Here is a 144,179-nt window from a genome sequence, read left to right on the forward strand (position 1 = left end):
CTTGGCTTAGACCACTAGTCCAGATGTTTTTATGTTGTTTTTTTAGATGAGGTTAACATCTAAATCAGTAGACTTTGAGTAAAGCAGATTACCCTCCATAATGTATGCAGGCTTCATTCAGTCAGGTGAAGGCCTTAATAGAAAAAGTCTGACAACCCCAGGAGAAGGAGGAATTCTGCCAGAAGACTGCCTTGGGCTTCAACATCTCAACTCTTCCCTGGATCTCCAGCCAGCCTGCCTACCCTGAAGATTTTGAACTTGCCAACCTCCATAATCATATAAGCCAATTCCTTAAAATCTCTCTCTCTCAATATTATGTATCTATATCTATGTATACATACACATATGTATACCCACACATATATTAATCAGGATTCTCTAGAGAAACAGAACATATGAGATACACACATGCACATATATATATATACAAATACAATACAGTAACTCTGCCTCTTTTAAAAACACAGCCCAGTGGATGCTGAGAAAGACAAAGATAGAGAAAGCAAATGTGGCAATATATTAACAGTTGTTAAATCTAGTCAGAAGATCTAAACATTTTTTCTTAGGTTTGATTTTTTCACAATAAAAAAGAATTTATGGGAAAAGGAAGAATTAAATATAGCAACATATAAAAATGAATCCTTACTGATCATGGTCTGGCCTCTGACATACCCTCCTTCAGGTGACTACATAGTAGAGAGATGCCTGCTCTCTCCAGAGAAGAACAACCATGTCTCTGATATGCGGAGAGAGCCAGCCCTCCCTCAGCCGTACATATCCTATTCATTTCAAGATTCATATCCAACAAAAGTTCTGCATAAACAAGGGTCTGCCTAACCCAGGAGTCTGCCTTCCCTTCTCTGAGAACCACCCTTGACATCTACTCTTATAGAAGGGGGATAAAGAACAGCCACTGGCACCTGAGCTTGTGCTTTGGGGTCTCATGCCTCATCCCACACTCACCAACCATAGACAGTCAACCCAAATTCAAAGAATCTTTTCTAAACATATTCAATACTGAAAAATCCAGCGTTTTTCTGTATCTACACATGAATTCTTTTGAAGTATTTTAGCCAAGATGCAATGGATTCAGTCATTTATTTAGAACTGAGAAACTAAATAAAAGAACTTCACAGTGACATTGCCACTATCTGATATCAAAAGACTAAAACTTGTTACAGCAAACAATTTTGCCTTCTTGGTTCCATATAACGAGATAAGTAGTTTGCCTTAATAGTTTTCAGTGCACTTGGGTGGGCCTATTAAAAATACGGTTTTATAGCATCAATTTGCAAAAATATAAGAGGTGGCAAAGGAAAGAATAAAATAATATCTTCATTTTCTTTTGTCATTCTTAGATCCTTTAGTAGATTATAAGCTCCATGAAAGCAAGACACTTTCCTTTTCCCTAAGCCCTGGACCAGAGAAGGTACTCAAAAAATATTTGCTTACACACTAACCTAGTCTCTGGATGTGATCTTCTAGAAGAATTCTTGATGTGTGTATGCAAGGAGATGTGTAAAGAATGTTTATTTCACTATTATTTTTAATTGTAAAAACCTGGAATCAATGTCTTTTAGAAGAATTGCCAAAACCAACCTATTTATGTGAGAAATAGATATATAAAAGCTGACTGGTATTTAATAGGAAATCATTTATTATTAACATTTTATTTATAGTCATACTGGATATTTATTATTGATTTAAATTGCACATATGATTCAGGTATGGTTAAGGTCAGTATTTCTGCTTCGTGCTGAAATATTCTCAATTGTTTTGGCTAAATTATACTGTCCATTATGCTGTATTTATATCCATGATGGTATATTGAACATTCAAGGGTTACAAAGTAAAAAATCCAAATATTGAAAAAAAACATGATTATTCTGCCCATCTGTCAAAGTTCAGCTTAGATTTCACCTGGTGCGAGGAGTTTCCCCAGATCTAGTATTTTACTTATCAGAGCTTAGCTGGTATTAGAGTCATTGGGATATGCACCTGCTTTCCCAACTAGATTATAAGACAACACATAAAATGAAGACCCAGCATGGAGCTGAGCACAGTGCCTGGCACAGGACAAATAGGCATTTAGTGAACATGTGCTGCTTCCTTCCTCCTAGAGGACAGCGGTGTCTAACTTATCTTTGCAGGCTTCCCACAACCCTAGCAGTGTCATGTATATGCTCAGAAAACACTTGATAAAGTGGATTGTATTTGATTCCAAATTATCAAGTCCTAAATGAACTTAAGGTCATGAGATTATGCTTTAGATCTCAGAACACAGACGCTTTTTGATAAATCATTTTTAATAGGGCCTAAAAATGTCATGTGTAATTAGGTACTTGATCCATTGTAATAATGGCCATCAGATGACAATGGTGATAGAAAATCATATCTGTTTTATCTGAATTCAGAGATGCAGCACATATCTGTTTATCATACACCCTTCACCTTCCCAAAACATGATTACTTGATTCATAAGAATTATAGACACTTTTATGTCACTTCACAGATTCAAACCAGCATACATAATTTCCTCTTAATTTCATACATATCAAATTCCAGATTGCTTTTATTTGCAACGAAAAAAAAATGTTTTCCACTTTTAATTGCATATTGAGATGAGGGAAAATCCTGCTGCTTTCAACTAAAATGTAATTTGTTTCTAAATTCAAATTTTACTTTTTCTAGACTGTTTCTGTTAGATTTTGTTTTGCTCTCTACTTCTGTGAGGATGACACTTCACTATGTCTTTCTGCCTCAGAAGCCCATTACCATAGCATACTCTTCTCTGAACTTCCAGCCAGCCCCACTTATGATAGAGCAGCCTTGATGTGTATGCAGTCATTGCTTTCTAGGTCCTCCAGGCTCTCCAGGAATAACAAGGCATCACCTCTTTAGTTCTTCTTCTCTCTCTTGTCATCAGAGTGTTCACCAAGGTCACACCATTCTTTATCCCCAGTCCCAGTTTCTCTCCAGCTCATCCTCCTTCTTTATCTACACCACCACTTTGTAGGTTTCCAATCCTTAGTTACTTCACACAAAAACTATTATAACAGTGTCTAAAGCAGTGATTTTATGACACATAAACTTCAATGACTCCTCAATGCCACAATAAAATCCGAATACAGCCTGATGTATTTATCTCTACTTAAATTCTACTAGAACTTGGGATAAACCTGTTTTTGTTCTACTAATCACTTCAAACTTTAGTTTTCCTTTCTTAGAAACATGCCTTTTGTTTTGTACACTCAGCTCGAATTTCTTCTCTCCTAAAGTTTTCTCATAGGTAGGTATGGTGGCATGTGCGTGTAGTCCTAGCTATTCAGGAGGCTGAGGTGAGAGATCACTTGAGCCCAGGAGTTTGAGCCTGCAGCAAGCTATTATGGCACCACTGCACTCCAGCCTGGGTGACAAAGACTTTGTCTCTTTTAAAAAATTAGTTTTTTCATATGTATCTTATTTCTCCATCTGGAGTGTAAGTGCTGAGTCTGAGGGGTAGCAGGGAATCTGACACTTAAATTCCCCTTTATCTTATATACACTTACATGGTGTTCAATACCAAGCAGACACCAAACAAATCATTGTTGGTTTTTTTTTTAATTATTTGTTTTATTGCCATTAAATATGCTGGTTTCAGGATCTAAAATATTCTCCATGTTTGATTGGGTTTGAAAAAGTAATACAAGAAAAAATAAGAAGTGAATCCCCCTTATGTATTGTCTGTTACTTTTCAGTCAAATAATTTTGCTTGGATTGTGAATGCCAGTGTGAAAGCAGACCCCAACACTGCATCACAAATGCCTCATTATCCACTCCACAGAAGCACAGCATGCTGATGCAGTCTTATTCATCAAAGGTATTTCCTGAAGAAGGAAAAAAATCACCATCATTTACGTGCCCATGCCTTTTATTTTGAAACATATGGAATGCAGGCCTTTGCACATTTTCAGGAATTTACCACAATAGGTGATGCCCAAGCCAATGGTTTTATTGTTATAAAACAGATGAGATGGCTGTTCCCAAACAAAGCTGAGAACACATGACCAAAACTGTCCCCTGCTCATTACAGTCCCTTTGAAAAATTTACCATCACAATTATCCATTTGTGTTTCATCCCTCTCAGTGAGGATACTAGCTTGGACTTTAGCTCTGCTAACTACATCAAGCTAATGTTCTCATTAGCCTCCCAAAATTATCACCCACCACCATGAGAGAAGAACAGTATGTCAAGAACAGTGGAAGGAATACACAATCCAACCTGTGGTCCAAAGGGGAAAAAAATGAAGGACAAGCAACTGAAGCTTTATATTTATTTGTTTGCTTGCTTTGAATTTATAGAAGGGCATTATGGAACTATTTTAACAACCACATCTTCTTGATGTTCAAAGTGGCAATGAGTCCTGGACTCTTTAGGGAGAGGTAGAAGACAAGACTCATGCTCAGGCTTCTGCTGGCTTTCGGGGGCCTCACTGTTCTTAAATGCCTGCCTTAAAGTTTTGAGACTTTTTCCTACTGTACAACACATAAGATAGAATTCATGATTTTTTTTTTTACTTCCTAACTCCTGAGCGCCATTAAAAAAATCATAACTGGAAATAAATAAATTTTGTTAGATCAAGGCATCATTCTGTAAGAGAAGGCTGTTTACCTGTTTTGCCCATTCTAAGTTATAGAATCTCATCCATAGTAACAGGTAGCATCCAAATTTCTGTAAGCAACAATTCCCAAAAGTTTCTGATTTATGAGGCTTTTGACAAGGATAGAAGAATTTATTGAAAATGACTTGATTGATTCTAGTGATCAGAATACAAGTGTTTATAATATTGTACTTTTTTCATCTTATTTCATGTCTTTTCAAAATATTTTTAAATGATTAAGCCTACATTCTTGAATGGAAAATGTATCCAGGTTACAATACCTACGTTTTCACACTAACTCAATGGGATGTATCTAGGATTCTGATACTCTTTTTTTTCCTCCTCTCCAATAATCTGGGGATGAGTTTGAAAAAATGTTTAGCCACAATACCTACAGTTTTACACCAACTCAATGGGATATGTCTAGGATTCTGATACTCTTCTTTGTTTCCTCTTCATCAATGATCTGGGGATGAGCTCTAAACAATGTTTAGAACACAAGGTCTGCCCTCAAATGAGTCTTCTTTACTGTGTTCCTCACCATCTGAGCTGGGAGCTCATGCATTTCTGATCATGCAGAATCCTTGCTTTTTTTTTGTTAACTCCAACAGTGGTTTTGTAATGTTGTTGCTCTGTCTCTTTAAAAGCACATTCTGTTTCTGAGTCTCCTTGGCAGCTGCTTTCCCTTTGTGGAATCAGTTTTTCATTGCATTGACAGTGGAATAGAAAATGTAAAGCCTGTTTGATGAGTGAAGTCTCTAGCTTACAGTCAAACTGAAAAGCAGATTCCCACTTGCATAATGCTTTATACTTCTGTATAATACCATTAAACATCCCTAGGCAACACTAGCTTAGAACTTTGCTTCATGGCTGATATGGTTTGGCTGTGTTCCCACCCAAATCTCATCTTGAATTGTAGCTCCCATAATCCCTACGTGTCATGGTAGGGGGCCCAATGGGAGATACTTCAATCATAGGGTGATTACCCTCATGCTGTTCTTGTGATAGTGAGTGAGTTCTCTCAACATCTAATAGTTTTATAAGGGGGTTCCACCTTCATTTGGCATTCATTCTCTCTCCTGGCGCCCTGTAAAGAAGTGCCCTCCACCATGACTGTGAGTTTCTTGAGGCCTCTCCAGCCATGGAGAACTGTGAGTCAATTAAACCTCTTTTCTTTATAAATTATGCAGTCTCAGATATTTCTTTATAGCAGCATGAGAACAGACAGATACAGTAAATTGGTAGTGGCAGTGGGGTGCTGCTCTAAGGTTACCCAAAAAGGTGGAAGCAACTTTGGAACTGGGTAAAAAGCAAAGGTTGCAACAATTTGGAGGGCTCAGAAGGCAGGAAAATATGGGAAAGTTTGGAACTTCCCAGAGACTTGGAGGGCTCAGAAGACAGGAAGATGTGGAAAAGTTTGGAATTTCCCAGAGACTTGTTGAATGACTTTGACCAAAATGCTGATAGTGATATGGACAATAAAGTCCAAGCTGAGATGGTCTCAGATGGAGATGAGAAATTTTTGAGGAACTGGAGTAACAGTCACTCTTGCTGTGCAAAGAGATAGATGGCATTTTGCCCTTGCCCTAGAGATCTGTGGAACTTTGAACTTGAGAAAGATGATTTAGCGTATCTGGCAGAAGAAATTTCTAAGCACCAAAGCATTCAAGAGAAAGCCGAGCATAAAAGTTTGGAAAATTTGCAGCCTGATGATGTGATAGGAAAGAAAACCCCATTTTCTGGGAAGAAATTCAAGCCTGCTGCAGAATTTTGCATAAGTAATGAGGAGCCAAATGTTAATCACCAAGACAATGGGGAAAATGTCTCCAGAGCATATCAAAGACTTTCATGGAAGCTCCTCCCATCATAGGGCTGGAAGCCTAGGAGAGAAAATGGTTTCCTAGGTGTATTAGCCTGTTCTCACACTGCTAATAAAGACATACTCAAGATTGGGTAATTTATAAAGAAAAACAAGCCTAATGGACTCATAGTTCCACAGGGATGGGAGGCCTCACAATGATGGCAGAAGGCAAAGGAGGAACAAAGGCACATCTCACATGGCAGCAGGCAAGAAAGCTTGTGCAGGGGAATGAAACCTTGTGCAGGGGAACTCCCAGCTATAAAACCATCAGATCTCATGAGATTTATTCACTACCATGAGAACAGAATGGGGAAAACCACTCCCATGATTCAATTATCTTCACCTGGCCCCACCCTTAACACGTGGGGATTATTACAATTCAAGGTGAGATTTAGGTGGGGACACAGCCAAACCATATCACTGGGCCAGGTACAAGGCCCCCCACATGCTGTGTGCAGCCTCAGGACTTGGTGCCCTGCATCTTGGCTGCTCCAGCCATGGCTAAAAGGGGCCAAGGTACAGCTCAGGCCATGGCTTCAGAGGGTGCAAGCCCCAAGCCTTGGTAGCTTCCATGTGGTGTAGAGCCTGTGGGTACACAGAAGTCAAGAATTGAGGTTTGAGAACCTCTGCCTAGATTTCAGTGGGTGTATGGAAACACCTGGATATCCAGGCAGAAGTTTGCTACAGGGGTGGAGCCCTCATGGAGAACTTCTGCTAGGGCACTGTGGAAGGGAAATGTAGGGTCAGAACACCCACACAGAGTCCCCACTGGGGCACTGACTAGTGGAGCTGTGAGAAGAGAACCACCATCCTCCAGACCCCAGAATGGTAGATCCACCAACAGCTTGCACCATGCACCTGGAAAGGCCACAGGCAGTCAATGCCAGCCCATGAAGAAGCCAGGCAAGGGGCTGTACCTTTCAAAGCCACAGGTTTGGAGCTGCTCAAGGCTGTGGGAGCCCACCTCTTGCATCAGCATGACCTGGATATTAGACAGGGAGTAAAATAAAACATTTTGAAACTTTAAGATTTAATGACTGCCCTATTGGCTTTCATACTTGCATGGGACCTATAGCCCCTTCATTTTGGCCAACTTCTCCCATTTGGAATGGGTCTATTTAATGAGTGCCAGTACCCCCATTGTATCTAGGAAGTAACTAACTTGCTTTTGATTTTACAGGCTCATAGGTGAAAGGGACTTGCCTTGTCTCAGATGAGACTTTGGACTTGGACTTTTGAGTTAATGCTGGAATGAGTTAAGATTTTGTGGGACTGTTAAAAGTGCATGATTGCATTTTGAAATGTGAGGACATGAGATTTGGGAGGGGCCAGGGGGAGAATGATGTGGTTTGGCTGTGTCCCTACCCAAAGCTCATCTTGAATTGGAGTTCCCATAATTCCCACATGTCATGGGAGGGACCCAGTGAGGGGTAATTGAATCATGGGGGCGGTTAACCTCATGTTGTTCTTGTGATAGTGAGTTCTCATAAGATCTGAAGGTTTTATAAGGGGCTTCTCCCTTCACTTGGCACTCATTCTTTCTCCTGCCACCCTGTGAAGAGGTGCCTTCTGCCATGATTGTAAGTGTCCTGAGGCCTCTGAAGCCGTGCAGAACTGTGAGTCAATTCAACCTACTTCCTTTTTAAATTACCCATTCTCGGGTATTCATAGCTGCATGAGAACAAACTAATACAATGACCAATATCCTCTAGTTTATACATAAAACATATTCAGGACACAAAGAGAACTTTTATTGTAAAAAAAAAAAAAAAGAAAACCAGTTTTTATTATTAGATACTATATATGCAGCACTTGACCTTCTTTGAAGCTGAATCATTTTGTTAATAATATATTAATATACATTTATTACTTAGTACAATTTGAAATAAAAGTAACTCAATTATAAAATTGTAAAAACAAACAGTTCAATTTAAGTTTTAATGGATATTGTAATAGAAAACTAGAAAATTCAGTTCAGGTTGAGAGATCAATGTGGAAATAAATTGCAAAGAGTCCATAATTACGTGGAAGTTTAAACTTGCATAGAGTTATCAAAGGACTGGGCCAACTGAAAAAGGAATTCAATAAGGCTGCACATCAAAGGACATTCTTCCACAGAGAAGAGTGCCCAATTCTACCAACACAGCAGGTCATCGATGAACAGGATATACCCTGCAACATCATTGCTGTAATGTTTAAGTAATAAGATATTGGGTCATTTATCAAAGAATGGTGTTGGTACTAAAGATTAGCAAAACTTTTATACTGAAAAAAAGGCAGGGACATTGAACCCAAAGGTGGTTTGCTGCCACTACAATCACAGCTGCGTGTCATATCTCTGACCTGCCAATGGTTACCTATCTAATTAACTCATCTATGGTTATGAAAAACAAACTATAGAAACATTAAGGTGACTATGGGTAGATATGTTTCCCTAGGGGCAAAACTTTGATTGACAAATCTGTTAAAAACATAATTATTTGTCTTTGGAAGAAATTTTTAAACATTCTTCACTGAGATGTTAAATTGAAAAGATATCAGCTATTTTATTAGGCAATTTCTCAAATTATTCTAATTATCCAAACCTCCCTAATGTCCTTTGATGTTCTTTCTAGTGAAATACTAAATTTACACTGCACTCAGAGGTGCAAAGAAAACGTAACTTCTTTCTCTATATAATCTTTCTCTCTATTAATCTTCCTTACATATGTCTACACAATGGATAGTACAAAGAAACATTAATTTAAGCCCTATTCAGTGCAACAATTTAAACAATTCCTTTAGCTAAATGCTTTGTCACTAAGTAATATGGTTCATCTCTCAGATTCTCCTCCCTTCTGCTCTGCAAAAGTGGAGAGTAGGTGAAAGAAAAATAATAGGAAATATAAGAGAGGCCAGTTGATGAAGGGGCCTATATGCCATGCTAAGAAATTTGGATGATGTTCTATGGACAACAGGAAGTCGTTTTAGCAGTTTTAGTTTATAAGTTTGAGTTGGACACTGCTAGTTAGCCAACTCAACATCAATTCCCACCCTCTTTCCTCCTTGCCCACCTCCAACAATGGAGGCTGAAAAAATGAGACATTCACTTACTAACAGACCTTACAGCTAAGAGTGCTTTTTGACCCAATTCTGGCCAATGAACTATAAGGGGTGATAAAAGAAAAACTTCAGCCAAATTAAATTTAAAGGAGTCTAATTGAGCAATGAACGAGCAGCCTTCTGAGCCAAAGCAGGCTCAGAGACTCCAGCACAGCCACGTGGCAGAAGAAGATTTATGGACAGAAAAAGGAAAGCAATGTATAGAAAATGGAGGTGATGTACAGAAATAGCTGGATTGGTTACAGCTCAGCATTTGTGTTACACGAACATTGTTTGAACAGTTGGCTACATTTGCTTGGCCAAAACTCAGTGATTGGCACAAATGTAGTCTACGATCTGTTTACACCTCTACTTGTTATTATTCACAATGTACAGAAAAACCTTCAGGCTGAACTTAAATATGCTAAGGAGGCAGCTTTAGGCTAAACTTGATTTAACAGGGGAAATCTGTTGGGAACCCCCTCTTGAAAGCTTTGTCTCCCTAGAAAAAAGAACAGAATTTCACAAGGCTTTTAGGTATGAAGCCTTTGAAGTAAGACATGCTACATGGCATTGTAGCTGCTGCCATCTTGCTACCATGAAGCACCAAGCACGAGGGCAAAAATCCAACAGTGAAGCAGAAGTAAACAAACAGCCACTTCTTTATGGTATCACAGAAACACTGTACCAGCTCTGGACTGATATCTCCAGACAAATCCTCCTATGTGATGCAAATTATGTTTTATTACTTAAATCACAACTAGTTGAGTTTCCTTTTATTTGCAGGTGAGCACAGCATTCAAAATTGATACAGTATTATGTATATTACTCTGACCAGAGTGGGGTTTTGAAAAGGAACAAGACTAGAGTTACAGAAATTATTTACGGAGTTGTTGCAATAATTCAAGCAAAAGATGGAATGGGACCTGAAAACAGAAGGGAAATACATAAACACGCAGAAGAAAACAAAATCATTTAACTTTGCTGTAGGAATGGTGTGGGACAGGCAATTAGGTTTTGGCTTGGATTACTGGGCCACAGGACATAAAAGTAGCAGATTTGAGTGTGAATATGAATTTCATTGTGAGAAATGTCACGTCTGAAGTACCTGCGCAACATCCTGTTTAAGTATCTAGTGGGCAAACAAACCTGTAAGTAAGTAAAAACATTTCTATCTAGAGATATCAATTTGGGACTCATTAAGGTCACAGCTAAACCTGCTAAAGTGGAAGAGGTCATCAAGAGAGTGTGAGGAACTAGAGGAGCCACAGACAAAAGCCTAAAGAACGTCAAGATTTAAGAAGGCAAAAGTAGAATAAGGAGCAAGCAAAGACTGAGAAGAAATACTGAGAGAGGTATAAAAACAAATAAATAATAAGCACCAGGTCTAAGCAGCCAGAACATCTGAACCAGTTTATCCTGGCTGAGCCTTAGCCTTACACGTAAAATTGTCAAAAGTTAAAACTGCCAGAAAAAAATATGAAACTAAACCAAAATTGAATTTACTGCTTAAAGTATTGATTTATTTAAAAGTTTAAAACCTATTCTAGTGGCTGTTACCATGACTATAGAAGAGGCAGACATTTTCTAACAGTAGGGGATTTTTTTTTTAATTCTCAAAGTTAAATGTTACAATGATTAAATAAGATAAAGACTGACATGTGTCCATTGGATTTAGCAATTTAAACTCAGGAGTAATTTTAATGAAGTAGATGAAGAACTAAAATACTACAATTTTATGCTAAGCTAGTCATGCTTAGAGTCTTCTCCTAGATCAGGAAGCAAAGGAAAAAGCTGTCTCAAGGAAGTTATAAAGGGGAGTGGGAAAGTAAAACTAGCATTTATTGGTAGGCTACCACATGCTAGAAGTTGTGCTAGGCACCTGCCATATGCTATCTCATTTAACTCTCGTAACTATGCCTTAAGCATTCCTCAGGAGCAGTAGTAGTATTCTGAGGCTCAGGACATTAAACAACATTTCCAAGGATATACAGCTAGTGATTGGCAGGAAAAGAGCTTGAGACCAGGCTTGTGTCACTTCAAAGCCCAGGCTTAGGCCATTGCACCACATTGCTACTAAAGAAGAGATGAGGTGAGCTATGAGAAGCACCTCCTCTGTCTCCTCCAGTCTTCCCCTTCTCCTCCTAAACTACTCCCCCAAACCCCCTGTAAGACAGTGACCAGGAATGTAGATGCAACTGGAAACTCTGAGAGTACACACCCTGTGAAATATGCCCAAATAAAGCCATGGCATTGCTCACAAATGAAGCATGACAGAAGAGCAGGTATTTCTATTCACTCATAATAAATTTTTAAAATATTCAATTTTCCAAATGTTTTATGTAGGTGGCTATTAAAACTGTGCAACACTTGGCCAAGTGTCAAGCAAGTTGTCTTCTTGACTGACAGCTATTCAAGCATTATTACTTTAAATTACAAAATGACACTTTCCATATGAGAAATCTACAGCTCATGAAGCAATGTTAACAATCTTAAGGTTGAAGTGAGTCACAAAGTAAACAAAATGCATATTGGTAATTTGGTAATAGCTTCTTATTATTATTTATACGTCTTAATCCATCCTGGGTTGTACCGCTTTCTTTCTGTGGTACATAGAAACATATGACTCTTGAGCTTCTCCAAGAACTTTTAGTCTTTGGGGATGCTGCTTTTAAAAAAACTAAAGAGTACATTTGATGAGAATCTATGACATGGCATGCTGGTTCTAAATCCATGCTATTTTAGACTGCTGTACAGTGTGACCTGTCACAGAAGAAAAACACTAAAACTGAGTTAGCTATCTCCCTGAAGTACCTACATGGGGAATTCTCACATTCCCTCAGAAAATATCTCCACTGGTTATGTCATTTACTGAACCATTATCTCCTGACTGTGTCTTGGGGTGATGGTAAGGCATTCAGCTACATCCTGGAATAGTCTATCTTCTCATCAAAATGACAGCTTTAAGTAGAAATGATAATCTAAATTTTATAACAGCATGTGAGAAATTCTTCCTTTGTGTATTTGTTTTTCTTTTTTTCCTTTTTTTTTTTTGAGACGGAGTCTCACTCTTCTTGCCCAGTCTGGAGTGCAATGGCATGATCTTGGCATACTGCAACCTCCACCTCCTGGGTTCAAGCGATTCTCCTGTCACTGCAACCTCCACCTCCTGGGTTCAAGTGATTTTCCTGCCTCAGCCTCCCAAGTAGCTGGGATTACAGGTGCTTGTCACCACGCCTGGCTAATTTTTTGTATTTTTAGTAGAGACAGGGTTTCACCATGTTGGCCAGGCTAGTCTCGAACTCCTGACCTCAGGTGATCCACCCACCTCGGCCTCCCAAAGTGCTGGGATTACAGGCGTGAGCCATCGTGCGTGGTCCCTTTGTGTTTCTTACCATGCAATGCTGCTGCCTACAAAATGGTGTGAAATATACAAGCTGTTTTGTTATACAAAGAAATTCACTAAACGAATTTCAATCTTTATGCCATTTCACTTTGATGATGCACTTAAAGCATGTTAGGAAGAGACTGGAGGAAACCCAAATATGAACAGCTGTAATTAATTCAATAGAGATTATTCACTGAAATGTTCAATCTTCATTATTAGAAACTACCACTCAATCCCATCCCACCAAATTCTGTTCATGAATTAGCTAAGAATTTTCCCACTTAAATTAATACTGCCATCGTTCAAAGCATGTCCTATGGGCTGTAATCCTTCTACAGCTGAGTAGCTCCAGATGGGCCCCTATCAGGCCCCCCAGAATGATTAATTCTACCCAAGGTATGGAGAATAAAGCTTTTTAAAAAAATCATTAAAAGCAAGTCCCAGCATCCAAAAGCACCACACTTCTTTGCAAGGAGAGCAAACAGCTTGCTGCCACCTAGACAATAACCCAAGGAAAAGATCTCTTGCCATATGAGATAGGCAGCCTGATACCGGCTGATGGTAACAGATGGATGTACAGGAATAATTCGGCAGAATGAGAGTCACTCTGGGACAGCCAAGGGAAGGGTCTCCAGGACTGTCAACAGGAGAAGACAGACAGTGGAGTGGGGAAGGATTTGATGGGGAAAAGTGGTTTCTAAAAACAGATGGGTGTACGTCAGGTTGATTATTGATTAGCAAGGCAACTTTCAAAAGTGAAGAGAGTATTCTCTCTTTGAGTGTATCTAAAGAAATTCTAGCAGGAGATGTGGAAGGGGTGAAATCATGCCAAGGCAGCACATTATTAAACGGGCCTTGCCCCAAAGGTTCATTGGATTCCCCTTCATGGAATCCAAAGTTTCAATAAAGCTTTTTGTTCCTCAGAGTGGAGAAGGCAACAAATCAAAACTTCATGCTTCTTGTGGATATCTCCACCAGTGAAAGGAAGTAGTATGTCTGAGATCCACAAGTACTTGAAGATAACCCAAATGGGTACAATGCAATCTGTCCCTAAGAAATTTTCCCTGGTTGCCCTTTTTAAAAATCAGAGCCCTAGAGGGGAAAGAATTTGCTATTCAATAAGCCATGGAGAGGATTGTAGGTAAAAGTCATATATCTAATAAGAGAAAAGGCTTCTAACATCTCAGGAGGTTATGATGGGCAGCAATTGACATTGAACCCCAGGCTGAAGGCTAGTTGGAGGTTTTAAAACTTTAGCTGGGGAAGCAATTTCCCCTTAGGTTAGGAAGCCTGGAGGCTTATTGTTTTATTTTCAAATATTATATCTAACAAATGCTGCCATGCAATCAGATAAGTTAAAAGTCAAAAGAAAACAAAAACAAAACTCAGTGAGCTCCTCAAAAGATTAAATAGGGTTAGAAGTCCACTGAGCCACAGACTACAAGGGCAATCAAGCCAAAACTACTGCTTTGATTTTTCTTGTATAACCCTCACATCTCTGACCCATGTAATATTTTAAGCCCTGAATAACTTAAGATTCACTGTTACCTGATTCTAAATAAGGCTGTTCTTATTGTGTGTCTTTGATTCTTATTTTGCTACTTTTCAGAAAAATGTGTCTTTCCATAGTTAGTTTTTAGGAGGACTGCTATAGATAGAATCAAAGATGAATAGCTGTACCTCATATCTATGCCAAGATTGAGACTGAAAACAGGAAATTTTGGTGTTATTGTGTTTGTATTACTCACTCATCTGCTTCATCCCTCATGTTTCCAACATAAAATGGAATCATTTGTGAAACTTGAAAATTCCTCTCAAAGTCTTCTATGAAACTGCTATCAACATATAAAGCAGAACTATAAAGCAACAGCCAACAAATTACATAAAAGAGGTTTTCCTCTCTCTTGAATGTTTGACATTATGGTCTCTTGGCCAGTCATTAGCCCCCAAGGATGGGTCAGTGATCTTTTAGCTCTGCTTTAGTTAAACCTTCACGTGTTCCTTAGTCATCCCTGAAAAATATTAGAAGACAGCAGTCTCCCTTACTCATGGTTTCATTTTCTGTGATTTCAGTTACCTGCAGCCAACCACAGTCCAAAAATATTACAAGGATGATGCTGGCCTCATAGAATGAGTTAAGGAGGAATCCCTCCTATTCAATTTTTTGGAATAGTTTCAGTAAAAATGGCACCAGCTTCTCTTTGTACCTCTAGTAGAATTCACTTATGAATCTCTCTGGTCCTGGGCTTTTTTTTGTTTTTCGTTTTTTTTTTTTTTTGGTTGGAAAAAATCTGTGACCTGGACAAAAGTAGTTATAATAGAATAAAGGAAACAGAGGCTCAATTAGAGTAGAAAAGGGGAAAAAAGGGAAGTAGAAATAACAAATATTTATGTTATAGGAAATTATGCTGGAATGCGGAGCAGAAAAAACAGATCATAGCTGGAAAAGCAATATATGGGAGGATATTTTAAAGATAGGATAACCTGAAATTATGGTGGGCTATTTATTCCTGCCTTAATTTCAGAACTTGTCATTGGTCTAGAATGAGAAATGTAAATCTACCAAAGTCGAATGATTCCCAAAACAAACTATCAACTAATAGAAGTGGGTTCTGATTTCCCATTTTCAGTACGCAATCCACTTTGAGGCACTAGTGCAGAGATTTCCTCAGAATTTTGAGATCCCTGGTATCTGCACCCATCTCCCACCATCCACATCTGGCCCAAGATATGGGCCCAAATGCTGGGCCTTCAGCAATTTCTTTGAGTAATCTTCAAGGGTTAGCAAAGGACCAAAAAGAAAGGGTGAAGGAGGGAGCTTCATACTGTCACCCACAGTATCCCAGTTATCACTGAAATTTAGAGGTAACTCTCAGTAGGCTGAAGTACAGCAGCACTCAAGTACAGATCCATGGGGCTGGCTTCCAGATCATCTGGCACAGACAGTACCTGCTCAGGCTTACACACCTGAGGAGGCAACTGGAAATGCAGCGAGCAGCAAGGAGGCTTACAAGAATGCTGTTAGGTAAACAATGAAATTAAGGCAGATATTTAAAAATTCTTTGAGATAAGTGAAAACACAGACACAGCATACCAAAATCTCTTCGGTACAGCAAAAGCAGTGTTAAGAGAGAAGTTTATAGTGCTAAACACCTACCTCAAAAAGTTAGGAAGATCTCAATTTCACAATCTAACATCACACCTAGAGTAACTAGGAAAAAAAGTACAAACTAACCCCAAAGCTGGCAGAAGAAAAGAAATAAATAAAATCAAAGCAGAACTGAATGAAACTGAGACCCAAAAGTCCATATAAAAAATCAATGAAACTGGCTGGGCACGGTGGCTCACACATGTAATCCCAGCACTTTGGGAGGCCGAGGCGGGCAGATCACGAGGTCAGGATATCGAGACCATCCTGGCTAACACGGAAACCCCATCTCTACTAAAAATACAAAAATTTAGCCAGGCATGGTGGCATGCACCTGTAGTCCCAGCTACTCAGGAGGCTGAGGAAGGAGAATGGCATGAACCCGGGAGGCGGAGCTTGCAGTGAGCCGAGATCATGCCACTGCACTCCAGCCTGGGCAACAGGGCGAGACTCCATCTCAAAAAAAAAAAGTCAATGAACCCAAAAACTCGTTCTTTGAAAAAATGAACAAGATTAATAGACTGCTAGCTAGGTCAACAAAGGAAAAACAGAGAGAAGATTCAAATAAGCACAATCAGAAACAACAAAGGTGACATTACAACCAATCCCACAGAAGTACAAAAGATCTTCAGAGACTATTATAAACACCTCTACTGACACAAAGTAGAAAATCTAGAGGACATGCACAAATTCCTGGAAACATAAAATTTCTCAAGATTGAATCAGGAAGAAATTGAAACACTGAACAGATCAGTATTAAGTTCTGAAATTGAAGCAATAACAAAAAACCTACCAATCAAAAAGTGCCCCTGACCAGATGGATTCACAGCCAAATTCTACAAGATGCACAAAGAAGAGCTGGTACCAATTCTACTAAAACTATTCCAAAAAAACAAGGAGGAGGGTCTCTTTCCCAACTCATTCTACAAAGCCAACATCAGCCTGATACCAAAACACGGCAAAGACACAATGAAAAAAGAAAACTAAAGGCCAACATACCTGATGAACATAGGCACAAAAATCCTCAACAAAATACTGCAAACCAAATCCAACAAGATATCAAACAGTTAATTTGCCATGATAAAGTAAGCATCATTCCTGGGATACAAGGTTGGTTCAACAAACACAAAAGAATAAATGCAATTCACCACATAAACAGAATTGAAAACAAAAACCATATTATCATCTCAATGGATGCAGAAAAAGCTTCCAATAAAATCCATCTTCCCTTCATGATAAAAACATCCTAGGAACAAGGCATCAGTGGAAAATACCTCAATATCATAAGAGCCATTTATGACAAACCCATAGACAATATCATACTGAGTGGGCAAAAACAGGAAGCATTCCCCTTGAGAACTGGAATGAAACAAGGGTGCCAACTCTCAGCACTCCTACTCAACACAGTACTGGAAGTGCTAGCCAGAGCAATCAAGCAAGAGAAAGAAATAAAAAGTATCCAAATAGGAAATAAAGTCAAACTATCTCTCTTCATGAATGATATAATCCTATATCAAAAAAACCTAAAGTTTATCAGTTCTGAAAAAAATCTGGAACTGATAAACAACTTCAGTAAAGTTTCAGTATACAAAATCGATGTACAAAAATTAGTGGCATTTCTATACATCAATAGTATTCAAGCTGAGAGCCAAATCAAGAATGCAATCCCATTCATAATAACCACAATAAGAATAAAATAACTAGAAATACAGCTAACCAAGGAGGTGAAAAAATCTCTAAAAGGAAAATTACAAAACACTGCTAAAAGAAATCATAGGTGATGCAAACAAATGGAAAAATATTCCGTGCTCATTAGTTGGAAGAATCAATATTGTTAAAATGGTTATTTAATAGGGCCCAAAGAAATCTACAGATTCAATGCTATTCCTACCAAATTACCAGTATCATTTTCCACAGAACTAGAAAAAACTATTCTAATATTTATACGAAACAAAAAAAGAGCCTGAATACCAAAGCAATCCTAAGCAAAGGAACACAGCTGGAGGCATCACATTACCTGTTTCAAACTCTACAATAAGGCTACTTTAACCAAAATAGCATGGTACTTGTATAAAAACAGACACAACAGACCAATGGAACAGAATACAGAACCCGGAAATGAAGCCACACACACACCTATAGCCATTAGATCTTTGACAAAGTCAACAACAATAAGCATTAGGGAGAGGGCTCTCTCTTCCATAAATGATCCTTGGATAGCTGACTAGACAGATGCAAAAGAATAAAAATTGACCTCTACCTTTCACCACAAACAAAAATTAACTCAAGTTGAATTAAAGATTTAAATGTAAAACCTCAAACTATAAAGGAAAATCTAGGAAACTTAAGGAAGACCTAGGAAACACCATTCTGGAAATCGGCCCTGAGAAACACCATTCTGAACGTCGGCCCTGAGAAAGAATTTATAAGTAAGTCTTCAAAAGCAATTGCAATAAAAACAAATATTGACAAGTAGGATCAAATTAAACTAAAGAGTTTCTGCACAACAAAAGAAGCTATCAACAGAGGAAACAGACAACCTACATAATGGGAGAAAATATTCACAAACTACACATCTGACAATAGTCTAATAGCCAGAATCTATAAGTAATTTAAACAATTCCACAAGCAAAAATCAAATAACCCCATTAAAAATTGGGCAGAAAATATGACAGATAATTTCTCTAAAGAAGACATGCAAATGGCAATAGATACATGAAAAAAGATGCTCCACATCACTAATCATCAGATAAATGTAAATAAAAACCACAATGCAATACCATCTAATACCAGTCAGAATGACAATTATTAAAAAGTCAAAAAACTACAGATGGTGGCAAGGCACAGATGCAGGCTGGGCACGGTAGCTCACGCCTGTAATCCCAGCACTTTGGGAGGCCGAGACGGGTGGATCACCTGAGGTCAGGAGTTTGAGACCAGCCTGGCCAACATGGTGAAACTCCAGCTCTACTAAAAATACAAAAATTTGCCAGTTGTGGTGAAAGGCACCTGTAATCCCAGCTACTTGGGAGGCTGAGGCAGGAAAAATCCCTTGAACCCCGGAGGTGGAGGTTGCAGTGAGCCGAGATCGAGCCATTGCACTCCAGCCTGGGCAACAAGAGTGAAACTCTGTCTCAAAAAATAAATAAATAAATAAAATAAAAATACAAAAATTAGCCGGGCTTGGTGGCACACGCCTGTAATCCCAGCTACTCTGGCGGCTCAGGCAGGAGAATAGCTTGAACCTGGGAAGCGGAGGTTGCAGTGAGCAGAGATCGCGCCACTGCACTCCAACGTGAGACAGAGCGAGACTCTGTCAAAAGAAAAGAAAAAAAAAGAGAAGAGAAGAGAAGAAAAAAGAAAAGAAAAGAAGGAAGGAAAGAAAATTGTTGATTTTTGTTTTCTTAAGAGGGTGGCTATCTCACTAATTAAGATTCAGGTCCCCCTTATTTGAGACGGTTGCTACAGTGTGTGGCTTCATATTCTTTGATAATTGATAGTTTGGAAAAGATTTCATCTGTTTTGCAGCTTACCATCAGTAAAGTCATACAAATTTATTAAGAATGCTATCAAATTTGGGTAAATTTCCATTAAGGTTTTTGTCTGTAGTGGCGCTGGTGATCTGTATGTGTGTATTTGTGTGTGCTTTTCATATAGAAGTGCTAATACTTGAAAGAATTTCCAGCAGACTAGCTTCTGGTTCTATATATTTCAAACTTTATTTCTCTTCCACTCTCAACATAAATTCAAAGCTAGATACTACAGGACATTATCATACAACTTCTAACCCTGCCCCTTGTAACTCAGCACAAGGAGTAGTGGGCATATGGCTACCTCAGGACAGCTAGCCATAGCTAATCTATAGTCAGAAATGACTGCAAGCTATGTATATCTCACTGATCCCAAGTGAAATCAAATTCTCCATTCCTGGATCCCAGAATGCCTGCAGCCACTTCACATCAACTAAGCCAAGAGGAAGTGTGACAGAGGCTAAGTATATATAAATGGAAGGAGATAACAGTGTTAACTAATTAAGGCTGAAATGACTACTATTGCAAATTTTACAAAATCATGTGACCATGTGAACACATCCTGAGGCCACTCCCATTCCTTGAAAAGGGCCCTGCAAAGAAGTGCCCTAAAGATAAACTTAATTTGCTTCATGTTAAGTCCATCTCTGAATACTTTTGTTTAACTGAACTTAAGCAGTAAAATGAAAAATAATCAAAGGTCAGGTGACTTCTAGCTTTCTTTTCTCAGCATTCAGTGAGTGATATTTAAAGAATACTGCTTATTAGAACATACGGTCCTTGACAAGGTGATCAGTATGTATACCCACATGAAACAACTACAGGATAACTCTTGATTGATTACTATTTACTGTGGCAATTTGAAGACCTGGAAATAATAAATGTGTGGGGTGTCCTAAAATGTTTCCTTCAGGGAAACATCCTGAAGGAGATACAATTTGAGCCTACCCTGTAAGACACAAATGCAATCAACCACCGAGGACTTGGGTCTGAGGATGGGGTTCTGTCTTGGAATATGAACATTTGCAGCCCTGGAAGAAGAAGGGCCAATGAGGAGGGATCTATCAAATATGTCAAAATGCCTAAGAATATCTCTCATTGTACTCTAGACTAGGAGTTACTATATCTGACTCTTTTTCAAAAGAACAATGTCTCCATTTAATAGTAGTCTGCTGACTGAGCAGCAGAAATTTGCAACCCACATTCATTTATATTATATAAGTTTTTAGTGTAATAGATTTCTTTGTGTCAACATAAAAAAAGTAAAGCTGTGATGGGCTGTAAGCCAGACTGTGGAAAAAGCCCCATTACATTGAATTGGGTGTTATCATGGTATTTGATAAACTGATGAGTCTATCTGAAGGGTTCATCACGCTTGGAAGCTAACACTTTTCCCATAACTTTTTATTCTTCCATTTTGGAACACTCTCATCCCTTTCATCACTTGGCTGGTATCAAGCAGATTGTCAAAATTATTGTTTACAATATTCATATCTTCAGAGCTGTCTTTATAGATTTTTTTCCTAAAAGGATTTTGAAATACTATCAGTGAATAGAGTAAAAAAAATCAAACAACCATCTCCCAAATTTCTAATACTTTAGTTCTAATTCAATCTTCATCTCAATCACTACATATCGTCCCCCATGACTTATTTAAAGAATGCAATAAAAGAAACATAAGCAAATAAGGTGAAAGGATTCATGTTTACCATTTGAATATTTATCTTTTGAAAACAGCAGAGTTGTAACAATCTCTAGTGAATTTCTTCAGTCATGTCTTGACAAGCATTTGTTGCCTGTGACCAGAATCAATATGGTTTATAGCATAAACTCCTTTTTTCTCTCTCTCTTTTTTCTAGGATTACTATTTAAAGCTAAATAAACTTAAAGTAATCATAAAAAGCTAAACATATATTTTAATGCTAGAGCTGCTTGGAATCTATTAAAAAGTATTAAAGGAAAAGCACACCAGAGAAAGAAAAGTTGAGAAAAGAAAGCACTCTGGTTAAATGAGTACAAAAGCCAATTATTTCCATGTTAATTACCTTTCAGGAAGAACTACTGAATTTATATGATAGAACTATTGTCATTAAATATCTGGCTTGCACAAATATTGGAGGGACATAGAAAAATAAGAGCAATTTAATTAACAGGTAAATTGGGCCAACAAGAAATTTACTTTTATGTTCATTTGCATTTAACTAAAGTAAATTAACAAAAGGAAATGGTCAGCTTCAAAAAAATCTGAATTGTTTCATGCTCTTTTTTTTAAGAACAAGTCTTTATTTAGTCTGAAACAAAACATAATAAACCTTCTGACTATAACTTAGGGCTAGTTTGTTTTTCTTTCTTTCTTCTTTCTAAAAACTATCCAACTTACTTTCCCCCAAGCATACAAAGAAGGTTCTAGAATTTTTTAGAATTTCTTCCTACCATGTACCTGATACCCACAGATAATCCCAGTCAAAACTGTGAAATTAGAAGGCAGTACTACTATTAATAATTAGACCAGAGAAACCAGTAATTGGGAACAATATGATCTAATTGAGTTAGACACAGCTAACATAGCCTCCCAGCTAAACCTCCTGATGTGAAATTATCCTCCAACAACCCCTCAAGCCCCATCACCACACACACACACACACACACACACACACACACACACACACACACACAAACACTATCCCTCCAGCTTCTCTTGAGGGGCAAGTCTAAGACTTTGGTCCTGTCCTGTGACCCTAGCTGATTGGACACCAAAGCTGGAGGAAACCAATCAATCCTAAAGGCTAGGCTGAGCCAATCAGACAGCTCCCTTCTTAATTTTGTACAGAGACTACCAGAGGATGATGTATACTGAATAGGAAGGTTATGTGTTGAGTTAGTGCTGGAGTCAGTACCACATACCAGCCAAAATTATAAGAGAACAAAACAGAAAAAGTCAGTCTAGTGAGTAGATGAGTACCATTCAGCCTGTGAAAAACCCAGCTTTGCAATTCAAACCTCTATCTGGTTTCAGTTATAATTAATATTTGTTCCTCAATACAAAAGTAAGCATGTTTGTACCATATGATCCAGAAATCAGGCTCCCTGATATTTACCCAAATGAATTAAAAACTTATGTTCGCACAAAAACCTACACGTGAATGTTTATAGCAGCTTTATTCATAATTGCCAAAACTTGAAAGCAACCAAGATTTACTTCAGTAAAATGGTTAAATAAACTGTGGTACATCCAGACATGGAATATTATTCAGTGCTAAAAAGATGAGCTATCAAGTCATGAAAAGACTTGGAGGAACTTTAAATGCATTTCACTAAGGGAAATAAGCCAATGTGAAAAGACTGCCTACTTTATGATTCTACCTATATGATATCTTGGAAAAGGCAAAAATATAGAGACAGTAAAAAGATCAGTGGTTGCTGGGGGGCACAGTGGGGGAGATGAATAGGTGGAGCACAGAGGATTTTAGGGAAGTGAAACTACTCTGTATGATACACAATGGTAGCTACATATCATTTCACATTTTTCAAAATCAAAATATGAGCAATACCAGAATGAGCCCTAATATAAACCTTAATATGGATTTTGGGTTATAATAATGTGTCAATGTAGGTTCATCACTTGCAACAAATGTACCAATGTGGTAGGGATATTGGTAGAGAGGGAGGCTGCATGTGCATGAAAACAGAGTATATGGGAACCCTCTCTACTGTCTGCTCAATTTTGCTGTAAACCAATATTTCTCTAAAAATAGTTTTTTAATTTTTTAAAAAGTAAAAGAAAAGCATAGAAAAAGATCTAGAATGTACACATTTGTGGTAAGAGGGGTTATCTCTAAATGATGGATGCTTTCATTTCTTTCTTCTTTTTATTTGGCAATATTTCCCAACATTTTTTATTTTGTTTTTTAAGAAAAAAAATTTCCTCAAATATTGTGAAATTTTTAAAAAATTATATCTTTGGCCTGGCACGGTGGCTCATGCCTGTAATCCCAGCACTTTGGGAGGCCGAGGCGGGTGAATCATGAGGTCAGGAGTTCAAGACCAGCCTGGCCAAGATGGTGAAACCCCATATCTACTAAAAAAAATACAAAACTTAGGCAGGCATGGTGAGGCACTCCTGTAATCACAGCTACTCGGGAGGCTGAGGCAGGAGAGTCACTTGAACCCAGAAGGCGGAGGTTGCAATGAGCTGAGATTGTGCCACTGCACTCCAGCCTGGGTGACAGAGCGAGACTCTGTCTCAAAAAAAATACATATATATGTGTGTGTGTGTGTGTGTGTGTATATATATATATATATATATACGTATTTATGCACATACTCAAGTGGCCAAGTTAGAGAATAAATAGAAGTTATTTAAAGGATGAAATTTTACATTATGTCTTAACTGGTGTTTCTGACTGAAACATAAAGTATGACAATACTTTTTATCTTCTTCCAATAAAGCCAGTCTCATTCACATTGATCAGTACATGACTAAAATGGACTGCTAAGTATTTACATTTTATTAATGGCAAAATCCTTTAAGTAAAAAAGTTCTAATATTACCCTTATACATTAATTTCTCTTTTTTTAATTGAGGAAAAATACTAGTAAACCAGGAATATAACTTAAATATTTTGAAAATTGATTTTAGGCCATTATTGAACAAAATACTCAATGATGTCTTTGAAATGAGGATGATAATATAATTAGATGGCTAAAATAGAACACTGTTTCATGGTTGAGAGCATGGGGTGTGTTGTCATACTGTCTAGGTTGTAACCTTAGCTTCATAGTTCTTCAGCAAGTGACCCTGAGCAGGTTTCTTTGTTTTTAAACTTTAATTTTTTTCAATTAAAGGAAACAATAATATAACACCATCTTTATAAGGTTGTTTTATCATAATAAATAATGTATTCAAAGCAATTATTTAAGTAACTTGCACTTGGTAAGCAATTTACTATCATTAGGGTATAAAGTAATAAACTGATGTCAAACTACTAGCAAGTCCCAAGAGTTGTGTTCTAGAACTATGTTCTATTCTATATTATTTTATTTGTGTTGTGGATGGCATGATAAAGATCACTAAATACCTTTTGAACACAAACATAGAATATACTTAATCCAATGGCTGGCTGAATAAATATTCAAAGGGGTTTTCTTTTTCAAAATACTTGGATGATATCTAGAAGTGCAGGAATAAAATTTAAGCAAAAATAATTGCAAAATCATAAACTTTAATTCAAAAAATTCAAGACACAAATGCAGGCCAGAAAAAAAAAAAATCCTTAATTCAAATAAAAGTTAGGAGTTTTAGTTACCCAGAGGAGCACATGCACCACAGTGCAAGTCTGGTTACCCTGACCTACTTTGTTAAATTTCAGAGATCAGAGGACCATAAAATACTAAGGTAAAAGAGAGTGCCCAGATTGATTAGATAATCTGACAAAGACTTTTTATTAAAAGTAAATGTTTGCTCTGTAAAGGGCAATACTTATAAGAAGGCAGCAAGAACTCCATCAACTATTGTGAAATATTTTAAAGGAAAAGGATGTTGATATGTTCTGTTAATCCAGAAAGTAAAACTAGAACCACTGTATATAATTTAAACAAAGCAGGTGTCAAATCAATATAAGGTTCAATTTAAGGAGGAAGAGTTAATATTGCCTGACTGTAGGTCAGTTCAGGTGAGAGAGTAGTGGACCAGCGCAGAGACAAGATGTTCATCATGGGGTAGAGTACTTTGTGGAAAAGAACTCTGACCTGAGGTAGAAATTTGGACAGAATGACCTCTAGCTGTTGTTACACCTCTAGGACTCTGAGGTTCTAAGATTCAGCTATCTGCTCAGTTAACTTTACTCAATTTGCCTATTGAGAAGGGTTTTTCAAATGTATGATACTAAAAGAAATATTTAAAGGCAGAAAAGACAACTTAAAATTAGCTAAAATGTAAAGAAAGACTTTTAAAAAAAAATAATTAGGAACAGATGAAAATATCTACCATCTACCCTAACTAAAAAAAAAGAAAAGAAAATCTATTGTTATAGATTTTAAAAGAGATAGTAACTATTACTTTTAACATCAAAAGTCCTTCTGCATGTTGCTCAAATATATTGCCAAGTGTAATTCCATATGCCTAGGCTTCTCCATCTAAAATGGACAAATTTCCTGCAATGCCTTCCTTTGAGTGACAGAGCATTTTTGTTTATGCCTCTTTTTACAACTTGTCTTCATTCATTATTTTGTTTAAGAGTTAGGTTCGTCAGTCTCTTTTTTGTACAACATCATTGGGAAGCATAAGTCTTTCTCCCTCTCCTACTTAAAACACTGCAAAGGCTCCCCATTGCAGTTAAAGTCATTCAAATTCCTTTTTAAGACAGGCAACTCTACAAAACTTGGGTCCTGTGTACCTCTCCCACTGCCATTCACTCTGCTCCGGCTCTTGCTCACAGGGCTCCAGTGACACTGGCTCCATCCTGTGGGTGCCATTCCCTAAGCCTGATGGTTTTTCCCCTGACTCTTCCCCTGGACAGCTGCTGCTTCTCATTCTGTAGTTTTCAGGTTCCATGCCACTTTAGAGTGATTTCTCCTAAAAGAAGCATGAAAAACCAGCCCACCCCAAATCCTGACTTGTTATTTTTCTCACCTCTTGTTTGTTCATTTGCTCTCTGCAAAACTCTTATCCCAATTGGTAGTTATCTCATTTATTAATTTGCATATATTTTATCTATCTTCCCTACTGGAATCTAAGCTCTAAATGGAAAAAAATTAAATAAAAAAGCATTGCCTCTCTTGCATTGAGAACAGTGCCTGGTACATGATATGAGCTCAATAATTATTTGTCTGACAATTGGAAGTAATAGCCAAACAGTCAAATACGACACTTACCAATCTAGTGCATTTCCTCTGGCTAAGCCAAGTCCCCACTCTCTGTCACCCAGATTATTGCTGTTTCCTCTTAATTTCATTCTCCCATCTCCCCCGTCTTCTGCCATCAGTCCATTCTCTGCACTATAGCCAGAGGAATTAAAAAAAAAAAAACAAATTGAGTTTGTGACCAGCCTGACCAACATGGAGAAACCCCATCTCTACTAAAAATACAAAATTAGCCGGGTGTGGTGGTGCATGCCCGTAATCCCAGCTACTGGGGAGGCTGAGGCAGGAGAATCACTTGAACCTGGGAGGCGGAGGTCGAGGTTGCAGTGAGCCAAGATCGTGCCATTGCACTCCAGCCTGGGCAAAAAGAGCTAAACTCCATCTCAAAAAAAAAAAAAAAAAAACAAATTGAATAATTTATATTTATATCTTTTGTTTAATGGTACTTAAGAGCTTCCCATGCTATTAAGACAATAATACTACTTATAATAGAAAACCTTGATTGAGCAGTTACTATGTGCCGTGCACTTGTATTAATTCATAGAGTCCTCATTAAAAAAAAATCCTTTTTGAGTTACTTATTATTATTATTATTATTTTGAGACAGAGTCTTGCTCTGTCACCAGGCTGGAATGCAGTGGCACAATCTTGACTCACTGCAACCTCTGCCTCCTAGGTTCAAGCAATTATCCTGTCTCAGCCTCCCGAGTAGCTGGGATTACAGGCACATGCCACCATGCCCAGCTAATTTTTGCGTTTTTAGTAGAGACAGGGTTCCACCATGTTGGCCAGTATGGTCTTGATCTCTTGACCTTGTGATCCGCCCACCTCAGCCTCCCAAAGTGCTCGGATTACAGGTGTGAGCCACCGCACCTGGCCAAGTTACATATTATTATCCCTATCCTGTAGATAGGGAAACAGAGGCACAGGAAAACTAAAGTCCATAACATGTCTCACAACCATCTCCATGATCTGGCCCATTCCTGTATCTACAACCTCACTTTATACAAGTTTCTAGCTGATACTTAACATGCAAAAATACCAGATGTTTTAACCAGAAGCACGGTAGGAATGGACTTCTTCTCACTCATCAAACCAGACTGAGATAGTCCTTCACCATCAAAAGCCTCTATACATCTTCATGTGCTTTTCCCCAGACTTTCTAAGCTGCCTCATAATCCTCCTTATGGAGACCTAAAGGCTGTCTATCTTTTAGAATCCTGCGGCAATCACTCCTCTATGATTTTATACCACATAATCATAACCCAAAGACTTCCATTAAATATCTATTAATTTTATTATTGATAGTAGCCATTTGATAAATCCATTGTCTCTTATTAGTTATCTGTTTGGCTCCTTAAATTATTTAGCTTTTCATGTATATTGACTCATCTCCCAGCAACAATATAAGGGCCTTGAGAGCAAGGATCATGTCTTGTTTTGCTCTTCTTTCTTTTCTTGCATAGCCCCTTGCATATTGTCTTGTATATATGTCTTAGAGATGCCTAATAGGTATCTATTTTTTGATTTGTCAGTTGGTCTTCTTTTCACTTTATGTGATCATTGTCAGTAGAGAGTTAGGAAATATCTGGCATTGAGCTTCCAAATATTTAGCTATCCAGTATGAATCATGGTATTTCCAGCTCATACCTAAAAGAACTAGTATTCTACTAATTATAGAGTACAGCAGAGAAACTTTTTGCAGACTTTTTTACTTGGAATAATCTACATACTGTCATCCGGGAAGGTAGAAAAACACTCAGCACAGCTTCCAAAATCTGTGTTTGCTGGTGTTTGACACATCATCCACATACTTGTCCGCTATGCTTCTGTTAACACAGCTTTGCAGAATATGTTTCTATGGTAATTTTAAGCTTATATAACACCAGCTCCTCATATTCTTCATGAACATTTCTTATATTTGTGAAAATTACACATATTTCAACTTCAAAAGTGATTCCATTTATTGCGTGGACATTAAGACAATAATTATGAAATAAAACTGTGTAACAACATGAAAATATTTCATAATGTTAAGAGGGGAAAAAAGCATTAATTCAAGTCTGTGTTGAGATCAGAGCTATGGAACATGTGGAAGGTGCTCTTGCTGACTTACCCACAGCCATCCTTCTTCCTAACTTCCATATTTCATATTCTCTGCAGGTACCTACCCTTCTCCACAGGCCATGTGTTTTAGCCTGTTCAGGCTATTATAACAAAATACCATAGACTGGGTGACTTATAAACAAAAAAATATATATATTTATTACAGTTCTGGAGGCTAAGTCCAAGATTAAGGCACCAGCAGATTTGGTTTCTGGTAAAAAACCATTGCCTGATTCAGAGATAGCCATCTTCTTACTCTAACCTCAATGACAGAAGAGGTCCCTCTCAGGCCTCTTTTATACGGGCACTAATGCCATTCATGAGGGCTCCACCTCCATGACCTAATCACCTCCTAAAGGTTGTACCCTCCTAATACTATCCCTTAGGGGTTAGGATTTCAACATATGAATTTTAGGAGGGACATAAATATTCAGACCATCTCACCATATGTTCAGGGAGGTCTGGGCCCAGGTCATTCCCAGCCCAAGGGGTGGATCAACATTAGTCTAAACCAGAGGCTCTTAATGCAGAAGATTTTGAGGTACCAGTACTCAATTCCCTACCTATTCTCTTCCCACCTCAGCCTCCCTCAAAAATGGACAGTTCTGGGATAAGACTCTGGTGTCTGGTGTGCTTAAACCTCCTTGAGTGATTCTAATGTACAGCTAGGATTTAGAATTACTGGTCTGAGCCAGTGGTTCTCAAACTTCAGCCAGCCAAGAATTACCTAGAGGACTTGTTAAAACACTGGGCCCCACTCCCAGAGTTTTTGATTTAGGAAGTCTAGAGTAGGCCTGGAAATTTCATCCTAGCAAGTCCCCAGATGATTCCAATGAAGTCCATCTAAGATTTTTCTTTGAAATCTTAGCTCTTAAAACTAAGCTCCTCTGTAGAAACCTGTTTTTTATGTACCATTTGGAACTGTGGTAATTTTGCTACCAGACCACAAATGGCACTAACAGAAAGAAAAGACTGGAGTCAAGGGCTTCTCAGACAAGGGCAAAAGTAATCTGAAGGAACTCTGTACCTGCCCTACCTAGGTACATATAAGTTAAAGTAAATCTCCTATTTTTTAAGTCATTAGATGAAGATTTTGTTATTTCCTGCCAAAAACATCCTACCTGATGTCTTCCTAAGATAGAAACAGCTTCAAATGATGAAACGGTTTCAAATGATGAAAGTATGAATATTTTTCTTTTTCTCAATATGCTTTTAATCTGATAAGTATTACAAAATAATGTTCTTGAATAAATCTCTACTATAAAATGGGAGAGAAAGAACGTGACTATTTTACCTATTTATTCAATTTACATAATAATTCATCACTTTTTCTTTGTGATGTGTTTTTTCCAAAATATTTTCTATTGAATACCTCATTTAGAGGCAAGATACCAAATTTGAGATCCTTCTTATCCATTTTTAGAGCTAAATGACTATAGAAATGCCTTAATATCAAGAAGTGCATAGCAGTTTACTGCATTAAAACTCAAGTGGAGGAGTAAGAACTTCTAAGTTATAATTATTGAACCTCCTCCTGACTTTGCCTTGACTCTACCGAGTAAGTTATCCTCGTGTGTCCCAACCCCCACCTCATCCATTTATTGATGCAAATATCTAAATGCCCTTCCCTTATCCTGTAATCCTACTTCCACCACCATCTTTGTTATATGGCATAGAAAGCTGTTGTAGAAATCATGCAAGTCAGTAACCCTAGCTCCCATTCCCATTCTCACTGGTGTGCCTCCACTCTAGATGCTGGAAAAGCTAAACACTTGCTTTCCCAGTCTCCACTGCAACTAGGAATGGTCAGGTAACACAGTCCTGGCTAACATAACACAAACAAAAGTCTTCTATAGAGCTTCTAGGAAACTTTCTTTTCTTGATACAAAAAGCCCACAAAGTGTCTCAAACTAAGTAACTTATATGCAAAAGGTAGGGAAATGGGGAGGTGAAATTTGCACAATATTTTAAGTTATGTAGGAAAAACAATGCTGCTAAGTAGAAATAAGTTTGATTAAAACAATTCAGTAAAATCAAAGAATCAATTAGTACAATTAATTAAAAGATAGAAGTAAAATATGCTGACAAAGTGTGCCATGGTCCAGTTACTGCCAGGAAGATTGGTGATATATTAACCATTCAGAAGCCAATTTCTTCATTTTTGAATAGACATCACCCAAAATTTAACTGGCTTATATCTTACAGCAATATAGGAGCAAATCAAATCACTGAGATTATTAAAGGTATATTTTGCAATCAGTTTGCCTTGAAAAGTTCACCAAGAAATTCTATATTTAAAGCTGGATATTTCATAGATGCTTACTGAATTATTTTTATGGTTGAACTGGCTTTTTCTAACACTCACTCCAGAAAATTTCTAGGCTAAAGTTATTACAGTTAGGCTCCAAGAAATAGAACTTTCTTGCTTGCATCATTAATTTTTCACTGTGGTTGAGCAAAGCAAAATATTATCTTCTGCATGTGAATTACCTAGGTTCACTTCTATTAGGAAATCAGATTGTCATTAGGGTCCTTAAATCCGAAAAGAGAATGTCAGTCCTATTTTCCAGCTCACCTGTCTATTAAGGAATAAGATTCTGAATTTAGGCAACAATGGATTGTCTGCACTCCAGGAACTTGTAATCATAGCCTCATGCCCATGTCCTCCAAGTTACTGTCAAAATTCCATTGACAGAAGCACTATTTAAGGATTTTCTAAACTTTGAATAAGTGGCCCATAAATTGTAAACTTCAGTTTGTCCTACATTAAGTTGAAACTGTGAGAGCTATGCAGCTTGACCACATTGTCTGATCCCTGTAAAACTGCTCTTACTGAATTAACTGTGCTTAATAATTATGTTAGCAATGCACATTGAGGGATGCAAAAAGAAACAATTCTGGGATATTCATTGTTGTCTCAGCATGAGGACATTACTGATGATTCATTAAATGTCACAGAATGGTCTTTATGAAAACACAGCAAACATTCTCATAGGAATAAACATTGAGAATAATTGTCCTTATTTTGAGTTTTAATCATATTCACAGCAAATTATGTATTTTTATGTTTATTTCTCCAGATTGGCTGCTAGAAGATTCAAAGGTAAACCTGTGGTCCAAGTGCAGCAAGTGGGGAAGGCCTCAGCATGCATTTTGTGTGCTAACCTCATCCCTGGTTTCATTTTATTTCTCTAATTCTATTCCTCTCTTTTCTGATTAACTCATTTTTTTCTTCGTTTCATTGTTTTATTTTGCATATTTGTAAGTTGTCACATAACCTTTTGAAGTAAAAGGCAGTGCAAAATTGCTAACACCCACGTTTAGAGTATCCAGAGGTTTGTCTGTGAGAAATCTACATGCCTGTGAACACGCACCAAAGCCAGCCTTGTTTTGAAGACGGAAAAATGAACCAATGACCCATCTAAATGTATTAACTTATTACCTGGGCAAAGACACACACACATACACTCCAGCACAAAATTAAAACTGTATTTAAAGATCAGAACTCAACAGATCAAGAATTTAGGGCAGCTACCCAAATAAAGGGATTTACAGCTCAAGCAAAAGACAAAACTCTGGCAAGAAAATGAGGCATCGGTGTGCAAATCAAAGCAAAGAGTCTAGGCAGTAAATGGGATCAAATAACACATCAAACTAACATATTTTCCCCAGTCAATAGCTCATGATTTATTTTAAGCAAAGACTAGTCCTCAAGGGTAGAGGTAAGAGTAATCATCTGAATGGAATAAAGGTAAAAGGCTGGGGAAAAAAGAGATAGCGATAAATTCCTGTGAGTAATCCACCTAGAAGAGCAAACGTGACCTGGTTTTATAGGCACAGACTTAAAGATAATGGAGTTTCTTGCTGTAGAAGGATATTCATAGCAAATTCTTTTATTTCCTCAGAGGTTTTCCCTCATATTTTTCTGTCCATAAATGTAGCCTGTCATCTAGGATCAAAGTATTTCCTTTCCTGGAGAAACTCTGACAAAATATTAATTGCCAATTGTTCTTTTGACATTCTCGCTGCAGATCACCACCCCATTTGCCTCATGTCATTCTGCCTACGAGAAGCAAAAGAGGCTGAGAGTTAAAAGTGACTAAGAAGTGGGCAGAAGTCCACATCTGTGACCAGGAGGCTGTGTTTAAAGTTTCAGCTTTTTCTGCAGGTCAAGTTCAAATGGAGTGATAAGAAAGAAAAAGTTTGCTTTAGCGTCTCAGCTCCCCCAAAGAGATAATAATTATCCCTTTGAGGAGAGCATGTGTAACTAAAGAGGTTTAGTCAGAACAGATAACTTGGTTCTGATAGTCTTCTAAGGAAGAGGCAAGGCTATGATACAGTGCATGTAAGCTCAGTGTTAAAAATGTTATACAATGGAAAATCCAGACCAGTTGCTCAAAGCAGAATCACTACCATATATATGATTTATGTAATCACAACTTTATAGGCATTAGTGTATTTGCCTGCTGCTAATATACCCCAAAGGATACATCTTGAGGTATTCTCAAGACAACACCTATTTGTTTTAGTTTGGAAGAAGGACAGGAGGTTTTAGTTTGGAAGAAGGAAGCAGACCTCATGAGAACCCCCAGGTATGCCCAATATTATTGTATTTTTTCTGTCAAAAGAAGCCACATTATGCTGAGATCTTTGGAGTTGTGTTTTATCTTATATTTTGAGCACACAAGAGTTTCCAAATCAATCTTGCAAGGTAGCTTTTTAAATTGAAAAAATTCTTGGATACAGCATTTTATGTACATCAATGAAGGGAATCCTTGATGGGTGCTATAAAATCTTCACATGATGTTAAAAATCAATGTATCCAAAAATTAATGTAATTTAGGCTGTTGCTACTTGGCATTTGCTAGCAAACACAAGGCAAATTCACTTAAATCTCTTCTGTTTGAATTATCACCCTTTATTATATCAAGTAGAAGTGGCCAAGAATGGCTTACTACTACCAATAGGATGGATTCTTAATATGCCTGGACCTTTTGCCTGTAACTACTGGCTGAATAGCACAGTATGTTGTTCTTTCCCTAAGTTATCTGGAGAGCCCATTTACACTGTTCTGCTGTTATACCTCATTGTATAAAATGGGGAGCTTTTACTACCAGTATTACTTTACCTAAAGACACTGTGTCTTTTTCTATTGTGAGAATTACTCCTGTCCCTATCCCCAGAATATTAGAGTTTGTTCATTGTTTTTAGCATAGCATTTAGTATACTCTGTGTTTATTTTCTGCATCACTGAGTTGTATTTCTAAGCTTTTGCCTTGCTAATCAGGGACTGAAAAATACTAGCGAAAGACTGGCTACAGATTATCTTTTAATAGTTAAGACTATATCATATTTATTAATACTTCCAACACATGTACTGTCTAAATCCAACTGACAAATTCCAAACAGTAGACCTAGAATTCTCAGTATCGAATGAGCTATAAAACCATATAATGACATGCACAACTCTATTTGGAAATAAATGGTTAGACTGAAGAATTCAACTCGAGTTAATAATTTGTGTAGTCACAGTAACCTTTGTAGTTTTTCGTAAGGATTATTTGCTATGTCATTGGACAGCCCTAATTTAGCATCAGGCAAGAGTATTTGAGGAGAATGGTATGAGGACCAGAGCTACAAGATGATGTATATTTTCATTATTGTTCTCTTCCTATGATGATATTATGTCAAAGTATGTTTTAAACTAATCCATGTCCTTGTTTAAACTCTACACAAACTTAACTCATAGAGACAAAGCATTCTAAGTAGAAGCATTATTTCATCCTTTTTAGCTTTGTATTCATAATAACTTTATTGAATTGATTCTCTACCATGACCCAAGAATATAGTGTATCTTTATAATAAGAAACGGTGACTCACCATCACCCCACCTTGCTCCTCTTTATCTATTATAATCTACTAGCTTTCCATGGCTGGGTTAAACTCCTAGCCTTGGTTCCTGAAATCCAGAACCATAATCAATACATACATAATTAATAATCCAGAATTAACTTCATACCATATGGTAGGTAGTAACTATGGTGCCTGTGAACAAGCTTCATAATTACAAGAAATTAGTCCCTCCAGTTTTATTCTTGCTTCTAGATCCAGTTCAAAACAACATCAAGAACAGAACTCAAAGCAGTAAATGCAAAGCATAGCTGCCTTTGCAGTTAAGTTCCAGTTTGCTGCACCTGTTGAAAAATACAATAAAAAGAGCAAAATCATTTCACCATCCAGTTGGGGTAGAGGTTTAAAACTAGAAGATGAAGACTGTGCCCAAAGCATCAAAAGTGCCAAGTAAAGACCAAGACAAGGGATTGCAAAACACACACTCAACTCAGAGATAAATGAAGCATGGGAAGTGTGGGCAGGACAGGTGAGAGGTCCATGAGACAGGACATGAGAAAAAAGATGAGATAACCTGAACTGTAAGCTACCAAAGCAGGCCACTGGTTTAAAGGAGGGAATACAGTGTAAAGAAAGGCAAGCTGGGTCACTATGACTAGGGCAAGCAAATCTCTGAACTTCAGGAATTCAGGGACAGTAAGGCAACAGCTTCATGAACCAATAGAAAGAATAAGCCGGCTCCAGAAACAAGGAGAGATCATCTTCATCATCGTTTACCCTTTTCTTATAGGCTGTTGAGCATAAGTAAGCTGACAGGTGGAAGCAGCAACTGGAGTTAAAGAGAGCACAGGATTCCATAGCCTTGGGTATGTCCATGTAGGGGAGAAAAAGATTTCTTTCCTCAGTCCTCTCTAGGTTCATGTCTGAGACTCTATTACAAAAGACAGATTAACAAGAGACAAAAAAGACAAATTCATTTAATATAAATTTTACAAGACATGGGGACCTTCAAAAGTGAAGACTCAATGAAACAGTGAGACCTGTGTATTTTTATGTACAGTCATGCAGAATTATGATTGGAAGACAAAAGGTTATGATATAATGATAATAAACTTGAGCAAGATCTGTTTATTCAGATTCTTCTTGGCATCTCTGCATCTTCAAAGACATTCCTTTCCTCTGAATAAAGGGTAGACTCACCTAGAATGAAGGACTTCTTCAGAGGAAGGTCAGAAAATTCTTTTATGTCCTACTTCAGGGAAGAAGGCAGGAGAAGTCAAAAGTGACCTTCCTGTTTCTGCAGTTTCCTCAAATGCCAAGGTGCCATATTTTAAAGTAACATGTCCCAGACCCCATTATCTATGCTATAGCTATCTGAAAGAGAACAGCCAAAATTATAGGGGGCCGTCAGATGTTTCATTGGTTGCAATGTTCATACTACAGAAGCCTACTATCCAGTATAACAAGACTTGATCAAGTTGGTTGGTTAACTGAGAAAGATAGATTGTTAAATCAAGCAAGCATTAAAAGTCGATATGTAATGACACACAGCATACATTTCATTTTTACTGAAACCACATAGGAGCGCAATCATTCACTAAGATTTTGGTTTAGAATCAAAACTTCTCATTAGCATTCAGATTCACTGGTTGAAATTCTGCATTGTCTATTTATAATTGGATAATACATCATCTATGACGTCAAGTTTTAATGTCTGTAAGTGAACTTACAGGCATTTGCAATACCCCCTGAGTGAAGAATTCTTCCAGATTTTTATTACTGCTCCTCCCTCAACCTTTATAACAGTTTTGTCTACACCTAATTCTACAGTAATAATTTGGCAGCTTACTTTATGTAGATTTGATGCCTATTTGGGGGAAGTGGGGAGGCAGCTTACATTTTGTGTAGCTTTTTTACACAAAAAATTCAATAACAATCCTCTCCTGCATTCTTTTCATAGAATATGTAATATTTACTTAAATTATGAAAGTATAAGGTTAGAGTTAGGGTACAAGTAACATAAACAAGTTTGAGACCAAGCACAATTTATTCTTGGTTAGCATACAACTCAATGGAGAGCACAATTAATCTGGCAAGTTAATTTGGTGGCAGTTGGTTACGAGACTCTAATTTCACAGTGTAATTTTTACATTCAAATATGGTTTTTACCTGCTAAATTTGACAATGATAGCTTCGTAAAACCATAGGAAGATATAAACTGCTTCTAAATTAAAAGAAGTTTGTTCTTCCCGGAAAATTATTTCTGGCATTTACTGGATTGTATGACCCCAATATTAACAAATGCCAAGAACAGGTTTAAGTTGATAGAAAGGCCAGGCACAAACATCACATACTAGGTTGACTTATCTCAAGGATAGAGAAGCAAGTCAGTAAAGAGCTGCATTAGTGTTATCAGCAACATTTTCCTGGCCAGAAGGAGCTGTAACCACATAGAAACCCAGTTCTCACTACCTTAGCATGAATTGAGTGAGGCTCCACTGCTCTTCTCCAAATTAAGCCACAGATTTGAATTTTATATACATACTTATATACATATGGGTGGAGCAGTTCTTCTAACAGACTAGTCTAGACACGAGCTTGGGATAACCTCATCTGAGCCAAGTACAACTCATCAAAATAAAATATTACAAAAAGTCAGGTACAGAATAAACATATGAAGACATAGACACAGTTTTCATTTATCATCCCTGCCCTCCCTCGCTTAACACAGCCAGGATTAGTACTTTACAGTACTAATGATATCTTCTTGACATAGAGCTGCTGAAAAGAGAGCAGAGAACTGTTAGACAGCTGTCTCTGAAGGTCATGCTAATGAGTTCTTACACCAGTCCCTGGTCTTGTGCACAGGTGTTAGGTGAAAAAATGTTTCATAGTCAAAATGTGGAAAACACTTGGTTCAATAAGTTAAACAGGGTTCTTTACTGCAATACTTTAATATTAGTTGTTTATCAGGAGGAGGCTATAAATACCAGTGTTTCCTAAACTAATTTCAACTCAATTCAATTTGTTTTCAGCATGCATTACCCAAGATCAAAATTCTACAGCACACCATTTGGGAAATGCTTCTACAGCTTGTACTCTGTGCTTCATGTGTGTGTTTGGCTCCTAACTCTAAGGGCAGAACTTCTTTAACTTATACTTGAGTTTCACATTTTATCTTAATGTGGAACTTTTACACCTATGTCCAAATACCTGCACCATTTTGAGAACTGAAAGAAAATTTAAAAAGTCAAATGTTCTCTTTGCCCTTCAGTTTTCTATAAGGTAGTTAGGAACACATATACATGCAGCAGCCAAACTGTAATTTGTGGTAGTAATAGAAGAAACAGAACCTATGAGTTTTTGGGTATCTGTTGTGTCTCATATGCTATGCTAGCTTCCTTATATATATGATCTAAGTCCCCAAACACGAGTAGATATTATTCCGATTTTCATATGGGAAAACTGAAACTCAGAAGTGTTAAATACTGTGCCCAAAGTCACACAACTAGTTAGTGGCAGAGATGTAATTTAGTGGTTCTAATAAGATGCTTGGAATTTTGAATTTTCAACAAATTCCTTGGATTATTCTTCTCATCAGAAAATTTGGGAGCCCGTCAGTGGACCTTATTGCTCAAAGCGTGGTCCAGCAACCCACAGCATCAGCATCACCTGGGAGCTTCTCAGACTTGCAGCATCTCAGGCTCCCTATAACTACAAAAGCAGAAGCTGCATGTTAATAGATATTCAGGTGATTCTTACCCACCTTAAAGTACAGCACTCACTGTGCTTCTCCAACTTTAAGGAATGAATCAGATAAATCACCTGGGATCTTTGTAAAATGCGGATTATGATTCAATAGTTCTGTGGCCTGAAACGGGCTCAAGATCCAGCAATTTTCAGCAAGCTCCCAGGTGACTCAGATTGCTTGTCTGTGGACTGTCACACTTTGAAGAGCAAGGGTCTAAACTAAGTTCTGTGTGAGGATTAATACTATTAAACAGACATTTTATAGTATTTAATTTATACATTATTTTATACATATATATTTATACATTTATACATATATAATTTATACATTATATATGTATATATACATATATATGTATATATATAATTTATACATTAATTTATACATATATATTTAATACTATATATGTATAATATTATACATATAAATGTATATGTATAATACTATACATTTAATACTATAATAGTATTTAATTTATTATTTAATATTTATTATTTAATATTTATTAATACTATACATTAAATATACTATAATGTTTAATACTATTAATAGACATTTATAAATACTATTAAATGATGACCGGATGGTGCCTACATTAACAAGGAAAGGCCTAAAGCTTAAACAAGCTGGATTAGTCACCTCAGTATTTTAAGGTCTGAATACTTTTTGTTAACTTTAGTCCTATCCCTACCCCCATCACCATCACCAGGGTAACTTTCATTTCTATTTCTCCTTCCGGTAACAAAGCTTCTCACCATGAAGCATAGCACTGAAAAGGGCCCTCTTTAGTCATAGCAGTGTTCCTATACTACATAATTTGTCCAAAGTATCCATTCATCTATTGCCATCAAGCCATCATTATTATAGTGGGTGTAACACTAATTTGGTAAGCGAGAGATGGTGTGATTACTTCCACAGCAGTTACTCCATCATTTCTGAACTTTCAAGTCACTCAACTTTCATATTAAAAATAGGTTTGGTCTGACAAATCTTTTTTAAAAGCCTCCATTTGAGGCACTTTCAGCTGCCGAAAAAACTTGTCCTTTCTATAACCTATCTTTAATGCTGGCCAGTTTTAACAAATGGCTTTACAGCTTTTGTTAAAGAAAGTTTTGTCTACATAATGTGATGCCGTACCATTATCAAATAATAAGAAGTCAACTATAAGTAATCTAGAATCTTCATTACCAAGTGATTTGTTCAGAAGCCAGTTGTCATTTTAGTTATTAATTGGAAGTACCCAAATTAAAATAATAATGTTATAGATAAATGAAAAACAAAAGTAACAGAAGTGGTATTTCTCAGTGCATAAATTTGGGGATTTGAAGAAGATAAGGACATTTATGTTGAAAAACATTCCATGTTGAATAAAAATAAGATAACAAAGCATATATAAATATAGCCTGTACTGCATATGAAAATAAGCCCAGTAAAGAATTGTAGCCTTGAGGCATTTCTTTTTTTTCTTATTTAGTTTTAATTTTTGTGGGTACCTAGTAGGTATATATATTTATGGGGTACATAAGATATTTTGATACACACATGCAATGTGTAATAATCACATCACTATAAATAGGGTCTCTATCCCCTCAAGCATTTTATCTTTTATGTTACAAACAATCCAATTATACTTTTCAGTTATTTTTCAATGTAAAGTTAAATTATTTTTGACTATAGTAACCCTGTTGTGCTATCAAATACAAGGTCTTATTCTTTCTAGCTATTTTTTTGTACCCACTTATGATCTCCACTTTTCCCCCCAACACCCCGACTATCCTTCCCAGCCTCTGGTAACCATCCTTCTACTCTCCATCTCTATGAGGTCATTTGTTTTATTTTTAGCTGCCACAAATAAGTGAGAACATGCAAAGTTTTTCTTTCTGTGCCTGGCTTATTTCACCTAACATAATGACCTCTAATTCCATCTGTGTTGTTGCAAATGACCAGATCTAATTCTTTCCGTGGCTAAATAATACTCCATTGTGTATATGTACAACATTTTCTTTATCCATTCATCTGTTGATAGACACTTAGGTTGCTTCCAAATCTTGGCTATTTTGTATAGTGCTGCAATAAATATGGGAGTGTGGCATATCTTTCTGATATACTGATTTCTTTTCTTTTGGGTAATGTATCTAGGAGTGGGATTGCTAGATCACATTGTTGCTCTAGTTTTAGGTTTTCGAGAAGCCTAGAAACTATTCTCCATAGTGGTTGTACTAATTTACATTTCCACCAACAGTGTACAAGGATTCACTTTTCTCCAGATCTTCACCAGCATTTGTTATCGCCTGTCCTTTGGCTAAAAGCCATTTTAACTGAGGTGAAGTGAGGTGATATCTTATTGTAGTTTTGATACGCATTTCTCTAATGATCAATGGTGTTAATTGAGCACCTTTTCATATACTTGTTAGTCATTTGTATGTCTTCCATTGAGAAATGTCTATTCAGATCTTTTGCCCACTTTGCAACTGGATTATTTGATTTTTTCCTATAGAGTTGTTTGAGCTCCTTATATATTCTGATTCTTAATCCCTTGTCAAATGGGTAGTTTACAAATATTTTATCCCATGCTGTGGATTGTATCTTCACTTCGTTGTTTGTTTCCTTTGCTGTGCAGAAGCTCTTTAACTTCATGTGATCCCATGTGTCCAAATTGCTTTGATTTCCTGTGTTTGTGGAGTATTACTCAATAAATCTTTGCCCAGTCCAATGTCCTGAAGAGTTTCCCTAATGTTTTCTTGTAGTAGTTTCATTGTTTGAGGTTTTAGATGTAAGGATTTAAACCATTTTGATTGATGTTTGTATATGGTGAGAGACAGGGGTCTAGTTTCATTCTTCTGCATATGGATATCCAGTTTTACCAGCAACATTTATTGAAGAGACTTGTCCTTTCTTGGCAATTTAGTGAATAATGGGTATACTGTAACTGTATGGATGTATTTCTGGGCTCTCTGTTCTATTCCATTGGTTGATGTGTCCGTGTTTATGCCAGTGCCATGCCATTTTGGTTACTATATCTCTGGAGTGTAATTTGAAGTCAGGTAATGGGATTCCTCCAGTTTTGTCCTTTTTACTTACGATAGCTTTGGCTATTCTGGGTCTTTTGTGGTTTCATATAAATTTTGAGACTGCTTTCTAGTTTTGTGAAGAATGTCTTTGGTATTTTGATATGGATTTTATTAAATCTGTAGATTGCTCTCAGTAGAATGGACATTTTAACAATAAAGACTCTTCCAACCCATGAACATCGAATATCTTTCCATTTTTTTGTCCTCTTTAATTTCCTGCATCAATGTTTTATAGATGTCATTGTAGAGATTTCTCATTTCCTCGGTTAATATGTAGGCATTTAATTTTAATTGTAGCTATTGTAAATGGGATTACTTTCTTGACTTCTTTTTCTGATTGTTCGTTGTTCGCATGTAGAAATGCTACTGATTTTTGTCTGTTGATTTCATATGCTGTAACTTTACTGAATCTGTATATCAGTTCTAATCGTTTTTTGGTGGAGTCTTTAGGTTTTTTCAAATATAAGACCTATCATCTGCAAACAAGAATAAGTTAACTTATTCCTTTCCAATTTGGGTGCCCTTTATTTCTTTCTCTTGTATGATTGCTTAAGCTAGGACTTCCAGTACTATGAAAAATTACAGTGGTGAAAGTCAGCATCCTTGCCGTGTTCCAGATCTTAGAGGAAAGGCTTTCAGTTTTTTCTCATTCAGTATGATACTAGCTGTGGATCTCTCATATATGACTTTTATTATGTTGAGGTATGCTCCTTCAATACTAAGTTTTTTGAGGTTTTTATCGTGAAGGGACGTTGAATTTTATCAAATGTTTTCCCAGCATCGATGGAAATGATTATATTTTTTGTCCTTCATTCTGTTGATATAATGCATCACATGGATTGATTTGTATATGCTGAAGCATCTTTGAATTCCTAGGATAGATCCCACTTAGTCATGACAAATGATATTTTAATATGTTGTTGAACTCTATTTTCCAGTATTTAGCTTAGAATTTTTGCGTCAGTATTAATCAGTGATATTGGCCTGTAGTTTTCTTTCTTTTTTTTTTTTTTTTTGATGTGCCATTGTCTCATTTTGATATCAGGGTAATATTGACCTCATATAATAAGTTTGGAAGAATTCACTCCTCCTCTATTTTTTGGAATAGTTTGAGTAGAAATGATATTAGTTCCTTAGTGTTTGGTTGGATTCATCAGTGAAGCCATTGGGTCCTGTATTAATCTGTTTTCATACTGCCTTAAAGAACTTCTCAAGACTGAGTAATTTATAAAGGAAAGAGGTTTACATGACTCACAGTTCAGCATTCCTGGAGAAGCCTCAGGAAATTTACAATCATGGCAGAAGGCAAAGGGGAAGCAAGGCACCTCCTTCACAGGCAGAAGGAAGGAGAAGTGCCAAGTGAAAGGGGAAGAGCCCCTCACAAAACCATCAGATTTCATGAGAACTTACTCACTATCACAAGAACAGCATGTGGGAAACCACTCCCATGATTCAGTTGCCTCCACCTGGTTGCTCCCTTGACATGTGGGGATTATGGGGATTATACAATTCAAGATGAGATTTGGGTGGGACACAAAGCCTAACCATATCATTCCACCCTGGCTCCTACCAAATGTCATACGCCTTTCACATTTGAAAACCAATCATGCCTTCCAAAAAGTCTCCAAACTCTTAATCATTTCAGCATTAACCCAAAAGTCCAAGTCCAAAGTCCCATCTGAGACAAGACAAGTTCCTTCTCCCTGTGAGCCTATAAAATCAAAAACAAGTTAGTTACTTCTTAGATACAGTGGGGGTACAGGAATTGGGTAAATATACCTGTTCCAAATGGGAGAAATTGACCAAAACAAAGGGGCTACAGGCCCCATGCAAGTCCAAAATTGAGTGGGCAGTCAATTCTTAAAGCTCCAAAATGATTTACTTTGACTTAATGTCTCACATCCAGGTCACACTGATGCAAGAGGTTGGCTCTGATGGCCTTGGGCAGCTCTGCCTCTGTGGCTTCACAGGATATATCCCCCCTCCAGGCTGCTTTCACAGGGTGGCAATGTTTGTGGCTTTTCCAGGTGCACAGTGTGAGCTGTCAGTGGTTCTACCATTCTAGGGCCTGGAGAATGGTGGCCCTCTTCTCACAGCTCCACTAGGCAGTGCCCAAGTGGTGACTCTGTGTGGGGACTCCAACCTCACATTTTCCTTCTGCACTGCCCTAGAAGAGGTTCTCCATGAAAGCGCCACTCCTGCAGCAAACTTCTGCCTGGACACCCAGGCATTTCCATACATCCTCTAAAATCTAAGCAGAGGTTCCCAAATCTCAACTCTGGACATCTGTGCACCTGAAGGCCCAACACCATGTGTAAGCTTCCAAGGCCTGGGGCTTGCACTCTCTGAAGCAACAGCCTGAACTGCATGTGGCCACAGCTGGTATGCAGGGCACCAAGTCTCAAGATTGCAGAAAGCCACAAGGCCCTGAGCTGATCCCAGGAAACCATTTGTTCTCCTAGGCCTCTGGGGCTGTGATTGGAAGGGCTGCCAGGAAGACCTCTGACATGCTTTGGAGACATTTTCCGCATTGTGTTGGTCGTTAACATTTGGCTCCTTGTTACTTGTGCAAATTTCTGCAGCTGGCTTGAACTTCTCCTCAGAAAATATGTTTTTCTTTACTGTCACATCATCAGGCTGCAAATTTTCCAAACTTTAATGCTCTGCTTCCCTTTTAAACATAAGTTCCAATTCCAAATAATCTCTTTGTGAATGCATAAAACTGAATGCTTTTAAAAGCACCCAAGTGACATCTTTGCTTTGTTGCTTAGAAATTTCCTCCACTAGATATGCTAAATCATCTCTCTTGAGTTCAATGTTCCAAAGATCTCTAGGGCAGGGACAAAATGCCACTAGTCTCTTTGTGAAAGAATAGCAAGAATCACCTTTATTGCAGTTCTCAACAAGTTCCTCATCTCCATTTGAGACCACCTCAGCCTGGACTTCATTGTCCATATCATTATTGGCATTTTGGTCAAAGCCACTCAACAAGTCTCTAGGAAGTTCCAAACTTTCCCACATCTTCCTATCTTCTTCTGAGCCCTCCAAACTGTTCCAACCTCTGCCTGTTACCCTGTTCCAAAGTATCTTCCACATTTTCGGGTATCTTTATAGCAGCACCCCACTTTCTGTAGTACAAATTCAGGGTATTTGTTTATTTTCATACTGTTATAAAGAACTGCACGAGACTAGGTAATTCATAAAGGAAATAGTTTTAATTGACTCATAGCTCAGCATGGCTGGGGAAACCTCAGGAAACTTACAATCACAGTGGAGGGTGAAAGGGAAGCAAGGAACCTTCTTCACAAGGCAGCAGGAAGGAAAAGTGCTGAGTCAAGGGGGAAGAGCCCCTTATAAAACCATCAGACATTGTGAGAACTCACTCACTATCATGAGAACAGCATGGGGAAAACCACCCCCACAATTCAATTGCCTCCAACTGGTCTCTCCCTTGACAAGTGGGGATTATGGGAATTATGAGGATTACAATTCAAGGTGAGATTTGGGTGGGGACACAAAGCCTAACCATATCGGGTCCTGAGCTTTTCTTTACTGGGAGGCTTTTTATTACCACTTCGATCTCATTACTTGTTATTTGTCTGCTCTGATGTCAAATTTCTTACTTGTCCAATCTTAGAAGGTTGTATGTGTCTGGGAATTTTTCTATTTCTTCTAGATTTTTCAATTTACAGGCATATAGTTGCTCATATTAGCCACTAATGTTTCTTTGAATTTCAGCAGTATCAGTTCTAATGTTTCCTTTTTCATCTCTGATTTTATTTAGGTCTTGTCTCGTTTCTTTTAGTTAAGTCTGGCTAACAATTTGTTAATTTTGTTTATCTTTTCAAAAAATGAACTTTTTGTTTCATAGATCTTTTGTATTGTTTCTTCTTTCCATTTCATTTATTTTTTCTCTAATCTTTATTAATCCTTTTCTTCTACTAATTTTGGGTTCACCTAGCTCTTGTTTTTCTAGTTCTTTAAGATGCATCATTAGATTGTTCATTTGAAATTTTTCTTCTTTTTTGGTGTACTCATTCATAGCTATACTCTTCCCTCTTAGTACTTCTTTTGCTGTACCCCATAGGTTTTAGTATGTTGTGTTTTCCTTATCATTTGTTCAAGAAATTTTTCAAAATTTTTCTTAATTTCTTTATTAATCCACTCATCATTCAGGTGCATATTGTTGAATTTGGGTGTGTTTGTATAGTTTCCAAAATTCCTCTTGTTATTGATTTCTAGTTTTATTCCACTGTGGTCAGAAAAGAGTCTAGATTTTTTTTTATTTTTTTGAATATTTTCAGCCTTGTTTTGTAACTTAACATATGGTGTATTTTTTAGAATAATCCATGCTGAGGAAAAAGTGTGTCTTCTGCAGCCACTGGATGAAATGCTCCCTGAATAACTATTAGATCCATTTTGTCTGTAGTATAGATAAAGTAGGATGTTCTTTGTTAATTTTCTGTCCAGAAGATCTGTCCAATGTTGAAAGGGGGTGTGAAAGTCTAGACCTATTATTGTATTGAGGTTTGTCTCTCTCCTTAGCTCTAATAATCCTTGCTTTATAGCCCTGGGTGCTGTAGTGTTGAGTGTGTATATATTTACAACTGCCACATCTCCTTGCTGAATTGACCCCTTTATCATTACATAATGGCCTTCTTTGTCTCTTCTTCACATTTTGTCTTGAAATCTATTTTGTCTTATAAAACTACTCCAGGTTTTTATTTATTTTATTTATTTATTTATTTATTTATTTATTTATTTTGAGACAGGGTTTCACTGTCATCTAGCCTGGAGTCCAGTGGGGTCAACATAGCTCACTGCAACTTCAAACTCCTGGACTCATGCAATCCTCCTGCCTCAGCCCCTGAAGTAGCTGGGACTACAGGCATATGCCATCACACCCAGTTAATTTTTGTATTTTTTTGTAGAGATGGGGGTTTCACTATGTTGCCCAGGCCAGTCTTGTATTCCTGAGCTCAAGTGATCCACCTGTCTCAGGCTCCCAAAGTGTCTTGCTTTTTGGGTTTCCATTGGCAAGTAATAACTTTTTCCAGCCATTTATTTTCAGTCTATTTGTGTCTTTACAGGTGAAGTGTTTCCTGTAGGCAACAGGTCATTGGATCTTTACTATTATGAATTCAACCACTCTATGTATATTTATTGGAAAATTTAGTCCATTTACATTCAATGTTATTACTGATAAGTAAGAACTGACTCCTGCCATTGTGTTATTTGCTTTCTGGTTATATTACAGTTTTCTCTTCTTTCTTTTCTTCCTTCCAGTCTTCCTTTTAGTGAAAATTATTTTCTCTGGTAATATGTTTAGTTTCTTTTTATTTTCTGTTGTATCTATTCTATGTTTTTTCATTTAAGGTTACCATGAGGCTTGCAAATGAATACTATCTTATAACCCAGTATTTCAAACAGATAACAACATCTGCATATATAAACAAGTGAACAAAGAAGCTAACTAAAAGAAAACTAGTAAAAACTATATATCTTAACTTTGTTCCCACACTTTTTAACTTTCTGTTGTTTCTATTTATCTTACTGGTCTGTTTCAGTCTTGAAAATTTGTTGTAGCTTTTGTTGACTGGTTCATTTGTTAGTCTTTCTACTTAAGATTAGAATAGTTTATACACCAAAGATACAGCATTATAATATTCTGTGTTGTTTTGTGTATTCACTATTATGAGTGAGTTTCATACCTTCAGGTGATTATTGAGTGAGTTTTGTATTTTCAGGTGATTATTGATTGCTCATTAATATATTTTTCTTTCTGATTTAAATACTCCCTTTAGCATTTATTATAGGAAAAATCTGGTGTTGATGAAAGCCCTCAGCTTTTGTTTTCCTGGAAAAGCCTCTATTTCTCCTTCATGCTTGATGAATATCTTTGCCAGATATACAATTCTAGAATAAAGGTTTTTTTCTTCTTAGCTTTAAATATGTCATGCCACTCTCTCCTAACTTGTAAATTTTCCACTGAAAAGTCTGCTGCCATACATATTGAAGCATCATTGTATGTTGTTTCTTTTCTGCTGCTACTTTTAGAATCCTTTCCTTTTCATTGACCTTTGGGAGTTTGATTATTAAATGCCTTCAGGTAGTCTTCTTTGGGTTAAATCTGCTTGGTATTCTATAGCCTTGTACTTGGATGTTGATATCTTTCTATAAGTTTGGAACATTCTCTGATATTATCTTTTGAGTAAACTTTCTACCCTGATCTCTTTCTCTACCTCCTCTTTAAAGCCAATAACTCTTAGATTTGCTTTTTTGAGGCTATTGTCTACATCTTGTAGGCATAATTCATTCTTTTTTATTTTTTTCTTTTCAGTCTTCTCTGACTTTGCCTTTTTCAAATAGCGTGTCTTTGAGCTCACTAATCCTTTCTTCTGCTTGATCAATTCTGCTATTGAATGACTCTGATGCAGTCTTCAGTATGTCAATTGCACTTTTTAACTCCAGAGTTTCTGCTTGATTCTTTTTAACTATTTCAATATCATTTTAACTTTATCTGGTAGAATTATGAATTCCTTCTCTGTGTTATCTTAAATTTCTTTGAGTTTCCTCAAAACAGCTTTTTTAAATTTCTTTGTCTGAAAGGTTACATATCTCTGTATCTCCAGGATTGGTCCCTGGTGACTTATTTAGTTCAATTGGTGATATCATGTTTTCCTGAATGGTTTTGATACTTGTGGATGTTTGTTGGTGTCTGGGCATTGAAAAGTTAGATACTTATTGTAGCGTTCACAGCCTGTGCTTGTTGGTACCCATCCTTCTTGGGAAGGCTTTTCATATATTCAAATGGACTTGGGTGTTGTTATCAAAGCCATATCTGCATTAGGGAACACCCCAAGCCCAGTAATGTTATGGTTCTTTCAGACTCATAGAGGTACCCCTTTGGTGGTCTTGGATGAGATCTGGAAGAAATCTCTGGATTACCAGGCAGTGATTCTCGTTCTCTTCCCTTACTTTCTCTCAAACAAATGGAGTCTTTCTTTCTCTATGCTAAGCCTCTGGAGCTGGGGGTGAGTAACATAAGCACCCCTGTGCCCACCACCACTGAGACTGTGCTGGGTCAGACCTGAAGCCACTACAGCACTGGGCCTCAACCAATGCCCACTATAACCACTAACTGGCTACCATCTATGTTCACTCAAGGCCCTAGAGCTCTATAATCAGCAGGTAGAAAAACTAAACAGGCTTGTGTCTTTCCCTTGAGGGTGGCAAGTTCACCCAAGGACCTGGGCAGGCTCACAGATGCCATCTAGGAGCCAGGGACTGGAGTCAAAAACCTTAGAAATCTATCTGGTATTCTATTGTACTGCAAATGAGCTGGCACCTATACCACAATACAAAGTCCTTCCCACTCTTCCTTTGCCTTCCCATACAAGGAGCCTCTCCCTATGGCTGCCACCACCATCATCCCATGGGGGCTTCTGCCAGGCCCACAAGTGTTCATTTACAGGCCAAGGGCTCTTCAGTCAGCTTGCAGTGAATGCTGCCAGGCCTGGAACTCACCACTCACGTGAGTAGGATCCCCTCTGCCCCTGGGAAGGTCCAGAAATGCTGTTTAAGAGCCAATGCCTGGAAACAAGAGTCCCCAGAAGCCCACTTGATGATCTACCCCACTATAGCTGAGCTTGTACCTCAGGTGCAAGACAAGGTCTCCTTTACTCTTCCCCCTACTTTTTCTCAAATAGAAGGAGTCTCTCACCATAGCCACCACAGCTGGAAATAGGCTGGGTCTGACCTGAAGCCAACACATCTCAGAGTCTCACCCAAGATCCATGGCATACTATGAGGGAATCACTGCTGGGTATTCAGAACCCATGGGCCCTTTCGTCAGCATGTGATGAGGCCTGCCTGGACTGGGTATTTCTCTTCTAGGCAACAGGTTCCCTTTTGGCCCAGTGTGTGTCTAGAAATGTCATCCAGGAGCTAGCGCATGTAATGTCAACCAGGAGTTAGGACCTAAAACAGCTCACTTGGTGCCCTGTCCTACTGTGGCTGAGCTGGTATCCAAGAAACAAGACAAACTTATCTTTACTTTTCCCCCTTCTCTCCTTAAGCAGAAGGATGGGGGTCTCTTTTAGAGCCACAAGCTGTGCTGCCTGGTGTTAGGGGAGGAGTGACAACAGGCACTCCCTTAGCCACCCTGGCTGGGGTCTCATTAGTTTGCATGATGCCCACAAGTCCACTGGCTCTGATCCCCACTCAGCAGTAGGATTTGCCTAGGACTTGCAGTCCTTGTGGCCTAGCCTGCCTTTCAAATTTATTTGGAGTCCCAGAAAACTTTAGCCCATGGTAGTGAGTCTTGCCAGAATTCAAGTTCTAGCCACTGGGATGGGCAATTGCCCTCTGGCTAGGGCTCATCTAAACGTTCCTTCCATGGGTAGGCATCAGCTGAGTTCAGCCCAGTTTTGCTTTCTGATGTGACAAGACAGCACTGAGTTCAATACAAAATCTCACAGTTGCTGAACTCTCCTTCTTCCAAGTGCACAGATTCTCTCTCTGTGCCATGTGGCTGCTTCCAGGAGATGGGAGGCAGCATTAGTGATTCAAGGCTGTATTTCTTTTCATCTTCAGTGCCTCTTTCAGTGATATGAAGTTAAAATCAGGTATTGTGAGTGCTCCCCTGATTTTTAGTTCTTAAGAAGGTGCTTTTTTGTGTAGACAATTTTTAAATTTGGTGTTTCTTTGGGGGTACAATCAGTGAAGACTTCTATTTGGCCATTTTGCTCCTAGTCATCTGAGCTCTCCCTTTCATTTTTGGATAGACAATTATTGTAACATCGAACACTTCATCTGAGATATAAATGTTTTGGTGGGGTGATAACACACCTACGCACTGGAACAACAGATATGCATTACTTCGTGCAAAATTTGCTGAGTAAAATCCCAAAACTAGTATAAACACAGACACATAGAACAATGGAACAGAATAGAGACTCCAAATGTAAATACACACATTTACACACAACTCATATTTTTTAAATTTAATTTAATATTTTTATACATTAAGTTCTGGGATACATGTGCAGAACGTGCAGGTTTGTTACATAGGTATACAAGTGATGTGGTGGTTTGCCACACCCCTCAACCCATCATCTATATTAGTTATTTCTCCTAATACTATCCCTCCCCTAGTCCCCCACCCTGACAGGCCCTGGTGCGTGAAGATCTCCTCCCTGTTTCTATGTGTTCTCTTTGTTCAACTCCCACTTATAAGTGAGAACATGCAAGTGTTCGGTTTTCTGTTCCTGTGTTAGTTTGCTGAGGATGATGGTTTCCAGCTTCATCCATGTCCCTGCAAAGGACATGAACTCATCCTTTTTTATGGCTGCATAGTATTCCATGGTGTATATGTGCCACATTTTTTTAATCCAGTCTATCATTGATGGGCATTTGGTTTGGTTCCACGTCTTTGCTATTGTGAATAGTGCCACAATAAACATACATGTGTATGTGTCTTTATAGTAGAATGATTTATAATCCTTTGGGTATATACCCAGTAATGGGATTTCTGGGTCAAATGGTAGTTCCGGATGTAGCTCCTTGAGGAATCCCCACACTGTCTTCCACAATGGTTGAAATAATTTACACTCCCACCAACAGTGTAAAAGTGTTCCTATTCCTCTACATCCTCTCCAGCATGTGCTGTTTCCTGATTTTTAATGATCGCCATTCTAAATGACATGAGATGGTATCTCATTGTGGTTTTGATTTGCATTTCTCTAATGACCAATGATGATGAGCATTTTTTCATATGTTTGTTGGCTGCATAAATGTCTTTTTTGATAAGTGTCTCTTCATATCCTTTGCCCACTTTTTGACGGGGTTGTATTTTTCTTGTAAATTTGTTTAAGTTCTTTGTAGATTCTGGATATTAGCCCTTTGTCAGATGGATAGATGGCAAAAATTTTCTCCCATTCTGTAGGCTGCCTGTTCACTCTGATGATAGTTCCATTTGCTGTGCAGAAGCTCTTTAGTTTAATTAGATCTCATTTGTCAATTTTGGCTTTTGTTGACATTGCTTTTGGTGTTTTAGTCATGAAGTCGTTTCTCATCCCTATGTCCTGCATGGTATTGCCTATGTTTTCTTCTAGGGTTTTTATGGTTTTAGGTTTTATGTTTAAGTCTTTAATCCATCTTCAATTAACTTTTGTGTGTAAGTGTGTTTTTGGTTTTTTGTTTTTGTTTTTGTTTTTTTTTTTTTTTGAGACGGAGTCTCACTCTGTCACCCAGGCTGGAGTGCAGTGGTGTGATCTTGGCTCACTGCAACCTCTGCCTCCCGAATTCCAGTGATTTTCCTGCCTCAGTGTCCTAAGTAGCTGGCAGTACAGGAGTATGTCACCACACCTGGCTAATTTCTTGTATTTTAGTAGAGAAGGGGTTTCACCATATTAGCCAACATGGTCTCAATCTCCTGACCTAGTGACCTGCCTGCCTTGGCCTCCCAAAGTGCTGGGATTACAGGTATGAGCCATGATGCCCAGCCATTAATTTTTGCATATGGTGTAAGGAAGGGGTCCAGTTTCAGTGTTCTGCATATGGCTAGCCAGTTTTCCCAACCCATTTATTAAATAGGGAATCCTTTCCCCATTGCTTGTTTTTGTCAGGTTTGTGAAAGATCAGATTGTTGTACATGTGTGGGGTTATTTCTGAGGCCTCTGTTCTGTTCCATTGGTCTATATATCTGTTTTGGTACCAGTAACATGCTGTTTTGGTTACTGTAGCCTTGTAGTATAGTTTGAAATCATGTAGCATGATGTCTCCAGCTTTGCTGTTTTTGTGTAGGATTGCCTTGGCTATATAGGCTCTGTTCCATATGAAATTTAAACTAGTTTTTTCTATTTCCTAATTCTGTGAAGAAATTCAGTGGTATCTTGATGTGGATAGCATTGAATCTACAAATTACTTTGGGCAGTATGGCCATTTTCATGACACTGATTCTTCCTATCCATGAGCACAGAATGTTCTTCCATTTGTTTGTGTCCTCTCTTATTTCCTTGAGCAGTGGTTTGTAGTCCTCGAAGAGGTCCTTCACATCCCTTGTAAGTTGCATTCCTAGATATTTTATTCTTTTTGTAGCAATTGTGAATGGGAGTTTACTCATGATTTGGATCTCTATTATTGGTGTATAGGAATACTTGTGATTTTTACACACTGATTTTGTATCCTGAGAATTTGCTGAAGTTGCTTATCAGCTTAAGGAAATTTGGGGCTCAGATGTTCGGGTTTTCTAAACATACAATCATGTCATCTGCAAACAGAGACAATTTGACTTCCTCTCATCCTATTTGAATACCCTTTATTTCTTTCTCTTGCCTGATTACCCCGGCCAGAACGTCCAATACTATGTTGAATAGGAGTGGTGAGAGAGGGCGTCCTTGTCTTGTGCCAGTTTTCAAAGAGAATGCTTCCAGCTTTTGCCCATTCAGTATGATATTGGCTATGGATTTGTCATAAATAGCTCTTATTATTTTGAGATATGTTCCATCAATACCGAGTTTATTGAGAGTTTTTAGCATGAAGGGGTGTTGAATTTTATCCAAGGCCTTTTCTGCATCTTTTGAGATAATTTTTGGCATTGCTTCTGTTTACGTGATGGATTACATTTATCGATTTGTGTATGTTGAAGCTGCCTTGCATCCCAAGAATGAAGTTGACTTGATCGTGGTGGATAAGCTTTTTGGTGTGCTGCTGGATTCTGTTTGCCAGTATTTTATTGAGGATTTTTGCATTGATGTTCAGCAGAGATATTGGCCTTAAATTTTCTTTCTTTCTTGTGTCTCTGCCATATTTTGCTATAAAGATGATGCTGGCCTCATAAAATGAGTAGGGAGGAGTCCCTCTTTTCCTATCATTTGAAATAGTTTCAGAAGGAATGGTACCAGCTCCTCTTTGTACCTCTGGTAGAATTAAGCTGTGAATCTGTCTGATCCTGGGCTTTTTTTGGTTTGTAGGCTATTAATTACTGCCTCAATTTGAGATCTTGTTATTGGTCTATTCAGGGATTTAACTTCTTCCTGGTTTAGCCTTGGGAGGATTATGTGTCTACAAATTTATCCTTTTTTTTTTTAGATTTTCTAGTTTATTTGCATAGAAGTATTTATAGTATTCTCTGATGGCAGTTTCTGTTTCTGTGGGATCAGTGGTGATATTACCTTTATCATTCTTTGTTGCATCTATTTGATTCTTCTCTCTTTTATTCTTTATTAGTCTGGCTAGCAGTCTATCTATTTTGTTAATCTTTTCAAAAAACCAGCTCCTGGATTCACTGATTTTTTTAAGGGTTTTCCGAGTCTCTATCTCCTTCAGTTCGGCTCTGGTCTTAGTTATTTCTTGTCTTCTGCTAGCTTTTGAATTTGTTTGCTTTTGCTTCTCTAGTTCTTTTTTTTTTTTAACTTTTTTTTTTTTTATACTTTAAGTTTTAGGGTACATGTGCACATTGTGCAGGTTAGTTACATATGTATACATGTGCCATGCTGGTGCGCTGCACCCACTAACTCGTCATCTAGCATTAGGTATATCTCCCAATGCTATCCCTCCCCCCTCCCCCCACCCCACCACAGTCCCCAGAGTGTGACATTCCCCTTCCTGTGTCCATGTGATCTCATTGTTCAATTCCCACCTATGAGTGAGAATATGCGGTGTTTGGTTTTTTGTTCTTGCGATAGTTTACTGAGAATGATGCTTTCCAATTTCATCCATGTCCCTACAAAGGATATGAACTCATCATTGTTTATGGCTGCATAGTATTCCATGGTGTATATGTGCCACATTTTCTTAATCCAGTCTATCATTGTTGGACATTTGGGTTGGTTCCAAGTCTTTGCTATTGTGAATAATGCCACAATAAACATACATGTGCATGTGTCTTTATAGCAGCATGATTTATAGTCATTTGGGTATATACCCAGTAATGGGATGGCTGGGTCAAATGGTATTTCTAGTTCTAGATCCCTGAGGAATTGCCACACTGACTTCCACAATGGTTGAACTAGTTTGCAGTCCCACCAACAGTGTAAAAGTGTTCCTATTTCTCCACATCCTCTCCAGCACCTGTTGTTTCCTGACTTTTTAATGATTGTCATTCTAACTGGTGTGAGATGATATCTCATAGTGGTTTTGATTTGCATTTCTCTGATGGCCAGTGATGATGAGCATTTTTTCATGTGTTGTTTGGCTGCATAAATGTCTTCTTTTGAGAAGTGTCTGTTCATGTCCTTTGCCCACTTTTTGATGGGGTTGTTTGTTTTTTTCTTGTAAATTTGTTGGAGTTCATTGTAGATTCTGGATATTAGCCCTTTGTCAGATGAGTAGGTTGCGAAAATTTTCTCCCATTTTGTAGGCTGCCTGTTCACTCTGATGGTAGTTTCTTTTGCTGTGCAGAAGCTCTTTAGTTTACTGAGATCCCATTTGTCAATTTCGTCTTTTGTTGCCATTGCTTTTGGTGTTTTGGACATGAAGTCCTTGCCCACGCCTATGTCCTGAATGGTAATGCCTAGGTTTTCTTCTAGGGTTTTTATGGTTTCAGGTCTAACATTTAAATCTTTAATCCATCTTGAATTGATTTTTGTATAAGGTGTAAGGAAGGGATCCAGTTTCAGCTTTCTACATATGGCTAGCCAGTTTTCCCAGCACCATTTATTAAATAGGGAATCCTTTCCCCATTGCTTGTTTTTCTCAGGTTTGTCAAAGATCAGATAGTTGTAGGTATGCGGCGTTATTTCTGAGGGCTCTGTTCTGTTCCATTGATCTATATCTCTGTTTTGGTACCAGTACCATGCTGTTTTGGTTACTGTAGCCTTGTAGTATAGTTTGAAGTCAGGTAGCGTGATGCCTCCAGCTTTGTTCTTTTGGCTTAGGATTGACTTGGCGATGCGGGCTCTTTTTCGGTTCCATATGAACTTGAAAGTAGTTTTTTCCAATTCTGTGAAGAAAGTCATTGGTAGCTTGATGCAGATGGCATTGAATCTGTAAATTACCTTGGGCAGTATGGCCATTTTCACGATATTGATTCTTCCTACCCATGAGCATGGAATGTTCTTCCATTTGTTTGTATCCTCTTTTATTTCCTTGAGCAGTGGTTTGTAGTTCTCCTTGAAGGGGTCCTTCACATCCCTTGTAAGTTGGATTCCTAGATATTTTATTCTCTTTGAAGCAATTGTGAATGGGAGTTCACTCATGATTTGGCTCTCTGTTTGTCTGTTGTTGGTGTATAAGAATGCTCGTGATTTTTGTACATTGATTTTGTATCCTGAGACTTTGCTGAAGTTGCTTATCAGCTTAAGGAGATTTTGGGCTGAGATGATGGGGTTTTCTAGATAAACAATCATGTCGTCTGCAAACAGGGACAATTTGACTTCCTCTTTTCCTAATTGAATACCCTTCATTTCCTTCTCCTGCCTGATTGCCCTGGCCAGAACTTCCAACACTATGTTGAATAGGAGTGGTGAGAGAGGGCATCCCTGTCTTGTGCCAGTTTTCAAAGGGAATGCTTCCAGTTTTTGCCCATTCAGTATGATATTGGCTGTGGGTTTGTCATAGATAGCTCTTATTATTTTGAGATACGTCCCATCAATACCTAATTTATTGAGAGTTTTTAGCATGAAGGGTTGTTGAATTTTGTCAAAGGCTTTTTCTGCATCTATTGAGATAATCATGTGGTTTTCGTCTTTGGCTCTGTTTATATGCTGGATTACATTTATTGATTTGCATATATTGAACCAGCCTTGCATCCCAGGGATGAAGCCCACTTGATCATGGTGGATAAGCTTTTTGATGTGCTGCTGGATTCGGTTTGCCAGTATTTTATTAAGGATTTTTGCATCAATGTTCATCAAGGATATTGGTCTAAAATTCTCTTTTTTGGTTGTGTCTCTGCCCAGCTTTGGTATCAGAATGATGCTGGCCTCATAAAATGAGTTAGGGAGGATTCCCTCTTTTTCTATTGATTGGAATAGTTTCAGAAGGAATGGTACCAGTTCCTCCTTATACCTCTGGTAGAATTCGGCTGTGAATCCATCTGGTCCTGGACTCTTTTTGGTTGGTAAACTATTGATTATTGCCACAATTTCAGCTCCTGTTATTGGTCTATTCAGAGATTCAACTTCTTCCTGGTTTAGTCTTGGGAGAGTGTAGGTGTCGAGGAATGTATCCATTTCTTCTAGATTTTCTAGTTTATTTGCATAGAGGTGTTTGTAGTATTCTCTGATGGTAGTTTGTATTTCTGTGGGATCGGTGGTGATATCCCCTTTATCATTTTTTATTGTGTCTATTTGATTCTTCTTTTTTCTTTATTAGTCTTGCTAGTGGTCTATCAATTTTATTGATCCTTTCAAAAAACCAGCTCCTGGATTCATTGATTTTTTGAAGGGTTTTTTGTGTCTCTATTTCCTTCAGTTCTGCTCTGATTTTAGTTATTTCTTGCCTTCTGCTAGCTTTTGAATGTGTTTGCTCTTGCTTTTCTAGTTCTTTTAATTGTGATGTTAGGGTGTCAATTTTGGATCTTTCCTGCTTTCTCTTGTGGGCATTTAGTGCTATAAATTTCCCTCTACACACTGCTTTGAATGTGTCCCAGAGATTCTGGTATGTTCTGTCTTTGTTCTCATTGGTTTCAAAGAACATCTTTATTTCTGCCTTCATTTCGTTATGTACCCAGTAGTCATTCAGGAGCAGGTTGTTCAGTTTCCATGTAGTTGAGCAGCTTTGAGTGAGATTCTTAATCCTGAGTTCTAGTTTGATTGCACTGTGGTCTGAGAGATAGTTTGTTATAGTTTCTGTCCTTTCACATTTGCTGAGGAGAGCTTTACTTCCAACTATGTGGTCAATTTTGGAATAGGTGTGGTGTGGTGCTGAAAAAATGTATATTCTGTTGATTTGTGGTGGAGAGTTCTGTAGATGTCTATTAGGTCTGCTTGGTGCAGAGCTGAGTTCAATTCCTGGTTATCCTTGTTGACTTTCTGTCTCGTTGATCTGTCTAATGTTGACAGTGGGGTGTTAAAGTCTCCCATTATTAATGTGTGGGAGTCTAAGTCTCTTTGTAGGTCACTCAGGACTTGCTTTATGAATCTGGGTGCTTCTGTATTGGGTGCATATATATTTAGGATAGTTAGCTCCTCTTGTTGAATTGATCCCTTTACCATTATGTAATGGCCTTCTTTGTCTCTTTTGATCTTTGTTGGTTTAAAGTCTGTTTTATCAGAGACTAGGATTGCAACCCCTGCCTTTTTTTGTTTTCCATTTGCTTGGTAGATCTTCCTCCATCCTTTTATTTTGAGCCTATGTGTGTCTCTGCACGTGAGATGGGTTTCCTGAATACAGCACACTGATGGGTCTTGACTCTTTATCCAATTTGCCAGTCTGTGTCTTTTAATTGGAGCATTTAGTCCATTTACATTTAAAGTTAATACTGTTATGTGTGAATCTGATCCTGTCATTATTATGTTAGCTGGTTATTTTGCTCATTAGTTGATGCAGTTTCTTCCTAGTCTCAATGGTCTTTACATTTTGGCATGATTTTGCAGCGGCTGGTACTGGTTGTTCCTTTCCATGTTTAGCACTTCCTTCAGGAGCTCTTTTAGGGCAGGCCTGCTGGTCACAAAATCTCTCAGCATTTGCTTGTCTGTAAAGTATTTTATTTCTCCTTCACTTATGAAGCTTAGTTTGGCTGGATATGAAATTCTGGGTTGAAAATTCTTTTCTTTAAGAATGTTGAATATTGGCCCCCACTCTCTTCTGGCTTGTAGGGTTTCTGCCGAGAGATCCACTGTTAGTCTGATGGGCTTCCCTTTGAGGGTAACCTGACCTTTCTCTCTGGCTGCCCTTAACATTTTTTCCTTCATTTCAACTTTGGTGAATCTGACAATTATGTGTCTTGGAGTTGCTCTTCTCGAGGAGTATCTTTGTGGCGTTCTCTGTATTTCCTGAATCTGAACGTTGGCCTGCCTTGCTAGATTGGGGAAGTTCTCCTGGATAATATCCTGCAGAGTGTTTTCCAACTTGGTTCCATTCTCCCCATCACTTTCAGGTACACCAATCAGACGTAGATTTGGTCTTTTCACATAGTCCCATATTTCTTGGAGGCTTTGCTCATTTCTTTTTATTCTTTTTTCTCTAAACTTCCCTTCTCGCTTCATTTCATTCATTTCATCTTCCATTGCTGATACCCTTTCTTCCAGTTGATCGCATTGGCTCCTGAGGCTTCTGCATTCTTCACATAGTTCTCGAGCCTTGGTTTTCAGCTCCATCAGCTCCTTTAAGCACTTCTCTGTATTGGTTATTCTAGTTATACATTCTTCTAAATTTTTTTCAAAGTTTTCAACTTCTTTGCCTTTGGTTTGAATGTCCTCCCGTAGCTCAGAGTAATTTGATCGTCTGAAGACTTCTTCTCTCAGCTCGTCAAAATCATTCTCCATCCAGCTTTGTTCCGTTGCTGGTGAGGAACTGCGTTCCTTTGGAGGAGAGGCGCTCTGCGTTTTAGAGTTTCCAGTTTTTCTGTTCTGTTTTTTCCCCATCTTTGTGGTTTTATCTACTTTTGGTCTTTGATGATGGTGATGTACAGATGGGTTTTCGGTGTGGATGTCCTTTCTGTCTGTTAGTTTTCCTTCTAACAGACAGGACCCTCAGCTGCAGGTCTGTTGGAATACCCTGCCGTGTGAGGTGTCAGTGTGCCCCTGCTGGGGGGTGCCTCCCAGTTAGGCTGCTCGGGGGTCAGGGATCAGGGACACACTTGAGGATGCAGTCTGCCCATTCTCAGATCTCCAGCTGCGTGCTGGGAGAACCACTGCTCTCTTCAAAGCTGTCAGACAGGGACATTTAAGTCTGCAGAGGTTACTGCTGTCTTTTTGTTTGTCTGTGCCCTGCCCCCCAGAGGTGGAGCCTACAGAGGCAGGCAGGCCTCCTTAAGCTGTGGTGGGCTCCACCCAGTTAGAGCTTCCCAGCTGCTTTGTTTACCTAAGCAAGCCTGGGCTATTGTGGGCGCCCCTCCCCCAGCCTCACTGCCACCTTGCAGTTTGATCTCAGACTGCTGTGCTAGCAATCAGCCAGACTCCGTGGGCGTAGGACCCTCCGAGCCAGGTGCGGGATATAATCTCGTGATGCGCCGTTTTTTAAGCCGGTCTGAAAAGCGCAGTATTCGGGTGGGAGTGACCCGATTTTCCAGGTGCGTCCGTCACCCCTTTCTTTGACTCGGAAAGGGAACTCCCTGAACCCTTGCGCTTCCCAGGTGAGGCAATGCCTCGCCCTGCTTCGGCTCACGCAGGGTGCGCGCACCCACTGGCCTGCGCCCACTGTCTGGCACTCCCTACTGAGATGAACCCGGTACCTAAGATGGAAATGCAGAAATCACCCGTCTTCTGCGTCACTCACGCTGGGAGCTGTAGACCGGAGCTGTTCCTATTTGGCCATCTTGGCTCCTCCCTTCTCTAGTTCTTTTAATTGTGATGTTAGGGTGTCGATTTTAGATCTTTCCCACTTTCTCCTGTGGGCTTTTAGTGCTATAAATTTTCCTCTAAACACTGCTTTAGCTTTGTCCCAGAGATTGTGGTATGTTGTGTCTTTGTTCTCATTGGTTTCAAAGAACTTATTTATTTCTGCCTTAATTTCATTATTTACCCAGTAGTCATTCAGGAGCAGGTTGTTCAGTTTCCATGTAGTTGTGCAGTTTTGAGTGACTTTCTTAAATCTGAGTTCTAATTTGACTGCACTGTGGTCTGAGAGACAGTTTGTTATGATTTCCATTCTTTTGCATTTGCTGAGGAGTGTTTTACTTCCAATTATGTGGTCAATTTTAGAATAAGTGCAATGTGGTGTTGAGAAGAATGTATATTCTGTTGATTTGGGGTGGAGAGTTCTGTTGATGTCTATTAGGTCCACTTGGTTCAGAGCTGAGTTCAAGTCCTGAATATCCTTATTAATATTTGGTCCCATTGACCTGTCCAATGTTAACAGTGGGGTGTTTAAGTCTCCCACTTTTATTGTGTGGAAGTCTAAGTCTCTTTGTAGGTCGCTAAGAACTTGCTTTGTGAATCTGTGTTACTATATTGGGTGCATATATATTTAGGATAGTTAGCTCTTCTTATTACATTGATCCCTTTACCATTATGTAATGCCTTTCTTTGTCTTTTTTGATCTTTGTTAGTTTAAAGTTGGTTTAATGTTGGTTTGTTTTATCAGAGACAAGGATTGCAACCCCCTGCTTTTTTTTTCTTTCCATTTGCTTGGTAAATCTTCCTCCATCCCTTTATTTTGAGCCTATGTGTGTTTTGCATATGAGATGGGTCTCCTGAATACAGCTCATCAATGGGTCTTGACTCTTTATCCAATTTACCAGTCCATGTCTTTTAACTGGGGCATTTAGCTGGTTTACATTTAAGGTTAATATATTATGTGTGAATTTGATCCTGTCATTACGATGCTAGCTGGTTATTTTGCCTGTTAGTTGACACAGTTTCTTCATAGTGTCGATAGTCTTTACAATTTGGTATGTTTTTGCAGTGGCTGGTACCAGTTGTTCCTTTCCATATTTAGTGCTTCTTTCAGGAGCTCTTTTAAGACAGGCCTGGTGGTGACAAAATCTCTCAGCATTTGCTTGTCTGTAAAGGATTTTATTTCTCCTTTGCTTATGAAGCTTAGTTTGACTGGATATGAAATTCTGGGTTGAAAATTATTTTTGTTACAATTGTTGAATATTGGCCACCACTCTATTCTGGCTTGTAGGGTTTCTGCAGAGACATCTGTTGTTACTTTAATGGGCTTCTCTTTATGGGTAAACCAACCTTTCTCTCTAGCTGCCCTTATCAATATTTTCCTTCTTTTCAACCTTAGTGAATCTGACAATTATGTGTCTTGGGGTTGCTCTTCTCCAGGAGTATCTTCATGGTGTTCATTGTATTCCCTGAATTTGAATTTTGGCCTGTCTTGCTAGGTTGTGGAATTTCTCCTGGATAATATCCTGAAGAGTGTTTTCCTACTTGGTTCCATTCTCCCCATCACTTTCAGGTACATCAATCAAATGTAGATTTGGTCTTTTCATATAGTCCCATGTTTCCTGGAGGCTTTGTTCATTCCTTTTCATTCTTTTTTCTCTAGTCTTGTCTTCATGCTTTATTTCATTAAGTTAATCTTCAATCTCTGATATCCTTTCTTCCACCTGATTTATTCAGCTGTTGATACTTGTGCATGCTTCACGAAGTTCTTGTGCTGTGCTTTTCAGCTCCATCAGGACATTTATGTTCTTCTCTACACTGATTATTCCAGTTAGCAATTCCTCTAATCTTTTTTCAAGGTTCTTAGCTTCCTTGCATTGGCTTAGAACATGCTCCTTTAGCTCAGAGGAGTTTGTTATTACCCACCTTCTGAAGCCTACTTCTGAAAATTCATCAAACCAATTCTCTGTCCAGTTTTGTTCCCTTGCTGGCAAGGAGTTTTGATCCTTTGGAGGAGAAGAAGTGTTCTGGTTTTTGGAATTTTCAGCCTTTTTGCACTGGTTTTTCCTCATCTTCATGGATTTATCTACCTTTGATCTTTGATGTTGGTGACCTTCAGATGGGTTTCTGTGTGCACATCTTTTTTGTTGATGTTGATTCTATGGCTTTCTGTTTGTTAGTTTTCCTTCTCACAGTCAGGACCCTCTACTGCAGGTCTGCTGGAGTTCGCTGGAGGACCACTCCAGATCCTGTTGCCGGGTATCACCGGCGGAGGCTGCAGAACAGCAAAGATTGTTGCCTGTTCCTTCCTCTGGAAGATTTGTCCCAGAGGGGCACCCACCTAATGCCAGCTGGAGCTCTCCTGTATGAGGTGTCTGTTGACCCCTGCTGAGAGGTGTCTCCTCATCAGGAGCCAGGGGGGTCAGGGACCCCCTTGAGGAAGCAGTCTGTCCCTCAGCAGAGCTCAAGTACTGTGCTGGGAGATCTGCTGCTCTCTTCAGACCTGGCAGGCAGGAATGTTTAAGTCTGCTGAAGCTGCACCCATAGCCGCCCCTTCCCCCAGGTGCTCTGTCCCAGGGAGATGAGAGTTTTATCTATAAGCACCTGACTGGGGCTGCCTTTCTTTCAGAGATGCCCTACCCAGAGAGGAGAAATCTAGAGAGGCACTCTGGCTACAGCGGCTTTACCAAGCTGTGGTGGGCTCCTCTTAGTTCAAACTTCCTGGTGGCTTTGTTTACACTGTGAGGGGAAAACTGCCTACTCAAGCCTCAGTAATGGCAGACACCCCTCCCCCCACCAAGCTCAAGCATCCCAGGTTGACTTCAGACTGCTGTGCTGGCAGTGAGAATTTCAAGCCAGTGTATCTTAGCTTGCTGGGCTCCATGGGGTGGGATCCACTGAGCTAGACAACTTGGCTCCCTGGCTTCATCCCCCTTTCCAGGGGAGTGAATGGTTCTGTCTCACTGACATTACAGGTGCCACTGGGGGGGGGAAATAACCTCCTGCAGCTAACTCAGTGTCTGCCCAAATGGCTGCCCAGTTTTGTGGTTGAAACCCTGGGCCCTGGTGGCATAGGCACCCAAGGGAATCTCCCAGTCTGCAGGTTGCAAAGACCATGGGAAAAGCATAGTGTCTGGGCTGGAGAGCACCATTCCTCATGGCACAGTCCCTCACATCTTCCCTTGGCTGAAGGAGGGAGCTCCCCAACCCCTTGCACTTCCCAGGTGAGGTGACACCCCACCCTGGTTCGGCTCACCCTCCTTGGGTTGCACCCACTCTCTAACCTGTCCCAGTGAGATTAGCCAGGTACCTCAGTTGGGAATGCAGAAACCACCCGCCTTCTGCCTTGATCTCGCTGGGAGCTGCAGACTGGAGCTGTTCCTATTCGGCCATCCTGCCAGCCACTCCAACTCATATTTTTAACAAAGGTGCCAAGAACATACAATGAGGAAACGACAGTGTCTTTAATAAATGGTGTTGGGAAAACTGGATAACTAGATGAAGAAAATTAAACTATACTCCTATCTCCCATCATATACAAAAATCAAATTGAAATGGGTTAAGAACTTACATCTAAGACCTGAAGCCATGAAAGTACTAGCAAAACACATCAGGGAAATGCTGCAGGACATTGGTCTGGGCAAATATTTTTGTTCAATCTCAAAAGCACAGGTAACCAAAGCAAAAATAGACAAATAGGATTACTTCAAAGATTCTGCACAGCAAAGGAAACAATCAACAAAATTAAGAGACAGCCCGCCAAATGGGAGAAAATATTTGCAAACTACACATATGACAAAGGATTAATAAGCAAAATATATAAGGAGCTTAAATATCTCAATAGCAAAAAACAAATTATCCAATTTAAAAATGGGCAAAAGGTTTGAATAGACATTTCTCACTAGAAGATATACAAATGGCCACCAGGTATATGAAAAAATGCTCAACATCACTAATCATCAGAATGATGCAAATCAAAAGTACAATGAGATATGATCTCAATGAATGGCTTTTATCAAAAAGACAGGCAGTAATGGATGCTTTCAAGGATGTGGAGAAAGGGGAACCTTCATGCACTGTTGGCAGGAGTGTAAGTTAGTATAGCTACTATAGAGAACAGTATTGAGGTTCCTCAAAAAACTAAAAATAGTACTACCATATGATCCAGCAATCCCACTGCTGGGTATATATCCAAAGTAAAGGAAATCAATATATTGAAAAGACACCTGAAATCTTATGTTTATTGCAGCACTATTTATAAAAGCCAACATATGGAATCAACCTAGGTGTCCATCAAAAGATCAATGGATAAAGAAAATGTGGTATATATATATACAGTGGAATATTATCCAGCCATTAAAAAATGTAATCTTATCATTTGCAGCAACATGATGGAATTGGAGGTCATTATGTTAAGTGAAATAAGCCAAACACAAGAAGACAAATATCACATATTCTCACTTCTATGTGGGAGCTAAAAACAAAAAGTAGATCTCGTGAAGATAGAGAGTAGGCTGGTGGTTACCAGAGGCCAAGAAGGGTAGTGGAGAGGGGATATTGGGTAGAAATATACAGTTGGATAGAAGAAATAAAACCTAGGGTTAGATAGATCTGTAGGGTAACTATAGTTTATAATAATCTATTGTATAATTCAAAATAGCTACAAGAAAAGAATTTGAATGGTTCTGTCATAAAGAAAAGACCAATATTTAAGGTTATGAATATCCCAAGTATACTGATTTGATCTTTACAAATTGTATGAATGTATTAAATTATCTCATATTCCCTGAAAATATGTATATCTATTACGCATCAATTTAAGTAAATAATAATATGCATAAAAAATTTAAAACTTAGAGTTGAAATTTCAATACAAAATTATTGAATCAAGTGAAATATCACAACTCTTCTCTTAAACTTGTTGCATTTAAACATCTGGTTGGCCGGGCGCGGTGGCTCACGCCTGTAATCCCAGCACTTTGTGTGGCCGAGGCGGGCAGATCATGAGGTCAGGAGATCGAGACCATCCTGGCTAACACGGTGAAACCCCGTCTCTACTAAAAATACAAAAAAAAAAAATTAGCCGGGCGCCGTGGCGGGCGCCTATAGTCCCAGCTACTTGGGAGGCTGAGGCAGGAAAATGGCGTGAACCCGGGAGGCGGAGCTTGCAGTGAGCCAAGATAGCGCCACTGCACTCCAGCCTGGGCGAAAGAGCGAGACTCTGTCTCAAAAAAAAAAAAAAAAAAAATACGTCTGGTAATCGTGAGTCTGTTGTTACTACTTTTAAGTATTTCAGTCCTAAAACACTAGGTGAGCTTTTTTCCATAGATTCTCTATTTAAATGAACATTTTAGTGGTGGTATGCACAAATCATTAAGAAAGTGAAAAATAATTGATGTTTATATAAGGATCCTGTATTAATTTGCTAGGGCTGCCATAACAAACATATTATCAACAACAGAAATGTATTTTCTCACTCTTTTGGAGGCTAAAAGTCCAAGATCAAGGTGCTGGCAGGATTGCCATCTCATGAGACCTCTCTCTTCGGTTTGCAGATGGCTGCCTTCTTACCATGTCCTTATAGGACCTTTTCTCTGTGTGTGCACATCCCTGGTATCTGTTTCTCTTCCTATAAGACTCCCAGTCTGATGGGATTATGGTCCCACTTTTATGACCTTATTTAACTTTAATTACCTTTATAAAGTTCATATCTCCAAATACAGTTACATTGGGGGTTAAGGCTTCAAGATATTAATTTTGAGGAAATACATTTTGGTTCATAATATATCCATTTCCAGTATTACCTGTTGGGTGCATTTATGGGATCCAACATCAATAAACATTTACCATCAATTTCATCATCATCATCAACATAACCATCAAGTATTTTGAAAATACCTAGAAAATCACTTAAAAATCACTTAAAAATTCCATTTGTATGTGGCTATTACAGTTTATGAGGGACCATTAGGTACATCTTCTCATTCAATTCTCACAACTATTCTAACGTTAAAAAGTCAAGATTATTATCCTAGTCTTAAAGGTGCAAAAGAGACACAGAAAGGCCTCCTCAAGCTGCAGAAAATTCCCTCGCTGCAACTGCAGAGAACAAGAGCCTTGGAGGTTATCTGTCATGGAGAGGAAGTTCCATAAATTGAAGCAGGTCAATAGTCACCATCTAAGCCAATAAATAAAAAATCCACCCCCAGGACTTTCCAGATAGATACCAAAGCTTGGTGGTTACCAAGGTCAGGAATCCATATGCTGACCCAATTTCCATTCCCTTGTTTATGAATCTCCCTTCCCCTTTCTCCATTTGGTTTGGAAGTAAATGGAAGAAGAATTGAAGCAGACCAGACAAGAAGGGAAATAGTCACTTATTCACAATTTTACACCTGAAACCTAAATTTGCCATGATTTTTCATTGGAATTTGATTGCTACAAATTTCAAAGATATGCTGCCTTTTAAAATCTAAATAGGATTTCACTGAATAGAATACAAGGAAATTCAAGTGACTAAAATTCTTTCACATCATTATTAGAGTATAATTCTATTTAGAGAGATTTGTGATAATAAACTGCTACTTGATACAGAAGTTCTAAGGATTGGAGAGATATAGTTGCACAGAGCTGTGAATAGAATCATTTTCCAAAAAGCGACATTCATAACAATTCCAGCTGGGGAGAATAAATGGTACATTCATGCATCTACATGGTCATCACCATCATGATGTTTAAAAAAGAAAAGCTGTGGTGTTTGACTGCTATACATGCATTTATGCTAAGCGTCTCTTCTTTTACAGTATCTGCTAAATCAGTGGTTCTCAATTGGACAGGTAACAGAAGCTGATCAGTGAGAAAAGCCAAAAGAAGGAGATTTCATTTAGCTGGGGAAATTTTTAAACTACAACACCCACTCTCCATATGTGCCAGAATCAGAAGCAACAGAAGAGGAAAAGCATCTGTAATTTGATAGAGCTTTCTAGAGGATTCCACTATCCTCCAACTATTTTTATTCTTAACTCGCTGTTTTGAGTAATGGAGGACTACTACTTTTCTGACAGGTCAGGGGAGGAAAACACCCATTTTATAATTGAGGATTTTAGACCCAGAAAAAAATATTGAGATCACAGTACCCAGTTTCCTCATTTTATAGTTTAAGGCCCCACATTGCACTAGTTTTTATAGTTTAAGTATAGTTGCACAATTAAAACAGCTTTTTATAATCCTTTGTGTATATAGCCAGTAATGGGATTGCTGGGTCTGTTCACAACAGCAAAGACTTCGAACCAACCCAAATATCTATCAATGATAGACTGGATAAAGAAAATGTGGCACATATATACCATGAAATACTATGCAGCCATAAAAAAGGATGAGTTCATGCCTTTTGTAGAACATGGATGAGGTTGGAAACCATCATTCTCAGCAAACTAACACAGGAGCAGAAAACCAAACACCACACGTTCTCACTCATAAGTGGGAGTCAAACAATGAGAACACATGGACACAGAGAGGGGATCATCACACACCAGGACCTGTCAGCAGTAGGGGACTAGGGGAGGTACAGCATTAGGAGAAATACCTAATGTAGATGACAGGTTGATGGGTGCAGCAAACCACCATGGCACGTGTACACTTATGTAACGAACCTGCACATTCTGCACATGTATCCCAGAACTTAAAGTACAATAAATAAATTTAAAAAAAGAATTTTTATCACTTAAAAAGAGAGCTTTTTTCCATAGCAAACTAATCTACAATAGAAAGTTGAATCCATGAATGTTTATTTACTGCATCCTTTGGCAAAACATTACTGAGCAATTGGATATATTATTTCTAATTCTGACATCTACTCTGTACTCTGTGAGATAAATATTTTCCCTATTTTACAAATTGGGTTGTAAATTTTCCCAAGATCTCCTAAGTAGTATTGGTGGGGTTGGGATTTGAACTTAGGCCATATAACTCCGGAGCCTGCACTCTTAGCCAATATGCTTCTCTAGTTGCTGCTTGCCATGTACCTGGTTCTCTGTTATATTCTGCAAATATAATAATGGGAAAAATATCCTACTTTCATGAAGCTAGCATAAATTAAAAATATACCAATTATTAAGTATATACTTTCACATTTTGATAAGTACCACAAATAAAAAACACAAGATATTATAAGAGGGAACATCTTAATTTGTGAGGTCAGAAAAGAGAAGTGATACCTAAACTGAGGTTAAGAAGGGGCCATACACGTGAAAAGAATTTAAGGCATAGGAAATAACATATGCCAAGGCCCTGAGATGGAGGAGTTTAGCCTCCTCAAGAAACTGAAAGGCTGATATGAGTAGGATGTGGGTAGTATTCAGGAGAGTAATGCCAGAAAAGATGAAAAGGCAGGCAAGGAAGGAAAAACCATGCAGAACTTTGTATTCCTTGTTAAAGGGTCTGAATTTCTCTCTAGATAGGTGATGCCAATGTCTGGGGAGGAGGTGGGGCACATTTCCTGCTTCCTTGATGTGTAGGCCACTTGAATATTGCAACTAGTTTTTCTCCTGCTTATTGCCATCTACTAGGGTCTTTGTCATCCCCCTTTTTCTATGTATGGTCTTCCTTTCCATCTAGACTCTATCATCATTCATAATAGCTTCAACACTTACAAGATTATCCACTAGTGATTCTAATTTATTTTGTACCATTCCACCACAGTCACCCACACTATGGTTATATCCTATTCCTTATGTTTTATCACTGGAAATTGCTCCACCTTCAAAAATCTCAATTTCAAACATTACAGTTTTCAGTCACCACTTCCAAATCCTCTAGAACACTTGCTTAATACCCCCACTGCCAAAATTCTTGAACCTGATCAAACCCTCTGTCCCGTGGACTCCACCATTTTCTCACCATCAGCACATCTTCTTTTCTCCGCACTAAATGTAACAGTAGAAAATAAAAGCCCTGGTTGATGCCAATATTTAAGGTGGTCAACCAAACAGCTGAACATTGATGAAAGACATCACACAGGTAAATTAACCAACTTTGTATAACATTCATAACCACAAAGCCCGCTGGACCTTTAAAACACTTGCAATCTGACAATATTTCCCCACGGTTTTTGCTACATTGTGAGGTGACTATTTTACATCTTTTTCTCACTTTTCTATTTGTAATGATTTGTCTCATTTAGATTTCACTTTATGTATATGGAGTAAATAAAAGCCATTAAACAAGAGCTCTCTCATCTTCATGTCGCCAAATCTGTAAACCTTCCTGCACTAGCACCCACTTCTGCTCCTTCCCTCTTCTTAAAAGGGAGAATGTGTCTTTCCTTCTATCAGAGTTCACACCTTGTTTTTTTGAAGGCCATCTCTTTTGCCTTCTGAAGGGCTTCACTCTGGCACTATCCCCTCTGTTTCATATCATAAATATTCCATTTCTAGTGTTTGTTCTTCAGAGAAAAAAACACAAACCTCCATTGGCCCCACATTGCACTTGCACTTCATTTCCCTTCTTCTACTTCTCTTTTTAGTAGAACCTCTCAGTATTGTCCACTTCTTCAGCCCTGTTCACTCCTCTCTGAAGGTCTACCTTCTGGTTCTATAAGCCCGCTGCTGGAGTCTGTCAAAGTCATTGACACCACCTTGTTGCCAAATATAATCATCAATTATCTGTTCTTATATTAGTCCTCCTCTCAGTAGCATCTGATATAATTAACCACTCCTGACCTGAAATGCCTGTCTCCTTTGATTCTACAACAACATACCCCCTGATTTTCCTCTTACCTGATTGAGCTCCTCGTCAATCCTCTTTCCAGGTCCTCCTTCTCCATCTGATCTCTGATTCTTCCTCTTCTACATGTCTTACTCTAAATGTAATGGTTCTCCACTGCTTTGTCCAGGGTTTCCTTATCTTTTCTCTCTCTCTTTCTACTCTCTCCCAGGGTGAATTAAATAGCATTCATGTACTGATGACTTACAATTTTACATGTCTGGCCTCAACCTATCCTCTGACCTTTTGACCTGTATATTAACGTCCCACTTGATATCTATCAAAGAGAAATGAAGTAAGACAGATTTTATTCAGATTACTGCAGTAAAGAAGAGAGAATTGAGTGCAAACTGATCTGAACTCCACCAAAACAAGTCAGGAGACTTTTTAAATACTGGGATATGCTTTCTTAAGGGGTTGGAGGTCAGGAGTAGGAGGTGGTGAGGGGTTGGTGAATGTGATTAGGATATCTGAGTTTGCACATTGGTGAGTATAGGAGGAGAAACAAACTCTTCTTATCTATAGGACAGAAGGAAGTATTGCAAATTAAAGCAAGATGTCCATCAAAGTTAGGCTCTTTCCCTTCCACATGAACTGAGAGTCAGAAAAACTACCTCCCTAGATGTTTATATTTCCAAGAGATGGCTCTCAGGCTCTTAAGGAGAGCCTGAGATATAAACATTTATGGGTGAAAGAAGATTTACTTATCAAAGGGGCAGATAAAGGATCGACAATGGCAAGTTTTCTAAACTGCTCCAAGAAAAGGGAGACTAGGAGCCTATGGTCAGGTTTTGGCTGGAACAAATGATAAATTATTTTGGCAGTATTGAGCTTTCTCAAGAAGACTGGGGTTATCCTAGGGACACGGTCTTGGGCTGATAGAAGCCACTAGAGTTTGGTCAAGCCTTTTAGTGCAGGAAGTTGGACTAAATCATTCACACCAAGAATTTTGCAGCTGTCACCTGTTTACTTAATAGTTGATAGGCATCTCAGAACTAATCTGATCAGAATGCACCTCTTAATTTCTTCCCAGATATGACCCTATCCTAGTTTGCCCTACATTGTTGTATCTGTTGCCTCATATTTACAGCATATCTTTTCTTATCCCCACCCACAGCCCAGCAATCAATTAGCAAATTTGGGCCCTAATTGGTCTAGTTATTCTCTCCCTGTCTACTGCTGTCACTCTGATTCAAGACACCATCATTTATCCTCTAGGACTCTGGTCTGATATACATATATCCAGTGGAAATCACTGTTCATTAGGTCAAATGTCCATCCCAGGTGTGGCTGGGCAGTATCTACAGGGGTCTGTGATGGGCAGGCACAGTGACTTATATTTCTAAGGTAAAAGCTAGTTCATTTAGGTTCTAGGGCATGAACTGTAATTTCCCAATCTGTGACAACTCCCCTTCCTCTTACAGTCTCCCTGGGCAATATCTATTCTTTGGTCCTTCTTTCATGCAATACTTTAAAATGTAAATATAAAAGACAATGTTGTTTATCACAGTTTTTAATAGGAACTAAAACCCCACACAAAAATATAGATATGTGAACAAGTAAAATTCAGGTATCAACCAGTAAGGGGAACTCCAAGAGGCAGTTTCAGGGTGCACATTCCAACAGGCCCTTGTGTACTCACCAGGCCTACAAACAGCCCTACTGTGTACAAGACCTCAAAGGGATAAAGATATTCATGTACCTAGAATAAGCCTTAGTGACCCATATGCTAGCACTGCTAAGCATCACTCAAAGACTCTATCTGTGATAATTCAGCATTGCCTTCCAAGTATGGTCTGACTTCCTCTTCTATGACCCTGGAATCTGTTTTTGCAATTGCCAGTGATGATGAATAAGTGCATAGGCTACAGTGCATGTTTAAGGCATGCTTTAAAAAGCACATCATTATTTCAAAAATTTTAAAGATTCCTAAAAGAGCATCCTGTGTGAGTAAATCCCCATAACACCTTGATTGTTAAATGATAATAAAGCTAATTATCATTCACATAATCTTTGCATTTATGAATTCTAATTTCTACAGTGAATAACACTTCATCAAAATAGCTTCTGACAATTGGCTCAGTTGGAAGAATTCATCTAAACACTTAAGACAAAAAAAACAGCTTTTCATTGTGTTGACGGGGTTTTGAGCCTTAGTCAAAATAATTGAGATAGTACAGATAAAAAAAAAAACAAAAGGAAAGACAAATTGGAAATTGTGTTTGATTAAAATGTAAATTTCTTATTGTAGTGATGTTCTTATTTATGGTAACACATTGTAGCACTTCAGTTTGGCAGCATTTGTTGACCTATCTCTGTTCAGCAGCTAAAACTTAACATAATAGATGCAAAATTGCTTCTTTAATTTACATTTTCAAAAGAAATAATCTAGGTCACTTTTATGTTACTTGCATGTAAAATCAACTCCTTTAACAGAAAGCAGGCATCTTTGAAAATATTGCCAATTTTCTAACTCAGAGTATGAAGATTATAAAAGTAAGAACTCTGCATGATTTTTAAGCTAATAGCTAGTTCTTACTTCTTGAGACACTTATTTTCCAACTTATGGATCTACCAGATTTTCAGTTGCTTTTCTAACTTGTTTTCTACTGCCTTTGGGTGATTTCACTGTTTATTGGTAGCTAATTCATAGTAAACGAAGGCATTGAGGTAGAAGGCAAACTCAGTCAAATTCCTGAGTTTTCCAGTAATAATTTCATTGGAATTAATAGCTGATAGGTGGTTTGTTCATTTACATGTACCCAATTTCCTCCATATCTGCATTGATCCTTGGCAAAAATAACTGAGAAATGATTATAGTCAAGAAGAGCTTGCTCTTACGAAGTTAATACACATTCACCATATAAGCCAGCAATCTTCCTCCTAGACATTTAACCAAGAGAAATCCAGGCATATTTCTACACAAAAACCTGTATATAAATAGTTACATCAGCTTTAGTTATTACCACTAAAAACCAAAAAAAAAAAACTGCCCATCAACTGGTGAATGGATAAGTCAGTAGCATCTGTATGATTCAATTTAAATGACATTTTGGAAGAGACAAAACTGGATGAAAACAGATCAGTGGTTACCAAGGACTGTGAGCCTGGAAGGAGGATAACTGCAAAAGGCCATGCAGAACCCTTTGGTGGTGATGGAAAAGCTCTGTACTTTGACTTCAGTGGTGGTTACAGAACACAGCAAACATTTGTCAAAGTTCATTAGAACTCTATACACGACAGGGTGAACTCTACTCTACATAGATTATATCTGAGTAAACTTGCTTTCTTTTAAAAAGTACAGAACATTGTTTTTGATCTTAGGGAGCTTACGGATGGTAAAGAAGGCAAGATCAGAGAAAAATACGATTCACAATAACTGAATATGTATATATATGTGTGTGTGTATGTGTGTATATATATATATATATTTAAAGTAGAAGATCTTACGAGACATTTGCTGTTATAACATCCCCTTGTGTGATTTCTCTTGGGTTTAATTATGAGGTAAATGGAATGTAAAATTACCATGTATGAAGTCATATTTTCTGAGGCTTTGCTAATTGTGGCACTTCAACACTCAATTACTTTTGAAGCGTGTGAGAATGAAAAAGATTGAGTTTTCTAATTGTGGTTGGTGAAATCTAATCAAATTCTCAGGAGTGAAAATAGATTTTTGCATCAGTGAGACTTGCCTTGTGGAAAGAAAGGGTAATCTTTTCTAGGGTTAATCTTGTGGCTGTACATGATGTTACTTTATCACAGTTATGCAGTTGTCTTATCACTTATCACGGACCTTCAGTGAAATCACTGGCAAAAAGACCCAAAATTAGTATTTTGGATGGATGACTTCCAACTTTTAACTGGGTTATAGCAGATGCTCCATACTGAGCTATGCATTCAATTATATAGGTTTTTCTTTCATTTTCACAAAGTCTCCTGGAACCCTGGTGCATGCTGTCTTGATTCACCATCACATAGCAGTGTAGATCAGTAATCTCCATTTCTCCAAATGCATTTCAATACTTCTCTCTCCATTCCCATCTCTCTGGGCCCTAACTGATAATTGAACTCAGAATTGCAGCTCTCAAGGTGCTTGCAAAGGGATATAATCTGAGTTACTCCCAAGCAATACCTTCCCCAAAATCAGGCAAAGAAGATCATCTATGAAAATTGCCTCAGTGCAGCATGTTCCAAACCCTTTAAATAGACTCACACTGGGAGGTACATTTTGCATCATGACCCTGTACATACAATGGAAGTAAATATTAACATATTTCTCAAAACACTCTGATTTTTCAAACTATTCTTGTTTATTATATTTTTTTAAGTTGGTTGCAACGCTCTGAAATAATTTTACCCACTAACAGATGCAAACTGTAGTTTGAAGATCACTGCCATAAAAGATATAAAGTTTAGCATTCATCTAAATATTATCTAATCTAAATAATAGTTCACTAGGGGGCATTTCACCTTGGCCACTTTAAAAGTACCCCTCTAATCCCCCACCCCCATGGGTCTGAATTGCTTTTACTGAGTTGTACTTTGGCTTGATGCTATAAGGCAATATGAGAATAATTCCTATGTTAATTGCTGATAATGCTATTGAGAACTTTGTTCACTACACTACACAGTCTCCTCTCTCTAAGGACCAAGTGTAGAAATCTTTCTGTTGTCCCTGTAAGGAATAATGGTGATTAACCTAGGATACCAGATTATTTCTCCTTATGAAAAAACCTAGTGTTTCCTTACTCACATTGCCAGTTAGAAGCCCTAGTTTTGCATCCACTGCCTACCTCTAACAAGTACTTGGGGTTTTGTAGCTACAATTTGAGGATTTAATCTCACTCCTAATTTAGTTTTACTGTCCTTTATTTTTTCCTTTGTGTCACATGTCTTGCTGGTCTAACATTCATTTTAACTTGTTTTCTTTTTAATATCTTTTTGTGTCACTTTAAATCTTTGTGAAACAAAAGAGAAAAAGATAAAGAGGAAAGAGCAAAGGAAGAGAGAGAGAATAGTTTCCATGTATAGCAAGAAGACTCAAGGTTTTTAGGTCTTTATTCCTTACATTTTCAAACTAAAATTATATGAAGGTACAAATTCAGAACACTTTGTCCTACCTGTATCAGAAACAATAATTATAAGAGAAACCATTTTGTTGATATCTTAAAGTTAATATTAAATAATTTTACAGCTTTACTGAAGCTATTTCATATGCAATATAAACAATGCCTGGACCAGTAAGGAACAACTTCAGGCAAAATCTGTAATTGTATATGATTTGCCATAATGCCAAAGAGTGCAGTATTTTCTTCATGGCCAAGAAAAGTGTTGAAACACTATTTGGTGCCTAAACTGAAAAGAGAGTTTCTTCTGAAAGAAGCAAATAACAGGCATTTACCAGTGGCCAAGGTGACTGTGGCTTCAAATACATTTCTAAGTAACGAAATGTCAGGATATTAGAAGACAGATAAAATCAACCATGAAAATGTGTGTTTGGCTCTATTTTTAAAAAAACCTTCTTGACGTAGTTCAAAATGAAGGAAATTATTTGGTGACACCAACAATGAAGTAAAATTAATTTTTTGATGATGTTTTGGAAAATCACATTAAAGTTAGACTTTTTAAAGTAACACCCAAGCTGAAAAGCTGACTTATTAAGTCTATATTGATTGAGTAGGTCAAATATTAATATCCATCCCACTATTTTTGAGCAGATTTTATGCTCTTACTATACTGTGTTTGTTAATTTCAGGATACTAGTACATAAGTAATCAATGGCAACACCATTTTCTTTAATAGCCTGTCTCTAAGAGCTAAATGAACTATTCTGATGCTACTTTGACTTTACTGTTTCCCCTTCCTACCCTCGATCCAGTTTTTCATCACAACTACATGGTTATATCAAACAGTGACAAAAAGCAGACAGCAGGAACAAAAATAATCGTATGGAGCAGTTTAAAAACAGATATTTGTACATATTTGGCAAATAGGTACCTTTTCATTAGGTAAACAGTAGTAGGAAAAGAGATTGATAAAAGGACTGTAATTATGACATACAATATCAGATTAATTATTTGAATACTTTATCTCCATGTATAAGGAATAGTCTATGTATGACTAGGTTTTAGTTATGCCAAGAAATTAAGTAATAACGTGACAGTTAATAAATAACTTTGTTGAAGAAAGATCTAGTGAAAAGGGATTGCTTCCACCATCCTATAGCACTCTCTTTTTGGAATCATGCCTCTGTGCTCCCCTGGTTTACCTCCCAGATCTTCCAGTCTTCTTTGATTGTCACCCTTCAGTCTCTATTGGCTTTGGACCTCCCTCACTTCCTCAATCCAACCTCTAACTGGGAGTCTGTCAGCACTAAGTTTTGGCCCACTTCTACTCATAATACACACTCTCCCTGGATCATCCTAGCTATCACTGGAGCTTTACACACCATCTACTTGTATCCCAAATGTACATTCTAGTTGCAACCATTCCTATGCACTCTATCATAATCATTCATTCTGTTAATATTTATTCAATTATTGGGTGTCCACAATATACTAGGTATTATCTTGGGTACTGGAGATATAATGGAGAATTGACAAAGTCCTTGCCTTCATGGGGCTTATTTTTAAGTGGGCAATCAGATCATAAACAAAATAAAGTAAAATATTCATATATGTTGGAAGCATTCATTGCTGGGGGAAAAAATTAAGCAGGATATGGGGAGAGAGTGTTGAAGTTGAAGGTAGAAGCCATTCTAGTTGAGTGATCAGGGAGGAATTTCTGAGGAGGTAATATTTGATCAGAGACCTGCATGGAGTAAACCATAAGGGCCAAGCAAAGATCATGGAAAGAGGCTATCTAGCACAAGGAACAGTGAGCTCAAATGTTCTGGAACACGAATAGCATGGTGAGTTTCCATGATGAGTAAGAAGACAAATGTACCTGAAGCAGAGTGAATGAGGGAAAGAAAGCAGGCAGATGGAATCTGAGAGCAGAGGCCGAAACAAGACTTGTCAGCCATTATAAGAACTTTAGATTTTATTCTAACCAGGATACAAAACCAATAGAGGGTTTGAGCAAGTGAATGGTGTGTTTTGAACTAGTTGCCAACTTGCTATCTCTACTTGAATGTCTCACAGGTATTTCCAACTTAACATGCTCCACACAGAACTTTTAATCTTCCCTCACCAAAAAACAAAATATAATCATCCTACTCCTTCTTCAGTTTTCCCCCATTTTAGCAAATGATACCAAGAACTATCCAATTTTTCAAGCCAGAAGCTTGCAAAATCATTCTGAATTCATCTATCTCCTTTAGCTCTCATAGTCATCCCATGCTAGGAAAAAAAAAAGAAAAAGCCTATACTTTTTATCTTCAAAACAGATGACTCTTCTACTTGCTTCTCTGTGCATCTCACAGAGAATGTCACCAACCTAGTCCAAGCTGTGATCATCCCTAACTCATGTTTCTAAATCACATCACAGGGGACAGATCTTTTATAATTTTGACTTTCTATTAATAGCTTTCCCATGCTTAAAGGAAAAGCCATCCTCTTTGCCATGATCTACAAGGCCCTGCATGATTAGTTCCAGGGCCAGTCTTTTGCAGTTTCACACTACTCTTTCCAACCTTCCTGTGCTCCAGCCACACTGACCTTTATCATTTCCTCGTACACATCTTTCTGACCTTAGGGCATTTGGCTTACTACTCTAAATCACTCTCTCACGGCTGGCTGTTTCTTATTCCTTCCATCTTAACCAACATGTCTCCTCCTCAGGGAGGAGTTCCCTGTCCACCCAATCCAGAGTTGTACTTCCCTATCATTCTCTATCACAACATCCTGTCTTTTTACTTTATGTCACTTCTCATACTTCATAAGAGCAGAGACCATGTCTGTCTCATTCACCATTGTGTACACAGTCTCAGAATCATGCCTGGTGCATAGTAGGTACTTAATAAATATTGAATGAAGGACAAGTTAGTATTGATGTCTCCCTGTGTCATGAAAAAATGTTAGCAAACATCCAAGATCACGTATCTTTTTTAAAAAATAAACATTTTTCTAAAACAACAGCTGGAAAAAACAAAATTAAAGAATTAAATCTTATTACCTATTTTACTTTTATGTAAACTCGGTTACATATTTCCAAGGAGGAAAAAAAAGATTCTAAGAAATAATTAAAAGTAGAACTAAAATAGCAGCAATTTTTTGAAAACCACACATTTCATGCATCAAATATTTTTTGAATGAAAGGGATAACATTTGAGTCTCTTCTGTGTCCTAGATACCATCCTAGACATGTTCTCTATCTCATAACACTCATCCTCACAACCATCCTGTATCTTAGAAACCATTCTGCCTAATTAATAGATGAGAAAACTGAAGCTCAGAATTGTCCAGTGACCTGCCTAAGATTATACGACCAATTAGGACAGAAGCAGAATTCAAATTCAGCTGCCAATTATGTTGCAGATACCATCTGAAAAAATTCTATTTTTTTCTAATCATAATATTTTAAAAATCAATAAATGTCAATGCCATTTAATCAAAACTTAAAACATTGAATGAGAAAATGTTTTACTCTGACCTACAGCATGAAAAGAAAAAGTAAAATAAACTCTTTGGGCAAGCACAGTGCAGAACCCGTAACAGGTCAATGGCTGTTTATCATTTCAAAGATTTCTCAAATTTTGGTTATGGGTTTCTCTATCCTAAGGTAAACATTCTTTTCATTAAACCTGTAATTTTATTTTTTCCTTGTATGAATTCCCTTGCTTATTAGTTTCTTTAATAGTAACGTTCAGTGTTTTAATGACAGTTAGTACCTATTAGCATTTTTTGTAAGATTTTTTTCAATGGCAAATATACCACCTATATCTTTATAAGTTAGTCTTCCAGTAGCCATTGAATGTATGATAGAAATAATCTATTATTTTCCTGAAGCTGAGTTTCTATTTCCTATTCTTGTTCAGTGAGCTCAAATATGCATATAAAGTATACATATCTGACTGCCCAAGAAGGGTGCATCTTCCTGGCATTTCATTATTCTGAGGAAAAGATGTCATCAATAACCCATTATGAATTAAGAATTACATCTTTTTCTAATCTCCTCACAGTTCCTGAAACATGGTGGCACTTAAATATTATTTGTTGAATGAATGAATAAATGTATAAATGACTGACAGAATGCACATGAGCAGATGGAAGACATACGTGGATTTTTACTTTAAATATCAAACTCTCCTTTTCAGCCAGAGGCTATCGACTTTTTTAGAAAGTTGTTCCTTTTTTAAATTCTTAATATTTTATCATTTAATGCTTAAACCAATTTTTATCTTATAGCTTCATATCCACTATAAAAACACTTCTTATTTATTATAGAAAAAAAGAAAATATGTGTAAGAGACAGAACATAGAAATCATCAATAATGCCCTTCTTCTCCCACACATAGCCAAATAATCTACAAATTAAAAAATAGCACTCAGTACTAAAAAATAGTATTCAGCATTTAAAAAGAATGACAAATTATTTCTTATCTAAAAATACAATATTAAACATACAACAAACAATTAAAATGCTCCTCTTATTTTCCAATTTGGTATTTGTTAATCCCTTATTGGCAATAATATCTGCTGTGTTCTATTTACAACTTACTATGCATAATATACTGATATACTGAGATAGGTTTTTTGCAGACATGGCACTGTGTGCTCTTCATAAGGACCTTTAAAGGAAGTACCATTCTCCACCATTTTTAAAAATGAGGAAACAAAGGCTTAGGAAGGTTAAACAAAGGCTTAGAAAAGTTAAACAATATAGAAGTAATTCAATTCTGACATGAGGTGCAGCTGGGATTCTAGCTTAGGCTAGTCAGATGCTAAAATCTACACTATTTCCCCACAGTACTTGGCTATCTATATTAAGTAGAACTACATGATATTGCCAATATTCAACGATTTTAGACATTAAAAATGGAAATTGCATCTTATTCTATTTGACACAAATATAATTCCTTTCCATTATTACTCTAGAATCAAGTCCCATGACTTGCACAGGCATCAAAATGTCAGGTTAAAAGCAGGTCTGAGAGGATGGGGGGTTCAAATCCTGGCTTCCCCGGTGACTAGCTGTGAGACCCTGAGCAAATCATCTTCACTACAGGGTTATTTTTCTGTTGAAAAAAATAGCATTGCCCTTCCCTGCATACTTCATAGGAATTCACTAAGAGAAAAATAGAATATACAAAACTGTAAAGGATATAAAACTTAAAGTGATTATTATAAACAAACCTTCTAAATAAGGAAACCAACAAGCCACATTCCTAAGTTACAAATGTGAAAGAGGAGAATTAGAAACCAGTGTATAAGGCCCTAAAGAGCCCTCTACAGTGCTGTTTGCTCAGTTTTTGATAAGAGTGTCAAGGCCAAAGCCAATCCTTCAGAACTCTGTGGCTAGTGATTCTGATAGCAAGGATCAATAGCCTAAATGTCAACCAGATGATTCAAAGTGCTTACACAAAAATTTGGCTTTATATGCAAAACCTCATCCCCATTCCTGGAAAGAGCTCAAAGCTGTATAAGAAATTGTTATTGGTATACTATGTAAAAGCCCTAATTGAGATTTCAAGAAGCTCCCAGCTTTCTGAGCATCCTACATAAATCCAAAGAGAAAGAAATATTATTTCCGCTGGCAAAATATCAAATCCCAAGAACATGTGCCTAACCTGGAACAGGCTTCTTTAACAAGGACTTACAAGAACTCTGAGCTGCCCTTGAGGATTCATCTTTTCTTTTCTTTTCTTTTTTCTAAACAAGGTCTTACTCTGTCGCCCAGGCTGGAGTGCAGTGGCGTGATCTCGGCTCACTGCAACCTCCATCTCCCAGGTTCAAAAGATTCTCCTGCCTCAGCCTTCCTAGTAGCTGGGATTACAGGGACCTGCCACCATGCCTGGCTAACTTTTATATTTTTAATAGAGATGGGGTTTCACCATGTTGACCAGGCTGGTCTTGAACTCCTGACCTCAGGTGATCCACCCACCTCAGCCTCCCAAAGTGCTGAGATTACAGGCTTGAGCTACCACACCCGGCCCTCTTTTCTATGCTTTCTGGAAATGGCAGTTATACAGCATGAGAGACTCTTTCCCTTCTCTGAAAATATTTTTCCAGTGTGATTTATACTCAAGAAGATTTTTCTTCCTTCCAGGCCTTTTGGAATGTAAGATAACATGAGTTATCATATTTTCTAAACAATAAAGCCCGATACAAATGGAAGGAATCTTTATGATCACTTCCTGAGTTAGACATAGAAGCCACAGTTCTCTCTGTACCCTTCATCCAAGCAAGAATTTAAAGGAGAACTCAACACATAAGTTATATAAAGATTTATATTTTTTATTTCTGCTGCAATAGAAGAAGATGTCTTCAACTATTAGGTTTATATAACTAAAGAATTTGTATAGCATATTGATCCAATTTTAAATCTGGTTTGAAGTTGGCATATGAGCTTCTCTCGTTAAATAAGGTAAGCATCAAAACTCCTGCATATTTTTTTAAATTCCTAACTTGAGTCCATTTTCTCTACATGATTATTCAGAATATTTTCCACTCTATTAACATCTGTTTCATGCTTGCCTTCACTACCCTTACCAATGACCTCGCCTCCTACAGTTTCTTCTATGGTAATATCTCCCCTCCCCTACCTGTCTTCTCCTCAACTCTCCTCAGAAGAGAGTGGGAATTTCTTCTTTTCCAAAGTGGACTCTTCCACTGGGGGTTCCATTTATTTCTATATACCCTCTCTTCCTTTTCTCCTTTATCTTCACACATTCCCTTCCCATCAGATGGAAGTCTTCCTTATCCCTAAGAAAACAAAATAAACTAGAAGCAAACAAAAAAGCAAAATAAAAAATGTACCTCCATTTTATTCCCCCTTTGAGTTAACATTCCATGTTACATATTCCTTGATATCAAGCCCTTAAAAGAGTTATGGACACTCATTTCCTGAACTTCTTAGCCACGTGCTGTTAACCCTGTAATATGATTCCTATTTACCCCTTTCATGAATCTTCTAAAAGTCTTGTCTCAGAGATCTTTAATGCGCTCCTAATTACTATCTAATTAATTTTCTCAATCGACAACCTACAGGACCTCTTGGCAGCCTAACATTGTTGATCACATCCTCCTAGATATTATCCTTATGGTTAACTCTTTGAACTATCTTAACGCTAATTCTTCCTTGACATTCTGACTCTTTTTAAAGTTTTTCCTTTCCATTTCCTCACCCCCTAGTTACTGATTTTTCTTACAGTTGCATTTTTAGATTATGTGTATTTTCTCATTATACATAATCACACGGATTTGTACTTTAATTATCCTATTTGTACTGATCATTTCAAAATCTTTAGTTTGTCTTGGCTTCTCTCCTAAGCTCCAGATCCAAATTTCCATCTGTTTTGGACATGGTGACACATATACCACATATACTACTCCTCAGACTCAACACATGTGATTAAGACGTTGGGTTCACTAGCAGACAGAAGACACCTCAAAATCTGACCCTACTTTTTTATAAGCTGTATTACTTTAAAGAGGAATTAGCTTCTCTGAGCCATATTTTCTCATCTATAAGTTTGTATTTACAGATGAGAATGTGTATTTATAGATGAGAATTTATACTTACAGATGAGAATATATGGCTTGGAGAAGTTAATTCCTCTTTAAAGTAATACAGCTCATATATTATATCTATATATTATAGACAATAAAAAGGTTATGAGGATTAAATGAGATAATACATATAAAATGCTTAGTATAATGCTAAAGTCATACTCAGTGTTTAACAGATAAACTGCCACTATTATTATTATTATTATCATCACCATCATTTTCTAGTTTGAATTTATTACAGCCCAGCTGCCTCTCCTCCTCTATTCTTCTCTCTCTGAATAGTGCAACACTCTCCCAATCATACTTTCTATAATTCTCAGAGCCTCTAGAATTCTCTAGAATCTTTATCTCTTCCCTTTTCCTCTAACAAACCCTTATCTAATCAGTCAGTACATTGTGTCAATTATTTCTCTACACTGCCTCTCATACCCACAGCTTCCTATTTATTCCAACAGAAATCGTGCAGTCCCTATTTCAGTCCTTCACCCCTGCTGCCTTGCATTATTGCAATTGACTCCTAACTGGTCTTCCTAAACCCACCGCCAACCTAACCCACTATTACTGTCTAAACAGCAAGTGCTCTTGTTCCTCCATAATCAGACCCAAGTTCTCCTTTATCCTCCCCACCTCCTGAGCCCTCCTGTACCCACCTGAGTGTCTCTTTTCCTTCCTGGGCTTCCTGCCTTATGTTTTTGTTTACACCATACTCCTAACCTGCAAACTCCTTTCAAATCTGACTGTGGAAATGCACATGCATTTACTAGCCCACCTCCTCCACGAAGCCTTCTCCAAAGTGCTTGTGAGACACAGCAGAGACTTTCCTCTCAGTGGCCTGCAGGCCTCCCAAGCATGGAAATAAGGGAAAATATTGAGCTCTTTCAAGAGAAATTGCAGGTACCTAGCTAGCCTTGAGAAGTTAAGCAACTTGATAAGCATGAAGGTAAAATAGTAACCTAAAACAATAGCCAAGGAAGCTAGAATCACAAGATGTTTGGTTCCCCAATAGAGACTAAAGATAACATCTTCACATATGTCTCTGAGTTTTTTTTTCAGGAACCCAGATCCCCAACAAACAACTCGTCCCCACAGTAGACCTCAGATAAAAGGGAACTGGGGACTGAACTCTGACCGTCATTCTTTGTTCTCAGTTTCTTCCTGAGGAGCCTGAAGAAAGTCACATTCATGAACCAGAGCTAACATTCTTTTCTGCTGACCCCAAATTTTCAAGCAAAGCTTCTCTTCATTAACCAATGGCAAATCAGAAAATCTTTGAATATACCTATGACCTGTAAGCCCTCACTTCAAGATATCCCACGCTTTTAGGTCAAAACCAATGTGTAACCTCCTTATATTGATTTATGATTTTGCCTATAATTCCTCCTTTCCTGAAATTTACCCTTGCCTTTAAAAACCCTTACCTGCAAGCCATGGAGAGGAGTGGGGTCAGGATTTAAACACCAGCTGCCTGAACCTCTTTGCTTGGAGCCCTGCAAATAAACACCTTCCTTTCTACCGCTGCAAACCTCGGTATGGACATTTGGTCTTACTGTGCCAGGCAAGCAGACCCTGGTTCAGTTCTATAACACTCATAGCTAATATTACCTGAAAATAAATCAAAACCCTAAGATGTAATGACAGTATGATCTCAATTTATATGTGTACTTGTATATGATATGTAAACATACTGAATAGAAATAGGGCAAAATGTGAACAGTGGTCCTTTACAGGTACGATAATCTGGAGATGTGCTATGAATCGGAGAAATTCTTATTTTGTTTTGTATTTTCTAAATTATTCAAAAGAGCTAATATTTCTATGTACTAAAATCTTTATATGTATTAACTCATTTAATTTTAATCAAACCCGCTGACGTATTTGCATTATTGTCCTATTATTGAGGTATATGGGGGTGAAGCAACATGCCCAGAGCCATGCATCTATCAAGAGTAGTCTGGCTCCAGACCTGTGCTCTTAAGCACTCCACTGAATTGTACTAAGGGTTTTAATAATTGGAAAAAAAAATATTTTTAATTACCTTTTCTTCTGTCTCTGACCTCCACCTACTCCTAACCCTGACACCACCAAGTTCCAAATTTTCCTTCCATTTCCTTCCTAGAGACCAATCTCAGCTAGGTGTTAAGAAGAAAAGCTATCTGATTAAGAAAATTTGCATGAATTGTTAATTAGTAATTGCCATCCTAAATCCTAATTGCATCTTAAAAAGGGTGCTTGTTAACATAAGTGAATCCCTAATTAGTGGAATTTCTGTTGCTATGACTAAGCAATTATGTCTACTACTGACAGTGTGTGGAGGCGAGGAAAGTATCTTGGAAAAGAGGATTTTCTTCTTACTCCTTAAAGTTTAAGGCTGCCTCATGTACAAGGTCTCCCTCAGTCTCTCAAATTCATCCATCTTCCCACACAAGTTTGGTTTAAAGCACCAATAAGCCCTACCCTTAGGCCTATGTAAAAGCCTATCATTCTGATGCTGCAGAAGCCACCAAGAACCAGGCTAAGAACCAAAGGTCACCGTTTGTGACACAGGAGTCTTCATAGGAAATGAAGACCCAAAGAAACACTTAAACCCATATGTTTTTTTATAGTAGGTTTGATGAAGAGTGTACAGTTGCAGAGAAATATAATAGGGCAAAGAACATGAGGTAAGTGTAATAAACAGGAGGTAATTTAGCAAGGTCTGTTTGTTCAGATTCCTCACTGTATCCCTTCATCTTCCAAGATAAAGATGCTGTTTTCCTCCAGGTATAGGGTGGGCATCTCTCACATGAGGGTCTTTTGACCTGCTTTAGAGGAAAATGGAAGAGGGAAGTCAGAGAGCTCTTCCTTCTTCTGTAAATCCCTTCGGCTTAAAATAATTCATATGCCCAGGTGCTATATTTTTATAACTGGCAAAAGAGTCTGGCTGCTCGCTGCTTGTAGAAAGAAGCCAAAATAATAACAAGATGTGATAGAAAGGAAGCAAAACTTTATTTTGCTAGCAAGGGGAAGAGTAGGCAAAAAAAAATTCGCCTTTAACTTGGGGAAGGAACGCAGGAGTTTTTAAAGAGAGGGTTTGGGGTGCAGAAGAGGCAGGGGTTGGGGGAGCGAGGAGGTCCCAGGTGGCATGATTTGCTCTGATGGCTCATCTTGAATGATTGTCCCCATCTGGTGAAGGGGCCCATCTGATGAAGGGGCCAACACCACCATGGGCCCAACCAGGTTACAAATTAATCTCAATTAATCTTACCTTGGATCTCTAGCTGGGAGTGTGTTCTGGCCTTGAAGTAATCTTTTGTTGGAGAGAGAATTCCAGAATATCTGGTCTGTATCAGGATCCAATACCTGAAGATTCTAAGGAAAAATATGACCAGATAAGTAAGAATGGTATATGCTTAATAAACATCTACATAAATAAATGCATATAAGGTATGGGAGCATAAAGTGCCAAAGGGAAGGGAGTGGAGAAAAGAAAACATTTTGAGGCTGTAAAACACATTTGTACTTTATCTCAGAGCTACGTCTTGAAACTGGGGGGAAAGGAGGAAAGGGGGAAAAAATTTAAAATATGATTTGAGGCTAAGCTGCTAAACTGCTCAGCTACATTTTGGGGTAGCATCTCCTGAACCCCACTGTGATGTCAACACACATAATCAAGAGGGAAATGCAATGAAAAAAATCATATTCCTTCTTCCTTCTGCCAGTTTGGAAGAGAGCTTTGTTGTATATATTCAGGAAATTTGACACAAAGGCAAGAACTTTGCTCTAATAGGCTTCTGCAGGCAGCACCAAATCTCAGTGGGAAGAGAAGGATGGCTGGATGGTGGCAAAGCTGAAAGGGAATCTCAGTCATTCTAAGATTTTACATATCCAGTGGAGTCCCAAAGGTGGGAGGGGAGAAAATCTAGAAGCAAGTATAACCCACAGACTTGCATACCACCCCTCCCCACCCCCAAGAAAAAGGAACACCACAACAGGGGGAGCAGATGAAGTGAAGAGGTTGGACAAGCTGAAGTCACCCAGAAATTCTGAATATCTAATGCACATTTTCTCCTGGCTTAATGTGTGACATTCATATTATCCAATAGCTTTCTGTTATTTAAAACTTTTAAGGAAGTTCATAGTGAGAACAGCTATGGCAGAGATACTTGCTGCTCATCAGGCATTCTTTGCTTCCCTACATTTCCCACCCCCTTGCAGTTAGGTGGAGCCACACGACTAGCTCTGGATGAGATGTTACAAGCAGAAGTGCTTTTGTCACTGCAGGAGGAGGCACTTAAAAACCAGCATGTGATTCTTGGCTCTCCTCTCCTAACACATAGACTGAGGAATCTACACGTTCCAGATGGTCAGCTACAACATGGCAGAGCCTCCATTACCCTGGGCCCCTGTAAGACCATGCAGAGAAGAGTCGCTTCCCCCAGTCTCCCATCCCCACATAGCTCTGACTGCCCACACTGATATGCAGAATGGACAAAAGAGTTTTGCATAAACTTACGTTGTGTTAAGCCATTGCAATTTGGGGGCTGTTTATTACTACTGCCATGGCCTATCTAATCTTGACTGATACAGTGGTTGCTTGTGGAAACTGGCATAGATGGTCTACACATACAAAGTATGCACAAATAAACACACACACACACACACAACATACACACGTATATCTCACAGAAAAAAAAGTTGACTGTTGACTGGAAATTTCACCATGGAGAACCCCTTAATGAAAAGTTGCAGGTTTAAAGAGAAGACAGCCATAAAACAGCAGTTCAGAAAACACGTGCTGGACAATATGGGTTCAGATGTCAATTCTTTCACATACTAGCTAAATGACGTTGGGCGTGTTGCTTAACATCTCTGGGTCTCAGTTTCCTCAACTGTAAAATGAGTACAAGAATAGCACCTACCTCAGAGATTTGTTTGGGGGGGGGCACAGAGTAAGCACTCAATAAATGCTATATATAACTAATAATCTTAAAGATAATAAGAAAGGCTGAATAATAAATGCATTCCTTTAACATCTCTCTCTTACAAAAATGGAGGTAAGGCTGAAGATTTTTTCAATAACTGATAATTATTATGATTTATCATTTATGCATCTTTTTCTTTGTTATGGCTTACATTTCCAAACTCAGAATCAACTCTCTGCTTCAAAAAAATCTAACATGACTATAGTCAATAACTTTATTATACATTTTGAAATAACTTAGAGTGTAATTGGATTGTTTGTAACTCTATGGCTAAATGCTTGAGGGGCTGGATACCCCATTCTCCATAATGTGCTTATTTCACATTACATGCCTATATTAAAACATCTCAGTCATCATATAAATATATACACCTACTATGTACCCACAAAATTAAAAAAAATTTTAAGTACTTTTAAAAATCTAACAGGACCACATTTTTGGATTACAAATATTTTAGCAGCTCTTATCTTTTCTTTTATAAAAGAAGTACATCTTTTCAGAAAAAATAAGAACAAGTGATAGTGATTTGCTATGCCACTTAATGATTATTTCCAGAAAAGATTACAGCGTGTAAAAGATTGCAATAAGAAGAAAGAAAGAGTGCAGTTTCAAATAAAGGTTTGACTCTGAAATGGGGGTACCAAACATTCATAAAAGTCAGTTCTCTGACTTACTGTCACACCTCAAACCTCATATTTATCAAAACCTTCAGCACTGATAAAGCAATCAAAATGAAAAGAATGCAACAGTGGTCCCAAAGTTGTGTCTTATCTAGGTGTTACCCTGAACATTATTTCAACTCTTCTTACCTTTGTGACTCTGTTTCCACATTGGAATGAGAGTGAAATGATTTTGCTTCTACCATTGTAGAAAGCTGAGAAATTGAATCAAGACTATGTTTCCTGACGAAACTCTAACTGTAAAATTACGTTGATTGATCTTTAGGCACCAATTAAGGTGGGTATAACCTCAAAGGCACTTGGCATTCCCTGTATCCAAAATGTCTCTCCTACTGGTAACCTCATCTTATACCATCGTAACTCACTCCTCTCCAAAGACTATTATTTTCCTCATTAATCCCCACTTATGCCCAGAAATAACTCATCATCCTTCCCACCATGCCCTCTCTAGAGCTGTACGGACTTCCAGTATCATCCTGTCATTACAGAACATCACAGAAATTGTTGTCCACATAGTTGAATACATAGACAAAGGATTAGACCGTATATACATGATGCTAATTCATTTTGCCTATACAGCTATTTCAACACAACAGCCAGGGTCTTTTGTTTTAATGAATTTTGTTTGAGTTCTGTTCTCTCATTAAATAGTGAGGTCCTAGAGGACAGACAGCAATTTTGTGCCATTTACCCTTGCAAGCCCTCACATTATCTAAAAAAAAGCTTTATTTGCTGAAATTAAATCATCAAGGCAGGCATAACAACTAAGTTACTCATTCAGTAACAAGTGAAGTTAGGTCCTCATTGTGTCATGTGATTTGAATATTTATTACTGATATAACCAGTATACTTATCATTAATTAGCCCAGTTCATCATTGCACTGTGATTCTGAGGCTAAGCACAGAGGTGTTCAATTAAGCCCAATAGATCATCAAAGTATCATCAAAACTGCAATAATCATTCTGGAGAGCCAGTTTTCTGTACTACTGTACTGCTGATCTATGGATTGTGTTAAAACTGTAAATTTCCAAATTCCCATTAAAATCCTAGTTTTCATAATTGAAGTGTCAGCATCAATTTCTTAGCATCAACATTTCCACAAACCCAAAAACTTGATATCTATCTCTTTAGAAACCTAAAATATTAAAATCCCCCACAATTTTTATACGATTTTTGCCCCCTCTATCATATATAATAATTCTGCCCCTTGCACACACACACTGAGATACTTTCTGAAATACTGAGAAGTCACCTATGATTTGCCCTCTGTATAATCTGATATGAAAGTAATGTACAAGCAGCAATCTGGTTCTGTCTCCAGAGATTCTAAAATAATATCCAAACACCATTCACTCACAGAAACGTAATGTGCTCAGAGTTTTCTTTTTCTTTTGTTTCTTTCATGTCCTCTCAGTATTAAATGAGGAGAGACAACCCCACAAAGCCTGATTTAACCTCTCATGATACAGCTGAGTAAAGCTGCTCATTAGACTCAAAAAACAGAATATTATCACCACTAATCAGCCACAAGACCTTGGGTAACTCCTATCACATCACTGAGCCTCAGTTTCTCACCTGTAAAATCAACTGAATACCTTCCTTCTTTACTACACAAAGGGTTTTTTTGAAGTAGACAATATTTTTGAAACACACCTCAAAAAATAAATGGCATTAAGTGTGCAGAGAGGCAAAAAATATACCAAATTTTTTTATTCATTAGAAGTTTAGAATTTCTTTTTTTTTCTTTTTTTATTATTATTATACTTTAAGTTTTAGGATACATGTGCACAATGTGCAGGTTAGTTACATATGTATACATGTGCCACACTGGTGTGCTGCACCCATTAACTCGTCATTTAGCATTAGGTATATCTCCTAATGCTATCCCTCCCCCCTCCCCCCACCCGACAACAGGCCCCAGAGTGTGACGTTCCCCTTCCTGTGTCCATGTGTTCTCATTGTTCAATTCCCATCTATGAGTGAGAACATGCGGTGTTTGGTTTTTTGTCCTTGCAATAGTTTACTGAGAATGATGATTTCCAATTTCATCCACGTCCCTACAAAGGACATGAACTCATCATTTTTTATGGCTGCATAGTATTCCATGGTGTATATGTGCCACATTTTCTTAATCCAGTCTATCATTGTTGGACATTTGGGTTGGTTCCAAGTCTTCGCTATTGTCAATAGTGCCACAATAAACATACGTGTGCATGTGTCTTTATAGCAGCATGATTTATAGTCCTTTGGGTATATACCCAGTTATGGGATGGCTGGGTCAAATGGTATTTCTAGTTCTAGATCCCTGAGGTATCACCACACCGACTTCCACAATGGTTGAACGAGTTTACAGTCCCACCAACAGTGTAAAAGTGTTCCTATTTCTCCACATCCTCTCCAGCACCTGTTGTTTCCTGACTTTTTAATGATTGCCATTCTAACTGGTGTGAGATGGTATCTCATTGTGGTTTTGATTTGCATTTCTCTGATGGCCAGTGATGGTGAGCATTTTTTCATGTGTCTTTTGGCTGCATAGATGTCTTCTTTCGAGAAGTGTCTGGTCATATCCTTTGCCCACTTTTTGATGGGGTTGTTTGTTTTTTTCTTGTAAATTTGTTTGAGTTCATTGTAGATTCTGGATATTAGCCCTTTGTCAGATGAGTAGCTTGTGAAAATTTTTTCCCATTTTGTAGGTTGCCTGTTCACTCTGATGGTAGTTTCTTTTGCTGTGCAGAAGCTCTTTAGTTTAATGAGATCCCATTTGTCAATTTTGTCTTTTGTTGCCATTGCTTTTGGAGTTTTAGACATGAAGTCCTTGCCTATGCCTATGTCCTGAATGGTAATGCCTAGGTTTTCTTCTAGGGTTTTTATGGTTTTAGGTCTAATGTTTAAGTCTTTAATCCATCTTGAATTAATTTTTGTATAAGGTGTAAGGAAGGGATCCAGTTTCAGCTTTCTACTTATGGCTAGCCAGTTTTCCCAGCACCATTTATTAAATAGGGAATTCTTTCCCCATTGGTTGTTTTTCTCAGGTTTGTCAAAGATCAAATAGTTGTAGATATGTGGCGTTATTTCTGAGGGCTCTGTTCTGTTCCATTGATCTATATCTCTGTTTTGGTACCAGTACCATGCTGTTTTGGTTACTGTAGCCTTGTAGTATAGTTTGAAGTCAGGTAGTGTGATGCCTCCAGCTTTGTTCTTTTGGCTTAGGATTGACTTGGTGATGCAGGCTCTTTTTTGGTTCCACATGAACTTGAAAGTAGTTTTTTCCAATTCTGTGAAGAAAGTCATTGGTAGCTTGATGGGGATGGCATTGAATCTATAAATTACCTTGGGCAGTATGGCCATTTACACGATATTGATTCTTCCTACCCATGAGCATGGAATGTTCTTCCATTTCTTTGTATCCTCTTTTATTTCATTGAGCAGTGGTTTGTAGTTCTCCTTGAAGAGGTCCTTCCCGTCCCTTGTAAGTTGGATTCCTAGGTATTTTATTCTCTTTGAAGCAATTGTGAATGGGAGTTCACTCATGATTTGGCTCTCTGTTTGTCTGTTATTGGTGTATAAGAATGCTTGTGATTTTTGTACATTGATTTTGTATGCTGAGACTTTGCTGAGGTTGCTTATCGGCTTAAGGAGATTTTGGGCTGAGACAATGGGGTTTTCTAGATATACAATCATGTCGTCTGCAAACAGGGACAATTTGACTTCCTCTTTTCCTAATTGAATATCCTTTATTTCCTTCTCCTGCCTAATTGCCCGGGCCAAAACTTCCAACACTATGTTGAATAGGAGTGGTGAGAGAGGGCATCCCTGTCTTGTGCCAGTTTTCAAAGGGAATGCTTCCAGTTTTTGCCCATTCAGTATGATATTGGCTGTGGGTTTGTCATACATAGGTCTTATTATTTTGAGATACATCCCATCAATACCTAATTCATTGAGAGTTTTTAGCATGAAGGGTTGTTGAATTTTGTCAAAGGCCTTTTCTGCATCTATTGAGATAATCATGTGGTTTTTGTCTTTGGTTCTCTTTATATGCTGGATTACATTTATTGATTTGCGCATATTGAACCAGCCTTGCATCCCAGGGATGAAGCCCACTTGATCATGGTGGATAAGCTTTTTGATGTGCTGCCGGATTCGGTGTGCCAGTATTTTATTAAGGGTTTTTGCATCAATGTTCATCAAGGATATTGGTCTAAAATTCTCTTTTTTGGTTGTTTCTCTGCCCGGCTTTGGTATCAGGATGATGCTGGCCTCATAAAATGAGTTAGGGAGGATTCCCTCTTTTTCTATTGATTGGAATAGTTTCAGAAGGAATGGTACCAGTTCCTCCTTATACCTCTGGTAGAATTTGGCTGTGAATCCATCTGGTCCTGGACTCTTTTTTGTTGGTAAGCTATTGATTATTGCCACAATTTCAGAGCCTGTTATTGGTCTAATCAGAGATTCAACTTCTTCCTGGTTTAGTCTTGGGAGACTATATGTGTCGAGGAATTCATCCATTTCCTCTAGATTTTCTAGTTTATTTGCGTAGAGGTGTTTGTAGTATTCTCTGATGGTAGTTTGTATTTCTGTGGGATTGGTGGTGATATCCCCTTTATCATTTTTTATTGAGTGTGTTTGATTCTTCTCTCTTTTTTTCTTTATTAGTCTCGCTAGTAGTCTATCAATTTTGTTGATCCTTTCAAGAAACCAGCTCCTGGATTCATTAATTTTTTGAAGGGTTTTTTGTGTCTCTATTTCCTTCAGTTCTGCTCTGATTTTAGTTATTTCTTGCCTTCTGCTAGATTTTGAATGTGTTTGCTCTTGCTTTCCTAATTCTTTTAATTGTGATGTTAGGGTGTCAATTTTGGAACTTTCCTGCTTTCTCTTGTGGGCATTTAGTGTTATAAATTTCCCTCTACACACTGCTTTGAATGTGTCCCAGAGATTCTGGTATGTTGTGTCTTTGTTCTTGTTGGTTTCAAAGAACATGTTTATTTCTGCCTTCATTTCGTTATGTACCCAGTAGTTATTCAGGAGCAGGTTGTTCAGTTTCCATGTAGTTGAGTGGTTTTGAGTGAGTTTCTTAATCCTGAGATCTAGTTTGATTGCACTGTGGTCTGAGAGACAGTTTGTTATAATTTCTGTTCTTTTACATTTGCTGAGGAGAGCTTTACTTCCAACTATGTGGTCAATTTTGGAATAGGTGTGATGCTGAAAAAATGTATATTCTGTTGATTTGTGGTGGAGAGTTCTGTAGATGTCTATTAGGTCTACTTGGTGCAGAGCTGAGTTCAATTCCTGGGTATCCTTATTAACTTTCTGTCTCGTTGATCTGTCTGAAGTTTAGAATTTCTAAATGGTGTAAACAACAATGTCTAAGATTGCTGTATTAATGAATGAATTACTCTATGAGAAGCAGGATAGCACAATATGAACCTAGAGTAGATAAATTGTCTTCGATAATTGCTTAAAGGCCAGGGTGAGTCAGGGATGGGAGGATTGTTGACAATTAAATTTCAAAGCAGAGAGGAGATCTTGAGCTATGATTTTAAACAGAGGAGTGTCGTTTGGTAATGAATGATTGTCTCATACTTAGAGAAGATACTGGCTTTTTTTAAGCCAAGAACCACATGGTTCAGTCTCAGCAGTATAATGAGAAAATATAGTGCAACAGTAAAATGTCATTTTAAAATTAACTCAAGTTCTTTATATACATTTCTTGAACACTGTGAAGGGTATGTGTAGACCAAAGCAAAACTTTGTTAAAACTCTTTCTTCCTTTCTGTTTACCCCCCGCTTCTGACACTACCCTCACATACCATAACAGTCCTTGATTTAAACACTCTGGAGAACATTTTTTGTTCATCTGGGAATCATCTACCCTGGCTAGATATCACCATAAGAATATCACTCCTCCCTCCTGTCATGAAGCTGGAGGTCCAAGCACCTGCATGCACAGCCCCCATGCTGCCACCACCAATACCACCCTCCTGCAAGTATCATTGGTCTTCAACTCCTAATAATTTGTTATGATAATTGTGATAAACATCTCCCTTGCTCTCTCCATTTCTGCAAGAGTGGGAAAAGGTTGTAGGCACTTTTATCCCATCATATTTATTTAAGGTTAGATTTAGTATAGTGGGTTTGAAGTTCTAAATATAGGGGGGAATGGAAAGGCAGAGAAAGCTAGCTTGACATTCAATGGGAAAATGTGAGCAAGCAGCCAAGGCAGGGTTGATACAAACCCAGGAGCCATGATGAAGACAGAGACCAGGGGCTCTCTAGTTTATCTGGCCACAAATGTTTGAATGGGAAGGTTACTGAAAAGTAGCCAAACCCAGTATCAGACTTCAAAATTAGGAATGAAAAAGAAATGTGTATGTGAGTTATGTTTCCTACGTCTCTTGAGCATGGGTCTTAAGAGCTTCTTCAGGAGTTCCAGCAGGGGAACCACAGACATTCAAATATTTTTAAACAAAGTATTGTGCTTCTCTCTCTCTCTCTCTGTTTGTGTGTGTGTGTCTGTTTGTGTGTCTGTTTGTGTGTCTGTGTATGTAAGACTTACAAAACATTTACCATTTGCCAGGCATTATTCTTAGTACTGCAACACTATGAGAGAGTACTAGTAAGATCCCCTTTTTTCAGATGACAAAACTGAGCCACTGAAAAATTAAGTAACTGACCCAAGTGGTACAGCTGGAGGGCTCAAGCACAGGCAATCTGGCTCCAGTACCTAAGCATTTAGACACTACATTATCCTGGCTCCTAATCAATGGCACTGTCTTGGGAAGGATGCAGGTAGCACAGAAACATACTTAAGGAGTAGAAAGATGAGGATATATTCAGTCTTGTTACAAAAGCCAAAGGAGTAGTAATTTCAAGGAGGAAATTACAAAATATGTCAATGTGCAGAAAGTCAAGTCAAAAAAGGCCTGGAAAAGTGTCTGTTGGATTTGACAGTCAAAGAGTAACTGTTGGCCTGTGCCGGTCCAGTTTACATGGAATAGAAGGAAATAAGCTAGAGTGTCCACAGTGCTGGAGTGTGGAGAGGTTTTACTCAGATGGGAAGAAACAGAGGAAGGAGAAATGCATTCCCTCAAGATGGAGAGTTGTAATGAGACAGAATTTCTTCCCTTCTTTTTCTTCTCTTCTCCATTCTTAACACACTTCTAAAGAAGGAAAGACAGAATAAAATAATGGTGCAGATCATAATGAGGCTTTTAGTGGTGAGGACATGGGTACATGGAAGGCTTAAGAAAAATGCTCTGTTTGTAAGACTTTTCATTAAGGATAGACTGAAGATCGGCCTGTATCTGTAACAGAGAAGAGACTGTGAAAGTTGATCATACAAATGGGGTCATTCTTGTCCTATACAACTAAAACAGAGTTGAGATGCCAGGGGCCAGGCCGCAGGGAAGCACTCAGGGCACAGAACATTACTCCAAGAATGTATTTCTCCACAAGCCTGGCTGCTGAAACTGCCTGCTGCAACCTCAAATCAGTTTTATCTAATGGCTACTGAAACAACTGCTACAACTCTAAGACTAGTTTTACCCACAGCTGTCACTCACCAGTCAGAGCTTACTAGCCCCCAAAACTTTATTCGTGTTCATGAACTTTCTTACAAAACAATACATAACATTCTCTTTTTTATAAAACCTCCAACCTTCTATTTCTTCTTCAGACATACCAAAGACAACCTGGTCTGTGTGTATGTATGCCCCAAATTGCAATTCTGTCTTCCCAAATAAAATGTTTTACATTTAGAGATTTGTCTCTATATTTTCTTTGACTTCAACAAGATGGAAGAGGGGAGGGAGGAATGAGCCTACTACATAGAGATGGTATACCACAAAAACCAGGAGGGAGAACAGGGCCTGAACTTCCTAGGTAATACAACCAGATTTTGACCCATGCACTGATCAAATCTTTCATTAACTGCTGAGATGAGGTAAACAACCATTAGCAGGCTGCAGTAGAAGCTCAGTTTAACCTCCAGGAATCAGTTTCCACAAACTAAAAAACATAAGAGATTTAATCATCTCTGAAACCCTCTGCATTTTTTAAATTCTATGACCTTATGAGTATTATCCGAGAATGGCCATGGTCAAAGATATCTGAATTACTCCATAACTGTAACTCCCCTTCACCTACATTGGTTTCCATAGTTACAGGGATATAAAATAAAGTCACTGTTGAAGCCAAGGCAGGACCTGACACTAAACTTGTCAAAGGAGAGAAAACATCAAGTTCAACATCTGTGGCATTCTTTCTAGCTCATCCTGACACATTTTGGCAGAAAACTTGAACTGCCACAGTTCAATTATTCAGAATGTCAGCCTATAAAAATCCAAACCTAAAAGTTTTATTAAAGCCATGATCTGCTACAAATAATAATAGAAACTTCATTTAAAAAAACTTTATTTGCTGCCTAGTTCATTTAATGATGTGACATAAGAAAGCATTGTATATTGCAGGACTTCTGACACTGACACTTAAAATGTCTGTTAAAAAAAACACAACAACTTGCCTCAGACACAGGCCATGTGTTTCACCAAAAGTTGCCAGGAATTAGAGAAAATAATCAAAGTAGGGAAGAGAAGTTTTTGTTCACTGTTTTTACAGGAGCACTAAGAATACTTGAATGCCAATGATGGAAAAAAAATGGAAAGAACCTCTTCTACTCACTGTTGAAATGACCTTTCTAAATTTCAGGGCATTAAAATAAATAAGATATATGCTACATAGCACAGGAAAATGTTTAAAGCAAAAGTTCACTTTTTGTGCCTTCATATTACTTTGAAAAATGCCAGGGAAGAGCCGTAAGCAAAGTGATAAATGCCTACTAGGTTTGATTAACTAGATTTTTTTTTTTTTTTTTGAGATGGACTTTTGCTCTGTCGCCCAGGCTGGAGCGCAGTGGTGCCATATAAGCTCACTGCAGCCTCCACCTCCTGGGTTCAAGCAATTCTTGTGCCTCAACCTCCCATGTAGCTGAGATTACAGGCATGTGCCACCACGCCCAGCTAATTTTTGTATTTTTAGTAGAGACAGGGTTTCACCATGTTGGCCAGGCTGGTCTTGAGCTCCTGACCTCAGGTGATCCACCCACTTCGGCCTCCCAAAGTGCTGGGATTGCAGCCATGAGCCACTGTGCCCAGCCTAGATTTTTACACATAAAAAAATATGTGTCAGATTTGAATATATAGTAATTAGTTAGTTCCTGAGCTGATATGCTAACTCAGTGCATTAGAGCCTGGTATTTCTAAATTTAACACTAAAAGCTCAAACTGCCATCTTGTAAATATGTGCCACTCACTACCAGAGAAAGTGTCACTCACTATCACAGAAAGAGAGAAGGCGAGCTAGACAGGGCAATACAATCCAGTGCGATTACTTCCCACAGCAATTCAGCAGGCATTCTTTGCGACTACTCAGACACAATCATGATCTCTTTATTTAAAGAGCAGAACGTGGTAGTATTTTAAATAGCATGGCCCCATAACCAATCTGTGAAGGTCTCTTATTGATTATAATTCTAAATCCAAGCTCTTGGAGATCAGTTATCCAGGTTAGAAAAGTTTGTTGACACCAAGGAAAATATCTTCATTTTGATATCTCTAAAATTCCACTTTTGTTGAAATTTCTCCATAGGCATATATAATTATTGGCCTGTTCCAAAAGCATCTTGAAGTGCCAACTTCAGAATATCTTTCTAGGTTCAGTCTTACAATATTAGTAATCCATTTCTTATGGCATCTATGTAGACTGCCTACCTCCATATAGTCTTGGGAATGTTGATGTGTTCATGAATATAAAATACGTACCTCTCCCAACCACTCACCATACTTATAACAGTAAGTTTCCTTATGGGTGTGACATAAAACACCTCAAATCAGTTCATAATTAATAACCACACTACAAATTAGATCACCACACTTTAGGCTAAGTTAAAATGGCAGGTTGTGATATGACTCTCCTGAGTCTCTCTCTCATAGGAATGTGACAGTGGGTCATCTTATAGGTGGACAAGTGAGCTCAGTTCTATTTTCAGCTTCAGTAGCATAAAACAGAAATTTATTTTAAGAATGACATTAACTGTGTACATATGATATTATTATTGTACCATTATTATTGGGGAATATCCACAGCACTCATTAACTGGTGAATCTCATTCCATATTTTTGTTCATTAAAGGTCCTCTTGTACTAATTTTTTAATTCAAATTCAACCTGTTACAGTGAGGTTCTCCAAGAATGCCAGGGATTGGTCTAATTATATAAATGCATACTGAGATTGCACAGAATGTCCTCCAGCCCCGTAGAAGAATATAATAAGATATATAAGCACATTTAATGAAAGTCTGACCAGTAAAAAAAGGTTATCAAGTTAATAATAGCCAGATTCAGGAAAAAAAAAGGCACTTTTTATCTAACACTGTTCAAGACAGACACAAGCAACCCCATCACCAGTGAGATTTTCTCCACTGGGGTCTGGTAATATGTTATTATACTTCCTCAGCATTTAGTAGAAACATCTCAGTAAGCCATTCTGTTGTTATTACCAAGAACACACCTGGGTTATCTGAGTAATATGAGAAGAAAGAAGTTAGTCTATTCTAACAAAGCACCTCAAAGCAACACAAAAATATAGTAGCTTGAATGAAATAGAGGTCTCTTACTCTCTCCCCACACAGTCTAGATGTAAATAATCTTGGCTTGGCACAGCCAACTCTACTGTCCCCTACACATGCCTCTCAAAGTTGCTCCAATTCTCACCATTCCCCAGTGAGTGACAGGAAAACAAAAAGTTGAGTAGGACAGTTTTATCTTCAAAATTTTGCTACAGAAGAGTTGACTTTTGTAACCCAGTGAATCCCCAAATTTAACCTGCAGGTTATAGGCAGAGGGACTTTCCTTTAGCAGATCTGTATTTCTTTCCATCTCTGCTTCCAAACCTAACTTGGCTGCCTTCACCTCTCTTTTGCAAAAAGCAACGATAAAGAGTTTATAAACATCAAACTTTTGAGTTTTTCCATGCAGTTATGCTAGACCAACAGACTCAGTGAGCATGTGCTCTGCTTTCCAAGTTATTGTAGACAAAATTGTATCAAATATTTTTCAACAGTTTAAGTCAACATCACCAGAGTCTACAATATTTATTGCTTTGCAACCCACTAGCAGACTGCTAAGCATAGTTCTGGTTATTGTTATGGGTATGACCCCACTTCCGGGTACCATTTTCTGTATTAATTAGATGCTATAATTTTGGAAAACCCCAAAACACAGTGACATATATATGCATACATATATATATAACATATATATGCATACATATATATATAACATATATATGCATACATATATATATAACATATATATGCATACATATATATATAACATATATATGCATACATATATATATAACATATATATGCATACATATATATATAACATATATATAAGATAACCTAGAAATTACACGCATTTCTGCTCAAATTCAATTGGATTAAACTTATTTGCATGGCTACACCTAGAAACAAGTATGTTCTTAGGTGGTGACCACCTGCTCTGCTAAAACCGGCCAGAGAGGGATTATATTATTCAAAAGGAAAAGGAGAATGGTTAATGAAGAGCAATAAGTAGTCTCTGTCAGACAGGGATTTCAGAATCCTCGCCTACTGTTATTCCATTGTTCTGGTTCTTTGTGTAAGCAGGTCTCTTAAGAGTCTGAAAAGCAGGGCATACAATATGAAATAACAAATCCAAACCCTAAGACTCGCCTTTGATGAGTTTACATAGATCACGGCCCTTGCACATCTCCAATTTAGCTTCCTCACCATAACATTTCAAATCTAATAAGGAGGAGGAAAGAAGGAAGCCTGCTAGCATATAAATATATTGCCTCCATTTTAGAATGTTTGTACTTAAAGAGTTCCTGCATTATCTTTTCTTCATATTGAATTTCTTAGAATTCTGTGTCACTCAGCACCCATTAGCCACAGCACAGTTTCCAGATGGATCTAGGCCTTGCCAACCTTTTTAGCTCAGAATACTATCCTCCCCAAGTTCCACAAACACCAAAGCTGATGATTCACAGGAATGTGGCTTAATCATAATACAGCCACACAAATATGCTATACAGCATTCTACGTTAAAATGGAAGACAAGCCCCCCCACTGATTATAGTACACTGCCCATTAAGCCAGTACTGAGCCATTTAATCTTTTTGAAGGCTACTTCAACCCATTCTATTTCCAGAACCATAATCCACACTCATCTTCTCACCAGTAATAAACTCACTTCTCAAGTATCATGATACCAGGAAGTGTGTATCTTGCATAAGGGACTCATAAAAGGTCTATCACCCATTATTAATTAAGTATAATGCTATTATGCATCAGGCATATGTGAAATTAATAGCAGTGAGACTGTCATCAAGGGACAATAACCTCTGGTTCAACTAAGCAAATCTTGCTCCTAGACCTGCAACAGAATGGTGACTATTCTCTTGTAGGAAATGATGACTTAATCAAGATGTTCTCAAGACTCAATCTGAGTGGTTCTACCTACAACAGAATTGTCCCCCCAATGACAGCTTCATTGGCCTTCCCTCAAACTCTCATAAGTGCATTTCCAATTCTCCAGTAGGTCCCTTGTGAACTATAAATCTAGGGGAATAGCGAGGTGTTCTTGGCAGTTATTTTTAAAAATTCACAAACGGCAGCCACCCCAACACTAATTAAAGGAATATGATTTATCTTGACTTCTTATTTTCTTTAATTAACCCCTGTTTAGGAGGAGAAAACACACACACCCTGTGCACCAGAACACCGAATACTGTCAACAAAATTCTTTGTATCATATGGATGATACAAATAGTTATGGTATGATATCTATATCATATGGGTTGATAAATATATAACACTCTCCATCTACACCCACAAGAAATATTCTCAACCAGTCAGTAACCTTTCTCATGAATGCCAGAAGTAGCCCTAGAATCATTCTTTATGCAAAACTCCAGGCAATTGTCATCAATTAGAGCTGCTCCTCAGAACAAAACCTATCTAACACTCTTACAATTTAACACACACAAATACACACCCACTGTGGTCCAAGGTCACACAGCAAATAAGTGGTACATCTGAGACTAATGTCCAGGACTCTTATTTCCTGAGACTGACGCTTTCTTCCACAAGGTATCGTGATGGCTATTTAGTAAATTAACAATATTTGCAACAGCTTTGAAAGCCTTCATTTGCCAAAGAGAAAATTATTGAAAGAAAAAGGAAAATCAATTCGTAGCTCCCTGGATAACATTTTAGAAGATCTGTACTTCAAAAATAACTGCTAAAAACTCTTCTAAATGTTAAGAAGTTAAAAAAAATAGTTCCCTGAATAACCTTTTTAAAGATCTGTACTTCAAAAATAATTGCTAAAAACCCTTCTAAATGTTAAGAAGTTAAGAAAAATTGCTATTAATTAAATGTTCAATTAATGTTTATTATGAATATCGTATTGTAATTAGGCAAGTTTGTGACACAGTAGAGTGTATGCATGTGTGCTTCATACACGTTATAGTACATTCATGCTCCCTTATATAATCAAAGTTTGTGGAATTCAATGCCAATTTTATAGACCTTTTACAGTGGGCATAATGAGCAATAGTCTGATAAATCAGGAGAAATAGATGGAATCTACCCTTATCTTAGAGTATGGGCTAGTCAGTAACCTCTCTGCACCTCAGTTTTCTCATCGTTCAGTTGAAGGTATCTCTATGGTCCCTGTGGTATGGAAAAACTTTCCTCTAAACCATGTTTTTCCTCTATTCTCACACCACAACAATCAACACAGAAGACTTTTGTGACCAAATGTATGGGTGGTTTTCCCCATACACCAAACAGCAGATAGCAGCTGGGAGTCCTCCAATTCAGTTCAGACACTATCTACCTGGAGATAGTGTCAGATCCCCCAAGTTGAAGGCTCCATCTCCAAGACTGCCCCTCTCCACACACACACACTGGTCCCAAGTCCCGGCCTGTGGAACTCTGACCAACTAGCTTTAAGCTGGGATTACCATAACACCCTCTTCAGGCTTGATTAATTTGCGAAGCAGCTCACAGAACTCAGGGAAATACCTACATACATTTGTAGGTTTATTATAAAGAATATTGTAAAGGATACAGATGAAGAGACACATAGGACGAGGTATGGGGAAGGGGCACAGAGCATCCATGCCCTCCCTGGGTGCATCACCCTCCAGGAAGCTCCACGGGTTCCACTATCTGAAAGCTCAATGAAACCTGTCCTCTTGCATTTTTATGGAAGTCTCATGACATCGCCATTCCTTCTCCCAGGTTTAGTGTGGGACCCACTCCTGGGAGAGTCTTAAGACCCACAGTCAGAAAGAGGGGGGAACGTCAGAGTGGAAAGAAGGCAGAGGAAGTTCAGAGGCCTGCCCCTGAGGCCTGACATACCCAACATTATAACGCAAAAGACTGTAACAGGGATATGGGTGTTATGGGCCAGGAACTGGGGATGAAAATCAATGTATATCATAACACCGCAGTCCCCTAAAGTACTCAAGAGCTCTATCATTCAAAGCATAATTTTGTTGTTTTAAACATATTATGGAATATTAAACTTGCTTTATAATGTACATAAAATGTCAACTTATTTGACACCACAATTTAAAGAAATTATACACTTCCTTATGTTTTTAAGTTGACATCTAAATTTATCTCAAACCTAATAGTTACAAAAGATGCAATTTCTAGTATATTGCATATCAGGTATAAGATCTAAATATATTAATATACTTGAAGTTGCAGATTTAGCCCATTCAACTTATGAAACATGTCTGCTGTATGTTTATGAGACATATTTCTGAAACAATTTGTGAAACATCTGCTGTATAAAACCTCACTGGAAAAGCCAGTTCTCGTGGTCAAGCATATTAGTCAAATCAGATTTATTGCCATACAAAGCCAAACTTACATTTTTCAATTCAAAAAAAAGTCAGTATGTACTCCATAACACACATTCTACTTCTGAATTCTAATTCTAATTTACATAAACAGAGAAAAGGTTAGCTAGAGCCTTTCCATGATTTTGTTACCTAAATAAAATCAGGCATTTCTCATATACACATGTATCTTTTGTATATAATTTTATTATATATACACAATACATATAATTTCATTGCAATTGCTTATGTAAATATGTTTTTAACCAAAGGCTCTTATTCAGGAGCTTTACATATTCAAACACTCCTCTTTTTAGCCCCTAACTTTTTTATACCCTGGGAAATGCATCATAAGATTCAGGATGGATGAGAGGTGCACATTTTTTTTTTTTGTAAAGTAGGAGGTGACCATTGTGAAAAGAGTGGTAGGAATGGAGAAATACTGACTGCAGGAGTGGTTTTCAGATAGATCAGCTTAAGGAAGAGACACAATGGAAGCTGAGCATCTTCAGAATGATTTCCTTAAAGCTGTCCAAGCCATATACCCCTGGAAAGTCTTCAAATATCCTCAAGGGTATGCATACTCTGTTTAAAGATATCTGAACTGGGATTCCTTTATGACTGAAAAAAATGTACAGCAAATTCTTATGTCCCTTATTATTGGAAAAAAATGAGACAGAAAATTCAAGAAAGCATTTACTTCTCCAGGCTCTTTTATCCTCAAGTCCTCAGGACAAAATTGCTTGCCATAACCACAAATAAAAACAGCAAAGAGGCTTCATAATAGAAGCCACTCCTACTGGCAGTGGCTTCCCAGTTTGCTTGTGATAAGGTTTATGAGGTTGAGTCTGTGCTTTTCATAAAAGAATGCCATGGCTAATTAGCAATATCTGGCAGGATGTGGAAATGACAGCCTAAGTGCTACATCAGTCCTCCCACCCTGTCAGCATAACCTAACAAAACAACTTTATTTGAATTTTATTCAGTTTCCTATTTAACCTTTGGTTCCTGCAATTCTGAGCATAGGTACATTCCAAAGAATACATGTTTTTAAAGTGGGTATGCACAGGTTTTTACTTTATCATATACATAATATACGTAATAGCATATGTAAATTTTCCCCAAATAAGAAGAAAATGCATTTATTAATCAATTGAGAAGACAATATTTATCCACTTATTTATTACTAGATAGTCTTGGAAGAGCATGAATATGCTTTATTCACTAATTAGAAACTGCTTTAGCTTTAGTATTCCTGGAAAATAAAGTGCAAGGGGATAATCAATGAAGAGATGCCTGAACTGATTAACAGGGACTATGTCATGAAGGACCTTGTGAGCCACGGGACTGATTATTTAAGCAATAGATGTTATCAAAGAGTTTTAATCTGCTCACATCATCAGATTTATACTGTGGAAGGCTCCCTCTGGTGGCAGTGTAGGGAATGGATCAACTAAAGTAGGTAAGACAGTAAAAGCTTTGGAGAGACTTGAGGTATTCTAGATGAAAGATAATATTGAGGAAAAATAGTAGTAATTGTAGCAGGAATAACGAAAAGTGGAAAGACTTAAGACTGTAACAGCATCTCCTAGATTTGATAATCTGTTGGAGGTAGGCAGTAGAATGGATGGTGATGTCACTAACTTGGGGAATTAAAAATAGAACAGGCTTGGAATAAAAGATGACTTCAGATTTGGACATATGGAATTAGAAATACTTGTCTATAGCTGAGAGCAGAGGTCAAAGTCAGAACTAAAAACAGAGGATCTGTGGCATAGAGACGATAATTGAAGCTGTGGGAGTCAGTGTGGTGAAAGTGGGGCACATGTGTGGTGTGGGGTAAAAAGGAGGGCTAACTGAGGAACAACAACATCACAGGGATGTTCAGAAAGATGCCTTGCAAAGGAGACAGCGGGGTGACTAGAGAGTCAACAAAAAACTAGAGCAGGGTGGGTCACAAACAGCAAGGGAAGCAAAGTCTTCAAAAAGAGAGTAATCACAGTATAAAATGTTGACGACTGGAAAGTTAAAAAGGACAAGGATATGTGGACTGGAAGCATGCCCAGGTTCATGTTGTTGCAAATGGAAGAGTATGTGTTAGTGAGAGGTTTTTCCCTGACTTGGTAACTTAAGAGAGGGTGCAACGGGTTGAGAAGCAATGAGAGGTGAAAGAGGAAAAATTTGGGTATGAAGAGGCAAAGAGAACTGCATTAGTTAGGGAGGAATACAGGGCTCAAGGAGAGGTTTTTTATGTACATAATGAACTGATTAACAATACTACAGTCAAGCAAATTAACATATTCATCTCCTCCCATAGTTAACCATTTTTAGTGTGTGTGATAAGAACACCTAAAATCTACTCTGTTTGCAAATTTCTAGTATGCAATACGGTATTATTAACTATAGTCCTCATGCTGCCCATTTGATTTCTAGATTTCTTCATCCTACATTAATTACATCCTTGTGCCTTTTGACAAGTATCTCTCCATTTCCCCCACCTCCCCACCTTCAGTAATCACCATTCTACTTTCTGCTTCTATGGAGAGTAGAAGTGAGTTTTTTTAGACCCCACATATAAGTGAGATCATGTGGTATTTGTCTCCCTGTATCTGGCTTGTTTCACTTAGCATAATGTCTTCCAAGTTCATCTATGTTATTGTAAATGGCAGAATCAAGGAAGATTTGTTGTTGTTGTTGTTTTACATATGAAGAATTTGGAAGACTTTCTAAAGGTGGCAACAGCAAGATGGTAGAATAGGAAGTCTATGGCTCCACTTTCACTACCCAGCCAAGAGAAGGATCCACTAGCAACTATCCACAGGCCAGAACATCTTTTCAAAAATCCTACTACTTAGATAGAACTCACATAGTCCCCCAAACTGAATGAAAACCAAATTAAAACGATAAGAAGAACAGTCTCACTTTGACTGCACTGCTCCTCTCCCTCCCCCAAGTTGCCACAATGCCAGACGGAGAGGAACTCCTTGACCCAAAGTTTCTACTGGGGGAAAAAAGAACTGGAGACAGTTATCCAGCTTCCCTAACAATCTCATATAATTCCCAGGAAGGCTACTCCAGTCTCACTTCATGAGGAACACTGTGGGTAGGTAATAGCACAGCTAGACTGCCCAGGATCAGGTAAAAACAAAGGAAGGAAGCAGAGGTCACAATGACCAGCATACAGATCTTGGTGGTACCTCTGCATTTCTGCCAGCCATGGAACCAGATGGAAGACACAAATCAACATGAAGCTGACCTCATGGTCTTCAGAAGCACAGTAGGAAGTTCAACCTAGCTTGATTCCCCAGAGGGTTAGTCTTCATGCCCAGTCTCAGAGCCCACCCCAGTGACCCCACTGAGGCAGGGAGACCCCCAACTCCACCCATTGCAGATAAGCACAGTGGCTAGGCCTGCATGACTGGAGAAGTCAAGCAGCAGTTCCACTCAGACCAAAAGCCCACTCAACCATCCTGCCAAGGCACGGAAACTCCTACCTCAGCACATTTTGGAGAAGCACAGGCGCCAGACCTACTTGATCCAGGAAGTCAAACAGCCACTCAACTCAGCCAAAAGCTTGTCACACAGCTCCACTGGGACAAGGAGGGAATCCTCAATCATGCATTTCAAAGAGCGTGGCCTCTGGTTCTGTCTATCCCAAGCAGTATCTACACCTAACCTCAGTGCCCAGCCTGGAGCCCTGCCCAACTGCAGATCCCAAATAGCAGAATTATCCAGCCAGGGAATACATCTTATTATCAGCCTGACCAGAAGCTTTGCAGTCCCTAGCCAGCAGCTCCCCCTTATACCAGTGCCCAACCAGTGATATTGCTGGGCAGTGGAACCTAGCCAGGAGCCCCAGCTAAAAACAGAATTAAGGCAGCAGCCCAGCCAACTAGAGAGCCCACAAAAAGCTCTGCCTGCCTAGGGTCATTAGCAGCTGGCCCTTTCAGAATCACAGTTAGACTAAACAGTGAAGGTCTATCCCTGCCAAAGAACACCTGTAAAGGCCAGCAGAGGAGGCTGTCTCCTCAAATATACAGACAACAATGCAAGGACACAAAAATTACAAAGAATCAGGAAATCATAACACTCTCAAAATAAACTAATAAAGCTCCAATAATCAACCCTAAAGATATACAGATCTATCAAATGACTGAAAAGAATTCAGAATAATCATCTTAAAGATGTTCAGTAAACTAAAAGAATACACATTAAAAATTAAATAAAATTTGGAAAACAATACATGAACAAAGTGAGAAGTTTGATAAAGAAATAGACACAATTGCAAAAATAGAAATTCTAGAGATAAAGGTTACAGGCATGACTTAGAGATACTGTGGGTTCAGTTATAGACCACCACAATTTTATCATGAGGCACAGTAATCCAGTCACATCTTCAGGCTTTACTTACATTTCTGGTTCTCGCTATTTCTACCACATCGGCAATTGCTTCTTCCACTGAAGTCTTGGACCCCTCAAAGTCATCCATGAGGGTTGAAATAAACTTCTTTCAAACTTCTATTAATGTTGTTATTTGTAACTCCTCTCATGAAACACAAATATTCTTAATGGCATCTAGAATGGTGAATCCTTTCCAGAAGGTTTTTAATTTACTTTGCCCATATATCTCAGAGAAATTACTATTTTTGGCAGCTATAGCCTTACAAAATGCCTTTCTTAAATAACAGGACTTGAAAGTTGAAATTACTCCTTGATCTATTGACTGCAGAATGGATGTTGTGCTAGCAAGCATGAAAACACTAATTTCCTTGTACATCTTCATCAGCACTCTCAGGTGACTGGGTGCACGGTCTATGAGCAGAAGTATTTTTAAAGAAATTGTGTTTTCTGAGCAATGGGTCTCAATGGGGAGTTATAAATATTCAGTAAATCATACTGTAAACAGATGTGCTACCATCCAGACTTTGTGTTTCTATTGATACAGACCAGGCAGAGTCCATTTAGCATAATTAAGGGCCCTAGGATTCTCAAAATGGTAAATGAGCTTTGGCTTAAACTTAAACTGACCAATTGCATTCACTCCTAAGGAGATAGTCAGTCTATCCTTTGAAATTTTGAAGCTAGACTTTGACTTCTCCTCTCTAGCTGTGAAAGTTCTACATGGCATCTTCTTCCAACATAAAGCTGTTTTTGTCTTCATTGAAAATCTCTTGCTTAATGTGGCCGTCTTCATCAATGATCTTTGCTAAGTCTAGATAACTTGCTGCAGCTTCTACATCAGCATTTGCTGCTTCACCTTGCACTTTTATGCTATGAAGATTACTTCTTTCCTTTAACCTCATGAACCAAGTTTTGCTAGCTTCCAACATTTTTCTGCAGCTTCCTTACCTCTCTCGGCCTTCATAGAATTGAAGAAAATGAAGGCCTTGTTCTGGCAAGGCTTTGGCTTAAAGGAATGTTGTGGCTGACTTGATCTTCTGTCAAAACCAGTAAAATTTTTTCCATAGCAGCTATATGGCTGTTTTACTTTGTTATTCATGTGTTCACTGGAGTAACACTTTTAATTTCCTTCTATAACTTTCCTTATGCATTCACAAATTTGGCAAAAGGAATCTAGCTTTCAGCCTATCTGAGCTTTTGAAATATGTTCCTCACTAAGCTTAACCATTTTTAAAAAATGCTTTTGATTTTCAATGAGAGATGTGTGACTCTTCCTTTCACTTGAACACTTAGAAGTCATTGTCGGGTTACTAATTGACCTAATTTCAATATTGTTGTGTTTCAGGGAATAGGAAAACTTCAGGAAAGAGAGAGAGATGAGGGAATGGCCAGTTGGTGGAGCAGTTAGAACACACCCAATATTTATTGATAACATTTACTGTCTTATATGGGTGTAGTTTGTGGCTCCCCAAACAATTATGATAGTGACATCAAAAATAACTGACCACAGGTCACCATAACAGATATAATAATAATAATAAATTGAAATATTGCAAGAATTACCAAATTTTGACACAGAGACATAAAATGAGCAAATGTCATTGAAAAAAAATAGCAGCAATAAATTTGCCCAATGCAGGGTACCACAAACTTTCAATTTGTTAAAAATGCAATATCTGAAAAAAAAGCAAAACGCAATAAAATGAGGTAATCTTATGCAATGAATGAACTTATAAAAATGCAGTAAAAATGCATCAACAGAAGACTCAACCAAGCAGAGGAAAGAATTAGTGAGCTCAAAGACAGGACATTTAAAATTATCCAGTCAGAGGGGAATAAAAGACAAAGGAATGAAGAAATCCTATGGGAATTATGGAACTCCATTAAGAGACCAAACCCTTGAATAACAAGAGTTGCAGAAGAAGGAAAATAGGGAAAGGTAGAATTTGGCTGTGAATCCATCTGGTCCTGGACTCTTTTTTGTTGGTAAGCTATTGATTATTGCCACAATTTCAGATCCTGTTATTGGTCTATTCAGAGATTCAACTTCTTCCTGGTTTAGTCTTGGGAGAGTGTATGTGTCAAGGAATTTATCCATTTCTTCTAGATTTTCCAGTTTATTTGTGTAGAGGTGTTTGTAGTATTCTCTGATGGTAGTTTGTATTTCTGTGGGATTGGTGGTGATATCCCCTTTATCATTTTTTATTGCATCTATTTGATTCTTCTCTCTTTTATTCTTTATTAGTCTTGCTAGCAGTCTATCAATTTTGTTGATCCTTTCAAAAAACCAGCTCCTGGATTCATTAATTTTTGAAGGGTTTTTTTTCTCTCTATTTCCTTCAGTTCTGCTCTGATTTTAGTTATTTCTTGCCTTCTGCTAGCTTGTGAATGTGTTTGCTGTTGCTTTTCTAGCTCTTTTAATTGTGATGTTAGGGTATCAATTTTGGAACTTTCCTGCTTTCTCTTGTGGGCATTTAGTGCTATAAATTTCCCTGTACACGCTGCTTTGAATGTGTCCCAGAGATTCTGGTATGTTGTGTCTTTGTTCTCATTGGTTTCAAAGAACATCTTTATTTCTGCCTTCATTTCGTTATGTACCCAGTAGTCATTAAGGAGCAGGTTGTTCATTTTCCACATACTTGAGCGGTTTTGAGTGAGTTTCTTAATCCTGAGTTCTAGTTTGATTGCACTGTGGTCTGAGACACAGTTTGTTATAATTTCTGTTCTTTTACATTTGCTAAGGAGAGCTTTACTTCCAACTATGTGGTCAATTTTGGAATAGGTGTGGTGTGGTGCTGAAAAAAAAAAGTAAGGAGGAACTGGTACCATTCCTTCTGAAACTATTCCAATCAATAGAAAAACAGGCAATCCTCCCTAACTCATTTTATGAGGCCAGCATCATCCTGATACCAAAGCTGGGCAGAGACACAACCAAAAAAGAGAATTTTAGACCAATATCCTTGATGAACATTGATGCAAAAATCCTCAATAAAATACGGCAAACCGAATTCAGCAGCACATCAAAAAGCTTATCCACCATGATCAAGTGGGCTTCATCCCTGGGATGCAAGGTTGGTTCAATATATGCAAATCAATAAATGTAATCCAGCATATAAACAGAACCAAAGACAAAAACCACATGATTATCTCAATAGATGCAGGAAAGGCCTTTGACAAAATTCAACAACCCTTCATGCTAAAAACTCTCAATAAATTAGGTATTGATGGGACGTATCTCAAAATAATAAGACCTATGTATGACAAACCTACAGCCAATATCATACTGAATGGGGAAAAACTGGAAGCATTCCCTTTGAAAACTGGCACAAGACAGGGATGCCCTCTCTCACCACTCCTATTCAACATAGTGTTGGAAGTTCTGGCCAGGGCAATTAGGCAGGAGAAGGAAATAAAGGGTATCCAATTAGGAAAAGAGGAAGTCAAATTGTCCCTGTTTGCAGATGACATGATTGTATATCTAGAAAACCCCATCATCTCAGCCCAAAATCTCCTTAAGCTGATAAGCAACTTCAGCAAAGTCTCAGGATACAAAATCAATGTACAAAAATCACAAGCATTCTTATACACCAATAACAGACAAACAGAGAGCCAAATCATGAGTGAACTCCCATTCACAATTGCTTCAAAGAGAATAAAATACCTGGGAATCCAACTTACAAGGGATGTGAAGGACCTCTTCAAAGAGAACTACAAACCACTGCTCAATGAAATAAAAGAGGATACAAACAAATGGAAGAACATTCCATGCTCATGGGTAGGAAGAATCAATATCGTGAAAATGGCCATACTGCCCAAGGTAATTTATAGATTCAATGCCATCCCCATCAAGCTACCAATGACTTTCTTCACAGAATTGGAAAAAACTACTTTAAAGTTCGCATGGAACCAAAAAAGAGCCCGCATCACCAAGTCAATCCTAAGCCAAAAGAACAAAGCCGGAGGCATCACGCTACCTGACTTCAAACTATACTACAAGGCTACAGTAACCAAAACAGCATGGTACTGGTACCAAAACAGAGATATAGATCAATGGAACAGAACAGAGCCCTCAGAAAAAACACCACATACCTACAACTATCTGATCTTTGACAAACCTGAGAAAAACAACCAATGGGGAAACGATTCCCTATTTAATAAATGGTGCTGGGAAAACTGGCTAGCCATATGTAGAAAGCTGAAACTGGAGCCCTTCCTTACACCTTATACAAAAATTAATTCAAGATGGATTAAAGACTTAAATGTTAGACCTAAAACCATAAAAACCCTAGAAGAAAACCTAGGCATTACCATTCAGGACATAGGCATAGGCAAGGACTTCATGTCTAAAACACCAAAAGCTATGGCAACAAAAGACAAAATTGACAAATGGGATCTAATTAAACTAAAGAGCTTCTGCACAGCAAAAGAAACTACCATCAGAGTGAACAGGCAACCTACAGAATGGGAGAAAATTTTTGCAACCTACTCATCTGACAAAGGGCTAATAGCCAGAATCTATAATGAACTCAAACAAATTTACAAGAAAAAAACAAACAACCCCATCAAAAAGTGGGCAAAGGATATGAACAGACACTTCTCAAAAGAAGACATTTATGCAGCCAAAAGACACATGAAAAAATGCTCATCATCACTGGCCATCAGAGAAATGCAAATCAAAACCACAATGAGATACCATCTCACACCAGTTAGAATGGCAATCATTAAAAAGTCAGGAAACAACAGGTGCTGGAGAGGATGTGGAGAAATAGGAACACTTTTACACTGTTGGTGGGACTGTAAACTATTTCAATCATTGTGGAAGTCAGTGTGGCAATTCCTCAGGGATCTAGAACTAGAAATACCATTTGACCCAGCCATCCTATTACTGGGTATATACCCAAAGGACTATAAATCATGCTGCTATAAAGACACATGCACACGTATGTTTATTGCAGCTGTATTCACAATAGCAAAGACTTGGAACCAACCGAAATGTCCAACAATGATAGACTGGATTAAGAAAATGTGGCACATATACACCATGGAATACTATGCAGCCATAAAAAATGATGAGTTCATGTCCTTTGTAGGGACATGGATGAAATTGGAAATCATCATTCTCAGTAAACTATTGCAAGGACAAAAAACCAAACACTGCATGTTCTCACTCATAGATGGGAATTGAGCAATGAGAACACATGGACACAGGAAGGGGAACATCACACTTTGGGGACTGTTGTGGGGTGAGGGGAGTGGGGAGGGATAGCATTAGGAGATATACCTAATGCTAAATGATGAGTTAATGGGTGCAGCACACCAGCATGGCGCATGTATACATATGTAACTAACATGCACATTGTGCACATGTACCCTAAAACTTAAAGTATAATAATAATTAAAAAAAGAAAAATAGGGAAAGGGAACCAGAAATCATATTTTTAAAAATAATGGCTGAAAACTTCCCTAATCTGGAAAAAAGTGTCAACATCCACATACTGGAGGTGTTGAAGTAATTCAACCCAAAGAGAAATTCAGCAATACACATAATAATCAAAGAAATCAAAAATCAAAGACAAAGACAAAATGTTGAGAGCAGCAAAAGATAAGAAACATATCACATGAAAAGGAGTCCCAATATGACTATCAGCAGAATTCTCAGCAAAAAACCCTCAAGCCAAGAAAGAGTGGGATGACATAGTCAAAATGGCAGAAGCAAAAACACTACCCACCAATAATACCCAGGAAATCCGTCTTTCAGAAATCAGGAAGAAATAAAAATTTTCCTAAACAAAAATCTAAGGGAGTTCATCACCACTAGACCTGCCTGACATAAATTGGTAAAGGGAGTTCCTTAAGCTGAAACAAAAAAGGCTACTAATTAACATCATAAAACATACAAAAGAACAAAAGTCAATGGTATAAGTAAAACAGAGTAATATTCATAATAGTCTAGGACATTAATGATGGTGTGTAAAGCAATTTTATTCCTAGCATGGGGGTTAAAATAAAAGCTGTTGATAATAACTATAATTAAAACAAATTGTCAAGGTGTACACTTTACAAAACTGATGTAAATATTGGCATCGAAAACATAAAATGGGAATGCATAGGGAGAAAAACTGTAAAGTTGCATATAATCAAAGTAAAGTTGTTATCAGCTTGAAATAGCCTGCTATAAGATGTTCTATGTTAGCCTCAGGATAACAAAGCAAACATCTGCAGTAGAAGCACAAAGTACAAATAGAAGGAATTCAAAACATATCACTACAGAAAACCATCAAACCACAAAGGAAAACAGCAAGAAAGAAAGACAAGAACTAATGATTAACAAAACACTCAGTAAACAATTAACAAAGTGGCATTATTAAATTCTCTGCTATCAATAATTACCCTGAATGTAAATGGATTAAATTCTCCAATAAAAAGACATAACATGACTATATATTAATAGACCAAAAAAAAAAAAAAAAAACAAGGCCCAATTATAGGCTGTCTATAAGAGACTGGCCTCACTTTTAAGGACACACATAGACTAACAGTAAAAAGATGGAAAAAGATATTTCACACAAATAGAAACAAAAAGAGAGCAGAGGTAGCTATATAATCATCCTTTATATCTGCAAGGGGTTGGTTCCAGGAACACTATGAATGCCAAAATTCACAAATGCTCAAGTCCCTTATATAAAATGCCATAGCATTTGCATATAACCTATGTGCATCCTTCTGCATACTTTAAATCATTTCTAGATTATACATAATACCCAATACAATGTAAATGCTACATAGGTAACTTTTATACTGTGTTGGTTTTTTATTTTTATTATGTTTTATTCTTGTATTATTTTTATTGTATTTTTAAATATTTTTGATTTGCAATTAGTAAAATCTATAATGCAAAACCCATGCCTACAGAGGGCCAACTGTACTTATGTAAGACAAAATAGGCTTTAGGGCTTTGTATAGTCTGAGCTGACTACGGGTAGAAGGGATCCCAAAGCACACCACAGCACAGCTGCTCTACCAAAATATGGCCAGACTGCTTCCTTAAGCAGGTTCCCAATCCCATTCCTCCTCACTTGGTGGGAACTCCCAAGTGGGCTTTCAGCCACCCCTGTTGGTGTTCTCTGGCCAAGAGAGATTTGTAATTTCCCTCAAACAGAGCACCCAGAGGGAGGGGTGGGACACCATCTTTGCTCTTTGAGTGACAGCCATTCCATCTTTCGGGCTTCAGGGTGTCTGAGGTGACTGGGGACTGAAGCAGACCCCTAACACAACACAGCTTCTCTACTGAAACACGGCAAGAGTGCTTTTTTAAGCAGGTCTCCAATCCTATTCCTCCTCATTGGGCAGGGCTTCCCAACTGGGGTCTCCAGCCACTTCCTAGGGTGCCTTTGGGCTGGCAACAGGCCCATATCTCCCTAGGACAAAGCGTCCAGATGGAGGAACAGGTTGCCACCTTTGCTGTTTTGCAGCATTCACTGGTGAAACCTCCAGGTACTGAAATATCTGAGGCAACTAGGGACCAGAGTGCACCCCAAGCACACTGCAGCAGCCCTATGGAAAAGTGGCAAGACAGTTACATGGGTGTCCATTCCTATATCTTCTCACCAGGCAGGTCCTCCAGGCCTGGGCCTCCAGCCACCCCCCACCAGAGTTATTGAGCTGGTAGCAACTCTAGGGGCAACTGAAAGCCTCTCTGCCACTGCCTCTGCCTTGCCACCCTCAGACTAACAATGGAACAAAGACCCTAAGTGTTTTATTCACACCTCCAACAAACTGCAGTCAACCCAAGAAGAGGAGAATAGTCCATCTCCCATGGGTCTCACACACCCCCCACTGCTCATCACAAGACAGGGAACCTCTGGCTTGGGCCCACAGCATAGACCCTCCATCCTGGGCTGATTGCACTGGGCAAATGCTGACCTGCATCTCTGTGGCATAGAGGCCCCAGGAGACAAGCAAATGACCCTCAGCCACAACTAGTACTAAGATCCCTTCCTCTGCTGCCTCCAAGTTGGGGAGAAAACAACACTGAGATTGCCCCAGAGCTGCAATGAACAGCCCAGGAGTGCCAAATCATGATCTACAGCCAGCACTCAAGGGGAGAGGATCCCACACTTTCAGAGTATTGAGCAGGAACATGGCTGCCACTGTGAGGAAACATAGGGGAGCAACACAACCGAACAAAAGTCTACCAACTGACAAATAAGCCTAAGTACTACCTGCTGGATCACACTCTAAAGCTTCAAAATGAAAAATACCCCCCTAATATACCCCCTCTGAAACCAGAGACAAGAAGGCAGCTTCAAAGAAAAACCCTGCACAAAGCCTTGGCCTGGTGAAAACATCCAGAAAAGAAGTCTATTGACTGTACTCAATCTACACTGCAGTTAAAGGAACAGCCACATGCAGAGATGAGGAAGAATCAACACAAGAACTCTGGTAACTCTAATGGCCAGAGTGTCTGATGTCCTCCAAACAACCACACCAGTTCTCCAACAAGAGCTCTCAATCAGGCCAAACTGGCTGGGATGACAGAGATAGAATTCAGAACCAATGGATAGGAAGAAAGATTATCAAGATTCAGAGAATGGCAAAACACAATCCAGGGAAAATAGGAATCACAATAAAGTAGGAGCTGAAAGACAAAACAGCCACTACAAAAAAGAACCTAATGGGTCTGACAGAGCTGAACAACACAGTACAAGAGTTTCACAATGCAATCACAAGTATTAACAGCAGAATAAACCAAGCTGAGGAAAAAAAATCTCAGAACTTGAAGACTGGTTCTCTAAGGCAGTCAGACAAAAATAAAGAAAAAAGAATAAAAAGGAATAAACAAAGCCTCTGCAAAGTATGGGATTATGTGATGAGGCCAAATCTATGAATCATTGGCATTCCTGAAAGGGAGGAGGAAAAAGCAAACAACTTGGAAAACATATTTCAGGATATAATCCATGAAAACTTCCTCAACCTTGCTAGAGAAGCTAATGATCAAATTCAGGAAATACAGAGAATTCCTACAAGATTCTACACAAAAAGACCATCCCAAAGACATATAATCATCAAATTTTCTACCATCAAAATGTCAAAATAAATGCTAAATGCAGCTAGAGAGAAAGGGCAGGTTACCTACAAAGGGAATCCCACTAGGCTAACAGCAAGCCTCTCAGGTGATACCCTGAAAGCCAAAAGAGATTGGAGACCTCTATTCAACCATCATAGGGAAAAAAATCTTCAATCAAGGGTTTCATATTTGGCCAAACTAGGCTTCCTAAGTGAAGAAGAAATACAATCCTTTTCAGATTAGCAAATGTTGACGGAATTCATTACCACCAGACCTGCCTTACAAGAGCTCTTCAAAGGAGTGTTAAATGCAGAAAGACTGCTACCTTCTAATACAAAAACACACTTAAACACACAGAGCAGTGTCATTGTGAAGCAATTACAAAAACAAACTAACATAATAACCAGCTAACAGCACAACGACATAATCAAATCCACACATATCAATATTAATATTCAATGTAAATGGGCTAAATGCCTCACTTAAAAGGCACAAAGTGGAAAGCTGGATGAAAATGCAAGACCCAGTGATATGCTGTCTTCAAGAGACACATCTCACAAGTAATGACAATCCTAGGCTCAAAATAAAGGGATGGAGGGAAATCTACCAAGCAAATGGAAAACAGAAAAAAGCAGGGTTTGCAATCCTAATTTCAGATAAAACAGATTTCAAACCAACAAAGAAAAAAAAAAAGACAAAGCAGGGCATTACATAATGGTAAAGGGTTCAATTCAACAGAAGACCTAACTATCCTAAATACATAGGCACCCATCACAGAAGCACCCAGATTCATAAAGCCAGTTCTTAGAGACCTACAAAGAGATATAGACTCCCACACAATAATGGTGGGAGACTTCAAAATGCCACTGATAGTATTAGACAGATCTTCAAGGCAGAAAATTAACAAAGATATTCAAGACCTAAACTCATCACTGGACATGGATCTAATGGACCTTTACAGAATTCTCCACCGAAAAACAACAAACTATACATTCTGCTCATTGTCACAGGGCACGTACTCTAAAATCAACCACATAATTGGACCTAAAACAATCCTCAACTTATGTAAAAGAACCAAAATCTTATGAACACACTCTTGGACTAGAGCTCAATAAAAACAGAAGTCAAGACTAGGAAAATCATGCAAAACCATGCAATGACATGGAAATTAAACATGCTCCATAATGACTTTAAGGGTACATAATGAAATTACAGCAGAAATAAAGAAGTTATTTGAAAATAATAAGAAAAAAGATCCATAACAGAATCTCTGGGACACACCTAAGGCAATGTTAAGAGGTAAATCCATAGCACTAAATCCCTACATCAAAAAGTTAGAAAGATCTCAAATTAATGACCTAACTTCACACCTGAAGGAATTAGAGAAGCAAGGACAAATCAACCCAAAGCAAGCAGAAGACAAGAAATAACAAAAAATCAGAGCTGAACTGAAGGAAATCAAGACATGAAAAACTATTCAAAAGATCAAGGAACTAGGAGTTGGTTTTCTGAAAAAAATTAATAAAATAGGCCACTAGCTACACTAATAATGAAGAAAAGAGAAAAGACTCAAATAAAAACAATTAGAAATGATGAAGAGAATGTTACTACTGACATCACAGAAATAAAAACAGCCATCAGAAGCTACTACAAACCCCTCAATGCACAGAAACTAGAAAACCAAGAAGAGATGAATAAACTTGTGGACATATACAACCTCCCAAGACTGAGCCAGGAAGAAAATGAATCCCTTCACAGACCAATAATGAGCTCCAAAAGTGAATTATTAGTAAGTAACCTATCAACCAAAAAAAGTCTGGAACCTGATGAATTCACAGACAAATTCTACCAGATGTACAAAGAACAGCTGGTACCATTCCTACTAAAACTATTCAAAAAAACTGAGGAGGGACTCCTCCCCAACTCATTCAATGAAGCCAAGATCATCTTGATACCAAAACTTGGCAGAGACACAACAAAAAAAGAAAACTTCAGGCCAATATCTGTGATGAACATCCACACAAAAATCATCAACAAAATACTTACAAAACAAAATCACTAACACATCAAAAAGCTAATCCACCATGATCAAGTAGCCTTCATCCTCACGATGCAAGTTTGGTTCAGCATACAAAAATTAATAAATGTGATTCATCACATAAACAGAACTAAAGACAAAAACCACGTGATTATCTCAATAAATGCAGAAAAGGCTTTTAATAAAATTCAACATCCCTTCATGTTAAAAATTCTCAATAAACTAGGTATTGAAGGAACATACTTCAAAATGATGAGAGCTATCTCTGACAAACCCACAGCCAACATTTTACTGAATGGGTAAAAGCTGGAAGCATATCCATTAAAAACCAGCACAAGACAAGGATGCACTATCTCATCATTCCTATTCAACATAATATCAGAAGTCCCAGCCAGGGCAGTCAGGCAAGACAAAGAAATAAAGTGCATCCAAATAGGAAGAGAGAAAGTTAAACTACCTCTGTTTGCAGATGACATGATTTTATTTCTAGAAAACCCCATAGTCTCAGCCCAAAAGCTCCTCCAGCTGATAAACACGTCAGCAAAGTTCCAGGATACAAAATCAATGTACAAAAATCATTAGCATTACTATACACCAACAACAGCCAAACCTAGAGCCAAATCAGAAAGGCTATTTTATTCACAATTGCTACAAAAAGAATAAAATAACTAGAAATACAGCTAACCATGGAGGTGAAAGAGTTCTGCAATGAGAATTACAAAACATTCCTCAAAGAAATTAGAAAGACACAAACAAATGGAAACACCTCCCATATTCATGAATAGCAAGAAACAATATCATTAAAATGGCTATATTACCCAAAGCAATTTACAAATTCAATGCTGTTTCTATCAAACTACCAATGACATTCTTCACAGAACTAGAAAAAAACTATTCTAAAATTTATATGAAACCAAAAAAACAAAAGAGCCTCAATAGGCAAGGCAGTACCAGGCAAAAAGAACAAAGCTGGAAGCCTCATGTTATTCAACTTCAAACTATACTACAAGACTACAGTAACCAAAACAGCATGGTTCTGATACAAAAACAAGCACATAGACCAATGGAAGATAATAGAGAACCCAGAAATAAGACTATATATCTACAATCATCTGATCTTTGACAAACCTGACAAAAACTAGTAATTGACAGAATCACTATTCAATAAATGGTGTTGGGATAACTGGATAGCCATATGCAGAAGATTGAAGCTGGACCCCTTCCTTACACCATATACAAAAATTAACTCAGGATGGATTAAAGTCTTAAATTTAAAACCCAAAACTATGAAAACCCTGGAAGATAACTTAGGCAATACTATTCTGGATATAGGAATGGGCAAAAATTTCATGACAGAGACACCAAAAGCAATCATAACAAAAGCAAATATTGACAAATGGAATCTAATTAGATTTAAGAGCTTCTGCACAGCCAAAAAAACTATCAACAGGGTCAACAGACAACCTACAGAATGGGAAAAAATATTAGGAAACTATCCATCTCACAAAGATCTAATATCCAGCATTTGTAAGAAATTTAAAGAAATTTAAACATGAAAAAACAACCCCATTAAAACGTGAGCAAAGGGCACATGCACAAGGGCTGGAGCCAAGATGACTGAATAGGAAAACCTCTGCTTTACAGCTCCCAGCGTGAGCGACGCAGAAGAAGAGTGATTTCTGCATTTCCATCGGAGTTACCGGGTTCATCTCACTAGGGAATGCCAGACAGTGGGCGCAGGACAGTGGGTGTAGTGCACCGTGCATGAGCTGAAGCTGGGTGAGGCATTGCATCACTCAGGAAGTGCAAGGGGTCAGGGAGTTCCCTTTCCTAGTCAAAGAAAGGGGTGACACACGGCACCTGGAAAATCGGGTCACTCCCACCCCAATACTGCGCTTTTCCCACAGGCTTAGAAAACCGCACACGACGAGATTATATCCCGCACCTGGCTCGGAGGGTCCTACGCCCATGGAGTCTCACTGATTGCTAGTACAGCAGTCTGAGATCAAACTGCAAGGCTGCAGTGAGGCTGAGGGAGGGGCGCCCACAATTGCCCAGGCTTGCTTAGGTAAACAAAGCAGCTGGGAAGCTCCAACTGGGTGGAGCCCACCACAGCTCAAGGAGGCCTGCCTGCCTCTGTAGGCTCCACCTCTGGGGTCAGGGCACAGACAAACAAAAAGACAGCAGTAACCTCTGCAGAATTAAATGTCCCTGTCTGACAGCTTTGAAGAGAGCAGTGGTTCTCCCAGCACACAGCTGGAGATCTGAGAACACGCAGACTGCCTCCTCAAGTGGGTTGCTGACCCCTGACCCCCGAGCAGCCTAACTGGGAGGCACCCCCCAGTAGGGGCAGACTGACACTTCACAAGGCCGGGTACTCCTCTGAGACAAAATTTCCAGAGGAACAATCAGACAGCAGCATTCGTGGTTCACAAAAATCCGCTGTTCTGCAGCCACCGCTGCTGGTACCCAGGCAAACAGGGTCTGGAGTGGATCTCTAGCAAATTCCAACAGACCTGCAGCTAAGGGTCCTGTCTGTTAGAAGGAAAACTAACAAACAGAAAGGAAATCCACACCAAAAACCATCTGTACATCACCATCATCAAAGACCAAAAGTAGATAAAACCACAAAGATGAGGAAAAAACAGAACAGAAAAACTGGAAACTCTAAAAAGCAGAGCTCCTCTCCTCCTCCAAAGGAACGCAGCTCCTCATCAGCAACAGAACAAAGCTGGATGGAGAATGACTTTGACGAGTTGAGAGAAGAAGGCTTCAGATGATCAAACTACTCCGAGCTACAGGAGGAAATTCAAACCAAAGGCAAAGAAGTTGAAAACTTTGAAAAAAATTTAGAGGAATGTATAACTAGAATAACCAATACAGAGAAGTGCTTAAAGGAGCTGTTGGAGATGAAAGCCAAGGCACAAGAACTACGTGAAGAATGCAGAAGCCTCAGGAGCTGATGCGATCAACTGGAAGAAAGGCTATCAGTGATGAAAGATGAAATGAATGAAATGAAGCAAGAAGGGAAGTTTAGAGAAAAAAGAATAAAAAGAAATGAACAAAGCCTCCAAGAAATATGGGACTATTTGAAAAGACCAAATCTAAGCCTGATTGGTGTACCTGAAAGTGACGGGAAGAATAGAAACAACTTGGAAAACTCTCTTCAGGATGTTATCCAGGAGAACTTCCCCAATCTAGCAAGGCACGCCAACATTCAGATTCAGGAAATACAGAGAACGCCACAAAGATACTCCTCGAGAAGAGCAACTCCAAGACACATAATTGTCACATTCACCAAAGTTGAAATGAAGGAAAGAATGTTAAGGGCAGCCAGAGAGAAAGGTCGGGTTATCCACAAAGGGAAGCCCATCAGACTAACAGCAGATCTCTCGGCAGAAACTCTACAAGCCAGAAGAGAGTGGGGGCCAATATTCAACATTCTTAAAGAAAAGAATTTTCAACCCAGAATTTCATATCCAGCCAAACTAAGCTTCATAAGTGAAGGAGAAATAAAATACTTTACAGACAAGCAAATGCTGAGAGATTTTGTCACCACCAGGCCTGCCCTAAAAGAGCTCCTGAAGGAAGCACTAAACATGGAAAGAACAACCGGTACCAGCCACTGCAAAATCATGCCAAATTGTAAAGACCATTGAGGCTAGGAAGAAACTGCATCAACTAACGAGCAAAATAACCAGCTAACATCATCATGACAGGATCAAATTCACACATAACAATATTAACTTTAAATGTAAATGGACTAAATGCTCCAATTAAAAGGCACAGACTGGCAAACTGGATAAAGAGTCAAGACCCATCAGTGTGCTGTATTCAGGAAACCCATCTCACGTGCGGAGACACATAAAGGCTCAAAATAAAAGGATGGAGGAAGATCTACCAAGCAAATGGAAAACAAAAAAAGGCAGGGGTTGCAATCCTAGTCTCTGATAAAACAGACTTTAAACCAACAAAGATCAAAAGAGACAAAGAAGGCCATTACATAATGGTAAAGGGATCAATTCAACAAGAAGAGCTAACTATCCTAAATATATATGCACCCAATACAGAAGCACCCAGATTCATAAAGCAAGTCCTGAGTGACCTACAAAGAGACTTAGACTCCCACACAATAATAATGGGAGACTTTAACACCCCACTGTCAACATTAGATAGATCAACGAGACAGAAAGTTAACAAGGATACCCAAGAATTCAACTCAGCTCTGCACCAAGTGGACCTAATAGACATCTACAGAACTCTCCACCACAAATCAACAGAATATACATTTTTCTCAGCACCATACCACACCTATTCCAAAATTGACCACATAGTTGGAAGTAAAGCTCTCCTCAGTAAATGTAAAAGATCAGAAATTATAACAAACTCTCTCTTAGACCACAGTGCAATCAAACTAGAACTCAGGATTAAGAAACTCACTCAAAACTGCTCAACTACATCGAAACTGAACAACCTGCTCCTGAATGACTACTGGGTACATAACGAAATGAAGGCAGAAATAAAGATGTTCTTTGAAACCAATGAGAACAAAGGCACAACATACCAGAATCTCTGGGACACATTCAAAGCAGTGTGTAGAGGGAAATTTATAGCACTGAATGCCCATAAGAGAAAGCAGGAAAGATTAAAAATTGACACCCTAACATCACAATTAAAAGAACTAGAAAAGCAAGAGCAAACACATTCAAAAGCTAGCAGAAGGCAAGAAATAACTAAAATCAGAGCACAACTGAAGGAAATAGACACACGAAAAACCCTTTAAAAATTAATGAATCCAGGAGCTGGTTTTTTGAAAGGATCAACAAAATTGACAGACCACTAGCAAGACTAATAAAGAAGTAAACTATCACAAGAACAAAAAACCAAGCACCGCATATTCTCACTCATAGGTGGGAATTGAACAATGAGAACACATGGACACAGGAAGGGGAACATCACGCTTTGGGGACTGTTGTGGGGTGGGAGGAGTGGGGAGGGATAGCTTTAGGAGATATACCTAATGCTACATGACAAGTTAATGGGTGCAGCACATCAACATGGCACATGTATACATATGTAACTAACCTGCACATTGTGCACATGTACCCTAAAACTTAAAGAATAATAATAATAAAATAAAATAAATTAAAAAAAAGAAAAAACATCTGGCAAATTGTAAACAAGCAGCAAATAACTATTTCCATTATTATTAGTAGTAATATTATTAGATAAATATATTGCTCAACTGAAGATTGCTAATTAGTGAGTATTGTAGCAATTACCAAACAAGGAAACAAATTTTAAGTCGTTCATTTAAATTCTAGAATAATTAAAAGTTTCAGCTTAATTTCAAATGTATATTATTAGAAGTATTTAAATAAACTAAATTGTGTTGGTATGGAGTAATAAAAAAAAAGAGAAAACAGAGAACAATCAAATAGATGCAATAAAAAATGATAAAGGGTATATCAACACCGATCCCACAGAAATACAAACTACCATCAGAGGATACTACAAACACCTCTACACAAATAAACTAGAAAATCTAGAAGAAATGGATAAATTCCTCGACACATACACCCTCCCAAGACTAAACCAGGAAGAAGTTGAATCTCTGAATACACCAATAACAGGCTCTGAAATTGTGGCAATAATCAATAGCTTACCAACAAAAAAGAGTCCAGGACCAGATGGATTCAAAGCCGAATTCTACCAGAGGTACAAGGAGGAACTGGTACTATTCCTTCTGAAACTATTCCAATCAATAGAAAAAGAGGGAATCCTCCCTAACTCATTTTACGAGGTCAGCATCATCCTGATACCAAAGCCGGGCAGAGACACAACCAAAAAAGAGAATTTTAGACCAATATCCTTGATGAACATTGATGCAAAAATCCTCAATAAAATATTGGCAAACTGAATCCAGCAGCACATCAAAAAGCTTATCCACCATGATCAAGTGGGCTTCATCCTTGGGATCCAAGGTTGGTTCAATATACACAAATCAATAAATGTAATCCAGCATATAAACAGAACCAAAGACAAAAACCACATGATTATCTCAATAGATGCAGAAAAGGCCTTTGACAAAATTCAACAACCTTCATGTTAAAAACTCTCAATAAATTAGGTATTGATGGGACATATCTCAAAATAATAAGAGCTATCTATGACAAACCCACAGCCAATATCATACTGAATGGGCAAAAACTGGAAGCATTCCCTTTGAATACTGGCACAAGACAGGGATGCTCTCTCTCACCGCTCCTATTCAACATAGTGTTGGAAGTTCTGGCCAGGGCAATTAGGCAGGAGAAGGAAATAAAGGGTATTCAATTAGGAAAAGAGGAAGTCAAATTGTCCCTGTTTGCAGATGACATGATTGTATGTCTAGAAAACCCCATTGTCTCAGCCCAAAATCTCCTTAAGCTGATAAGCAACTTCAGCAAAGTCTCAGGATACAAAATCAATGTACAAAAATCACAAGCATTCTTATACACCAATAACAGACAAACAGAGAGCCAAATCATGAGTGAATTCCCATTCGCAATTGCTTCAAAGATAATAAAATACCTGGGAATCCAATTTACAAGGGACATGAAGGACCTCTTCAAGGAGAACTAGAAACCACTGCTCAATGAAATAAAAGAGGATACAAAGAAATGGAAGAACATTCCATGCTCATGGGTAGGAAGAATCAATATTATGAAAATGGCCAACTGCCCAAGGTAATTTACAGATTCAATGCCATCCCCATCAAGCTACCAATGACTTTCTTCACAGAATTGGAAAAAACTACTTTAAAGTTCACATGGAACCAAAAAAGAGCCTGCATCACCAAGTCAATCCTAAGCCAAAAGAACAAAGCCAGAGGCATCACGCTACCTGACTTCAAACTATACTACAAGGCTACAGTAACCAAAACAGCATGGTACTGGTACCAAAACAGAGATATAGATCAATGGAACAGAATGGAGCCCTCAGAAATAATGCCACATATCTACAACTATCTGATCTTTGACAAACCTGAGAAAAACAAGCAATGTGGAAAGGATTCCCTATTTAATAAATGGTGCTGGGAAAACTGGCTAGCCATATGTAGAAAGCTGAAACTGGAGCCCTTCCTTACACCTTATACCAGAATTAATTCAAGATGGAATAAAGACTTAAACATTAGACCTAAAACCATAAAAACCCTAGAAGAAAACCTAGGCATTACCATTCAGGACATAGGCATGGGCAAGGACTTCATGTCTAAAACACCAAAAGCTATGGCAACAAAAGACAAAATTGACAAATGGGATCTAATTAAACTAAAGAGCTTCTGCACAGCAAAAGAAACTACCATCAGAGTGAACAGGCAACCTACAAAATGGGAGAAAATTTTCGCAACCTACTCATCTGACAAAGGGCTAATAGCCAGAATCTATAATGAACTCAAACAAATTTACAAGAAAAAAACAAACAACCCCATCAAAAAGTGGGTGAAGGATATGACCAGACACTTCTCAAAAGAAGACATTTATGCAGCCAAAAAACACGTGAAAAAATGCTCACCATCACTGGCCATCAGAGAAATGCAAATCAAAACCACAATGAGATACCATCTCACACCAGTTAGAATGGCAATCATTAAAAAGTCAGGAAACAACAGGTGCTGGAGAGGATGTGGAGAAATAGGAACACTTTTACACTGTTGGTGGGAATGTAAACTAGTTCAACCATTGTGGAAGTCAGTGTGGCGATTCCTCAGGGATCTAGAACTAGAAATACCATTTGACCCAGCCATCCTATTACTGGGTATATACCCAAAGGACTATAAATCATGCTGCTATAAAGACACATGCACACGTATGTTTATTGCAGCTGTATTCACAATAGCAAAGACTTGGAACCAACCCAAATGTTCAACAATGATAGACTGGATTAAGAAAATGTGGCACATATACACCATGGAATACTATGCAGCCATAAAAAATGATGAGTTCATATCCTTTGTAGGGACATGGATGAAATTGGAAATCATCATTCTCAGTAAACTATTGCAAGGACAAAAAACCAAACACTGCATGTTCTCACTCATAGATGGGAATTGAACAATGAGAACACATGGACACAGGAAGGGGAACATCACATTCTGGGGACTGTTGTGGGGTGTGGGCATGGGGGAGGGATAGCATTAGGATATATACCTAAGGCTAAATGATGAGTTAATGGGTGCAGCACACCAGCATGGCGCATGTATACATATGTAACTAACCTGCACATTATGCACATGTACCCTAAAACTTAAAGTATAATAATAATAAAATAAAATAAAATAAATAAGAATGAGATCATGTCTTTTGTGGGAACACAGATGGAGCTGGAGGCTATTATTCTTAGCAAACTAATGCAGGAACAGAAAACCAAATACTGCATGCTCTTCTTATAAGTGGGGTTAAATGATAAGAATTTAGGAACACAAAGAAGGAAACAACAGACAAAAGGGTCTGCTTGCTAGGAAAGGTTGGGAAGAGGGAGAGGAGCAGAAAGGACAACCACTGGGTACTGGGATTAATACCTGGATGATGAAATAATATGCACAGGAAACCCCCATGACATGTGTTTACCTATGTAACAAACATTCACATGTACCCCCAAATCTAAAATAAGAATGAAAAAAAATTAAAACATAGACCTTAAGTCAAAAACTATAAAAAGAGATAAAGAAAGACATTATATAATGATAAAGGGGTCAATTCCTCCAAAGCATACAACAATTATATGCAGCCAATATCAGAGCACCTAAATGTATAAAACAAATATTAAAGAACCTAAAGGGAGAGATAGATTGCAATACAATATTTGTATGGGAATTTAATACCTCACTTTCAACAATGGACAAATCATCCAGGCAGAAAATTAATAGCAACACATTGGACTTGAACAACACTTTATACCAAATGAACCTAACAGACACACATAGAACATTCCATCTAACAACAAGAGAACGTACATTCTCCTCAGTGAACAAGGAATTCTCCAGAGTAGATCACATGTTAGAAAACAAAATGATCCTTAGCAAATTTAAGAAGATTGAAATCATATCAAGTATCTTTTCAGATTACAATGGTATAAAACTAGGAATCAATAATAGGAGAAACTTCACAAAATTCACAAATATAGGAAATTAAACAACATGCTCCTGCAAAATCAATGATCCAATGAAGAAATTGAAAGGGAAATCAAAACTATCCTGAGAAAAGCAAAAATGGAAACCCAACATACCATAACTTATGGGATATAGCAAAAGCAGTTCTAAGAGAAAAGCTTATAACAATAAATGCCTACATGAAAAAGAAAAAAAGATCTAAAATAAACAACTTGATGTTACTCCTCAAGGAGCTAGGAAAAGAAGGACAAACTAAGCCCAGGGTTAACAGAAAGAAGAAAACAGTAATAGAGCAGAAATAACTAATATAGAGACAAGAAATCAATACAAAAGATCAACAAAACTGAAAGTTGGATTTTTGAAAAGAAAAGCAAAATCAACAAACCTTTAGCTAGACCAAGAAAAAAGAGAGAAGACTCAAATAAAATCACAAATGAAAACAGAAACATTACAATGGATACCACAGAAATACAAAAGATTATAAAAGCCTACTATTAAAAATTATATGCCAACAAATTAGATAACATGGAAATAATAAATTCTTTTTTTATTATACTTCAAGTGCTGGGATACATGTGCAGAATATGAACATTTGTTACATAGGTATACATGTGCCATGGTGGTTTGCTGCACCCATCAACCCATCATCTAGGTTTTAAGCCCTGCATGCATTAGGTGTTTATCTAATGCTCTCCCCCTCCTTGCTCCCCATACCCCAACAGGCCCTGGCATGTGATGTTTCCCTCCCTGTGTTCATGTATTCCATGGGTCAACTCCCACTTATAAGTGAGAACATGCGGTGTTTGCTTTTCTGTTTCTGTGTTAGTTTGCTGAGAATGATGGCTTCCAGCTTTATCCACGTCCCTGCAAAGGACATTAACTCATCTGATTTATGGCTGCATAGTATTCCATGTTGTATATGTGCCACATTTTCTGTATCCAATCTGTTGTTGATGGGCATTTGGGTTGGTTCCAAGTCCTTGCTACTGTGAATAGTCCTGGAATAAACATATGTGTGCATGTGTCTTTATAGTAGAATGATTTATAATCCTTTGGGTATATACCCAGTAATGGGATTGCTGGGTCAAATGGTATTTCTGGTTCTAGATCCTTGAGGAATCACCACACTGTCTTCCACAATGGTTGAAATAATTTATACTCCCACCAACAGTGCAAAAGCATTCCTATTTCTCCACATTCTCTCCAACATCTGTTGTTTCCTGACTTTTTAACAATCTCCATTCTAACTGGCATGAAATAGTATCTCATTGTGGTTTTGATTTGTATTTCTCTAATGACAAGTGATAATGAGCTTTTTTTCAAATGTTTGTTGGCCACATAAATGTCTTCTTTTGAGAAGTGTCTGTTCATATCCTTTGCCCACTTTTTCATGGGGTTGTTTTTTTTTTCTTATAAATTTGTTAAGTTCCTTGTAGATTCTGGATATTAGACCTTTGTCAGATGAATAGACTGCAAAAATTTTCTCCCATTTTTTAGGTTGCCTGTTCACTCTGATGATAGTTTATTTTGCTGTGCAGAAGCTCTTTAGTTTAATTAGATCCCATTTGTCAATTATGGGGGGTTTTGCAATTAGTTTTGGTGTTTTAGTCATGAAGTCTTTGCCCATGCTTAGGTCCTGACTGGTACTGCCTAGGTTTTCTTCTAGGGTTTTTAGGGGTTTAGGTTTTATGTTTAAGTATTTAATCCATCTTGAGTTAATTTTTGTATAAGGAGTAAGGAAGGGGTCCAGTTTCCGTTTTCTGCATATGGCTAGCCAGTTTTCCCAACGCCATTTATTAAATAGGGAATCCTTTCCCCATTGCTTGTTTTTGTCAGGTTTGTCAAAGATCAGATGGTTGTAGATGTGATGGGTTATTTCTGAGGCCTCTGTTCTGTTCCATTCATCAATATATCTGTTTTGGTACCAGTACCATGCTGTTTGGGTTACTGTAGTCTTGTAGCATAGTTTGAAGTCAAGTACAATGATGTCTCCGGGTTTGCTCTTTTTGCTTAGGATTGTCTTGGCTATACGAACTCTTTTTTGGTTCCATATGAAATTTAAAGTACCTTTTTCTAGCTCTGTAAAGAAAGTCAATGGTAGCTTGATGGGAATAGCATTGAATCTATAAATTACTTGGGCAGTATGGCCATTTTCATGATACTGATTCTTCCTATCCATGAGCATGGAATGTTTTTCCATTTGTTTGTGCCCTCTCTTATTTCCTTGAGCAGGTTTGTAGTTCTCCTTGAAGAGGTTCTGCATATCCCTTGTTAAGTTGGATTCCTGGGTATTTTATTTTCTTTGTAGCAATTGTGAATGGTAGTTCATTCATGATTTGGCTCTCTTTTTTACTATTATTGGTATGTAGGAATGCTTGTGATTTTTGCACATTGATTTTGTATCCAGACTTTGCTGAAGTTGCTTATCAGCTTAAGGAGTTTTGGGGCTGAGACATTGGAGTTTTCTAAATGTACAATCATGTCATCTGCAAACAGAGACAATTTGACTGCCTCTCTTCCTATTTGAATACCCTTTACTTCTTTCTCTTGACAGATTGTCCTTGCTGCACTTCCAATACTATGTTGAATAAGAGTGGTGAGAAAGGGCATCCTTGTTTTGTGATGGTTTTCAAAGGGAATGTTTCCAGCATTTGTCCATTCAGTATGATATTGACTATGGGTTTGTCATAAATAGCTCTTATTATTTTGAGATATGTTCAATCAGTACCTAGTTTGTTGAGTGTTTTTAGGATGAAAGGGTGTTAAATTTTATCAAAGAATTTTTATGCATCTATTGAGATAATCGTGGTTTTTGTCATTGGTTCAGTTTATGTGATGGATTACATCTATCAATTTGCAAATGTTGAACCAGCCTTGCGTCCCAGGGATGAAGCCAACTTGATCGTGGTGGATCATCTTTTGATGTGCTGCTAGATTTGGTTTGCCAGTATTTTACTGAGGATTTTCACATCAATGTTCATCAGGGATATTGAACTGAAATTTTGTTTTTTGCTGTGTCTCTGTCAGGTTTGGGTATCAGGATGATGCTGGCCTCATAAAATGAGGTAGGGAGGAGTCCCTCTTTTTCTATTGTTTGGAATAGTTTCAGGAAGAATGGTACCAGCTCTTCTTTGTACATCTAGTGGAATTCAGCTGTGAATTTGTCTGGTCCTGGGCTTTTTTTGGTTGGTAGGCTTTTAATTATTACATCAATTTCAGAACTTGTTACTGGTCTATTCAGGGATTCAACTTCTTCCTGGTTTAGTCTTGGTAAGGTGTATGTGTCCAGGAATTTATCCATTTGTTCTAGCTTTTCTAGTTTATTTGTGTAGAAATGTTTATAGTATTCTCTGATGCTAGTTTTATTTATATAGGATCAGTGGTGAATCCCCTTTATCATTTTTTATTGTATCTATTTGATTCTTCTCTCTTTTCATCTTTATTAGTCTGGCTAGCAGTCTATCTATTTTGTTAATCTTTTTGAAAAACCAGCTCATGGATTTATTGATTTTTTGAAGGGTTTTTCATGTTTCTCTCCTTCAGTTCTGCTCTGATCTTAGTTATTTCTTGTCTTCTGCTAGCTTTTGAATTTGTTTGCTCTTGCTTCTCTAGTTCTTTTACTTTTGATGCTAGGGTGTCAATTTTAGATCATTCCTGCTTTCCAATGTGGGCATTTAGTGCTATAAATTTCCCTCTTAACACTGCTTTAGCTGTGTCCCAGAGATTCCAATATGTTCTGTCTTTTTTCTCAATGGTTTCAAAGAACTTATTTATTTAATTTTGTTATTTAGCCAGTAGTCATTCAGGAGCAGGTTGTTCAGTTTCCAAGTAGATATGCAGCTTTGAGTGAGTTTCTTAATCCTGAGTTCTAATTTGATTGCACTGTCGTGTGAGAGACTGTTTGTTACGATTTCCATTTTTTGCATTTGCTGAGGAGTGTTTTACTTCCAATTATGTGGTCAATTTTAGAATAAGTGTGATGTGGTGCTGAGAAGAATGAATATTCTATTAATTTTGGGTGGAAAGTTCTGTAGATGTCCATTAGGTCTGCTTGGTCCAGAGCTGAGCTCAAGTCCTCAATATCCTTGTTAATTTTCTGTTTTGTTGATTTGTCTAATATTGACAGTGGGGTGTTAAAGTCTCCCACTATTATTGTGTGGGAGTCTAAGTCTCTTTGTAAGTCTCTAAGAACTTGTTTTATGAATCTGGGTGCTCCTGTATTAGGTGCATATATATTTAGGATAGTTAGCTCTTCTTGTTGAATTGAGCCCTTTACCATTATGTAATGCCATTCTTTATCTTTTTAAATTTTTGTTGGTTTAAAGTTGGTTTGTTTTATCAGAGACTAGGATTGCAAGCCCTGCTCTTTTTTGCTTTTCATTTGCTTGGTAAATATTCCTCTATTCCTTTATTTTGAGACTATGTGTGTCTTTGCATGTGAGGTGGGTCTCCTGAATACAGCACACAGATAGGTCTTGACTCTTTATCCAATTTGCCAGTCTGTGTCTTTTAATTGGGGCATTTAGCCCTTTTTCATTCAAGGTTAATATTGTTATGTGTGAATTTGATCATGTCATCCTGATTCTAGCTGGTTATTTTTCACATTAGTTGATACAGTTTCTTCATAGTGTCATTGGTCTTTATATTTTGGTATGTTTTTGTGGTGGCTGATACCAGTTTTTCCTTTCCATATTTAGTGCTTCCTTCAGGAGCTCTTGCAAGGCAGGCCTGGTGGTGACAAAATCCCTCAGCATTTGCTTGTCTTGGAAGTATTTTATTTCTTCTTCACTAATGAAGCTTAGTTTGGCTGGATATGAAATTCTGGGTTGAAAATTATTTTATTTAAGAATGTCAAATATTGGCCCACACTCTCTTCTGACTTGTAAGGTTTCTGCAGAGAGATCCACTATTAGTCTAGTGGCCTTCCCTTTGTAGGTAACTTGACCCTTCTCTCTGGCTGTCCTTAAGTTTTTCTTTTGTTTCAACCTTGGAGAATATGACAATTATGTGTCTTGGGGTTGTTCTTCTTGAGGAGTATCTCAGTGGTGTTCTCTGTATTTCCTGAATTTGCATTCATTTTGCTTTGGATTGCTTTGGTTATTCAGGCTCTTTTTTGGCTCTAAGTGAATTTTAGAATAGCTTTTTGCTAGTTCTGTGAAAAATAACATTAGTAGTTTTATAGGAATGGCATTGAATCTGTAGATTGCTTTGAGCAGTATGGCCATTTCAATGATATTGAATTTTCCAATCCATGAGCATGGAATATTTTTCCATTTGTTTTTGTCATTCATGATGTCTTTTAGCCATGTTTTGTAGTTCTTCTTACAGAGACCTTTCACCTCCTTGGTTAGACGTCTTCCTAAGTATTTTATTTTTTGTGTGACTATTATAAATGAGATTGCATTCTTGATTTGGCTCTCAGCTTGAATGTTATTGGTGTATAGAAAGGTCACTGATCTTTGTACATTGATTTCATATCCTGAAACTTCATTGAAGCCATTTATCAGTTCCAGGAGCTTTTTGGCAGTCATTAGGGTTTTCTAAATAGAGAATCATGTTGTACACAAAAAGAGATAGCTTGACTTCTTCTTTTCCTATTTGGATGCCTTTTATTTCTTTCTCTTGCCTAATTGCTCTGGCTAGGACTTTTTGGTGGTGGTGTTGTTGTTTGCTTTCATTTTTGTTTCTGTTTTGAGACAGGGTCTCATTTTGTCATCCAGGCTGGAGTGCAGTGGTACGATCATGCCTTACTGCAGCCTCAACCTCAAGTGATCCTCCCACCAAATCTTGAGTACAGGCATATGCCAACATACAGAGCTAATTTTTAAAAAAATTTTGTAGAGATAGGGTCTCCCTATGTTGCCCAGGCTGGTCTTGAATTCCTGGGCTCAAGAAATTTTCCCTTCTGGGCCTCCCAAAGCACTGGAATTACAGACATGAACCACCATGTCCAGTCTATTTCTGTCATACATCTAATTTAGCCATGCAGTTAGCCCATTTAACTTTTGTCTCTTTAAGATAATACTTAAATTTTCACTCAGTGTGTTTCAAGTATATGTCCTTATTTTACATGTGCTATTATCTATAAGTATAATTGATAATTAAAGAATTTCTACATAATTATTCTAGTGCAACTGAGATATATATATCTTCAAATTTCAAAAATATTCAGTTATGTTATTTCACTGGAAAATGTAACATATTCTTTAAAGCTGTGGGCTACTTGGTACACTAAACACTGCTCCAAAGTATAGTGTCAGTTCAAATTCAGAAGTGAGTATTTTTTAAGTTTATATTTATATGCCTCTAAACTGTCTAATGATAATTCAGGTCATGCTTTTTCATTGGTTGGCATTAAAAATCTATTATTTTATCTCTATTGAACTTAATTAAATGCTAGTTTGCTCAAAGTACCATGACCAGTAATAAATTAAATATATTCCTGGCAAGTCTATTCAAAAATAATATATCTCTCATTCCCATTAAATGACACTCATATTATAATTATAATTCCAAAGGTAAAGAGGGACATTTTCTAAATATATTTTGATGATCAATTTTTTTATATTCACATATCACATCTCCAGCACAAATACCTAATTAGAAATTTTCCTTATCTTAATCTTTGATAATCATCACTTTTCTCACGAAGTAAAAATATACAACTACAGTCTTTAGCCACATGATAGTTTATTGTGATTAGAGCCCTTGTCACCAAGTAACCCTGCCTATAGTTAGAATAATTCTTCACTTACAGACTTATTTTCAGGCCACCTAACTAGCTATGTGGACATATAATGACATATATCGACCACATAAGACATTAAATTTTAAGAAAAGAACACAAAAATGCTCAAGAACCATTACACTACAAGGAAAACAGCATTATGTACTAGAAGAAAACACAGACCTAAAGCAAATAAATACTCTCAGGTAATATCATTGTTGTCATAGTAAGCGTGTAGGAGGCACAGAACTTCACAGAGGATGAAAAAAGATACTGAGCTTGTGTGTCTCATGGCTTCCTAGAGAAGTCATCCTATCCAGAGTTTCATAGGCTGTATAGGGAATTGCTACATAGATGAGGGGGCATTGTGAGCCTGTGCTGGGCTCAGGGGCCAGACACATCATGGTGGTCTTGGGAAACCACAAGTAGTCTGGTACTGTTGCTTCCAAAAGTGTGAAAGCCTGGGGGAGGTAAACAGGGGCCAGACCACACATGGCCTCACAGATCATGCTAAGAAGCTTGAATTTAATTATGTGGGAAAGGGGAATTACTAAAAGGTTTTCACAAAGGAGGCCAGTCAGGAGCTCTTTGTTTAGTCCAGGTAAGAAACGACAGAATTTTATCAAATGACACCAGCAAAACAAATGGAAAGATGGAATTCATACAGGTGTAGGGTATAAAATGGACAGATCTTGGTGTCTGGTTAGAAGTTCAACCTGAGGTGTGGCAGGAAAGGGAGAGACAAGCAGAGCAGGAGTCCCAGGTAGAACCTGACTCAGTAAGAACCCAGTCCAACCTCTGCCATGCATTGTGCACCTCAGTGTCCCCACCTCTCAGAGAAGGAGTGAGACAAGATTATCTCTAAGGTCCCTTCCAATACAAACATGTTGTAATCCTACCTTATGAATCTAGCCTTTCTGTAGCACAGAGACAGGACCAGCTCCAGTGTTAGGCAGAAGGCTGGAGGGACAAATATCACTCAAAAAAAAAAAAAAAAAGCTCAGGCTTGCCATTAAAGGCATTGAATGCAAATAGACACAAATTATTAAACATCTTTAAATGTGAACCTATTTGATAAGTGTGAGGTCTTATCATCTAACCATCTCATGTCTGAAAGGAAATAAGATTGTAAGTTCTTTAAGAAAGACATCAATTTCTTGTGGTATTCATTATCTAATACACTGTGCCTGCTTCACCCTAAAAAAAAAAAAAAAAAAATCAAATGTGATTGCTTGATTATAATGTTCCGGGCATTTGGAATATTGTTCTACATTGGAAACGAATTTTATTTATATCATCATCTGAGAGACCATGTAGTAATACATAACATATTCAAATTGCCTGCCATACAGACTGCAAAAGCCTGAGTTTTCTCTCTCCCTCTACAAAAGGCAAACAACAAATCCTCAAGGGTCTTGTAAATGTTACAGGAAGTTTGTAAGCTAAGTAGATTTTTGCAATGCTAACGATTTTTCTTTCTTGCCGAGACTCATTTACTTACTCAAAATAGCAACATTCCTTTTCCTTATATATATTTCATTTTCCTTCTCCAAAGCCAGAGTTTAAGTACACAATTCTGAAAATTGTCAATCAGCCTGATTCTCCCTGTGGCTAAGCTACTCCATAATTATAAGCTAGACATCCTCTTAGGTCACTAGGGTCTCAAGTCTGTGAATATTTATAAAATAGTCTCCCCAGTGAGCAAATAAATGTTAATGCTTCTACCAAACGTGATTAACAAAAAAACTTATTCTCATGAAGAAGTGCATAATTGTAATAAGATCAGAAATTAACTCAAACTCCAATAACAATTAACTTAGAATTGTTTTTAGTGTAGGAAATATTATTGCAAGCTTTAATCTGTAAGTTATAGTGTTTCTAAGACAAAAACCTCAAAAAGCATTAACACGCGGTTCTCGAAGGTTTCTGCCGGAACTCCATTTATGCATACAACTAATTCACTTATCCTACCACATGTATTCATTCAAAACACATGTTGAATTCCTTTTATAAGCAAAGAATCCAGTATACAGAAGTAAATACCACTGGCATGGTCCCTAGCCTCATAGAAATTAAAGTCACCAAGTCGCCTCCTGGCAGAGACAGATAGTCAACAAGAAGTATTACAAATATTGTTTCTCCCCAAGGCTGAGCCCCAGCCTCACTCCCAGCAGCTTCCGCCTGCTGAGTTGAAGGTACCCATGTTGTCTGAGCAGCTATTCAACTTTTTATTACACTGATGGAGGTACTGGGCAAGGTAGTAGAAAGAAAAAGAAAAGCCAGAAAATCTAGAAATGTTAATGATATTTAGAGTAGAAATAACAGAGCTACTTCTGGGAGGAAAAGAGCTGCTACTATAAGACAGGAAACAGCTCTATATACTCTGGGTTTTGACCAATGTTGCTGACCACGATGGAAAAACAAGGACTACTGAATTTATCCCCCTGCCATGAACAACTAGAAAAATGGAAAAAACATGAAACAATGGCTTTGTGTTTTCTCAAGGGCAGGCAGTCAAAATTTTGGGGTTTTTTTGAATAAAATGCCAGATTTCCTCGAATGTGAGCTTTAATGGTTGGCCTTGTTTGTGTTATAGTTGGACAGCTACTAGCCATCAGAGATTTAGAGCCAAAGTGCAATACTCACCTTGCCTCAGACAAAATATTCACTGCATATTTGTGCAAAAGGAACACCTTTACTCTGGCAGAAGGAATATTGCAATTACAGGGTACAGAGATACAAAGTGGCCATTCTTAGACATTTACACAGAGCCAGAGAGAAATAATGAATACTACTCTAAGAATTCTTGATGGGTTCACTAAACTGAAGAAGCTGAAGAAATGAAGCCTTCTAGCAACTCAGCTTCCATGGATATCATATTTCTTAAGAAATTAGGATCTCTGGATGAAGAAGGTGATCAATGGCAGACAAGTTGGGACTACTTCAAGGCCTTTGGTGCATTTCAACATCTGAGATCAGACTGCTGAAGATTCAGCTGCCACCATGAGTCAATTGGGTAAGCACACATAGGAAAAAGAATGCTACTTGAAATTTGGGAAAGGTAGGTAAGTTTCCTAGCAGGCATTGGGACTGAGAAAACAAGAGGCTGAGTCATTTTTAGAGCATGCCACAGAAATGATGCCCATGTGAATGACAAACATAAGAGAGAAATGCTGCTCTCTAAGCAGGAGGGACTGGGCTGTACTAGGTATTATGCATGTCATCAAAATGCTCAGGATCTCTGTATCTGTGGCAGACAACTTCACAGTTCCACAAAGAGTATACAGCAGAGTAGAGAACACCTGGGATTCACAGTCTGATCTCATAAACCTGAGCCTAAGTGACCTAAATCAAAGGTCACGACCTGGTTGTACTTGACAGGTAGAATATTTTATTTGATCTGCACAATGTTTTAGAAATCGGAAAATTTCTCACAGAAATCTATACTGTTGCATTCTCTGAAAAGATTAGAAAAACTAGAACACTAAATAATGGCAGCCAGACTTTTCTAAATGGAGCATGGACCCACCAGTCCCCTCAGTCTCTCTCTTCTCTATGCTGGTTCATCCAATATGGCAGACATTACTTCTCTGCTTCTTCCTTGGAAATAGCTGGCTTTCTTTAAGGCAGCAATGATGCCAGCATCCAGAAAAATACTTACTTTGGAAAACATCCTTTTGCAGCAAATGGTGGCCATGTGACAATGTTCTGGCCAGTAAAACATCAGGAAGTTATAGGAAGGCCTTACTTTTCCTTCTTAAAAGATGTGCCGTGTGTGTGTGTGTGTGTGCGTGTGTGTGTGTGTGTGTGCGCGCAAAGTGGCAGATGGAGGCATTGCAAGCATACTTCTCCCACTTGGAAGGACAAAGTAGCATGTAGAGATTCACACTGTGAACTGTTTTTTTCAAGAAGCAATGCAGGAACTAAACAGGAAAACCAAAGGAATCCACAGATCCTTTGAAGGAAACGATAGGCTACAGCCTATACTGTAATTCAAGTGAAGGATTGTGAGTCCCCAGAGTGTGAAAGGGGGAGAGACTGCCTCCAGACTATACACCCCTATGGGGGAGCCTGAAAGTCCAAGCCATGGGGGAAGACCTTAACCCTATAGAGCACAGAAACTGACTTAAGGAGAGTCCTGGAATATAAAAGTAAGAGAACCAGTGGGAAGAACCTTGAGGGTACTCTCAATCTCCAGCACAGACCAAGGGAAGCCATTCCTAATTGGTCATCATAGGAGACCCTTCAGAAGTCAGCCAAATATTTCAGGTAGTGGTCACAGGTTGAAAGAAGCCCCCACCTGGGTTTCATGATATAACCTCAGGTGGGGACAAACTCCTTTGGCCAGGGATGGGTGGGGGCTGGGGGAAGAGGGGACACAAGTGAAAAGTGGACTGCAGCTGTGAGTGCAGAAGCTGGGCACCAGTCTTTGCAGGTGGATTGGGAAGTATGTGGCCTGAAATCTGTGGTTGCTGTCTTTACAGGGAGAGGTTTTGACCTGGGGCAGTTGCGAGTTCTGTGTGCAGGCTGCCTAGAACGTAGCTCACTGCTGCCAGTGGAACACTGAAGGAGATGATCTGCCTTGCCAAGTGTATGGGATCCGTGTGGGGCTGACTGCCACCTGCTACTCCCCACTCTCTGTGTGAGCTTGTCTGTGCAGGAGAGGCAGCAACACTCCCCTCTAGAACATCAACCCAGTGGCCTGAGAACCACCCCTATCCCCCAAAACCCACAGAGGCTGCTGCTTGCCCTGCACATGGAGACTCAGAAAGCAAACCCACCTGACCCAGCCCCTACCTGGCTTTGCCCTGCCACCCACCCTTGTAGCTTAACACAAAGGACAGAAACTTTTGGGAGCTCTATGGCCTTACCCACTGCCTGAGGAAATAAAGTACCCACCCAGGGCAACGCAGGCAAGCAAAAATCCCACTGCTACTACCCCAGCTGGTGCTCTTTAGCAAGTGCCACCTACTGGCTGGATGACAACCAACAAAGACCATTATAGCATCTCCTAGTAGAATAACACTGTGCCCAGGAAGGAGAAAACAGCTGCATGACCTCAGCTATCACCACTGCCTGTACCACTTGGACTAACCAGGAGGTCCTGAGTCTGTCCACATGACCAGTTCATTACTACTATAACCAGCACTTGAGAAAGCCAACACACTAAGATTATCAATGAGACTTGAGGAGAAGTCACATCAGTGGATCCCTTGCAACACCAACCTGGAGTGTGGCAACTTCACTGGGTGGCTAGATCCAGAGGAGCAACAACACTCACAGTAGTCTGGCTCCCAGGGACTCCCACTCCTATGGAAGGGGGAGTACACCACATCATGAAAACACCCTGTAGGACAAAAGAATCTACAGAGCAGGCCTTCAGCACCAGTTCTTTCTGCTTGTGGGAAGTTTCAGCAGAAGCACAATTGCAGTGCTGTGTTCAGCAGGGAAACTTTGCAGCTCTAATCCAACAGTCAGACAGCCCTAGCACACATGAAGGGACTTGGAGAAGTGGATGTCTTTCCTCCCTGGTGCGCAACCACAAGCACAGTTGGGGCTTCTATCACAGGAGCTTAGTGTGGGTGCAACTATAGACAGCCTTTCTGGAACATATCAGGGTGACCGCATACCTACAGGAGGAGCATCCTCCAGGTTCAGGCTTGCACGAGAAATAGAGTCACAATTGCTCTCTACTTGAAACATCAACATTCCTACAGACAAAAAGAGGTGCCTGTCTGATATGAATAGCCAGAGCACTGGGACAGGAGTGTGCCTGAGAGGTAGATAGCTTTCCTGCTGATCTGGCAGTGGAACTGAGTTGGAGTTGGATCCAACCCTTCCCCCTGATAAGACCAGGTCAGCAAGAAAGCTCTCTGCCTCTCAGGCACAAATGGGTTTAACAGATGTTTACAGAAAATTCTACCTAACACCTGCAGAATATACATGCTCATCAGCATATGGAACATTCTCCAAGATAGACCATATGATAGACCACAAAACAAATCTCAATAAATTTTTAAAAATTGAAGTCATATCAAGTATTTTCTCAGACCACAGCAGAATAAAATTAAAAATCAACTCCAAAAGTAACCCTTAGAACTATACAAATAATCTGCTCCTGAATTATTTTGGGGTTAACAATGAAATCAAGATGGACATTTAAAAATTCTTTGAATTAATAATAATGATGACACAAGTTATCAAAACCTCTGGGATACAGCAAAAAGCAGTGCTAAGATGAAAGTTTATAGTGCTAAATGCCTACCTCAAAAAGTCAAGTCTGAAAGAGCACAAGGTGACAACTCCTAAAAGAGCTCCTGAAGGAAGCACTAAACATGGAAAGGAACAACTGGTACCAGCCACTGCAAAATCATGCCAAAATGTAAAGACCATCGAGACTAGGAAGAAACTGCATCAACTAACGAGCAAAATAACCAGCTAACATCATCATGACAGGATCAAATTCACACATAACAATATTAACTTTAAATGTAAATGGACTAAATGCTCCAATTAAAAGACACAGACTGGCAAATTGGATAAACAGTCAAGACCCATCAGTGTGCTGTATTCAGGAAACCCATCTCACATGCAGAGACACACATAGGCTCAAAATAAAAGGATGGAGGAAGATCTACCAAGCAAATGGAAAACAAATAAGGCAGGGGTTGCAATCCTAGTCTCTGATAAAACAGACTTTAAACCAACAAAGATCAAAAGAGACAAAGAAGGCCATTACATAATGGTAAAGGGATCAATTCAACAACAAGAGCTAACTATCCTAAATATATATGCACCCAATAGAGGAGCAACAAGATTCATAAAGCAAGTCCTGAGTGACCTACAAAGAGACTTAGACTCCCACACATTAATAATGGGAGACTTTAACACCCCACTGTCAACATTAGATAGATCAACGAGACAGAAAGTCAACAAGGACACCCAGGAATTGAACTCAGCTCTGCACCAAGCGGACCTAATAGACATCTACAGAACTCTCCACCCCAAATCAACAGAATATACATTTTTTTCAGCACCACACCACACCTATTCCAAAACTGACCACATACATGGACACTCTTATAGACATGCAAAATGCTCTGGAAAGTCTCAGCAATAGAATTGAACAAGCGGAAGAAAGAAATTCAGAGCTCTAAGACAAGGTCTTTGAATTAACCCAATCCAACACAGACAAAGAAAAAAGAATAAGAAAATATGAACAAAGCTTCCAAGAAGTCTGGGATTATGTTAAACAACCAAACCTAAGAATAATTGGTGTTCCTGAGGAAGAAGAGAAATCTAAAAGTCTGGGAAACATATTTGGGGAAATAATCAAGGAAAACTTCCCCAGCTTTGCTAGAGACCTAGACACTGAAATACAGGAAGCACAAAGAACACCTGGGAAGTTCAACGCAAAAAGATCATCACCTAGGCACATTATTGTCAGGTTATCTAAAGTTAAGACAAAGGAAATCATCTTAAGAGCTTTGAGACAAAAGCACCAGGTAACCTAAAGAAGAAAACCTATCAGATTAACAGCAGATTTCTCAGCAGAAATCCTACAAGCTAGAAGGGATTGGGGCCCTATCTTCAGCCTCCTCAAACAAAAGAATTTTGTATCCAGCAAAACTAAGCTTCATATATGAGGGAAAGATACAGTCTTTTTCAGACAAACAAATGCTGAGAGAATTCACCACTACCAAGCCACCAGTATAAAAACTGCTAAAAGTAGCTCTAAATCTTGAAACAAATACTGAAAACACATCAAAACAGAACCTCTTTAAAGTATAAATCGTACAGGACCTATAAAACAAAAATACAAGTTAAAAAACAAAAACAAAAAATCAAGGTACACAGGCAACAAATAGCACAATGAATGGAATGTTACCTCACATCTCAATACTAACATTGAATGTGAATGGCCTAAATGATCCACTTAAAAGATACAGAATTGGAGAATGGAAAAGAATTCACCCACCAACTATCTGCTGCCTACAAGTGACTCACCTAACACATAAGGACTCACAGAAACTTAAGGTAAAGGGATGGAAAAAGACATTTTATGCAAATGGATACCAAAAGTAAGCAGGAGTGGCTCTTATATCAGACAAAATAAAATTTAAAGCAACAGCAGTTAAAAAGGCAAAGAGGGACACTATATAATAATAAAAGGCCTTGTACAACAGGAAAATACCACAATCCTAAACATATATGCACCTAACACTAGAGGTCCCAAATTTATAAAACAATTACTAATAGATCTAAGAAATCAGACAGCAACACAATAATAATGGCGGATTTCAACACTCCACTGACAGCACTGAACAGGTCATCAGGACAGAAAGTCAACAAAAAAAAACAATGGATTTAAACTATGTCTGGGAACAAATGGACTTAACAGATATATACAGAACATTCCATCCAACAACTGCAGAACACACATTCTATTCAACAGCATGTGGAACTTTCTCCAAGACAGACCATATGATAGGCCACAAAACAAGCCTCAATAAATTTAAGAAAATTGAAATTATGGCAAGCACTCTCTCAGACCACAGTGGAATAAAACTGGAAATCAACTCCAAAAGGAGTCTTCAAAACCATGCAAATATGTGGAAATTAAATAACCTGCTCCTGAATGATCACTGGGTCAAAAACCAAATCAAGATGGAAATTTAAAAAATTCTTCAAACTGAATGACAATAGTGACACAACCTATCAAAACCTCTGGGACACAGCAAAGGTGGTACTAAGAGGAAAGTTCATATCCCTAAATGCCTACATCAAAAAGTCTGAAAGAGTGCAAACAATCTAAGGTCACACCTCAAGGAACTAGAGAAATAAGAACAAACCAAACCCAAACCCAGCAGAAGAAAGGAAATAACCAAGACCAGAGCAGATCCAAATGAAATTGAAACAAAAAAAAATACCAAAAGATAAATGAAACAAAAAGCTGGTTCTTTGACAAGATAAATAAAATTGATAAAATTATGAAGATTAACCAAGAAAAGAAAAGACAAAATCCAAATAAGCTCAATAAGAAACAAAGTGGGAGATATTACAACTGACACCACAGAAACACAAAAGATCATTCACGGCTACTAAACATCTTTATGCATAAAAACTAGAAAATCTAGAAGAGACGGATAAATTCCTGAAAAAAAATACAACTCTCCTAGCTTAAATCAGGAAGAATTAGATACCCTGAACAGACCAATAACAAGCAGAGAGATTGAAATGGTAATTTAAAAATTACGAACATAAAAAGTCCAGGACCAGATGGATTCACAGCAGAATTCTACCAGATGTTCAAAGAATTGGTACCAATCCTTTTGACACTATTCCACAAGATAGAGAAAGAGTGATCCCTCCCTAATTCATTCTATGAAGCCAGCATCACCCTAATACCAAAACCAGGAAAGGACATAACCAAAAAAGAAAACTACAGACCAAAATCCCTGATAAACATAGATGCTAAAATCCTTAACAAAATACTAGCTAACCGAATCCAACAACATATCAAAAAGATAATCCGCCATGATCAAGTGGGTTTCGTACTAGGGATGCAGGGATGGTTTAACATATGCAAGTCAATAAACGTGATACGCCACGTAAACAGAACTTTTTAAAAATCACATGATCATCTCAATAAATACAGAAAAAGCATTCAACAAAATCCAGCATCCCTTATGATTAAAACTCTCAGCAAAATCGGCATACAAGAAACACCTCAACATAATAAAAGCCATCTATGACAAACCCACAGCCAACATTATACTGAATGGGGAAAAGTTGAAAGCATTTCCTCTGATACCTGGAACAAGATAAGGATGCCTACTCTCACCACTCCTCTTCAACCTAGTACTAGAAGCCCTAGCCAGAGCAATCAGACAACAGAAAGAAACAAAGGGCATCCAGAGCTGCCCCCTTCTGCGCGGTCACGCTGAGCCAGCACCTGGGCCTGGAACCAGGCCACAGCCCCCCAGCTTTGCCCACCACCTCCCTACCATGGACGCCCGCAAAGTGAAC

At 38.2% G+C, this 144,179-nt stretch overlaps 1 annotated feature.

Annotated features, from left to right (window-relative positions):
• Positions 34,919–36,118: an enhancer, noted in NCBI's record as "BRD4-independent group 4 enhancer chr6:87497596-87498795 (GRCh37/hg19 assembly coordinates)". NCBI's record gives its function as "activates an origin of replication core promoter dependent on BRD2, P300/CBP, MED14 and CDK7 cofactors, and independent of BRD4, by STARR-seq in HCT116 cells {active_cell/tissue: HCT116}" and the evidence as "EXISTENCE:reporter gene assay evidence [ECO:0000049][PMID:35650434]".

Source organism: Homo sapiens, chromosome 6 (assembly GCF_000001405.40).
Source record: "Homo sapiens chromosome 6, GRCh38.p14 Primary Assembly".
Lineage (NCBI taxonomy): Eukaryota > Metazoa > Chordata > Mammalia > Primates > Hominidae > Homo > Homo sapiens.